The following is a 143,842-nucleotide window of genomic DNA, read 5'->3' on the forward strand; positions in this document are numbered from 1 at the left end:
CCTCCACATTTTCTTTCCTATATATTTCCCCCCTGCTGTTTAGCTTAAATTTAACACACAATATAAAACGGAAATAGGTCCAGAGGTTATCAGATCAGGAAAACTGTACAGTAAATGCATGCTTCTCATTTCCATGAGCTTACTGCCTGCTGGGTAAGAAGACAATGTAAGTGGGTATCAGAGCAGGAGCTGTTCTGACTCACTCAGTTTAAGGTCAGGTTACAGAGCGAGCACTTGATAATCGGTGAAACTGAATTCCTGAGAACTGAGTAAGAGCAATTAAGATTCTATTCACACGATATCCTCATAAAACTAAAACACAACGGGGCCACCTTGAATCCACGTCAGGATTGAACAGGTCCTTCATCGCGTGGGGATACAGAGGCCTGCAGAGCTCAGAGACGCACAGCAGGTAAGCAGGGAAAAGTGAGTTCCCGAGAGGGTTAAAGGCATTTCTACCCCACAGTTAAGTAATACCCAGAGTCCAGCCTCTCGTGACTGCAAATGCCAGAAAAGAGGATTTACGGCGAGGTCGGGCAGGGCTGGTGTTACGTCAGAAAGCAGTGGCCCAGCCCGGGGCAGCGGAGCGCACGCAGCGATGCTGGGCCCTTCACAGACCTGCGCGTCAGTGACCGAGGAGCCAGGCCATAATAAGAGCCAGGTGCAGAGCTGGGATCCCCGAGGAAGGAGGAGGAGGCGGGGAGGAAGTGATGTGGATTCCCTGAGACAACGAATGAGGGAAGTTGCCTTCATCCCCCCAGGAGAGCGGCGGACGGTGGCCCTTCCCAACCCCGGGCACGGGCTGCAGAACTGCGGGCTGGGGGCTCAGGGTCAGCGCGTGTGAGGAGGGACACTCACATCCTCTCCGTTCTCAACCTGAAGTGACCTCTCACTTCACGAGCCCCATTTTCCTGCTCCCATGAGGCCCGTGTGCAGCGTTGCCCTGTTTGTGCCCTGAAAGCAAATGGGGAGGGGGCAGGGGGACAAACACCTGGTCCTTTAGGAAGATTTAAGCCCATCAGCTGTGTGGGGGTTAATTCTCCAGAGGGGCCACTCTGCCCTGGCGAAGATTTCAGGCTCAGGGACAGCACTGGAATTGTGCTGTTTCTTTGGAGGTAAGACACCTAGAAGGGAGGCAGCCTGGACGGTTAACGTGTGAACCCGTCCCCGGGGCGCACGGACTGGCCCGCTGGCATCTGTGAAGGATGCGGGTTTATTCTGCTCCACCCTCTGGGGACTGAAAACTGCTCTCCCAGAACACGATACGAAGTGACAGGGAACTCATTTCAGAGTCACGATTCCTTCCTCTCGAATTCACTGCAGGTTTCTAACTGTGGGAAAGTGCCTCACCCTGACACCACGAGAGCGGCAAAAGACTTTCCAAACAGCCTTTTAAAATATCAGGTTCAAGTTCGACGAAAAGGGCAAAGTTATATTCTGTTTGTGAAAAAAGGAAACCTACCCAGAAAAACCATCCTGAGGATGGGGGAGTTGGGACAAGTTTAATGGTTTCAGGTTAAAAGAGACTCTTCAAAATGTGCTTTTTACCCTTCGCTGGGCCCTATGAAAGAAGACATTTAGCCCAACACCAGTAGATCCTCATTAGCGAGAAGACATATTTGCTCTCAGTTAATTAACGTTTACTGAAGGCTGGCATCTTTGAGCTCCCGTGGGAAGCACTGTGGGGACACAGAGCTGTCGAGCAGAGCTCAGGGTCTATTATGGTCTTGGGAAAATTGCTTTTTTTTGTTCCTTAGAATGTGGGATGACACCTGCACCCCAATGTTCATAGCAGCACTATTTACAATAGCCAAAACATGGAAACAACCTAAATGTCCATCAACAGGTGACTGGATAAAGAAGATGTGGTATATTTATACAATGGAATACTACTCAGCCATAAAAACCAACAACATAATGCCATTTGCAGCAACATGGATGATCCTAGAGAATGTCATTCTAAGTGAAGTAAGCCAGAAAGAGAAAGAAAAATACCGTATGAGATCACTCATATGTGGAATCTAAAAAACAAAAACAAACAAAAACAAAGCATAAACACAGGACAGAAATAGACTCATGGACAGAGAATACAGACTTGTGGTTACCGGGGGGGGGGGGGTAGAGGGTGGGAAGGGATAGACTGGGATTTCAAAATTGTAGAATAGATAAACAAGATTACACTGTATAGCACACGGAAATGTACACAAAATGTTATGATAAATCACAGAGAAAAAAATGTGACAATAAGTGTGTATATGTCCATGAATGACTGAAAAATTGTGCTGAACACTGGAATTTGACACAACACTGTAAAATGATTATGAATCAATAAAAAATGTAAAAAAAAAGACAGAAATAAAATAAAGCAATATATTAAAAAAAAAAAAGAATGTGGGGTTAACCTAATAGGTTAAACTGCCTATAAGACAGGGAGGAAGAAAGGTGTGTGTCGTTACCAAGTGGAAACCAAAGAAAAGACTCGCGGGGGGTGGGAATAGCTCCGTGGTAGATTCAGGATTTGCAGATACAAACTACTGCACACAAAGTCGATAAACAACAAGGTCCTACTGTCTAGCACAGAGGGCTATATTCAATGCCTTGTACCAGCCTATAATGAAAAAGAATCTGAAAATATATGTGTGTATAACTGAACCACTATGCTGTACACCAGAAACTAGCACAACACTGTAAACTGACTAGACTTCAATTTTAAAAAAAGACAAGGGTTTACCTAGCTTCATCTGAATACTCTTTGATATGGAAAAAGGACAGGAAATGTTATACCCTACTGTTGATAAATGAGCATGAATGATCTTGTAAGGCTGAAAATACAGCATATGCAGAGAAAACAGGGCAAAACTCAGGGGAGACAGAAGAAAACTGAACATCACAGAGTGTGGTGTAGGGATCTTGTGCGTAGTCCTGAGTTTTGAGTGGAAACTACGGAACAGCAATGTTACTGATGAGGCAACTGTAAAAAACATTTCTGAACGTAATAGAAACCAAATACCCTAACTAATGTTTCACCCTCAAAATAAACAGGTATTTGAAAGATGCTTCAATATTACTGTTTCCTGGAAAGTCTGTCCTCCACTATCACTGAGGAATCATTTCCTTTTTTTCATTTTGAGTTTTTTCCATGATAGGTTATTACAAGCTATTGAATATAGTTCCCTGTGCTGCACAGTAGACACTGTTGTTCATCTATTTTATATACAGTAGTGTGTATCTGTTAATCCCAAACTTCTGATTTGTCTCTTACCCTCTTCTTTCCCCTTTCATAACCATAAGTTTGTCTTCTATGTTTGTTTGTTTTGTAAATAAGTTCATTTGTATCATTTTTAAAAGATTCCATATACAAGTGATGTCATAACATTTGTCTTTCTGACTTATTTCACTTAGTATAATATCTAGGTCCATCCATGTTGCTGCAAATGGCATTATTTTATTCTTTTTTATGGCTGAGTAGTATTCCATTGTGTAAATACACCACATCTTCAGCCAATCATCTGTCAATGGACACTTCGGTTGCTTCCAGGAATCATTTCTGAGACATGGTTTAATAACTCAAGTTTTATAACAGACTCTGCTGATTAGCTTAGACCAAAATGCTTTAAGCACTGAGATTCATGTCACCTAGGAGACAACCAGGACCAAAACTGGAGGGATTTCTTGGCTAGAAATCAGGTAATGAGTGTAATTTTCTGGAATTTTAATGACTGATTCACGTAAGTGAATGCATGCAGTTATTTGCCATATTTAAAAATTCACTCTTATCTGGGCATGGCTGCTCCTGGCTGACAGCACGACATAGGAGCCATTTTTCAATTTTCTCTTGCTTTCCGTAGGCAGCTCCTCTTATACTTCCAAGAGGTGAGCATCCAGCTCTTGACTGCTTGCCCTGTGCCCAGGGCTGGCCTCCCTAAGTCTCCTTGGATAGCCTCACTCTCCTGCTCTGGGCACTCAGACTTCAGTGGCTGTTAGGTAGAGTCACAGGATTAAACCAGTCCACGCCATGCACTTGCAATGCCTAACAAGGCCAAATGGGATTCTGAGTCCAGGGCCTTTGCACCGTAAGAGGAAAATGTTACTCTGAAGGAGGGACTCTTCCACGGTGCCATTCCATGAAAGAGTGGCTGCGAACGAGGGGTGACCCTGTTCCGCACCCTGCCCCCCGCAGCTTCCCTCGAGTTGGGCAGACCATCCCCTCAAGCCCAGCTGGTGGCCTTCAGGCCAGCGCTTGAGATGGTAGCGGTGTTCACGCTTCCTCAGTACATCAGGCGTGGCAGGCATCTCAGCGTGGCCGAGGGGCTGGGCACTTACCTCCAAGTCCTGTCTCACCCAAGGGGGAGGAAAGCAAGGCGAGCAGGTCACCAGTGTCACAGAATTGGGCTCTCCTGGTGCCATTAGCACCCTGCGCTCTCGGTTCTGGGACCTGCAGAGCAGACCTAGGGGGTATGGGACACTGGGGATACAGGAGAGCGGGCCTTCTCCTTCTTTGAGGCATTTAAAGGCGTGTAGCAACGATGCCTTTACTCCGTGTCCTGTATCTCTGGCTCCGAGAGCAGTTAGGGTGGGTTTGGGTGGCCAGTAGCTCCTCCTCCAAGACAGCGTGACTGATGCTCCCTCAGGTCCCCTCCTTCTCAAGAGTTTTCTAGGATTTCAAGTGTCTGGCTGCCTTCCCTGTGTATTTCAGAAACCACACCTGTCTTCATTGTACGAGTTCTTCTAAAGCAACGGGAAATCAGACAGCCAGACGGACACATTTGCACAGATGTCTATCAGACAAACACACTTATTACAGTTGGTTCCAGATAAGCTTCAGTTATCTAATTAAGTAAAGTTAAAATAAAGTGTTCTGGGGTGGTGGGGCGGGAGGGGAGGTTATAAAAGGGGAACTGGAGGGATCCTTGTGTGATGGAATATTCTGCTTCTGGATGGTGGCAGTGGACGCCCAGCCCTACACACGTGATAAAGTGTCACACAACTAAATTCATGCACACAGATGAGTGTGTGGAAAACTGGGCGATCCGGTTATGACTGGGGAACCGTGTCACTGTTGATGTCCCATCATGATGGTGTGCACACTGCTGTATGAGGTTACTACCCGTGAAGTGGACGTGGGAGATCTCTGTACAATTTCTCACAACCGCAGGAGAGCCTGGACTTACCTCAGGATAAAGGGCCTAATTACCACAGACTGGCACCTGCAACAAAACCATTCATTTCTCCCAGTTCTGGAGGCTGGGAGGTCCAATAATCAAGGCTCTGGAAGATTCAGTGTCTGGAGAGGGCTGTCTTCTCGCTGCGTCTTACGCGGTGGGAGGGTGGGGGAGCTCCCTAGGGTCTCTTTATAAGGGCACTAACCCCATTCACGGGGCTCCACCCTCACGACCCAATCACCCCCCAAAGCCCCCCTCCTGACGCCATCACACTGGGGATTAGGATTTTGACACCTGGTTTTTGAGAGGACACAACATTCAGTCTGTGAGCACAGGATAATCATCTGATTCCTGTGTTACAGCAGAAAATCTTTTGTTTTTAAAGAAAAACCTTCCTTGATCATCCAGCTGTTCAGCTGTTACGATTATACTGAAAACCTCTCACTGATTCAAAACGACTCGGAGTAAGACATCTGATTACTGAAGCAGCCTGGTTCTTGAGAGTCGGTGAACTTGTGTGAACCAGATCAGTTACTAATTTCAAAGGATGCACAGAAAGTAAAATATATTTAAGTCAGTCATCTCAAGTTCATTATGGGTGAAAGATAACAAAATACTTAGCATAACATAAGAATTATCTATTTATATGTATTTTTTAAACATTTGGGTTAAATTTGGGTTTTTTTCCCCCAAGATCTGGCAGGGTGTCAGAAATGTCATGTATTTCAATAATTACTGTGATGAGAAAAAAGTTAGCGAATGTACATCTTGCAGATAAAAAAACTTAAATGATCAGATTCCCCATATCAGCTGCCATCTTCCTTTTTTCCTAGAAATGGAATATATTTAAGTTTTCTGCCATTTCTGAGGTCTTAACACTTTCTAATTTCTTCTTCCTTAGATGAACACATTTCTACAAGGACGGTGTCAGGTCATGACTTTTGTAATGTTTCAAACAGAGTCAGCATTAAAATTTACCTCTCCTGCACTCAAGTGTCTACCAGAAGGCGGACGGGTTTCTCCCAGGCTCTGTTCCGTAATCGAGCATCTTATCTCACGTGTAACAGCTCGGTTCACGGCCCGACAGCAGAGGTACGTTCGCAGGGAAGACAGAAACATTGCCTGACAGCAAGGGAGCTCCGTGCAGCTGGTCCTGGAGAATGTTACCTCTTTCTTCAGACAAACCTGTTATTTTTTCCCCCACATCATGTGAAAACCTTGATGTTTAGAATCAGGAATCTTCTTAAAGCTCTGGGACAACTTTGCTCACCTCCTCACCTGGGGGAATGGGTGCCACAGGGGACGTAATAACCAGACTTGAAACCAGGGACACCGATCACGCCGGGGTCTCCGATACGTATCAGCGTCGTATGAATTACCGTGCAGCATTTGAACTGCCGACAGCAAGTCACTGAATTCTGTCAGTGTTCTACCCGCAGGTGATGTTTCACATGCTCCATGGGGTTCCTATTCCATACTGAGCTTCCAAACAGGAGTCTATTATAAGAAAACCTACTCCTGTGGTGGTGAGAAATTTGCTTTTTGAAAAATCCGTATTGCTATATCAACCTTCATTGGTATTTCTTAGCTTATTTGGTATTAGTTATTTAATATTTTAGGAAAATTCTTATTTTACCTTTGGCATCTTCCTTTTACCTGATAATTAAATGCAATCGGTGCTGGCTCTGATTGAACTGTTACTTAGAGATACTCAGTATCTGTGTGTGCCGCTCAGCACACACCCACTCCTATCATTATGTCAGTCCTAATGATCCTTCCAAAACACACTCGTCTACTGAGGCACTTAATCTGCTGGTTCTTTCATTTTTCTGGCCTTTGAACCATCTTTTATTTAATGAGCTGCAGCCTCAGGGCATCTCGGGGGCCAGGGGAGCCCCAGATTCTCCTGACTTCTGCCTCCGACATGCCCGCTGGCAGAAATCAAACTCAAATGAGCGTGTCTGCCACACAGCATGTGCTCAATGTCGGGGTGCCAGGAGCACCCAGGTTTGGTAATCCTCTCTGTGATATGAATACAATTATCATTTTCATTTGGGCTTGACAGTAAAAGGACGATTTTATTGCAGCAGGACAAACTCATGCTTTTGGCTCCAGATGGCTCGACAAGGACCAGGGTGGAACCACTTTCAAGAACCTTGACTCAGCGCTTAAACCCCACCCACCAAGAGACGTGTATAGCACGTGGTCACAGACTCCACCCCGTCGGAGACGCTCAAGCAGACCTGAACCCCTGGCTGTCAGGAACACAGCCAAAGAGACGGGAATCAGGACACCTGACGCTCACTTTCCAGCTCTGTGATGACACACATCTGAAAAACCACGCAGATTAACATGAAGCCTTACCTAGGCTCCTCTGATTAAGGCCCATGCAGAACATACCATTCCAAAACCTATAAAGAAGAAAAAGTTAGCAACTGTTTATTCTGCATCTGAAAATACACACCCGTCAAAATCACACAGTTCGGACAAAGCTCTCCTGAGTCTCTCCTGTGATGGCACAATGGCTGATTTGTCCGCTGACGCCAGCACCACCCTCTTCCACGCTTTTTGGCTCCAGGTGGGACACGACGCACACAGCACACCAGTGCAGATCCTTTATTAAAGCAACAATCAAAATACAGGATGGGTCATGTGGATTTTCAGGGTTTTTTTTTTTCCTTTGCTGCTAGATCAGCTTAAATATTAGTCATTGGTTTACATGTTTCAATTAGTTTTTAAAAGTTACAATTCACAAATCAACAGTTTGACATTTCCGCCCAGATACATTTTCCCGTCTGGTTTTCCGGTTTTCACAAAGGATGTCTAGACCCAGAGGTTCAGCACATGGGACGCAGGAACAAGTACCTCCCGTGACCCCGACTCACTGCAGGCAGCTCCAGGGTGTCTGAGGGACACTGGAAGGTTTCCATTCCCAGTGAGATAAAAGTAATTCACGCCGGAATATTCTGAGAACTTTTTGCTTTCTGCTTTTACTTTCTCTACGAGCTTCAGTTTTGATTGTGGTCATCTAAGCATTAGCCTCCTGAAAAATGGCATCTCTAAGAAAAAAGTCTCAATTAAAGATCCTGGTCACCTCCATACGAGGTTTTCTTGTATAACAAGCACTCAGTCCTCAGGAAAGCATAATGAGCAATTCTGTTTTATTTGATTCTTTTCCCCACCACTGATTTGCTTAATCCAAACCTTATTAATCACTGTAGGAACCCTAAGAGTCATTAGGAAAGTGAACTTTGTTATCTACTGAAGGATTTTTAAATGAATTGGTGAACGTAAAAATGACTTAATTTCTTGAAGGTAACAGGTGCTCAAACTATGTGTGTGAGTATACAATGCGACTCGGTAGACACTGAAAGAGAACCCATGAATTAGTTTAAAAAGAACAGAAACAGGGATCATGATCTTAAGGGACTGCAAAAACGTTTGCGAGGAGAGGTCCAGGACGGTCGCTGCACTGTGGAGCATCTGAACGTTACGGTAACTGCTCTACTTTCTCCCCCAGGGAAACGCTGGAGGAAATCCCTGGTCTCAGCGCCGCAGGGGCTGCCACTCAGGGGCCTCACCCTGGTGCAGCCCTGTCGCCCCGCCTGCGAGCACACGGAGTCGGGGCTGCTTTTCTGACACGGCAGCGCCAGTGTCTGGGATGGCCGTGCCCGGCTGAGCTGGTCTGTGCTGTCTGCTCAGGACACGCAAATATTCCCTGGGCCCCACGTTTCCTTCACCAGCTAGAGCTGAACAGATCCCGGGTCACCAAAAAATAACAATCCAAGCACGCGACGCAGAACGTCGTCAGCCCAGGGAACGCGTTACGGAGCCGCAGGTCACGTCAGCCCTTCCACCAGGTGCTTTCTTACCTCACGTGTGCCCTTGAAAGGGCAGCTTCAACAACACGGCCTTCTGCAATTAAAAACTGAAACGCACAATAAAGAGACAAAGAAGGGAGGATTCTGTGCTCCACATTGGAATTTGACACAACATTGTAAAATGACTATAACTCAATAAAAAAAATGTTAAAAAAAAAAAAGGGAGGATTCTGGACTCCAGTGTGTGGGATGTCAGGCCCTCTGACCTAGGCTTTGAAACAAGAAATTCTCATCAGCCTCTGAGACCAATGCTTCCGGGTGTAACGGGTCACACGGCACAGCAGGCTCGGTGGGCGAGAACACGCAGGGGTTTTCAGAGCGACTTCTGCACGTTACGTATATCACATTTGGTTCCTAGAGATTTCGTCAAGTATTAGTATTTTTTTTTCTGTCAAGTATGATGTACAAAAAGATGAGAATAGTAGATGTGCCCTAAAGATATGAAAATATAATATATAAAACAAAACCATTATAAATTACATAGATTTGCAGTATAAAATTGCTTTTTTCCCCATTTAGAATAAATACCATCCAAGTTTACAGATCATCTCAGTGAATTAAATACACACACATATCTGAATCATTTTCAGAATTTCAAGAAAAAAAAATCGCTAGAGATATGACCGATGACTCAGAAGCCAGAAACTGTTGGCTTTTGAGAATGACGACAGAAAAACCCAAAGGACATGGCTTGGGATTTAGAGTTGAGCTCTTAAAAACTGCCCGAATGAGTCTGATGTGTGTGTGTGTCTGTGTGCGTGTACAGACACAGACACACACATGCAGCCGTACGTCCATGAATCTCCATGAAGCGGAAGGGGTTAACTCATCTTTGAAAAATCAGCTGGAAGTCACGAGGTCGTGGATTCCAAGTTCCAGCAGGAGAGCCTTTGTCACTCCAAAGAGACACCGCAGGAGGGGAGGAGAGCGGAGACTCTCCGGACGGAGGAACCTGCGTTGGGAGCCAGCCTCCTCTTTGGTCGGCTGTCACCCTGTCAAGAGCTTTCCGACGCCTCAAAGACAGGGAGCATGTTGAAAATCTACACAATCTCCCCAGTCTAAAGAAGCTAAAACCAACCTGAAAACATTCTTTGGTCACACATTCCTGCTCCTGCTTCATAAAAAAATCTGCCTGTTTTAAACTTTCTACCCCTAGTCAGTGTCTAGATGGGAGAGACACCTTTTCCTGTAACTACGTGGATTTTGGTGGCGCAGACTGGACACCGTGGGAGGAAGTCATACAGTGTCACAAAATCAGCACCTGCCAACATCAGGACAAGCGGAAATGATTATGCTCTGAGAGCTGGAGATAAAGCTTTCCTGCCACTCAAATACAGCAGACCCTCGACCAGAGAGCCGAAGCGGGACTCCAGGAATCTCCTGGTTGTTCAGCACTAACTTTTTATGTGACCGCCCAAGACACTCCTAACTAGATGGCAGCAGGTCATTCCAGGCCAGGACGTATCTGATCCAAGTCTGCGCCTTGTTGGCTCACCTCCCACCTCCCACACTGGTTTTCTATAGACAGAGAAGGCCCTCCAGCCAAGCCCTCTGCCCTCAGCTACAGGGCCAGATACATTCATTGGCTGTAAAGTTTGCGCAGCAAAAGCACCCACCCCATGGGCAACCCGTCACCTGCCCACTTCCGCTCCCAGTATTGCTTGTCTCAGGAAAGGGGTCAATGGGGGGGGGGTTACACACCTTCCATAAAACAAGATCTCTGAACCCGATGTACCACCTCCGCGTCGTGCAGATGAGAGGGATCAGACCAAGGGGGGCGTCTAAGGTCACTTGTCCGGACAGCCAGAGTGAGGACGGGACATCAGGGCTGTGCTTCCGCGGTCAGTGAGGCCCACGGCCCACGGTGTGGCCGCGACCCTCATGACGGCTCCCCCGCCCACCAACGGAAGTAAATCCCCTTCGCTCTTAGCACGGCTGCGTCTGAACGGGAGGCAACTTTGGGGGGAGAAGAGCCACAACTTGCTGAGAGAGCTCAGAGTCCTCTGAGACCAACTCTCTTTATTCGCATTAATACTAATTTTCAGCAGAAGAACTGTCAGGAGAACCACGGAAGTGGAAATCTTTACCATGACTGCAGAGAAGAGCGGGGCGACCTCACTGGTTTGGTTCTGGGGGACAGTGAGACCATCTAAGTGGCACTCAGAGCCCGGCTGGTCTGTCCCTCTGAGAGATACGGAGCTGAGACCTGCTCGCCCAAACCCCGCGGTGGTCGCCCCCTAGCCAGGTGAGGCGCTGGCCTTCGGATGACCGGCTCCGTCCCCCTCCTGCAACGTCTCTCTGCCTCATGTGCAACTGCTTTCTGGTGGGACTAAAACTTACTTCGAGAAATTTGGCATGCGATTCGATGCTATCACGCTAAACTTTCTCTCCTTCGAGGACGGACTAATGCTCTCCGCGTCACAAGTGGGGGCCTGGCTCTGTAACCCCACAGACCTCACCCTTAAGGCCCCAAATCAAGTGTCTGAGCCACCTGACGGCACGCGGTCCCTGCCAGCCCTCGCGGAGACCCCGCTCTAACCTGACTCATCAGATGGCTCTGTCTTTGGAAGCAACACGTTTCCAGAGGAAGCAGCAGCCTCGTGTGGGGATGACGGGACTAAAACGTAAAGACAATGCTTCCCACGGACAGGTGGGGTGTGCCCTGCCTCACAGTCTCTCTCCAAGCTCAGCTGAGCTCACCAAAAGGCTCCCAGAATCGGACGGGTAAACACATTTCTATCTGGCTATTAAAGTGCTATTCTCGGGCAAGGTGTTTTTTTGTTTTTTTTCTGAGTTTCACAACAGCAGCTTCATGGGAAACAAAAAGGGTGACATATGACACCAGCCTGGGGACCCAACAGAAATCACAAGGCTGGTAACCGCTTTGGAACATCGCAGGTGACTTGCAGGTGGCAGCCCTGACACCAAAGCCCCCGAGGTAAATGTTCTGGGGGGACGGAAGGACAAAGTGGCAAAGAGGATGGAACGGAAGGGACAGTTAGCATTCGCAGAACAATGACTCTGTTTTAAAGGGACGTGACGGGAGCGAAAACCGAGAAGAAAGTGCAACAGACCCATGGACGATGTGCAGCTGCTCTCAAAGCAGACCTGGAACCGCTCAAAGGAAAAGCCACAAGGGATGCATCGGACAGGGCTCTTGAACTCGGGTCATCTTACAGCCGGGGACTCTTTGCCACACGGGCATCACCGATTAAGGTATTTGGCAGAGAACAGCCTCTGGACTTGGGATCACGCGGACAGACGTCCTCGACTCTGCACCCTGAGGTCCCTCACATTCTGTTTTCCTGGGGAAGTGCCAGCCACCACCAACGGTACACAGGTGTCTCTCCCGGTGACACGGCACCTCCTCCATCTGCGGGGTGAGTGTCTCCTGTAAGGCTTAGCGGCGAGTGCGGACTAGGTCAGTACTGCGAGGAGCAGCCCCTGATTCTCCAGATGTGCACAGCTCCTGGAGTGGCTGTTAGACATGGCTTTCATAGACAACACAGGCATCTCTGTCCCGCACCCCGGCTGGCTCCACGGCCTCCAGGATAGGGGGCGGCAGGATCCGGTCTGAGACCTCCACTGGCGTGGGCTCCTCAGAGGTCAGCGCCGCGGACGTGACGTCAGTGGAGGGCTCGGCGGACTCCGGGGACCGCTCAGCCGACGGCTCTGTGTCCTCCTCCTCTTCCGCCGGGAATGGTGCGCCCTCGTGGGCATCCGCGTGCTCCCTCCTGGACGGAGGGTGGATGGACACCTTGATGGCGATCTGCTGGGGGTGCTCAGGCAGCGACGAGGCGTCTGAGTCACCGGTGGGTGAGTCGCTCCTCTTCGGGGAGTCTGGGATGGTGTAGACCTCGTCCCCATCGGTGGCCTCCTGGCCCTCGGGCGCATGCCGCACGAAGTTCTGACCCTGCTCCTCCAGCCCCACCACCTCCAGGATGTCCTCCATGATGGTCCTGCAGTTCATGATCAGTGGGGGCAGCGGCACGCTGCGAGCCAGCTCCTCGATGTAGCGGGCGAACTCCATGGTCTTGAACTGGGTGACCTTGGCGAGCTCCAGCGTCTTGGCCGAGGTGATGATGGGGATGCGCTTGGCGATCTCGAAGGCCTTCTGCAGCTTCTCGGCGCCCTCCGTGCGGAAGAACTCGTTGATGGCCTTCTCCGTCTTCTTCAGGTGGCTGCTCATCATGCAGAGGCGGGTGACATTGAGGACCAGGACCACGGCGAAGGCCACGAGGCACACCACCATGTAGTACACGCCCATGTCCCCCGATGTGAACACGACCCGCAGCGTCACCGAGTTGTTCGCGGAGCCGTGGGCGTTGGAGGCCACACACGTGTATTTACCTCGGTCTGAGAAAGACACCTGGGTGATGTTCAGGAGGCCGCCGTGCATCTGCCACTTTCCTGCCGGAAGGAAGGGGAGAGATTCAGCCAGGACCTCTGCTCCCCTGCGGCGACCGCACCCCAGGTCAGTGGGGGCACCTGCCGCCACTGCTGCTGCTGCCACTGCTGCAGCCACCCCACCACCACCACCACCGCTGCCACCGCCACTGCTGATGCCAGTGCCACCACCACCACCACCATTATCACTGCCACCGCCACCACCAGAACCACCACTACCAACACCAGAGCCACCACCACTAACACCAGTGGCACCACTGCCAACACCACCATCATCACCACCACATCCACTACTGCTACAATGAGCACAGGGAACCCTGACCACACACATGACAGGGGACTGGATTAGCTCCTCTGATACTGGCATCAGCCCATTTTACAGGATGGGGAAACTGAGGCACAGTTGCACTGAACCACCTCCCAAGGCCCCCTGTTTGGAAGCCATTGAGCTCTAAGTGAACTCAAGCTCAGGATGCTGAACTCCTTAACACCAAACCGGACCGTGGAATCCCACTTCCCAGTGAAAAAAATCGACAGCCTGGAAAGTCTGGAAAATACCGTGCTCTTACGACAGAATTCCTCAACGTAGCATCTGATTTTCTAACCTGCCAGTGGGCCTGGATCTACTGGATATACGTTCACGGGAGAGTTTACTGCTTCTCAGAATATAAAGTATTTTAGGAGCAACATAAACTCTGGAGGAGACCCATTAAATGATGACTGCTGACCTGGGTTTTCACGGTTGAGACTGAAGCTATCCTTGCATGACCTCAGCCGATGGAAACAAAACTTCAGTCATTAGTTCTGAGAACCTACAGTGAACTATGTCACTTAGAGCTGCAAGCTAACACTGCGGAGATTCAGAGGCTGCATGTGAATGAGCATTAGTCTGGTCCATCTTTGCAGGTAAATCACAGACCCTCCGGCTGAAATCAGGCCTCCCGTGATGGAGAATGCACGTGGATAAGCCTTATGATTGTTAAGAATTCTTTCCTCCTCTGGCTGGGAAAAGATCAAGTGTTGCCCTGGGACTGAGGTTTTGAATCTGGTAACACTCTCTGCCTGGGATTAATTCTCAGTCTGCCTGTGTACTCGCAGGACAGAGGACCCCAGGAAATGTGGTACCACGTTTGCCTTCCAGGTCTTGGGTCTGAGTCTGTCTGAAATCCCACCACCTCCCTGGACTGTCCTGTAGAGAAAGGAGGGTCCTGGCCAGGCCTGCTGGGAACTCTGAGGAGCAGACAGACGCTTCTCTGTAAAAGCACTCCAGTTCCCAAGGGAGCCAGAAAGGCTCTCTTGGCGGGGGGAGGGGGGACATTTAACTGGTCGTCTCCTTTTAAGTGTCTATTATCGCATTGCATTTTCACTTGTCTCTGCCCTGTCTGGCAGGGACTTAAGTCTAATTAAAAGCCTGATATTTTCCAAAAGCAACAAGCAACTTTTCTTTTTCTTTAAACGTGTGAGGACAAGCATGACCAGGGTCCCCAGGGGCCGCAGGACGAGGTGGCCGCCTCCGTTATTCCGGCATCCTCTCCTGCAGGGAGCGTGCCCCAGGGAGCTGCCCAGGGCAGCGGGGTGCCTCTGGGGCCCACGCCCCTGCCCTGCTGGCCCGGGGAGTCTGGCGGGATGCGCCCTGGAGACGCTGTTACCTTACTTATGTGCTCTCTGAAAGACCATTTGTGAAGAGTGGCTCCTGGTGCCCCTGAGTGACTCGCCTCTAACAATCCAGCCAGTGTGTTCCCCCTCAGGGTGGAAAACACTGGTTTGGAAAATCTGGTGACTTTCGGTCTCCTGTGAGTGTGTGTGAACAGACTAACCTCGCTCCTGGCCTGGGAAACCTTCTCTCATTCCAGTGGGCAGAGGCAAGGCTCCCACCTCGGTCACTCCCTGAACACGACACCTCCTACCTCAGTGGCAGATTTATCCAAGTATATAATAACCTGAGCAAGGGAAGTTATCCATTTTCTTTCTCAAAATACTCATGTTTCATAAAACTAGACTATGGTATAGGCATAGGGAAGAAACAACTCTGGGCGACAGAGAGTGTATTATAGACAAGGATGGTGCCGGGCTGCAGAGAATTACAGACTGTACCTGCAGCTGTTTCTCATACTGCCTTCCTTACTTTGTTGGAAAATATGGCAACAGGATGGGGGAGGGTGAGGAGGTGAGGTTATCTGTAAGGGGATCAATGCGTCCACCTCCTACCCTCCCACCCCTACTCCTTTTTGGAGGAATCATCTGTACATACAAGGACAGAGCAGTGGGCACTGGCTACAGAAGAGGAAAGGTGGAGAAGGCCACTCAGCTCGGAAGGCAGGCATCTGATGGTGACGTAAACCGCCTTCTCCCCACACCTGAGTGTGGCCGTCAGCGACGACTGCATTCTAACTGGTACAGGAAAGTCAACTGCGGAGGTGCACGCTGGGACGAGACACCAACGCCTTCCTCTACTGAGTATTCCAGGCGTCTCTGAGCTTGAATTTTAGAATTATTTCCAGGCATGCTTTTAATTGTCTACTGACGTGGATTTATCCACCTTGGACCCAAGACATTCAAGGCAGATACCCACACAGACACCCCAGAAGTTCCCGGCCGCACGGTCACAAGGGGCCGTGGTCCGGAACCAAACACAACCTACTCGGGTGGCACCTGTGGTTTGTTTTGGGGAAGCCGGTGAGACGTTCAGCACGTAAGTCATGAGTTCAACAACAAGGTCCTCCTGTATGGCAGGGGGAACTGTACTCAACATCTTGTAGTAACTTACGGTGAAAACAAATATATGTATGTTCATGTACAACTAAAGCACTGTGCTGTAGGCCAGAAATTGACACAACACTATAAACTGACTATGCTTCAATAAAAAATACATATAGAACAAACATTATTAGTTCGGCATGTGCTCTGCTTCTGAGCCCAGGACAGTGGGTCCCTGCCAGACGAGGCGGATCCAAAGATGAGGAAGACAGGACCCTGGCTGCAGACACCATCAGGCCCCAGGGGGGTGCCCGCCCAGCCCACCCAGGGGCTGTCACGGGGCAGGGGGGTACAGCCAGGACGCTGCTCGGAGGGGACTGCGGTCCTGAGCGGGACTGGGAGTGCAGGCAGGGGGCGGGGGTTAGGGAAAGCATTTCCAAGGCTGGGTCGGTGGGCTACGGCGTGTTTGAGGAAAACAGAGGAGCTGATACATGCTGCTGCTGATAGAACCTGCAAACCCGAGGGGCCAGGGACGGCCAGCTCACCCTATCCCCTTCTCCGACCCCAGGTTAAACAGCAGGGAAAACCTCAAAGTCCAGACCAGACATGAGGAGGATGTCATTGCAAATCAGGCGGGAAAGAATTCTGGGATAACTGACTGCTCACTGAAGAGAAAATTAAGTGAAATTCCTATTTTATGTGATAGGTAAAAATGAATTCCAAGTACTCTGAAGATCTTAATATAAAATTAAAAAGTTTAAAATTAATAGAAGGTATAAACACATTTTATAACCTTGGGATGGGAAGGCCTTCAGCGTCTCAAGAATCCCACAATCTGTAGAGGAGAACAGAGCTGGATGGAATTTCTCCCAAAAGTTCTACACTATAAAATACACTCTACTAGAGTAAAGAGCAGATGACAAGAGCTGGAGAAAAATCTAGAATATCTGAGACAAATGCTTAATCCCTATAAAGCATAAAGGACTCCTATAAATCAAGAAAAATAACCCAAAAGAAAAAAAAAAACAGAAAGGACATGGACGGATCAGTCACAGAACAAAGGAATGCGGGTACTGTCTAAGTGCACAAAACCACTGCTGGGCAAGTCATCACTGGATTTAAAGAGATTAAAGCAATCTTAAAAGCAATTTTCCCACCTTTCAGAACACCATTGTGGGGGTGGGCACCGATTCTAATTATGCTGCTGAGAGAACGGGGGAGGGGCACTGCAGGTGGGGGCTGCGGGGATAAAACCACTGGGAAGTTGATTTTGCGCCTCCACCCAAACTCAGGATGAATGTAGCCTGGGAGCTGCTTTTAGCATTCTTGAAATTCAAATCAGGCACGTCTAGGTTGACTGGGGAAATATTCGTGAATGTAAGAAAATCAAGGTAGTGAAAAAATGTCCTGGTCAGAGCAGCCTGCGGGGCTCTGCTCTGGGACCTCAGCCGTCACCTCATCTGGGCGGGATGGGGAAGGGCCTCTTCACTGCCAGATGCCCACACCCCAAATGCAGCGCGAGTCAGTAAAGGAACACTGCAAGTGTGGCTGGCTGCCAGGCCGGCGCCGAATACGACTCAATTTGGGAAATAAACCGAAGTACCACCTGCATGGAGAAACACACAGCGGGTTCAAGCAGGTGACCTGAGGGCCTCCAGGATGACTCTCTAAGCTGGCTGAGGCCGCTGCTTTGGGCGAGACCAGCGATTCTCTCTGGGGCACCGCTGACATCTGGACCGGGTAATTCTTCCCAGGGGGCCGTCCTGTGCATTACGAGATGTTTGGAGCATCCCTGGCTTCTACTCTCAGATGCCAGCAGTATCATCTCTGCCCCCTTCCCCCACTGCCCCGGCTATGCAAACAAAAGTGCCTCCAGACTTCGCCAGTGTCCTCTGGGCGGAAAGAACCACCGCGTTCAGCAAATGGACGGTTCGTCCCACGCATGATATACTCCGTAAGGTCTGGACTCCCTGTGTCCTCAGACGGGGGGCGCACGCTGGAGGTTGGCCGGCCCCCTGGGCGCAGGGGGGTGTGCGGGGAACAGGAAGCGGCTGGTGGGGTACCCTGCACTCGCATCAGAGGCGACACAGCGCTATTTTGAGATTTCAGTAAATATTAAGGGATATACATTTTTAGGGGGGTATTTACTGAATGTTTTTTAAAAGGCTGAGAAATTGAGACAGCAAATAAGGAACAGCCCAGAAAATTATTTCCTTTCTTTACAAAACACACCTAATTATGAAACAGAGATTGAAGCACTTGGAATCTTGACTGTGACAGCACAGGACACGGGTAACATGATGGGCAGAAGTGACAACAGCCACGTGTACTGACGGCGTGGGGTGTTCCGGGTACCATCCTGGGCAATCAGTACACAAAACAAGACTCTCTGCTGTCCCTGGAGGTAAAAAAGGACTGTCTCTGTTTCATAGGGAGGAGAATCGGCTCAGAAGTGTTACGGAACTTGCTCAGGGGAAACACCACCACGCTTTCCCGCTGAATTCCCAGTAATACATTTACAATTACACAAATTCTAACGCCTCGTGATGAAGTTGATTTTGTAAAATCTCAAATATTTACTGCACTCAAAGAGGAATTCAGTGTAACACTCTCGGAGGTCAATGCACCACTTCACGCTTCATTTTAGAGGCAAAGGATGATCTGCACCGACTGCTGTGGGAACTGACCCCTCCCGGATATGTTCTGGGGGGTGATACACCCTGGTGTCAAAACGCAGCCAGCACAGGTTGCTGGGTGATCCCTCGCAGGAGGTAAACGCACTTCACAGGCCACTGAGAACACCCGCAGAAATAGACGGTAAAAACACCAGAGAGACAAAAACTTAAGCAAAATCTGAAATGATGAACTCCGCAGAGGTTGAGGAGCTGTGAAATCCTCGTGAACTTGGCACAATTCAGCTCAGCTTACTCTGTGTGCATCTCTTTCCAAAGATCATTCTTAATTACTTTTGGTGACAGGAAGCTGCAGGAGAATGGAAGACAAATACACAGAAAAGCCTAAACTCCAACTTTAATGAGAATTTCCAACTTAATTGATGACCCGTCAGACGTGTTTACCAAGCCCTGTGCCTTTTCTGGAGCTGACTTCCTTGAAATGCCTGTTATTTACCATCTGATAAAGGTGCCAATGAGCACTGGAATGGTTTACAGTCAGAGTGAGAAGCTACAGCAAAAATACACTGCCTACTTTTCCATTATATTTTATTACAAGATATCAAATATATATATGAATGTATATGTATAACTGAATCACTCTGCTGTACACCTGAGGCTAACACTGTAAGTCAACTACACATCAATAAAAAAAAATCTGAAAAAAGAAAACACACTGCATCATTAGTACCTGAAATAATGGGGACTTTTTATTAGACTTTCTGGCAACTGTATAATCCTACTCGCTTCCAGCAAAAGGAGGACTGAAAACAGCACATCCTGTGGCCACTGGTGGCTGCTCATGTCACCCGACTTTTGGGTTATTTCTGTAATATGGGTGGACACCCTCAAACATGTCCTTTGGAGAACTCCAAAAATAAAAAAAGTCTTGCTCCAGAACAGCTCACACACAAGCACCTCCGAAGCTGTGGAATCGAAGTGGCAACACTAGGGAAGCAAAGCAGAGCAGCGGCGGGAGCCAGGAGCCAGCCCGTGCCTTCCGGGACCGCGGTGTCCGCACCAGTAGCACCACCTCGCCCTCTCAGCATCCATGAGCTGCTCCTGGAACCGCCAAGCACACGGGCTGGGCGCCAGAGCAGCTGGCCGGACAGCTCTGAACACACCTGGGTGTGCACGCCTCACACGCATGCCACCTGGGGTCCTGGTGCTGCCTCCTCCACTCGGGCGTGGGTCTCAGGGACTGAGCCATCCTTCGCCTACCGAGACTGGAAGGAGGAGCAGGTGCCGCCCAGGCACGGAGGGAGCTGAAGCCCAGCCCGGCCGCACTCGGTCGGGTACTGGCTCCTCCCCTCACCTGCTTCACACCTGTACCTCGGGGTCGGCAGCACCCGCGGTCTCGCTAACTGCCAGCACAGGAAATCACGTGTGTCACTTGGTCCAGGGACTTAATAACCAGGGGTGCTTGTTAGTGGAAATTACCCGCATTGTGCTTGTTTTCAGCAGCAGGCCACTGCGTCCAGGTGACGTTCTAGGTCCTTGCGCCCTTCCCACGCTGTACCCGTCACCCCTGTGCTGAGCTGTTAACGAGCCGCTGCTCCACCTAAACCCCGGCCAGTCGGCCTGGAAACTGAAAGCTACGTCCTGGTTACAACGTGGCATCTTCCCCTCAGAAACGAGGAGTCAGAGACGACGGGTCCTCGAGCGGCACCACGATGCTACGTTTTATGATGAGGATCAATGTCCCGCTGTTTCCTCTGTCCCGCCTGGTTGACAGCAGTGCTTTGTGTATTACCCTGCATTACCTGCGTCCTGAAATGGCTGTGACTATGCGCTATAATTACACAGGCTGAGCTGGAACGCCAAGTGCTAGTATCACGGGTTCTCTGAAAAAATCTACAGAGTGTCGTCCTCATGAGATTTTAAAAACAGCCAAATGCTTTTTCAGCAAGGCCACTGGCTCCAAACAGGACCAGAGGGTTTTGACGGCACGGTTCTCTGGGCCACAGCTTTGTCACCCCCCACCCCCATGCAGCCACAAGATAGGAGAACAGTGAGCCTCATGTGACCTCGTTCACCCATCCGACGTGCAGACAAGCAGCTGAGGCACAGGGTCCTCTGGCCAAGACTGACTCAACATCAGCCATCGGGACCTCTCACCATCTTCTCGGAGCCATCAGGTGCGATTCCAGGACAGCACTCAAAATGTCACGGCTTAAGTTCAGGCCCTGACTCTCCACTGTTCCCTGGTCCTCGTCCTCTCCAGGACCCAGGGTTCAGAACCCCAGCTCTGCCCCGAGGTCCACGTGAAAGGCAGGCTTGGTCTGGAGTCCCTGGTCCCCTCTATGCAGTCACCTCGGGAACCCTCACAGAGGCCCAGCCCCGCAGAAAGACTCCACGGAGCCCAGGGACCTGTGTGTGTGCAGGTTGCCATGGTTACCACCTCCAGCCCTTCTGACCTGTGGTCTGGGAGGAAGGGGCTGTGGGGACTGGGACGTGGGCAGGGGTGTCAACGGCACGGTCTCTGAGGTCCCTTCTGATGTAAAAGTTGTGGTCCTGTAATTTCACTTGGGGAGGAAGCTCCCCCCTGGTAGCTGAAACATGCCAAACCACACAAGACTGTTCACTATTGTAACACTTTTACTAGGTGGGAGAAGCCCTGGGGCTCCACACATCCCTGAACGGCTGACAAAAGCAGCGTGAGGACCCGCATGGGAGATGCAGGGACACGGCAGAGGTGTGAGCCTCCCAGACAACCCATCCATCCACGGAGAGTCTAAGGAGGCAGACATGGGAGCCTCTGTTCTCTTCCGGAGTGGTTAAGATAAAACGAGGAAAAGAGGTCAGAAATGTAGGTCTTCTGGGAGCTGAGACTGCGGGGTTAGAGAGCTTAGGCTCAGCCAGATGGGCGGTCCTTCCACCCGGCCCCCTCAGCCCCTCACATCCTCGACGCGCGCTAAGCACGTCACGCTGGGCTCTCCCACCTGAAACAGGAAGGGTGCCGACTCCGATGAGCCCAGCAGTGCCCTCTCCAGCCTCAGCCTTTCCTCAAGTGCGCTCCTGTTTAGGAAAGCCAGAAACTCACTCCTGAGAAGCCAAGCGCTCCCAAGGGCACCTGTCATTTCTCACTCCTACGGCCTCCCGCCTTCTTGGCCTCGGCAGTGACAGTCTAGCAGCTTCAGCCAGGAGCACAGACCATCTCCAGCTGGTGCTAAGAACCTGCCCGGAGACTTCTTTTAAAATGCATGGCCTTTAAATTCACAGTCAACGAATTCAACTGACGTTTAATGATCAACAACTTATGTTCCATGAAGCCAAGCAGAACTCCCCTATAACTGGAACATACACTTGAGGGAAAGCCACGTTAATGTTCACCCCTACATTTTGTGCGCACTGTTACAAAATTCAAGAGGCCTCGTAAAATGTTTGCCTTCTGTCTTCTGAGTCAGAGTGAAAAAACGAATTTATCACTGCTTTGAGTGCTTACGGATACATATTTCTCCTGCCTTAGAAACACAAGACAAAACGAGATTTTTAAATGACTTGAATAAGAACAGCCAAGAGACGGGGTGCCGGCCCCGAAGTCCCCGCTGCTGTTTCGTGACCCTGGACGTGACCGGGAAGCCTACCTCCTTCTCGCTCCTCCTCCTCCAGCAGCTTCCCGATGGAATTGTACCACCTGAACTGTGGCTCGGGGACGCCGGACACGCTGCAGTTAATCAAGGCACTGTTCCCCTCCCTGACAATGACGTGGTCGGTTCTGGCGGTGACCACAGGCGCAGAGCCGGCGACCATGTCCGTGCCGTTTAAAGTGCTGTTGGCCAGGCTCTTAGCAGTTGCCAGAGTGGACACCAGGATTAGGAAGGGCACAGAAGGCAGAAAGCACACAGGCAGGAGGCTCCTCGACCCGCCCATCTTCCTCGCTGGCTCCGTGAGGTGACAGGGATGGCGGCCGGGGGTCTCCTACCGGACAACACGCTGCTCACGGCAGGCCGAGGGACCAGCCCATCCTGGAGCCATAGAGAGGGCTCTTGGTTAAGATCCTGTTAAAAAAAAATTTGACACATAAATATGAGCATTCATGCTTTTAATTATTATTTATCAAACGTTGGAACCCAGCTAAAATGCAAATGTACGTAATTTTTAAACAGCTCACAAATTCAGGGGACGTTCCAGAGGACGTTCCAGACGTTCAGCTGTGTTTTTCACAGAAATCATGACAATATACTTTTGTTATTTTTGCTCCTGAAACAGACAATGCTCAGTAGGAACAGGTGGAATTTACATCACATGCCTTCAAGGGGCCTGAAGGCCGACCCAGGCTGCTTCTTTTTTTTAAGAAACACATTTTTATTGAACTATAGTCAGTTTATAACGTTGTGTCAGTTTCTGCCGCACAGCACAAGACTGCAGTCACACAGGAACGTACACATAATCGTTTTCATGTTCTTTTTCACCATAAGTTACTGTAAGATACTGAATACAGCTCCCTGTGCTGTACAGTATACACTTGTTGTTTATTTTATACGTAGGACCCAGGCTTCTTTACTCAGCACCCCAACGCCCCTCTCCACCCGCCAGCTGTCCCCATCGTGGATGACCTGATGGTTCACCGGGGCCCCTCAACCTCTCTGCTGGTGGACGTGACCTCTGGCTACTTCGGTGCACATGTGGGCCCGGCCACAGGGGAAGGGCTCCACCAGAGTCAGCCCGGCAGCCCCCGTCCCCACGAGGGCTTCCAGGACCCTCGACTCCCCGCCAGGCACCCGCCCCGACTCCTGGAGCTTCACGGCATCCAGCTGCCCCTGCTCCCGGTGACCCTCCCCCCACCCCGGTCACTCACTGGATTCCTTGGTTTCCATCTTCGCCTGCCTCCCAGGACGCAGGGGGTGACGTGATGGGGGCTGCACTTCTTCTAGCCTCCCCCTACACCTTGAGCCTTCATCTCGTCCACTAACCACACAGCCACACCCGGGACCTTTCTTCTCTGCAAGTTCTGAATTCTGAAGTTCCAGGTCTTTCCGAAGTTCTCAACAACCATCTTTAACTGCACCCCCACCCTCTTCCAAGCCTCTTACTCCCCTCGCTGGGCCTCCCAGCCTTCCTGTTTTTTCCAGCCTTTCCCTCCTACCCTGGCTGGCACGCTCCGCTTCTGTCTCGTCTGGACCGGAGTGCACAGACCCCACACCCTGCACCCTCACTCCATGTCCTGCCTCCACACAACCATGATCAAGCCAATCCCCTGTCGTCCTGGCCCCTACACCCCAGGGGCTGGGGCACAGCCAGAGAGGATCCTCCAACCATGTCGTTACAGCAAAAATAAAGGGACGACCACCGGCCCCAGCCCAGCCCTCGGGGACAGCTGGCCACCTGAGCCTCAGGTCTGGTGTCCTCTCCCCATGATGCTGACAGTCCCTTTGACTGTAGAATCAGCACCTTAGCCCAGCGGTGGTCCTACCCCATGCCCCCACTGCGGGGCGTGCAGGTGTGGGTGTGAACTCCCTGCCCATCTTCCTGCCCCGTGGGAGGCACTCTGCATCTTCTCACCTCCACGTGCTCTGCACTTTGCCTGCTCCTCCCTGAAGCAGCTCTCCTGTCCCGGGTCACTCCCAGCTGCCAAGGGCTCAGTCTCTCTCTTACTAAATCTGTAGCAAATGCCACCATCAGCTGTGGTTCCCGCCACTTCCCCCTTCCGTGGCTTCTACCCTCCCCCCTGCCACTGTTCTTTATCAGTTGCCGTCTTCTCCCCAGTCCTGCAGGTCAGCAACCCTGAGGGGGTCATCTTTCCACCCTCAACCTTTCCAAAGTTCCGTCCCCCCGCCTTCACCGCCACCTACGACCTAGTAACTCAAGTCCACATCCTCAGTCCCGACTCTTCCCTGCACTGCAGACAAGTAGCACCAACTGCCCTCTGGACATCTTCACCAGGGTGCTGGGCGGGGAACTCACATCAAACGTCTCCAGACCGAACTCACCTAACCCGCTAACCAAGCCATGTGTCCGGGATCCTCGACTGTGGTGGGCACGGCCCTCAATTCCACGGCTGCCCTCACCCCTCAGTAATTACATGGTGTCAATTCCACTTCTTAAATGCTGCTCGGGCTGTTCCCTCCTTTCTGGGCCCCCTCTCTGAGCCTGGGTTTGGACCTGTCTCCTCACCAGAAATGGTGAAGGAGCCTCTGGTGGGATCTGCCCGCCTCCAGCCTCTCCCCAGGTCCCAGCACCGTCCCTGTAACCACCCGACAACACGCATCACATGTGGACATCTCTTTACTGAGCACTTCTGAGTCCCTGCACTGAGACTTTGTAGCCTCTGAGTTCCTCAACCTTCTCACTCCCTCAGAAGTGAGTCCTGAAGATAAGCAAGGTCCTGCTGTGCAGCGCAGGGAACTACATTCAGTGTCCTGCAATAACCTAGAATGGGAAAGGATGTGAAAACAAATGTACATATGTAAATGCACGACTGGGACATTAAGCCTACATCAGACATAACTGATGTGTTGTAACTGACTGTACTTCAGAGAAAAAGTCCTGAACACCTACTCTGGGCAGACAATATTCTAGGTCCCAGAGAGAGATGGCAAGACAGATCTTTTGTGTTATACGGAGATTATATTCTCACGGGAACAGCCGACAATAAGTACGAACCACGTAAATGAGAACTTCTGCTCACGATGCATGCTTTGGAAAGCGCACTCCGATGCACTCGAACACTGAGTTAGGTAATCAGGGAGAACTTCCCTGAGGAGGTGGCCCTGGAGCCGGGGCCTCTTTGGGAATCAGCCACACCTAGACCTGGGAGAAAAGCATTCCGGGAAGAAGGAACAACAAAAGCAAACAGGGTGTTGCAAGATGGCTCAGAGACATAGACAAGATCACAGAGGGCTTTTGAGGACAGAGTATGGAATCTGGATTTTATCTGATATTCACTGGAAAATTTTAAGCATGGGAGTGACAAGATCTGATTTCTCTTTTAAAATCAACTTTACTGTGGTATAATTTACAAATTAAGAAAACCATCCATTTCAAGGATGTATGTAAGTACATGAATGACTGGGGGACACTGTGCTGTACACCAGAAACTGGCACATTGTAATTGACTATATGTCAGTTTCAAAAAAGAGAAAGAAAAATATCCATTTCAGGTATGCATCTCAATAGGTTTTGACAAATTTATACACCCATGTAACCACAACAGTAAACAAGATAGAGAATGTTTCCATCACGACCACAAGTTCCCTGTGTTCCTCCCATTTTAGCTTTCACACGGATACATCTGGCTATTTCTGTGTGTGGCTGAGGGAGGGACCAAGGCTCATCTTCCCCCCATGTGGATATCCAGTCATTTCAGCGCCGTCTGTAGGAAGGACCACACTTCCTCCAATGGCTTATCTTGCCCTCTTGTCAAAAACAGTGAGTCTACTTGTAAACCTCACTCTGTCCCACGTATGCAGCCAACACCATCCTGCCCGTGCCGTCTGCCTCATCTGTCTGTGTGTCTGAAGTCACCCATACACTTTAGATGCCCAGTGAACTGCTGAACGGATGGCCCTCTCTCCGAAAGCAGCAATTATTAGGCCAGCTCTGTGGACAATGACACAGAAGAGGTACTCGAGGTGATGAATCTGCTTCAGACTACAGACTTCCTCGGCAGGAAAGGTAAGAGTTTCCTTGGAGCCACAGATTTCCCTGCTCCTGGTGGACTGTGGTGCCTTTCTGCCCAGGACAGTCTCCCGGGACTGGCCAGCAGGAGCCGCGGGGCTGGAGACAGCTCAGCCCTGCACGACTATGCCGACGCTTCCTTTACTTGGCTCATCTCATGGTTTCCTTTTGCAGGGAGTTGGATACAGAATGCCTAAGAGCATGGCCTCAGGTTTCAGAGAGACAGGGCCAGCATTCTGGGTCTGACCACCCTTACGGCCTGGCCTGGGTGTTTGTGGCCCAGCACTTGCCAGGTAAGGATGATCACAAGGATTCACGATCAAGGGTGCACAAAGCACGTACGTGTTACTCAGCTTGAAAAATAAGTTACTGACGCAGCACATAGCACATCGTTTACTGAAATTACACTTCTGGGTTCAATCCCCAGTACCTCCGTCAAAAAGATAAGCAAATAAACCTAACTACCTCATTTTAAAAAAAAAAGAAAGAAAGAAAGAGAAGAGTAACTCCCGGGGGAGGGGCCAGAAGACTGTGGAGACATCACGTCCCTTTGGACACCGGGGAAACGTCCCACCAATGGGCTTGGCGCAGCCCGGCCGACTTTGCAGACGGCATCCTGAAAAGTTCAGTCAGTAACAGTGGAACGCTGGGAGAGACACTTCAGCCACAAAGAATTAACCACGAGGACTATAATCCAGCAGCTTAACATGCAGTCCTTCAAAATACAACAAAGGCCACAGATCCCCAAACCCGGGCTCAACAGAACAGCCACAATGGGAGGATTGTTAAGGTCCACGCGTTTGCTCAGGGCCTTTGGGAAAACCTTCATAGAATCCTTGATTTTTTATAAATGGAACAAAAGAGAAAACACTTAGCAAACACCACAGGTCCTTTCTTTAACTCGACCCCTTCCTGCCTTCCCACCAACTGCATTTTATCTAAAAGCATTTAAACACCATGCCTGGTGGAGTCTTATCTGCTGGCTCCTCACCTGTAACAGAACATGACCACTGGCCGTGCATTTCTGGAGCTGGGAGGAAAAGGGCCTCTTGTTTCAGGGTGTTTTGAACCAGATGAATGTTCGTGCTTGTTCTTTCTTGGCAGTGGACATGCTGGTATTTCCCCATCAGCTGTGCTGGATAATTTCATACCCACAACAACTGATTTTGTCACAACATCTACTGAGAGTCACCACTACTTTTTCATTTGTGCATAAATGATGCCTTGGGCCCTGAAGCTGCCTTTTAGATCAAGACACGTCCCTGACAGGTCCCAACTCCTGAGACCTGGCAGGAACCCCCAGCATCCCGTGCAGTGAGAGGCGCTGGGGCAGCCACTCTGTCACAGATGCCACTGTGCAAGGCGGGGAGCCGGCCGGGGCCACCTCAGCTCCGGACAGCTTTCTGCGCCTTCTCTCACGCTCCCTCTTAAGCATTATAATCAATGAAAACCTACCGCCCATGCTCGCCATTTTTAAAAACAGGGTTTCAAAGTCATTTTCTTCTGCAATTTTAAAGAAAAATTCCAACAAAATTCCCACCGGTCCATTCTTTCTCCCGTAATTTGAGATTTCAGGTAGTTACGGGGATGTCTGAATATGACCCACCGGAATCCAAAGCCAAACATCAGGAACTGTGTGGAGTAAGGGCAGCAAGTCCCCGCGGTGACTTCCACCGCCCAGGGGCACATCATTCATGTTCTAAGTCAGCTCGGTTTTGTCTCCGCGCCCAAAGCCCCGTGACAGAGGGAGGCTCGCGCGGTCCTTCTGTTTTCCCCTGAACATGTCCGAGGATCTGTTTGTGGAGGATTCTCATCACACAGAGGTAGTTCCTAACTCAGATGGCAGACACGACGGCTCCACAAAGGATGAAGTGCACCCTGCTCAGGTCACCCTGGACACACCCGGAGAGACCAACCCCAGTCAGTGCCGGTACCTGAGGAGCCCAGGGTGCCAGGCACGTGCCGGGGGTGTGGGCACACCGGTCAGACATGGGCCTCACCTGCCATCCCAGAATCTGCAAGGTGGCAGACAAAGTAAGTCCACAATTACAAGGCGGGGGGCAGCTCCCCCATCAGAGGGCCCGGCGGCCGCCGCGGCACCACACAGGAGCCCCAAGCGGTCCGAGGTTGTAAGCTCTGCTATTTCATTGATGAAGCTAAGGCACTGCCTTTTCAAAAACAGGTCTGTTTTAAAGCAGTTTCTCAAACCTAAAAGTGAACATCTTCCCCCGAGATGCCACCTCTGGGACACTTCATTTCTGATGGGGTATAATACTGAGAAACCATTCTTGCACATCCACCCTATTTTTTCCACCTGGTATGTTTTTCTGATTAAAAGTAAGAATCCTATCGACTAAAGCTCCCACAAATAGTATGTTTAAAAAAGGAGGACGAGAAAAAGCACCGCATCACAGGCTTTCCTCTCCAGGCACCACGGCCGTGATCCCGCAGGATGAAGACACACTCGCTCACAGGACAAGAGCAGCGTGAGATCTGGAGAAACCTGTGCATCTTTCCTCAAAGGTGTTCTGTTGGTTTTTTATACCAGATCAGAAAGGAGGCCAAAGAAGGTACGTGACGGCCCAGGGCCACAGAACCTCAGAACCAGGCTCACGCCCACATCAGGCCCAACGTTACGGGAACGCCTCTTGGTGCCACGGAGGCTCCAGCACCCAAGTCTTGTGAGGAGGGCTATTCCAATCACAGGCGCATCTTTCAGAAGACTTTATTGATGTTTTTGTGTGTATTTAACTTCTTCCAATTCTCATTCTAAGTGGACAGGCTAAAACAGTCTGGGGCCCAATTACTGTAAATCCGTCACTGATCGGAGACGTATTTCCTCGGAAATCTGACAGTCCAGGGAATAAACCAAACCTAGGAACTGAATACAAACAGGACGATACACTGGTGGACGGGGCCTTCGTGCTACCAAACCAGCTCCCGATCAGGTGACAATGCAGACTAGAGGGTGAGGACGCCGGGGGGGGCCTTCCCTCTCATCTCTGATGCGTGACCAGTAGACTCTGCACTGGACCCAGAGCAGGCCCAGCGGCACCTCGAGCTGCTCCGTCCTTCTCTGCCCGTCTCTACCACAAGGTTTTTTCTTTCTCAGCATCTACCCTGCTTTAAAAAAAAAAGTGTCCTTTCAAAAACATTCTCCCTACTCTTTGGAGTATGTATACAGGGAGAGTCAGATTGTCATTCTGGGCCAATTAATTTCTGTTTCTGGCTCATCCACTTCAGCCAACCTTCAATTCTTGTGGTTTTAGTTTCATCACAAGCCCACTGCTCGAGATGTTCTGCATGTGCTTCATACACAAAACTAACTTTAGCATATAAACCAAGACTTCCTTAGAACCTGGTCTCAGAACACAGCTTCCCTTGCAGGGAGAGGAGGGGGCCTCCCTACACTGCTTGGGAGCAGAGGCTGTGGGGTCTGGCCCATCCATCAGGGGACTCGGGCTGGGCAGGGGAGGAGGGTTCAGGGGACTCCGTCCTACGCCTGAAATACAGGGTTTAGGGGACTGCAGAAATGAAATTTAATTTCTATTTCAAAAATCAAAACCATCGTCCCTTGCTCCTTGTCTCCCTGGTGTCTGATTAAGGCCATTCAGAGCCACAGTAGAGGAACTGGCCCACCCGGGGTTTCTTCTTTCATCAGAATAAAAATCTGATTTATGGTCCACGAGACACACCCACAGACGTCATCCCATCTGAGCTTCGCCAGGACCCCACGGCGCGGGGAAGGCCTGGTGTTCTGTTCACACTGACAGTGAAAGAGGCAGAGACCAACCCCTGTGGATGCCCCTCTAGAACCTCGTCTCCTGACCTCACCCGAGGGCTCCTGTCACCTGCCCACGGTGTCCACTCCCAGGACAACCTCACTAAATGCCATTAACATCCAAACTGTCAGAATGATCATTTTAAAACATTGTGATTACTTATTTTTACCATTATTATTATTTAAAATTTTGTACATGGAGCAGTACTTTTCGAAGTCTGGCTGGACCTGAATAACCGTTCGGCTAACTGTACTGCATGCATCCTAAGGTCAATCTTCTCCAAAAGGTGTTTCAGTGTGCCACTAGGGAAAATTACCTCAACTACACACCAGAAGAAAGCTGGAAGCGTGGATTCAGTGGTTTCCCCCCAGAATCTCTGAAACAGGCTTTGCTTCCTCTCAGCTTTGATGGGAGAAGGCCCTGCAGGCTGACTGGCTTCTCAGCTGGGTAGTCAGCCTCACGTGGGCCATAAAAACAACCAGGATGGGTCAGCTCAATGAAGCTGAACTCAAAGCACTTCCGAGGCCACCAGTATCAGTTTGGTTCCAACTGCGGTGGCTCTTTAAAAAAATTTTTAAGACTAGGTCTTTACCCTAAAGACGTTTACAATCTCGGTGATACCTGCAAACAAACAATATGCAATTAAGCACTAAACTGGGTAAATACTGCAGAAATTCACAGGGCCAGCTGGGAAGGTCACAGAATGTTCCCTGGGGCTGGCCAAGTCCTGAAGGGTGAATAAAGGAGACGGGACAGTTTTCCCAGCGGGAGGAAAGGCTCAGTTTAGCAAGCAGGGGTGGAAATCAACACAGCCCGCCAATTTAAAATAAAAATCTACGTGTTTTTTACAGCGTGTTTCAGCAAGACTCATGTAGAGGATCTGCTGTGCCTGCCCAGCTGGAGAATGCTGCTTGTCAGGGCCCTCCTCCAGAAGTTCTATTTAGATGGCCTCGGCGGCTTCTTAGGGCACATGACCAAGAGGACTTTGAGACAGACAATCCATCACCCCGGGGAAAGGAGGGGAGATGCCAAAACCTGGAGGAAGGGACGGGATGCCCGACGAAGGCAGGAGGGAGTGCAAAGTCCACTATGGGTCCTGGGGTCAGACGGACAGGGAGAAATGCCTGGTCCCCAGGGAAGCAGGGAACTGGTAGTACTCTGATGCTTTCTGGAAATTAATTTCAAGTTTCTCAAGTGTTTTAAAATGGAGAAAACCAGGCTACCTTTGGGAAGTCTAACAAGAGGTAGACTCACTCAGAGGCCAAGTCATCTGAGGCTATCCAAACCCTGAAGGTCCGAGACTTTCCCTCCAGCAAAGCCATAATGGGCAAAGCAGGCCAGCCCTGGCTTTAGTAGAAAAGCAGAAATTTACAAGATAAAGTTAACAACAGCATCGGGGACCCAAGAAAGTTCAAGGCTTCCTGGCAGTTTAAGCCACCCCACTGCCACCCTGGGGTGTGAAGACCCAGAAGAAATCCTGGGTGAGGCTTGGAGCCAAACACTTATGCAGCCTTCATCCAAACACCTTCTCCTGCCGAGGTGAGGTGGGCTCTGCGTCCTTAAGAAGGCATGGTCACTGTACACCCACCTGCCTCTTCACCAGGCAGCCCAGCTTCTCGGAAGAGAGGAGCTCACTGGCCAACCTGGGATGGTCCCCGCTGCCACAAACAGGGCTCTCGCTCGATTTGGGAGGGTACAGAAGGGCACAGATGTGGGAACAGAGGCGTGCCATCTGGTCCCCTAACAGTGAACCCCAGCCTGCCATCTCCAGCCCTGTCAACAAGTGATTCCTTCAATCCACTCATCTTTTAAAGGAGGAAACCCTTCCCTTACACTCTTCCTTGAACTATCAGCCAACTCAAATCCTCAATGGAAGGAAAGGTTTGGGCTGATATTTAAATATCCTCTTTAAGCTTTCTCTTTCCCACTGATCAGAGAGACAACTTCAGTACAGCCTCTAAAAGAGCTACCTACCTTCTAAATCCAGAGTTAGGAAGTCCAACCCACACTGATTTCCTTCCAGTCCCACTGGCCCCAAACTTCTGTCCAGAAGCTGGACAAGCGGCAGGGAATTAATCCCTTCTTTCCTTCCTCCACCCTTTCCTACCAAGTCTGTGCACTTCTGACTTCTTCCCTCACACACAGCCCTGCGTACGGGCTGTCCCGCTCCTCCTGGCCTCAGGTCCCCCTGGTTAAGCACATGGTGGTGAAGTTGGTCTCTCTGGTCCTGCAATGACCTGCGTTCTGTAGAAAGGCCCCTGAGAGCTGCCTGCAATCTCTCGAGAAGGCACCACCCTACTCCTGATGTCACACACCTGATGGACGGTCCAACTGTGTGGAGTTCGGATGCCTCCTTTCCCGCATGGCTGCCACGTCCAGGTTTGTTCCGGTTCAAGCGCTCATCCCCCTAATATCACGCTGATGGGCCCAGTCCTGGCTGACCTGCCCCCAACCCACACACTGTGCTGTTGCTGAAGTGGGCTGACGCTGAGAGACGTGATTTACACGTAGTCCATGTGCTCATGGACTTGGTAAAACTGAAGCTGGCAGCAACGCATGCATGACCCTTCATGCCCTGACTCCCACCCCGTCTCTGACCTCATCCCTGGAGCTCCCTCACCCCTCTGCCTCCCATACCTTCCCCCAGCCCCTGGAGCTGCCTCGGCACCTCTGTGCTCCGGCCGCACTGCCGTCCATAACCTCACACATCCGCCAAACCCCTACTTCGCCTTCAAGTCTTGGTTCAAAGCCAGACAGGGCTCTCCAGGTAGCCGAGACACTCCTTTTCTCGCTGATCTTCACCCAGAACTTCACACATCTGACCCTCCACTAGATTGTAAGCTCTCAGGTTATCAATGTTTGTTGAATGAATCAATGAGTTAGCGAATGAACAGATGTGCGAGGCTTATCTGAACATCCAGATTTGGAGACACTGGCGTGTGGGTGACTGATGCAGGCATGAGGAAAAATAAATCACCCAGACGGAACACAGCAGGTCACATGATGAGAAGACAAGGTGGGAATCCAGGGAAGGAAGGACGAACCAGAGACCAAGGGGCACGTATCCCAGAGACTGAGGGCGGGGAGGCTCAAGACACACAGGGCCGTGTACACTGAGCTTGTCCTTTAGGGAGGAAAACAGTAATTACTACATCACTATCTATGGAAGTCTGGGTAAAAATCTTTCAAAGTTATGCAAATGGAAGCGACCCAATATGGTTTTACAGTTCTACTGTCACCAAGACAAGTTGTAATCAAGTCTTAACTGCTGTTCCCAGTATGGGATTTTGCCAGGCCAGGGCTTCCTTTACCATGTCGTCTGAAAAACCCGTTTTCTCTTCCTGATTTTTCGTGCACATAGTTCAGTTTAGTGTGGAGCCACTCTCAAAACACTAAGGTAGAAGATTTCTTCAGATGAGGTTTTCCAGACACACAGAGAGGTCAATTCAACTAGACAGTGTGTTTCTACATGACAGATATTAAGCCCTTGTACCTAAAAGAAGCTTTCCAAAAAAAACAGATTTGGAAAGAATGATTGAATATCTTATATTTAAACCAGCAAGCCAGAGCACCCAGCCTCACAGCTGTCACCCACCCCCCAGCAAACATGGAGCCCAGGGCAGACACTGCTGATGGGTTGTGGCAGTTTCTCCGCGGAGCCTGTGTAAGCCCACAGCCCGGCCAGCGGCTCCTACCCGCCGGGCAGAGCTGGCTGGCCCAGGTGACAGGGCATCCTTCTCAAGGAAACTATGTTAAACCGAGCCTTCCCACGGTCCCTGCCCACGTCTGCACGGCGTGTACCCAGCATAGCAGCCGCCTGCTAAGAGGACAACGAGCAGACACAAAGTAGCCCAATGTGACTTCGCTGCTCTGCTTTGTGTCCTTCTCCCATCACAGACCGTGACTAAGTCTTCTCAAGCTCTTAATTTCACACGTGCACACTTCGCTTCAGATCAACGGCGAGGACTGGACTGCGTGACATGCTGGTCCCGCCCACCTCTGACCATCCCTGGTTAGCCAGCCTTGTCAAATGGCCCTGGGAAACACGGGGTTCAGCTGTAGATTGCTTTTTCATCAGGAAGATAAAACCGGCAACCATTTGCTCATCACGTGCTCCTGTTTGAAAACCCTTAGCTGCTTCCCCATTGTTTATCTGTAATAAGATGAAATCCAAACTCCTCTGCACGACCAGGAATGGACGGCTTCATCCCCTTCTCCTGCCCAGCCCCTGACCCCGCCACACCAAACCTTCCCTCCCGTGTGGTCGGATGGGCTTCCCCTCCTCCTCTCTAAGGCACCAAGTCACAAACATAGCGACAAAACACAATTATCCTTCCATCCCGCGGATTACAAGTTCACGTGGGTCGTGATGGGCTGACCGAGGAGGTCGCAGGGCTGTGCTCGATCGGAGCGTGTTTCCTGGTCTTTTCCAGCTTCCAGAGGCTGCCCCCCGTCCTTGGTCCAGGGCCCCTTCCACCCTCAGGGCCAGCAATGGCCAAGGAGTCTTCCCCACACGCGTCTGACCTCTGCTTTCCTCTTTCACTTGGAAGGGCTCTTGCGGTGACACTGGGCCCAGTGGGTAATCCAGAATAATCTCTCCATCTTGGATCCCCAACTTAATCACACTCACAATGTCCAGAAGTGGACATCTTGGGGGTGGTGGGTATTATTCTGACCACCGTCACGGCGTCCCTCCTGCCTAGAGAGTCCACTTCCTGCTGGAAGGCCCGCCCCCCGCTCCTCAGGCATTCCGCGAGATCCCATGGAAATGTCAGTATCTTCAGGAGGCCCGTCCTATTCCAACCCAAGGGGCTCACTCCTGTGTCTCCTGGGTCCCCGGTACCTCCAACCCACCGGGAGCACGTACTTTGTACTACACTTGTGCTCAGGCAAGTCTCTGCGACCAGGCTGTGAGTCACCATGTCTCACTCATTTCTGCAGCCTCGGGGGCCTAACTGTAACAGATTGTGGGGAAGAAAACTGACCTTGATATTTTAGTAAGTGAAGACCTCATGAGGTCGAGGGAGAGGCAGAAACAATGAACTCACAGGACCTCTAGGTTGAGTGTAACTCAGAAACCAGCTCTGACAGCTCTTAACTGGTTATCATCACATAATCAACCAAACCCCTGTGTCCTTCAACCGTTCCAGGGAGGTATTAACAGCAAACTTAAAATCAACCATTTGCATCTAAGGCTGTTTCTGACTTTAATGTGATTTGCACAGGTCACTAAGTGTTGTTAGAGTTGACGTGTTCTCCTGTGCTTGGCTGGAAAGGGCAAGTCATACCCCAAATGGCTGGTTAGACGCTGAATTAGGGAAGTGGCGTTACCTGAACTGTTTCTGGATCGCAAAACGCGGATACTTGCCTAACACACCTGACTGCACTGTGCTGAGGGTTAAGAGCAACTGTGGCACAGTATTTATTTCGTATGTCAGTATCTGGAAGTCCTTGTGTTAAAAAAAAATAGAACAGAAAGTTCAAATTAAGTGAATTTCAAGTGGCCTCAAGTGTTTAAACTGCAAGTCAATCAAGGAGTTGAGTAAACTGAGGTCACGTGGATGAGGGAAGCTGTTTTTAAGGCAATAGTTTGCCTGGAGGATCTAATGTGACTAACAACACTACGCAGTACAGAAGCCTAAGGGCGTGCAATCACAGGTAAAACCGCATGCCTGGCCGGGGAGCTGCAAGAACCTGACGATTCCCGACCAAAGAAATTATCACCTGTTTCCCAAAGTGAATGCAAAGCCTACTCTATTTGTTTCTTCATTAGCAATAATTAAACCCCTTATCAACTTAAATCCTGCTGGTTTGGTTACTTTTAGGTGAGGAGAATGTGGAGTTTCCAAAGTCAAGAGTGGTACTGAAATGGGCCTTCAATGCTGGAAAAACAGGTAGGGTTTTTAGATCAAGAAAGGGGCCTGACATTACCTTGACATTCACAAAGGGGAAACTCAGGCCTCGCTGCTTCCTTCAGGTCAGGGAAAGTCAAGGGTGAGGGGAGATGGGCCTAACACCCACTGGAGAATGCAGCTGGAGGAAACTGGCCCTGCTGTGCAGGGTAAGCTGTACATCCATGCTGAACTTGACGCATTTTCATAGAAAACAGAAGCCCAATTTCTCAGTATTTATGTTGGGTTTTTCAAAATTATAAATTTTTCTACAAAGATATTTAGAAGGACATTTAGGAGCAATGAACACCACTGCCCAGACTCTCTGGCTAAGACAGAGGACCGCAGGTCTAACATGCAGAAAGAGGAGTCATGTCGTTGCCTTTGTCAGGATGTTTCAGGCTGTCCCTGTTAGTATGTCTGGGTCACCTACAGGCGCGCACAGAGCCCACGTGGGGAGCTATCTGCAGTATCTGGAATGAGAGCTGGAGGCATCTGGGGCGAGAACACACATTCAAAGCTATTTGCCACCCAACGAAAAGTTAATACACCTCAAAAGTGTATTAAGGTCTATGAACAACGCAAACAAGACATTTTGTAATAAGCTTAATAAATAAAACAACTGAACCCACTACTCAGTGGTACTCAGGAAAACAAGTTTGAGAATTACAGCTTTAGTTACAGGTAGAACTAGTTTCCACTAGAATAAGGATTGTTTGCCTTGCTCCTAAAACCGGGTAACCCTGAGGGTAGTAATGGAACTAAATGTTTTAGGAAGAACCAACAGTAGAAACAGCAGTGGGACCAATAAATTGCATTTTCCATAAAAGTAAGACGCCTAGTAGAACTACATTGTTCTAATTTACTCCCTCCTAAAAATATACTTTCTTTCATGTTGCATTTCATCCTGAACAATTTTTACTATGTTCAGCATAGTAGCAACTGAAAAAAAAGTGTTTCATTTAGAAATAAAAGTGAGAACTTTACAAAAAACATTGAGCGTATGCAATGCAACGTTTGCAAGTTCTTAATATAAAGCTAAAATAACGCAAAATAAAGATTGCTGCAGTGCTACAGTAACCCACCTTTTCTGTAACAAGTATGACAATTCAACCACAGTAGAGTATTTTCCACGGTGTGAGCGGATACTGGACCTTGCAAACACCCTTTTCTGTTAGCTTGCTTTATGAATCTTGAGACTTGTAAGCTCAAGTTTTTTTTGGAAGGGAAGGCCGGTTAATGGTCGAGCTTAAAATAAATCAGCTCTGCAACTACTTTGTTTTTTAAGCCGATGAAGCACGTTTTTCCATTTCACGCCATCAGGCAATTCGATGTTAACTTGCTGTGGAGTCAAATGCGACAAACTCCAGTGGAGGCGGAGGCTCGCGGCGCCCACGGCTCCCCGCACCCCTGCGGCACCAGGACGCGGCGCCGCCCGGCTCCCGACGCGACACACGCACTCCAGGCCTGCGGGGCCGGGGCCAGTGCGGCCCCCTCCCGTCCAGGGAACACGGAGGCCCGCTGACCCGGGCGACCCGGAGTCGGCGAAGGCCCCGCCGCGGCTCGGCGGCCCCTCTCCCCGGAGGCCGGGAGGCGCCTCGGCAGCGCGCAGTGGACAGCACGCTCCCCGCCGCGGGAGGACTACGGCACGAGCCTGGGGCGCGCTGTCCCTCCGCCGCCGCTCCCAGATGCCGCCCGCGAGGACTCCGAAGCATCCTGCGACCCCGGAGCCCGACGCGCAGTCCCGGCCGCGGGCTCCTGCAGCGCGAGTGCTCTAAAGTTGCGCGGCCCCGGCGGCGACTCGGCCACCACGCGGTGCGGGGCTCCCCGCCGCCCGCGCCCCGGCCCGCAGGCGCCCCGCTAACCCGACTAACCTGACGCCGCCTCGCCAGCCCGGCGGCCGCCGCGCGCCCCTCGCCATGGCCAGCCCGGGAGCCCCGCCGCGCCGCCGCCCGGTACCCTCCCCGGCGGCCGCCTCCGTCCCCGCGCCGGCGGCGCTGCGGACTGCGGGCGCGCCGAGCCTGCGGGAGCCGAGCCTCCCTCAGCCGAGCCGGGCGGCCGGGCGGAGCATGCCCAGTGCGCGCGGCGCGGCGCCGCCGGGTCTTCGCGGCAGCGCGGCGGGGCGGGGCGGGCGGCGGGGCCGGGGGCGGTGGACCCGCCCGCGGAGGAGGGGCCGGGCCGGGGGCGGCCCCTCGGTCCGCTCGATCCCGCAGCGGGACCCCGCGCGCTGCTGTCACCGGCCGGCGCTCGCTCGGCGCGGGCGTGCGGGTCCCGCCGCTCCCGCCCCAGCCCGCGACCCCGGACCTACCCCGAGCCGGGCCCCGTGCGGCCGCCGAGCCCGCGCCGTCAGCGCCCCGCCGCGCGCGGAGCCGCAGGAGCAGGCGTCCCCGGCGGCTTCGGAGAGGCGGGCTCGGGGCTCTTGCCGCCCCCTTTCTGACTGTGGTTTCGAAGTTTTTTCTAGCGAACACTGTGGCGCTTTTCCCACCAGGGCGACGGGCTTTCCAAGGCGCCTGCGGAAGTTGAGCGGCCCGGCCCCGCAGTGTCGGCCGCCCTTGTCGGGATCTGCCGGACCGCGCGCGGCTGGGGCGGGACCCGCTCCACCTCGGGCTCCGCCCCCGGCCCGACCACGCCCCGGGAAAGGCCACGCCCTCCGCACGCGCCCCCTTGGGCTGCGGCTAAAACCCGGAACGGCGGATCCCCCGGCGCGGCCGGAAGGGCGGGAGCGCAGCAGAGGGGGCGGGTGACGCCGCTCCCGCTCTCTCCCCGCCTTTCCCCGCCCCCGGCGAGCCACGCGGGGTGCGCCGCGACCCCCGGCGCGGGCCCAGCCGCAGAAGTGGGTCAGGACCCGACTGAGCATGCTCGGCGGCAGGTGGGCGCCCAGGTGGACGCAGCCGGGCCTGGGGTCGGAGCAGATGCGCGGTCTGGGCGCAGGTGCGCGCGGCCCTGCGGGTCCTGGCGGGGGAGGGGGGCGTCTGGCTCACAAGTGAGTCACAGCCTAACTTCCCCCCAACACTGAAATTAGAAATCATATTTCAACATTAGTTTCATTTGCTCCAAGAACTTTCAGCCCGTTTATCTCTCAGGAAACCTGCGTCTTTTATTCCTTTCACGTATTTAACAAGCATTCTTTACAACTGCACTGGGACACGAAATTGTCACCCGTTTTATCAAAGACGAAGGCTTGGCCCTCGCTCTCAGGTAATCCCGCAGCGTCAGGGTCCTCTTTCTGTTCAGGCAGTTCTTCCTCTGAGACTCCGCTTCAGATTTCTCGGTACCGGCAGAAAGCGCTCGTGCTGCCCTCGACGCACACAGAGCGGGCGTAGGAACTTGCTTTTAGTCTTGTTGCCCAAGAGAAGACAGAAATGGAGAGCTTTCAGGGAATGGATTTTACAGGCTTGAGATGGATAAACTCGGGAACACAGGGAGACCTCCGTGTCAGCGGGAGAGGGTCTGTTTTCTGTCCTGGGAGGAGGGCGCTGCCCTGCGAGGCTTGGTGCGACGGTGGGGGGCCCGTCCGTGGGGCGGCTTCACTCCAGCCTCTCGGCTTGTCCAGCCCCAGCTCAGCGCCAGCGTGCCCGGAGACACCACCTGTGGTGGAAAGTCACTCCGGGAAGAATTTCCTGGAAGTTCACTCCAGTGCTTCCCCTAGAACCCTGCCTTGCGCTGGGGTCACCCGCATCCCTCTCCTTCCCTGTGAGCTTCTGTGGGTGCTGGTGCCTCCTGAGCCCAGCTCTTGACGTTGCTCGGGCCCCTTTGTCATCCACAGCACACAATCTGGCCTGGGGAAGGATGGTGACAACTTGAATCCAGTGTGTCCCCAGTAGAACTCGGGAGCTGTAGTTGCTCCTCTGCCTGCTGTCCCAGTGTGGTGAGTGGTACCCCATCTTCCCAGCTCTGCACAGCACACTTATGGGTGCTACCCCAGACTCCTTCATCTGCCTTCCCTCATCATCCAGCCAGGCACCGGGCAGGTCCATCTGACCTCAGACATCTCTGGATACCGGCCCTCCACCTATCATCGTCCCATCGACCTTCTGGAAGGATCCTCTCTTTCTGTTCCCTCCAACCCATCCTCTATGCCTCCCCACACTTTTCTTTTCAAGCAAATTATATATTCAATATGTCTTCTAAAAATCCTTACTTGGATTCCTCGTTCCTTCGGGAAAGTCCAAGTTGTAAGCACGAACTGGCCCGTCTCCCCCTCCAGATTAGCCTCCAGCCAGTGTCCCTTAATGTCCTGATTGTAGCCAACCCGAATGACTTGCACGGTCACACTCCATGTTCTGTAGTTCTGTGTCCCTCCTTGTGCCTTGCTCGCTCCTTGGCAAACTCACAACTTCAACAGCCGGTTGAGGCCGGGTCTCCTCTGACCTCCCCCAGGCGGCTCCCTCTTGGGCACTTCGCCTGTGCCATGTGCTCTGTCTGTGTTTGACCCTGACCTTGGTTTATTTTCCTTCCTCTCCTCCCCTGCACTGAGGCAGCGTGTCCGCCCAGGCACCTGTCCAGCCTGTCTGTTTTCGCTCTCGGTTCTCAGTAAGATTTTACTTAATAAATGAATGATAGACTTACACACCTGTGCAATATTGAAAGCTCATTAATTAAAAAAAATCTTCATGAGAATTGTAAGTCTAGTGCACAGAAAAAGTATCACAACCAAACCCCAACAGATACAATTTTTGGGATGGTTATGCTCCTTTGTGTCCTGTACCTGAGCCTTCAGATTTGACCTTCAACCCAGTGAATTTCCTTCAGCTGCAGAGGTCAGGGAGCATTGGTGAGCCAGTCTGGGGTCCTTGTTTGTCAGTCCCTGGCTGCACACAGCTCAGCATTGTATCGCTAATTAATCCACAAACTGTTGTTCTCTATCCTGGTTTCCTTCCCCGGTGTAGTCATCATAACCTTCTAATTAAATGGTTACTCCTTAGAACAGATTTTGTTTTTTCCTGTGAAAGTCTGGCACCCAGGGAGGGCAGACAAACAGGTTAGCAATGAAGGTAATTCTCCCAGCTCTACCAGCCGTGTTGTCTGCTGAGAGCCTTTGTTGCTGAGTGTGACGGCCAGCCACCTGCTTCAGACTACCTCAGGATGTTTGACCCACCCAGACCTCCTGAATGGTGCGGTCCAGGGGCTGCAGCCCCACCATCGCACCAAGCCTCGCAGGGCAGCACCCTCTTCCCTGGACAGAAAACAGCCCTCCAGGTGATTCTGCACACTATGAGAAACATGGTTGTAAGTCATACGGATAAAACAAGAAAAAAAAAACAATTATTCCAGACCTGCAAGTCACCCCTGCATTGGTTTTCTCTGGCAGGGAGATCTATGTGCGGGCAGTGTTGGCCGGTCCCAGGGCTGTTACCCACATTTGTGTGTGTGAACAGGCCTGGGTGTGTATTTGAGTGTCTGTGGGATCCAGACAAGCAGGAGGTAAGGGGGCTTCTGTGCTGAGCCACAGAGGACTTTCCTTGGTGGCCCGGTGGGCCTGGTGCGATTCTCCAGCACAAATGCCCTCAACACAGCATTGCAGGACCCAGCCATCTCCTGGAAGACGACAGGGACACTGGGCTGTGTCCTCATTCCAGGGGCCAAGGAAGGAGAGGGTGGGAGAGGACTTGAAGGAAGCAAGTGTTTCTCACCACAACCTGTGACTTGCTGGCCAAGGAGGCGAGGCTTCTTGGAAAGCCTGAGTCAGTGTTCAGAAAACATTCCCTTCCTCGTTCTGGTGTAGACTGAGCGTTAATATGGGTCTTCTGAGGGGTGTGCACGTGTGTGGTCTGACCAGTTAGCTGCAACTCACACGGGCAATCACCCAGCGTGGGGGTCACGCCCTCCCTGGACCAACCTCCGAGGTCACCACACAGCCCTGGTCGCCCCCCATCTGAGCCAGCTGCCTGCTCTGGGTTTCATTCGGGACAGTGGCTCGGATTTAGGGACATGGAGTACTGGCAGGAGAAGGGATGGATCCCAGGCGTAGGGCCGTCCTGAAAGGTGGGTGGGCATTGACGTGGGAAGGTTCGGGGAGGGACCGTGGAGGGGCTGCCTGGGAGGTGGGGTGAATGCTGGGGGGACCCTTTGTAAACACCTGACTTCACAGGTGCGTCTCCCTGGGGTCCTGGGGAAGTTCTGTCTTGTACGCAGCGTGGCCTTCTGTTCTTTGCGTTTATACTTTCCTCGGGAAGGAGCGAGGGCTGGACCTCTACTTTCCCGCCACGGGCTGGAGGAGGTCAAAGTTGGGTGACCTGGGAAATGAAATAACAAACACCCAGAGGTGCCAGGATGTTCTCCGGACGAGGCGGTGCCCGACACTGGCCAGGAGATGGTCTCCAGCACGGTGGCCTCAGGACAGGGCCTTGCCTGACACCTGGCCGGGAGCCCCCGCACCCACTTCAGCTGCTGCCCAGAAGCGGGGGGCTCTGCCCAGGGGAGCGCCTGCATCCTCGCTGACCGGGCAGGAGCGGGCTGGCACCCCTGCCTGGTGCGCAGGCCCGAGGTGGGCTCAGGAAGTGGAAGCGTGATTTCCCCGCTGCTGGTTCCGTGGCTCCCTCTTTTTCAGTGGTTATTGACTAGAACTAACTGAAAAGGGAAGAAACTTTCGCATTTTATGTTTTTATCCCATGGATGAGGGTGATAGAAACGTGGACGTGGGGACAGGGGATCCTGGAGCTCGAGGCTGCGGGAAGTGCTGAGGTGCGCCGAGCTGGGCAGGCAGAGGCCAAGCTGGAGGCCAGGGGGCCCCAGCCCTTTGCGGGGGCGATGGGGACTTAGGGATTAGAATGGGCAGGAGACGCTGGCCCCGCAGAAGGTGGAAAGAGCTGGTCTCATTTGGAGATTTGAGGGGCTGGTGACCAGGGGGGCCCTGCTCTACGTGGGGTCCGACTTCCTCTTGGGCCTCCCCTTCTGCCGAGCGGGGCTGGGGTCCTGGGAGGCCCTGCCCGGGGAGGGGGGCTCCGTATCCTGGAGCATGGAGACTCTGGTCACCTATACGTGAATCGTCAACACAGGAAATGCTGCCTCAGGGGCTGGAACTTCTTTTTTTTGTAACTGAAGTATTTATTTACAATGTGTTAATTTTTGGTGTACAGTGTAGTGATTCAGTTATATGTGTATTCCTTTTCATATTCTTTTTCATTATAGGCTATTACAAGATACTGAATATAGTTCCCTGTGCTCTGCAGTAGGTCCTTAGATTAACATACAGAAATGTGCTGCATTTCTTTACAGTAACAGGGAAAAATCAGAAAAGTTAAAAAACAATTCCTTTTAAAATCACATAAAAAAATAAAATTCTTGGGAACAAACTTGACCAAGGAGGTAAGAGACTTATACGTGGAGAACTACAAATGAAGGAAATGAAAGATGACTTTGAAAGACACTTTTCACAGTTTTCCTTCACTGACCAGCCACGCGGGGGCTGACGCGGCCAAGGGAGCCGGCTCTTTGCCTGGACCACACCTGCGTTTCAGATGCACACAAACTCAGCTGCTTCTCCTTAGCAGTTTTCCAGTCGGATTTATAATCAATGCCAGTACATTTTGTGGAATTCTGTGCTGAAACTGGGGTCCGATCTACATGTCGCGGCGTCGTGGAAGCGGGCACAGCAAAACACAGAGCCTGCTGATCCCTTGGTGAGTGGGAAGCAGCACCTGGACTTTGGCCTCTGTCTGTGTGACGCTGATTCTGCTTTTCTTTCTGGATGAAGTGTTTCGGGTCTGTAACCAGCACATTGCTCCCCGATTTGGGTCAGCTGGCAAAAGGTAGCCTTGTGAATAAATCCTGGATGTGTGTGTGTGGCCGAATTCGTGAACGTGTTTGCTGATGCAGGTTGCTAAGTGGCTGTTCTTCCAGCACCGAGGGCCTCTCTCCTGTTATAGGTCAGCATGTCTGCTGTTCATTTCGACGAGCCTTCCCATTTGCCTTGATAGGAATTCTCAAAGTGTCTCAAAAATCGTCCATCCCTAGGATCTGAGGAGTGTCGTGGTTGTATTTATGAACGAAATGGGCCAGTTGGCTTACACTGAACACAAATTATGATTTGCTGCCCACCAGGGTGGGGTGGAGGGTCAGGTGGCTGAGAAGCACAGCGAAGGATTGCTGAGGAGCGTGGTGACATTGGTGGCGGCGACGGCAGCAAACGGAGAGGGCTCTGCAGCCCTGTCTTGACGTGACTGATGTCAGTGATTTGTAATTCCCAGCGTGTGCCGTGGCTGTAGTACTAATTACTGAAAATGGACCAGCAAAGCAGCCGGGCTTCAGGAATCTCTGGCTGGTACATGAATATTACATTTAATTTCACTAAGAGTCCACTACTGCTTATTCCCTGTAAGAGACACAGGAGTAATGCTCCTCGGAGCAGAACTGCTCATCACCCCTTGGCCACTTACCAACCTGGAATTCCCTTGGTGTTTGCCCCCTCCCCCAGGGCACCAGGCGAGAGGAGAACCGGGAACAGTCCTGAAGATGCTGGCAGTAGCAGAGTGCACCAGGCTGGTCGTAGGGAAGCCACTCCAGGACGGCTTGGAGTTGTCAGGTTCTCGTGTGTGCCTCCCAGGACACAGGGGCTGTGGTTCTGAAGGTCCTAATCTGGTTTTCTGTCTCTTCTTTTCTTTTTCTTTTTCACGTTTAATTTTTTTTATGGTAGGATAGTCAGTTTACAATGTTGTATCAATTTCTGGTGTATAGCATAGTGTTTCAGTCATACATACACATACATATATTTGTTTTCATATTTTTTCATTATAGGTTACTTCAAGATATAGAACAGTTTCCTGTGCTAAACTTGTTGTTTACCTAATATATAGTAGTTAGCATCTGCAAATCTCGAACTGCCAATTTATCCCTCCCCACCCTCTTTGCCCCCATGTAACCACAAGTCTGTTTTCTATGTCTGTGAGTCTGTGTTTTGTAAATAAGTTCATTTGTGTCTTTTTGTTTAAAAAAGATTCCACATGTAAGCGATATCATATGGCATTCTTCTTTCTCTTTCTGGCTTACTTCACTTAGAAGGACAATCTCCAGGTCCACCCATGTTGCTCCAAATGGCATTATTTTACTCTTTTTTATGGCTGAGTAGTATTCCATTCCACATCTTCTTTATCTAGTCCTCTGTCAATGGACATTTGGGTGGTTTCCATGTCTTGGCTATTGTAAATGTGCTGCTATGAACATTGGGGTGCAGGTGTCTTTTCAAATTAGAGTTCCCTCTGGATCTATGCCCAGGAGTGGGATTGCTGGGTCATATGGTAAGTCTATTTTTAGTTTATTGTGGAATCTCCATACCATTTTCTCTTATTTTCACTTGTAGTGACTCTCACACTATTTATTTTTCTTGAGTTTTGCTGGCTTTCCTCTCATAATGTTATGGGAAGACTCAAGAGAAGATAGCAGGGGAAACGCAGGACCAAGTCTTTGCTGAGAACTTTCAGGAACAGCGAGGTCCCTGGTGGCCATCCGTCCAGGATGGCCCCCAAGATTGCACACTGAGAGGGTTGATTAACTTCTTACAGGATTCTGGCTCAGGTTTCCTTATTTTTTGTTTGTTTTTAAATCAAGGTATATTTTACACTGCTGTGTTAGTTTCTGGAGTACAGCTTCTTGCTTCAGTCACACATACATAACTGAATGCACATATACTCCTTTTCATTCTCTTTTCCGTTATGAATAGTAGTTGTTATCTAACTTGAAATATCGAAAGTGTGATGTGACAGGCAGGTCAGGAGCACTGAAGTCACATAACTCGAGCACCGCCAGCCTTTAGACCCATTTGTGAGCTCTATGCACAAGTGCATTTAATTGTAAAGAACCATGTTAAGAGGGCAGTATTGCTACCTCAGCTTCCCCAAAAATCCCCCGTCCCAGGTCCTCCAGGGCCTCACTTCCTCTCAGCGGGCAGGGCCTAGGGGCCAGGAGGCAGTCGGCCAGAAGCACAGGGTGATGGGGAACTTCTGGGGTCTCCTGGTTCCCCTGGGCCTGGGCTGACCTCACCTGTCCCTGTCCTCAGGGCTGGGGGCGATGGAAGAAGGTGGTGTCGTTTGCCTCATGTGCCCCCAGGTTCCCAACCCCTCATGGTGGCATCCAGTTGAGCCTGGCATGGGGGCCAAGGGACTCTCCTGGTCCTCCCCTTGTCTCCGCATCCCTGAGCACAGACTGGTAACTGGCGGTTCCTGGAGCCGGGCTCTGTTACCCTGCCCGGGCCTCTGGAGGCTTCAGGTGTCCTGTTGTCACCCTGGGTTTCCTTGAGCCCCTCAAAGCCCACGAGGCCCACAGCCGCCTGCGGGTCATCGCGTGCCCGCAGCTCGTCATCAGTGGTGTTCTGGGACCGAAGGCGCAGTGTTTCTGTTCCATTTGTGGGAGCGCACTCTGCACCTCAACCTTTCCTGTAACGATAACCTCCTTGATCTAAATGCCCTTAGGGTCCGGTTTGTAACCTGCTCAGAAATAGGGCTGATCACAGCCGTGCACGGTTTACCCCCAAACCACCTGATGGTTTAAATGCCGGGGGTGTTGCTCAAGTTCAGGCCCAAGTTTCCGGGGCAGCGATGGCTTATCTGACAGCGAGCTGTGTTGCTGATGGTGCCACCGAGGGGTTCAGGTACAGGTTGGTCCCTCGGGCCCTCTTGCTGAACAAGGCTGACTATGGAGAGTGTAGATTCCATGGGCCCCGTGAGTTTGATGTCATCCCATTTAATGACACCTAAGATTTCCTACGGAGAACCCTTCCCAGCGGTCCGGCATCCTTGGTGGCCGAGCAGCTGACTCCACGTGCTGAGTTAGCCAGCATCAGTCTCCGAGTCCCGCTGGTCCTGCCAGCATCCCCGGGCCGGCCCGCCATGGAGGCGTCTCTCCCTCAACCCATGAGCTCCTACCATTGCAGTTGCCTTTGTTTTATCCTGTCCCATCCTGGTCCTTCCCTGACGTGTGGTGACACCGTGTACGAGTGCGCGCACTGGTGTGTGTGCCCTGGTGTACGTGCACTATGGTGTGTGCACTGGACTGTCTGCACATTTCCCATCACCTGCAGGGCCATCTCAGCCTGACTCCGTGTGACTTCTGCTGGGTTTGTGCCTACTGTGCCTGGAGGGGTGACTGACACGGGCATCCCGCAGACCGGATGAGCCCTTCTGTGTGCTGTGGAGAGAGTCCTGACCTCCCCAAATTCACATGTTGAAGGCTGACCCCCAAGGTGACTGATGGTCTTAGGAGGGGTGGGAAGTAGTCATCAGGTCACCAGGGTCGCGCCCTCCTGCTGGACCAGTGCCCTGATGGGAAGAGGCGGGAGAGGAGCTCTGTGTCCCCCACTGAGGACACAGCCTGGGGCAGCTGCCTGTAGCCAAGGAGCCAGGTCATGGACTCCCCAGCCTCCAGATCGTGAGCAGTAAAGTCCATATTTTGTTACAGCAGCCCAGGCAGAATAGGACAGCATGTTTCCAGAGACATTTGTCCAGATCAGTCTCTGTCTGACTCCCCCCTTGTCACCCTCCCAGGCACCTTCCTCATCACCAGGAAATCTTCCTCCACTGTTCCCACCAGCAGACCCGTCCAACTCCGTACCCCCGACCTTCAGTAACTCATCCATTCTCTCTCCTGATTTTTAATAACTGAAATTTGAAATGTGCACTCCACTTGATGTTTTATTCATGCTGCGCATTTATCAGGCTCCTGGCATTTGCAGACTGAAAGATTTCTGGTTCTGTTTTTAAAAAGAACTCTAATACTTAGGCACGTGAAATTTTTCTGAAACACTTTTTTTTTTCTTTTCCTGAAATACAGAGTTAACCACCTGTGCTGACGGGCAGCTGTGTGCAGCTGGGCTGCAGAGTAAGTGGTGATGAGTGACTGGGTTAGTGATGTCCAGTTGGCCGTTCCTTACCTGGAGGGGGAGCTGGCGGCCGTCCTGTGCTTTGATAATGTTGTGTTTTTTGCTGGGGATGTCTGTGCAGTTATATAGTTAGGATTTTTAGAAGGCTCCTGGGGACCTAAGACTCTGTAAGTCTCGTCTCTTTAGCAAGCTTTGTGCTCCTTGAAGGCAGGAACCCTTTCCTTCTCACTGCCAACTTCCGGCTGCCGCAGAGCCATGCCTGTTAACCATCAGCTAGTGAAGCCAGAGGTTGTCGTACGGCAAGTAAGTGGAAGAGAGGAACTGTGTTCTCTTCCTATACCAGGCTCAGCAGATATTTTGAGCGTAAACCCACTACTTACCATAATTATTATATGGGGTTTGCCATTTTAATTTTTAGTATTATATGAAATATATTTTAAATATTGTAAAAATGACAGTATTTAATCTTCATGAAAAGTTAAAAGTAAATGTCAATATTTTTTCTCCAGTGGATGAAGACTTGAACAGTTTTAATTAAATGAGACAGGAGTCTGCAATATGAATTAGTGACGGGCTTCACATAGGAAGACAGAATACATTAAAAATTTTAATGGGAAAGTCAGTCTTTAAATATACGACGTCCCCCACTATGACTTAGAATGGTCTCCACGGCATGTGGTGTGCAGAAACGTCGGGATGATTAATTCACTCACTGCAGACGTGGGGTATCTTTTGTATTCTTGCAGTTGATTGAATGAACAGACTTAGACAACATTATCCATGCAACTCCAGGCCATAGTACGATTAAATAATAACGTGTTCGTAATTCCTGCTCAATGTGAGATATGCTGGGATTTCTCGGCAGATATGGCTCAGCATCAAAACGCTGCTGCGCCGCCCCGCCAGCTCACCGTGAGGCAAGCCTGCCATCTGCCGGCCGACGCTCGTTACTGCTGCCTGCCTTTCGGGAACCTGGGCCTTTTCCATCGCAGCGAAGGACTGTGATGCAATCTGCAGGGGTTCACCGCAGGTACTTCTGAGATACCCAGGCCGTCATGAATGACTGAAGCTTGGCATTCTAACAGGTGTCCTTCCCACAAGCCTTTCCTGTTTATTCTTCTGTCCTGACGACCATCGGTGGGAAATCTGGGGCTGCAGATTTCTGGGTCTGTGATATAGCGACTAAGCTGGATTCAGGCTGCTTTCTCCAGAGCAGCTGTGTGCCACGGGCCCCTCTGTAAGTGCCGCCCATCCTCCTGCAGAACCGCGCTCCTCTGCTGCTTCTTTCTTGACCACGTGTCTCTCTCTCTCTCTCACACACACACACACGCACACGGGGAAGCCGCCATGTCCCCTTGGAGGACCCCAGCCTGGGGACACAGCTCTCGGGATGCACTGACTGCAGGCCTGTTCTGCACGCCTGGGGGCCGAGCCCTGCTGTCAGGGCTTTCCCAGGTGGTTTATGCTGACGACGGGTTTATGTGACCACCTGCTCTCCCTCTGTTGTGACGCTGCAGTGACTGGGTCGGTTGTGCAGACACTGTAAGAGTGACCACAGTGAAAACCCTGGACAGCCGGGCCAGGTGAGCCTCCCTTGCAGACAGCAGGTCTGCACGCTGCCCCCATCACTGCTGAAGGAACTGAGCCCCGTGGAACCGCGGGTGGGGGTGGGGGCGGGGAGCCTCTCAGGCTACGGCTGGATCCCCCAGACTTGGCCCTTCGCGATTCTGCTCTGACTGTGAACACAACTCCTGGGTCCCCCGAGCGCAAGGGCGGGCTGGGAGGCCTCCCGCTGCAGAAACTGGAAACCGCTCCGGCTGCTCTCGGCTACGAACGTTTATGGTCACGGATTCTGTGGTTGGAGTGACGGGACACGGAGGCGGAGCTTCCAGGAAGGAACCATGTCCAGCCCCGCAGGGCACGGCTCTGCCAGGACCAGGAACCGCCGGGCCGTGAGGCGGCCCCAGGAGTGCCACCTGTGCCCGTCTCCGCCCGCTCTGCGCCGAGCCCGGGTGTCCGGGTGACGGAACCCAAGCTAGCCTGGTGGCCGCAGGGCCGTCTGCAAACCAGGCACTTCACAGCCAGAGCCCAAAGACACAGCTGGGAGCCCGGCGGCTGCCAGGGAGCCGAGCCAGCGTCAGACACGTCATGTTACGCAGGACAAGCATCCAGTGTTTCTGGATCCGGCCAGACCGCCTCCCCGAGGCCTTGGGGAAACTCACGAGGAAACCGCAACAAGCATGTGCTGCCTAATACTTCATGGCAGGGTACTGTCGCAGGACAAACGTGACCAGGGCAGGGTAGTCTCGCGGGACACATGTGACCAGGACAGGGTAATCTCGTGGGATGCACGTGACCAGGCCGGGGTAGTCTCGCGGGGTGAACGTGACCAGGTGAAGGGACTCTCGCGGGATGAACGTGACCAGGGGAAGGGAACCTCGCGGGTGAACGTGAAAAGCGGGAGGCTCGCAGGATGAACGTGACCAGGTGAAGGAAATCTCGCGGGATGCACCTGAACGGGGCAGGGTAATCTCGCGGGATGAATGTGAACAGGGGAAGGGAGGCTCGTGGGATGCTCATGAATGGGGCAGGATAATCATGCAGGATGAACGTGACCGGAGGAAAGGAATCTCGCGGGATGCACGTGACCAGGCGAAGGAAATCTCGCGGGATGAACGTGAACACTCTCATCCCCTGTGCACGCTCGCTCTGCCCACTTTTCTCTGAGGAATCAGATTCCCACGGACTGTGGTTAGGCTGTTTACAGGCTTATAAGGGGGCTGTAAACCAGCCCTGTGTTGGCGACGTAAAACCAAACCCGGCCCTCGTTTGCGTGGTGCGGCCCCAGGGCCGCTGCTGTTGGAAGCTGACTGAGGTACCCGAGGCGGTCTCACCCCTCTTTGCGCGGGGTCGCCGCGCTGCTGCTTTCTCCTCCGCGGGGCGGGGTTGCCAGCCTGGTCTCGTCGCGGCGCCTCTCCGGTCCTGCCTCTTGCCGAGGAGGGGGCCGGGGGCCCGCGGCCCTGGTTTGGGCTTCGAGGTGAGACTTCCGCTGGAGGATCCGAGCCGCCGGAAGACGCGGCGTTTCTCGGTTGCGGGAGGAGGATAACCTGGACGAGATGCCGCGTGCCGCGTGCGCCAGGGCTGGCGGGAGCGACAAGGACGTGCGTTCCCGGGTCCCCTGGAGGACCGGACCGCGGCCGTTCCTGTTCCTGGGTCCCAGGACGGCAGGTATTTACCACAGGGCACTGTGGGGCCGCCTCTTGTTCCGGTCGTGCGACGTCACGTAGAGACACACCTGCGAGGGCGGTGACACGTGCGGGGGAGCACTGGTCACGGGGAGGGGGAGGGGAGAGCTGGTGGCTTCGTTCCTTACACTCCAGGGATTGTTTGGAAAACTTTAAAAGAGCATATATTATTTTAATAATCAGATGGGAAAAATAAAGAGCTTAGAAGGTGAGAAAGAAAACCATTAAAAAGTATATCCTATGGCCCTCAAAGGAGTGTAGCAGATTTAAATTATACAACTGGTAAAAATGTGCTTTTCAAAGTCGTGTAATGTTATAAAAATACCATGTAGCAAATTCTTCCCAGTCCTCAATCGCTCCTCCCTGCTTAGATTGAAGAGGCAGACCTCTCGCTGTGCCTAGTCTCGGAGTTTTATTTTAAACGGATTTCTGTGGCATAACACAAGGTCTGTGATACTCTAACTGAAAGTTGTGCATAATGGTCAAATTTAACAATTTTTGCAACAAACTTTTATGACATTTTCTTAAAAATAGAAAAAGTTCACATTTTATATGCCATTTTTGGACTTAATGGCTTGCTTAGGAATCATTTACTATGAAATGTCAGTTTCAAAGAAAATCTATGAGAAATTACAATGCAGTTACAGAAATCTAGGATAAAATTTTTTTTGTGGGTTGAAAATTTATTAAGAAGAATAAGTGGATTTTAAATACATTCTGGGGATCTGATGGGTTTAAAGGCACTTTACACATCCAGTTAAATTACCACAGATACAGCTTGTTTGATGAAACCTAGTCTGTTTAATAGCAAGGATCATTTCTTCCTGCTAAAACATAGAAAGAATTTATCTGAAAACCGTGAGTCCTGTGAAGTTTCATTTCTTCATAAAGATTCTTTTATGAGCTGGGCTAATCTCTGGAAGGCCTAAAATAGAAGAGATAAGTGAATAAAATCAGGGTGCTATTTAGGAAAAGCCTGTTGAAACTTTAAACATTTACACAAAGAGGGTCAGTCATAGTCTGAGATTAGGCACTGAAAGGTCAGGGTTAGCGTCTGCTCTGTTTGGGTGGGAGGTCACCACTGTCCGCTGATTTCCATAGACAGAAGCACATCAGAGTCCCAGGATTCTTTTTTTTTAACTCTTACATTCCTTGAGATCATCACTTTTTCCCACAACACGAATTATTTTTTCATTTACTCTTTAAGTTGCATATGTGTTCTGTATAGTTTCAGTTGTCCAACTCTGTTCTTCTATAATTTGTGAAAAGCGTGTGTAATGACGTGAGAAAGCAGGTAAATCCACACACCCAGAGCCGACCCGTCTCTGAGGATGATAAAGTGCACGCTCTTCTTCTGGTGACTGGACTCTTCAGACACACAGTCCTCAGGAACTTGTTTCTCTGCTGCTTCTTACCTGGTTAAAGCTGGACTTTGTGACTAATTGAATCATTATAACAGTATTATTCTGTTTGACCCTTGCTAATACTTTTTCCTTCAGAGAAAGAGACTGATAGCTTCATGAATTTGTACTTTGGCTCATGTTAATTCTGTGAAGGCGGGAAAGAGCTTTTCTTCATAACGTACTGATAACCTACCAACACTGTTCAGTACGTCTGAGAACTGTTCATGGAGACAACGAAATTCAGCTCCAGTGTGGTCCCGTGATTTGTCCAGAGAAGTCAAGCCACTTTTAGTGGTAGTTCATGATTTTTTAACTAATACCCATTTTTCAGAAACCCAGGAAGACATCAAACAATGCTGCAACTCACAAAATTAACACAAAAAATAAATCGGTACCTAGTGTTACTCCGAGGATGCCTAGCGTTACTGCACGGAGAATGTTGTACTCACCACATCCATCTGTTCTGGAGAGGCCAAGGAGAAGGATGCTCTGAAGTAGGGGCTGGGAGCTGAGTCATCAACATAAAAACCACATCCAGGAACCAGTAATACCTAAGAGAGTTCATGGGAAACAGGTGATGTGCCGTTAAAGAAAAACTAAGAGAAAATATAGGTAAATTGCATCTCAGAGACGGAGGACTCTTTAAGCTTAAAAGCAATAAAATCAGAAGAGGAAAAGTCAACTTGTAGAAAAATTCTGTGTGTCATACGAGAAACAAAACTAAAAGCATATAAACTGGAAGTGTTTACAATAAATACGGCAGTTCCGCCTCTCATCTCCATGTGCTATAAAGAATGCACAGAAGCAGGAGGAAACACTAACCTCTTAGCTTAAATGGACAAAGGAGAGCTTACGCAAGAATTTGAAATGGTAACAAACATGAATAAATGTTTAATGTAACCAGAAAAGTAACATATCTTGGAACAGTGAGATACCATTTTTAACTTACCAAATTTATAGCTGACCTTTAAGCTGGAACTTGGGAAATAAGTAGGTGTTGGCCAAACAAAAAGTAGGGGAAGACTATTTTAGGGAGAAGATAGAGAGTGTAGAAGCTCTGAGGTGTGAAGGAAGTTGGTTCATGCAAAGAGGTGAAAAAGCTTAATACAGAAAGTGAAGGAATAAAAATGGTAAGTAATTGTGTTGGAATGGTGGGACAGCTGCTCTTGGTGACCTCTGTGGCTGACAGCTACTTGTTGCAAAGCACGTTTCCCCTGCTTCCTGGGCATGAAAATAGACTGTTCTTGGCCTCTTTCTACTTGTGTGTGTCCATGTGACTGAATCCTCACCCAGAGAGGCAAAGACATGGATGCTGCTTCTAGGCCTGGCCTCTGAAAACCCCCCACATGTGACCCACCATGCTCCCTCCATGCTACAGTCCGTGTGTTGAAGGCTGCAGTGCAACAAGGTGGAAGGCACCAGGGTCTCTGACTTGTGGTGGAGCAGAGATGTCTGTGAACCATGTCTTTGAAGACCTCATGGGAGTAAGAAATAGACTTGGGTTGTGTTAAGTCAGATTGTCGTCTAGCACAACATGATACTCAGAGCACTGAGTGCCTCCTTGTTGTAACAGCATAAATCTGGGCCCTGTTTGCTAAGGTTAGATGACTTGGGAATGAAACAATTTGGGGTAATCCTGGGAAAAGATTCTAAGGCGGAAGATGAGTTATTTATGTCCTGATGGACAATGGAATGAAAACCATCATTGCTCCCAATATTGCGGAAGAGTTTGGGGATGTGATGGAAGCAAGTGTCTGTAAGAGAAGGACGGAGTGGTAGTAATCTCTTTGCTAGACAACCAGAATCTGGGTTAAGGCAGTGGCGATAAAGTTGGAGATTATTTAGAAAAGGTGAAGTTACCTGCAACGGGTATATGGAGTAAATGAAGGGGATGGAAAAAACTACAGTAAAATATGAGGCCTGTATCCTTAGCTCCTAGCTCGGGGATACACAGACAGCCACTTACCACATGTTCTGGATGATAATGACATAGATAAAAAGCAAAGAAAATATGATAAAATTTATTATACTAAAATGTATTTCTTCAAGTGCTGCGTCCAGCGCAGCTTGGGACCGTGTCTGAGGATGGGCGAAGCAAGACTTAAGAAACAAAGAGACAAAGTAAAGAGCAAAGTTGGGACCAGGAGACTCACTATCTCATGGATCTAGAGTGCTGAAAGCCTGGTCAACATCATGTTTATTAGGAGTATACAGCTCAGAAAAAATTGCCATCAAAGGTGGGGGGTGCTTTAGACATTCCATGCCACAAGCACTAAGTTCTGCTTGCTGGTTAACCGATTAATTTCAGGCCCATCCCTTCCAGGAACAATCACCTCCCTCGGGGCATGCGAAATTTCTGAGTCTATCCTTTTATTGCCTCTGGGACATGTCGAGATCGCAGATACTCCCCTGGGCTTACCTGCATGCTTTCATGCCAGAACCAAGTTCTGCTAATGGATGATCTGGCTTTCCAGGACCTTCCACTGTTTCAGCCTAAGGAAATATCTGCCCTTCTTTGTGCCCTTATGGTCAATCTCAGGACTGCTCCTCACAAATTTTCTTTAGCATAATACATGCTATAGGTCATCTACTACGTAAAACATTAAAACAAAGCAAGCCTGTGCATTTTAAGCAAGTAAGTGTGAATGTAATGTTTTAAGCTCATGAAAATTTAACAATTAGAACAATTCGTAAACCATGAGTCCTGTGCTCAAGTAAGATGGTTAGAGAGGATGAGTGACTTCCCTGGGGGAGTGGATTAGCACTCGGGTCCAGCCGGCCAGTTTCCAGCTCTGACCGCTAGACTACCTCGTCTCTTATGTCCTGGCATGGGATGCTGCCAACAAGAACGCCATCTGTTCTTTCGTACTTACAGCTTCAAGACAAAAGTGATGCTAGACACAGATCTTAGTGTTTACAAAACAGTCGCAAACATGGTAGAGGAATTAATGGGGAAAGGATTATTTGGTAAATTGGGAAGTTACATAGAAAAAATTTGGACTTCTCAGTTTAATTAATGCCTTGAATGAAATCTAAGTAGACATGATTTAAGTATAGAAAAAAGAAAAAACCTAGGAGAAATCCTTGCAGGCTAATTTTAAGTGAAACAAGCAGGATATAAACTTTTCTGTGATTTTAATTATGTAATATAGTTGCATAGCTGTATCAGAAAACCAAACAACAGGAATGAAAAATGGGCAAAAGACCTGGATAGACATTTTCCCAAAGAAGACATACAGATGACCAACAGGCACATGAAAATTGGCTCAACATCACTGATTATCAGAGAAATTCAAGTCAGAACCACAGTGAGGTACCACCTCACACCTGTCAGAATGGCTGTCATCAAAAAGACCACAAATAACACATGCTATTGAGGTTGTGGACAAAAGGGAACCCTCCTGCACTGTTGGTGGGAATGTAAATGGGTGCAGCCACTATGGAGAACAGTGTGGAGTTTCCTCAGAAAACTATGAACAGAACTACCATATGATCCAGCAATCACACTCCTGGGTTACATGCACCCCAGGGTTCACAGGAGCATTATTTGCAATTTCCAAGATACAGAAGCAACCTAAGTGCTCATCAACAGATGAATGGATGAAGGAAGATGTGGTATGCACGCACGCACAGACAGACAGACACGCAGAGGAATATTGCTTAGCCATAAAAAAGAATGAAATCCTGCCATTTGTGACAACATGGATGGACTTGGAGGGTATTGTGCTTAATGAAATAAGTCAGAGAAAGACAAATAATGTACATTATCACTTATATGCAAAATCCAAAAAATAAAATGAATAAATATAACAAAAACAAACATAGAGAAACTAGTTACTAATGGGAAGAAGGTGGGAGGGGTGAGATAGGGTAGGGGATTAAGAGGTACAAATTATTACGTATAAAATAAGGTACAAGGATATATTATATGGCATAGGGAATATAGCCAATATTTTATAATAACTTTAAGTGGAGTATAATCTTTAAACATAATGAATATGTACACTTGAAACTAATGTAATATTGTAAGTCAACTATTCCTTAATAAAAAAAATTTCATAGCCAGAATACTTGATATATACAAGCTCTAGAAAATACACCACAAATGATCATTAAGCCTGACTGGTGAAATGTGGGCTATTTAAAAAATTTTCATTATGCTTTTATGAAGTATAATGCTATCATGAGTATCCTTCACTTTCATAATCAGGAAAAAAACCCTTCTATGTTAAACACTAAGGGCTCATACTTACCATGCATTTACTGTGTGCTAGGGATTAGTCTAAATGCTTTAAATATACTGGTTCCTTCATCACCATAGCAACCCCAAGAGGGAGGGATTCTTACTTGCATTTTACAGGACACCGCTCAGGGCAGGTGCGCAGCACCACAGGTGGGGAAAGGCTGGAGCTGGGATTCAGGCCCAAGGAGCGTGGCTCCAGAGAGTGTTCTCAGGCACGAAACTAATCAGTAGCTGAGATGAATGTGTTGCGGTTGGTTTAGACCAGAAGACAAATTACATAACCCCCAAATCTATTATGATCTTAATAATGAGATAACATATCTAATTATGCATTGGGGCAGTGGGCAACAATTAAACATCTGTCATTTTTATTAAGAAATTACTTTAAAGAAAAGATACAGCTTTTCCTCCTGTTTTACCTCTTTCTTAAGGGCTTTCTCTTCAGTCAGTTTTCTTACATCATCAATACCCTTAATTTTAATCCATAAAAACAATCCCGCAGTCGGAACATGCCATTCTGCCAAACCTGCAAGCGCGAGAAGAGAGTGAGCATTTCCCGAGGCTACCTCTGATGACACCAGGTGAACTGCTCAGTGGCACACCTGTGGTAACTGGAAACCGAGATTGCCAGAGAACTTGCTCCAGTGATAGCATTTTTTGAGTCCTGAAAGTTGGCTCTGTGAGTTTTATCTCAAAAGTGAGGGGGGGGGGAGGTGACAGGGAAGAGGGGGAGACTGGGGTCTAGTCACGGTTTTAGCCCCGGGGTAGTTGGTGCAGGGAATCTAGAGCACGGGGACCTTCCTCCCTTGAGAGCTGTTCCTCAGCCATGTGACCCAGCTCTTCAGTTTTAGAAGGGGATTCCTCAGCTCTGCTAGTGTCTCAATAAATCCTATTATTTATGCTATAGTTCAGAAGTCCCGCGAATTGAAGTTTATCAGAATGTAATTAATTATGAAGCAAGTACTTAAAATTCAGGACTTCCAGGTGCATTTGTAGTCTTCATGTTTCTCTGAATATAAAGTAGAGAAACCAAGAGGGAACAATAATTATTTTGATTTTAATTATTACTGTTTACTTGCTGTTGATTAAAACCTTTTTTTTTCCAATTTCACATACGAAATGGTGGAATAGTACTCTTACCAAAAAGATACTAATTGTGTTTTTACCAAGACTTCGTAGGGAATAAGGTAGGATGGAAATAAGGAATTGATACTTTTTGTTTACTATTATTCATAGAAAGGCATTTTTAGTGGTATAAGTAAAGCCTTGTGTAATTTATTTTACTTTCTTCCTTAATGGAAAATTAAATCTAAGCCATTCTGAAATCAAATTAGCAATGGATTATATAAGATAAATGAGGTTAATGATTAAAAGGCCAATTGTGTGTGATGAGAAAATCTGCCTTGGACTGTACTGTTTATATTCTTTACAGAGTCTAGTTGGAAAAGGAGTGTGTGGTTTATTTCATAATTCCTCTTCTCTTTGGAGCAAGATTTGAAAACCGTCTGAGTACAGATGTTACTCAGTGTTAAGTGGGTTGTTGCTGGTTGATTATGGGACGAACTGGTCTCTTTTTAAACCACAGGTTCCTTGCGGCAGTCAGGTGAAGCAGAATTGCACAGGAGCGTGCTGGGTTTGTGCTGATACTTCTGAGATTACTTGTAGGGTCACGTTTTCTTGCCCAGCTACTCCTGGACTCTGTTTTCCTCCCCTGAGGATTATTACCAGCGCTGTGTGGTGCGTCTCACTCCCTTACGTGGGGCTACTGTTCATCACAGGACGGGATGTGTTCCACTCACCATGTAACCACTTGTCTGCAGCCGCCAATAAAGCATCCTTCTGCTTCCTGTAGAAATCAGTAACCCTAGAAGAGGAAAACGATGAGAAGGGTGTGTCTAGAGTGTGGACAGCAGAGAAACGAAAGGGCCCTGGAGTCTCGTCTGTAAGGATCTGCTTTCTGGCTTGATGGAAATGTCGAATTCTTGATGAGGGAATAGAGCATATATATGTGACCTGTCTGGTGGGAAACTTTTTTTAACCATTGTGGTTTTTCTGTTCTTGTGGAGTAATTAAAAAATGAACACTAGTAAAGCAAAGTTCATTTTTGTGTAAGGTATCAATCCCAAATACAGCACCTTTCTACGTGAGTCAGGAAGCCCTCCTGTCCCCACTGGTGGAGAAGCTGTGACACCAGGACCTAAAAGAGGAGACACAGTCACAAGGTCAGGTTCATCCTCTCAGATGTGTTTTCTGGCCAAACGTAAAAGCAGATCACTCTTGATCATGTGCAGACCACCTTAAGATACAGCAAGCTGAACCAGGCTTTGCAGAGTCAGTGATTTATAATAATGTTGATCAGTGACAAGGACAATAATAACGGTAAATGTAACAAATATTCTAACAAATATTCGTCTGGTACTTGTGTGCTAGAAACTATTGTAACATGAATGTATTTTGGCTGGTTTAACTCTTCACATGAGGCGGGTTGTCATTTCTGCTCTCCCGACGAAGGGACTGAGGCCCGGGGTCACAGTCACTATCCCAAGGCCACAGCTGGTCGCAGAGCCTGGACTCCAGTCAGACTGTCCAGCCCAGACCCACACCAGTAGTTGCCATGCTGAACTGCCTCTCTCAACAAAAGCAACACGTCATAGATACATAAAATTATGTAACATATTCAGCCATTTTCTACCTAAAGTGGAAGTTCTAAATGTTATAAACGGATAGTGAAATTTTGTTGATAACACATACAAAAAATATGGAAAAAGCCCCCAACTTGATAAAACGTGGGGACATCTGCATTTTATGGAAGGTATAATGTCAAACCAGCGTCCCGTTCTATGTAAACTATTCGTTTTGAGTTCTTAGGTAGGAGCAATTCTATCCTTAAGATCTGATCCTCAAGATTGCATTAGGGATGGGGGCCAATAATTTTTCAAAAGCTTGTGAAGAAATTTATACATTCTCCAAAAATAATTTTACTTTATTTTAATTAAATACATTCCAGCCGATGTCTGCAGGGGAGGGTAGCACATGTGCAGTGAAGGCAGACAACGGGTCACTGCAGGTGTGGATCCCTTGCTCTCAGACTCAGGACAATGAAGCTACAGCTGTATTACTTCACCAGACCTGTTCTGTTTTGTCCTACACGGTTTTTATGGGGCTCCCGGCTAGATGCTACAAGATGAGTAAGATCTCAGACTCTCCAGAAGTGTGGTCTACACTGTGAAACAGCACCGGCTTAATTCAGATCTCTTTTACCTTTCACAGCCAACATCTGTGCTGACTGGTCTCCTAATTCTGACTGTCTGGAACCAGAGACTCAATCAGTGGTTTCTCTCCCTGCCACCTTCACTCAGTTGTATTTGCCAACATCTATTTTCCATTATGTTCTGATTATAAAAATTTCTGTTTCGTAAATTGTCTTTACCTGGGAGAAGGTGCTGGGGTGCATTGTTGAAACTTGTGTGTGTAGAACAAGTCTCTCGATCAGGAACTTTGGGCCAGTTATAAACCCTATTCTCAGCCTGCACACAGAGAGAAAAAGGCACAGGGCCAGTGCTGTCTCAGCAGTGGGTAATGCACGAGGAGGGGTCTTGTGACCCGGGGACAGACGGACCTAGACAGTTAAACCCTTCTAATAAAATGGCTTCTTATTTGGAATACACATTTACATTTCAGTGTACACTTAAAATACAATGCGTGACTGACCATGTATTTCTAAATGTGCTCTTTCATATATGCAGCCAAAACCCTGACCAGTCCCTCCACAACTCTAGATTAATGGCCAAGTACCCATGACTGTCAGAGACGGATAGGGAGAAGAGACTTGCATTAATATTAATAATCAGACGGGCCTGTGTTAAGGCGAGTGGCATACAAGCATCTTAAGTGAAAAGACCTGTTTGTACTGCAAGATACTGAGGGGTGGCCTCCATCTCGTTTAGACCCAGCCTGAGGGTGGGGCCAGGGCCTTACCCAGAGGAGAGGACCTTGGAAAAGGAGTCAGCTCTGATGACACGCCCATCAACATCTATGGAAAGAAATGTCGGCTCCCAGGGCTTGAAATGGAAGAAAAATAACGGTCGGTTTGAGAACTATCAGTGACTGTGCCAGTACCTCCTGCAGAGTGGGGGGGAAGTGGATTTGGGGAACAGCAGCACAAACATCCTTAACGTGGCCTTACTTTCAGCCCTTTGAAGTGGTGTGAGAAACAGGTGCCTGTTCTGTTAGTATCTGCCCGTCTTCATGGCTCTCCTGCAAACCCACACACACGCGGTCTCCACTTGTTAAGATGCCATTACTGTGCATTTAGGGAAACCTCTAACAGGACCTCTTTGTCCCAAGGCTTGAAATCCCAGGACTAACAGATGTAGAGGAAGGGTTCAAGAAAAGCTCGTTTGGAAAAGACCGAAACAAAGAGGGCCATCTGCTGTCAGGGCTGTTTAGAAAGAGAAGGCTCATCCTTAGAACCACTAGAAATGCAAAGAAGATGAGAACAGAGATGAGAAGTGTGGTCAGTGTGGAGTTCTGAATCCTCTCCTTTTACTTCAAGAGGTAATGCAAACCAGAAAGGGGGTCAGGCTCGTGTAGAGGGAGGCAGGCAGGCAGATGTGATATTCAGGCAGACCATACAGCGAAGCCAAGAGTTCTGTTTCTTTTTAGTAGATTTAAAGTAGGGGCTGAATCTGTGTGTATGTTCCCTGCAGCCCTGAGAGCAAATAAAAATAGTGTTGGATTTTGAGGAATCAGGTGTTGGGAGTCTGTACCGCTACTGGTGTTCACTGGGAAGCAGTGCTCAAGGAAAGTGGTGGACATACAGTGAAAAAGGACCTACAGCTCCATTGTTCTGCAGGTCATTTCTGGCCCTGAAGATGGGGATGCCAGGTACACGGATGGCATGGTGCTGGTGACGCCCCGCCTCCACCCACAACGACATCGTGACCGAGCTCAGCCCTCTTCCTCCAGCCTGAACAGCTCCCAAGTCCTCTGCCATCAGTCAGCCACTCCCAAGAGCCGGAGGTTGACACCCAGGATAACATTCACGTCACATTCCTGGCACAATGTGTAAGGAGCTACGACCTGGATTTGGAGCTCAAGAAGGCCCTCAGTCCTGACTCACGCATTCCTCCACGTGCCTGGCACAGAGAGCCGGCCACTGTTCTAAAGGTAAGGAACTTCTGGGAAAAGCAGTAATATGAGAAATGAAAAGACTCAGGCTGAAGTCAGATCAGTGCGGTGACTTACAGCCGCTCACCCTGTGCCTGTGGCCTGAGTTCACGCCGTCGCTCACCTTGTTGAACTGCAGAAAGTAGTAGGGATCGTCTTCTACTATGAGGAAGTCGTATTTTCTCGCGAGCTAAAAAAGGGTAAAGCAGCGTATTTATTTCCCAAGAGCTATCTAAGATGAAAATCACCTGGGACCGTAATTCTCTGTACTCATTCATTCTTTCAAGAAGCTGTTGAGTGCCTGCTGTCCTGGGATGAGGAGGAAGACAGGCTGTAAAGGTCTGTCCTCACGGAATTTATGTTCTGGGGGGAAAGACAAAAGCCAGTGGACAGTGAACAAAGGGATAGTCGGTGGTCGGCTGGGCCGACCGTTGGACAGGGTGGCTACTTCAGGTCGAATCACGGGGAGCCCTACCTGCCAAGGTAACACGAGACCTGAGGACGGCAGGAGGGAGCTGGTACCTGTGCAGATGTCAGGGAGGAAGATTTTAGACTGAAGAATGGAGAGGTGAGGGCCCTTGGGTGAAGACATACTTGGTGTGTTTAAGGGATGACGTTTACAGAAGGAGTAGGTGTTTAAGGGGTGGAAGGAAGACTGTGTGGCTGCAATAAGGATCTAGGAGACGTAGCCTGATGGAGGACCGGCTCACATTGCTGTGCGCCACAGGTACAGGTCTTGGATCTTACCTGAATTGTGGGGGAGGCCACTGTGGCTGTAGACGGGGGACCTTGAGACTGGCTGTAGGTCTCCACTCCAGTGGGAGGGACGTGGTGGGTAGGTGTGGAGTCGGCCCGCGAGGGAAGGGGGTGAGGAGGTGGGGTGGTCGTGGTGGTGGGTTTGGATGTGTCTGGCAGTGGCATCCATGGGGTGGGTTGCAGGCAGGGGTGAGGGAGAGAGAGGAAGGTGGGGATAAGAGGTGGTTCTCGGGGTGCTGTCTGTGGAGACAGAGCGTGAGGAGCAGTGGGGGGAGGTTTAGGGTGTGACTGGACAGAATCAAAAGTTCTTTCTTGGCCACGTAAGTCAGCAGAGCCTGTTGGACGTTTGCGTTGGTGCTGGATGGATGGAGAGATTGGGTAGAGAAGTCTGGAGTCAGGGGACAGGCGTTTCCATTGTAGAATGAAATTTGCAGCCTTGGGACTGGATGGGGCTGTGCAGTGGGAGGTGGGTGTGAATAAGCTGAGAGCTTGGGACGGAGCCCAGGAGTGTGGGAAAAATAAAAGTAAGAGAATGTTGGGAATTAAGAAATGTAAGGGGAACTGTATGAAGTCTTTGTTACGTTTCCACTGCTCATGATTAAATTCTCTGTAGTTTAACATGGGTTTGGTACTGGTTTTAAAAAGCTGTTCGTGGTGAATGCCTAGATAGCCCAGTCAGGTACATAGAAGAGACATTGCAAAGGGCATCTTTTCTTTTTCAAAGATTTCTGGGTGTCTCAAGTTGTGATACTTAGAAAAATGTTTATAGTGAAAATCTTAGGCATCACAGTCAGGGACCTAAAGGAGCCTTCATGAAAGGAGCATGCCTCCTATTTTTTTTAAGAATTCCTTTGTAGCCTGAAATGACAAGTAGGAGAAAAGGGAGGAGGCGAGTTGAAAACACAGACACAGAATAACGAAAATCAAACTGGGGTCAGTGATTAAACAGCCTCCTATAATTTAACATCACACCATTAACACCACCCTATTTCTTTTAATGAAAATATCAATTAAAAGGAAAGAAAAATCTTCTCGTCAGTAAGAGTGTTAATAATCTGTAAATTTATTGGGACCCTTGGCATAGGGTCTCTCACTAAAAATTACCTTCCCGTAGAGCAGGAGGGGAACTTGCCTAGTGCTCTTCTAAAAAGGCCGAAAGAAGATAGCCACGCCGCACTTGCTTTTAAAATACCTCATAGATTTCCTTTTTGCGGTTGCTTGTTAGTGAGTGTCCAGTAGGGTTGTTGCCATTTGGGACGGTATACAGAAATTTGGGTGTGTTTTTCTCAGGGTTCTTTGAATCTTCTGGTTTCCATTTGGAAAGTATTTCACGGAGGGAGTTTGGAATAATTCCGTATTCATCACTGGCAACGTTAATAATGTTGCAGCCCAGTGGTTGCAGCTGTTGAATAAACAGAAAAAAGAAAGCCCAAGATTCAGACAGGATTACAAACCCGAAGTGCCGCGGGTTGTTACAGTGTTCTCACTGATCCCCTCAGACACAGGTCTGCACTCAGCTCTACACCCAGAGGGTGGAGGTTGTATATTCTGATTCCATGGTTGCCCTGGGGAAGAGTCTATTATGGTTCAAAAACACCCCCTGTCAATTCCCAGGGGGAAGTTACCTGTCCTCGCGCACACCTGTTGGGCTGGACCACGGGGCTGGCCCTGGCCATTAAGTTGTGTGCAGAAGTGGTTGCGTGTTCCTTCCAAGCAGAACTTTTAAACCCAGCTTGTGGCTGTGTTTCCCTTTTCCCTCTGCTCTAAGACAGCAGTGGTTCTGATGAGGCTGCTTCTACCACTCTGGGGCTTGGGGTGAAAGTGACGTGGGACAGAGCTGCAGTGGCCTGGCCGTGGACATGTGAGAGCGAGGGAGGGCGTGGTCTTGGCAGCCGTCATCTGTTACACATCATGACCCAGCCTCCTCCAACTGAATTGTTTCTATAATGTATCAGTAGAACTGTTTTCATAAAATACGTGTTTAGTAATGAATGTTTATAGACAAAGTAACTTAATCTTATAAAACATCTGTGATGCTCATATTCAGAATAGTTATAAGCAGAGGTGATTTTCAAAATATTGAACAAGTGACCTTGCATGGGCACGTCAGACACAGAGCAGGCTGCAGTGGGGTCCTGGAGCCCCCCTGCTAGGCCAGCATTCATTTGCTCTGTACCATGGAGGTTCAGGGTGGTCTTAGAAAAGGGGCCAGGAGCCAGGGTGGTGCTGGGGCCCTGGTGGGGGCGTCAGGGCAGCTGCTCACCAAGGAATGTGGACGTGCTGAAGTCTTTGACTCGTTTTGCAGAGTTGCTCATTTTGAAATCGCAAATAGTGGCCTTGCTTACGGACATAGTTTTACAAAAGTCTTGTGTCTTTAGGTTGTTTTATGTCATGGAAGAACGCAGAGGAAAAAACCCAGACTTAATAAATAACAGTAATTGAGTGAGAGTCTTGGAAAGAGTTTTTAAACACGCCCCTAGCGGTCAAATGTAGAATTACTCAGTAAGTGAGAATGATCCAGGGCCTCCTCATGGCACATCTGAAAGGTCTCAGACTTAAAAAGCACATCTGCGTGAATAAAAGAGGTCAATTTGGGCCATGAAATAAAGCCACAGGGACTATCAGCATGTCCCTCACAGACTGGCACGCAGTCTCTGTCTGGGCTGAGAAGACGTGTGCACGTGTGTTGGATACATAGACAAATGTGCCATATTGACAGACATGTGTATTCTTAAGTCTTAGGGGTTGAGAAAAACAAGGAACAGTATCCAATCGTTAAGAAAAGGTAATCCTTTTACTTTAGTTTTTAAAGTTGTGGTATGTATGTATGTATATATATAAATTAAACAAAAAACTAGCCACTTTCAAGTGCTGGAGTCAGTGGCATTAATTACATTCACATTGCGTGTATCCATTGTCACTATCAATTTCCAAAATCTTTTCATCTGCCCAAACAGAAACTCTATCGATTAAACAATAATCCCTCACCCCTTGTCCCCCAGACCCTGGTAACCTCTAATCCACTTTTTGTATCTCTCAGTTTGCCTATTTTAGATTTTTCACATAAGTGGAATCTTGTGATAGTTGCCTTTTTGTGTCTGGCTTTTTTCAGTTGGCATCATATTTGCAAGGTTCATCCATGTAGCCTGTTACCAGAACTCTGTTCCTTTTCCTGGCTGAATAGTATTGCACCATATGTATACACCACATTTTATTCATCTGTTGATGGGCACTTGGGCTGCTCCCACCTTTTGCCTGCTGTTAATAATGCTTCTATGAACATTTATGTTTCTGCTTGAGCCCCAGTTTTCAGTTCTTTTGGGGTCCATACTAGGAGTGAAATTGGTGAGTCACAGGGTAATTCTATGTTTAATTTTTTGAGGAACTGACAGTTTTCCACAGTGGCTTCACCTTTTACATTTCCACCCGCAATAGACTAGGGTTCCAATTTCTGCACGTACTCACCATCACTTGCTGTGTTCTATTAAAAAAAATAATGGCCATCCCAGTTAGTGTGAAGTCGTATCGCACTGTGTTCTTTTCATTTCTCTAATGACTAATGATGTTAAGTACCTCTTCATGTGTGTATTGGCCATTTGTATGTCTCCTTCGGAGAAGTGTCTATTCAAGTCCTTTGTTTTGGATTAGGTTCTTTGTCTTTCGTTGTTGACTATTAGGAGGTCTTTATACACTCTGAATGTTAAACCCTCGTCATGGACATGGTTTGCAGATACCGTCTCCCATTTCGTAGGCTGCCTTTTCACTTTCTTCATAATGTCCTTTGATGCTCAAAAGTTTTAATTTTTGATGAAGTCCCAGTTTATCTATATTTTTATCATTGTTGCTTGTGTTTTCATTGTCCTGTCTAAGAATTAGTGCCAAATCCAAGGTCAAGGAGATTTGATGTTATGTTTTCTTCTAAGAGTTTATAGTTTTAGCTCTTAAATTTAGGTCTTTGATCCATTTTGAGGTAAATTTTTATATGGCATGAGGTAAGGGTCCAGTTTCTTTCTTGTGCACGTAGAAATCCAGTTGTCTCAGTACAATTTGTGGAATTGGAAAAGCAGTTTTTATAATATAAATTTTACCTCTACTTGGTCGTGTTGAGGAAATATGCCTTTCATCAATTGCTTTATATATTCATTTTTACAAAGATACTAATAAACTTGAGAGAAAAGAGACTCCATGAAGTTAGAATCAGTAGAGCATAAAGATTATCTCATTAAATTCCCTGTACTCTAAGCTAGAATTACGTTTGTAGCATTTGTGTTACCTGGCTATTGAGAGTAACTTGGAGCACCTTCAGTGACAGGCAGTGTTTTGCCTCCTTAGAGAGTTGGGTAAGGCTGATCGTTAGAAAGTTCTTACATAGAGTTGAAATTGTTTCCTTGTACTCTTCGCCCTTTGGTTCCAGTTCCATCAACCCAAGGACACGCACAGACAAATCTAGCTCCTCTGTCACATGGCTGACTTTGATCTACTTGAGGACAATTCTCATGTCCCTGTGGAGTGTTCTCTTTTTGGGGCAAACAGTGCAGTCCCCACAACCATTCATTATACAGTATGATTTCCAATTCCCCATTCACTCTGATTACTTTTCTCTGACTGTGAGCCAGTTTGTGTACACATATATCTGAAAGTGTTGTACTCGAACAGTGGTGTGTTCTGACCCGTGCACCACAGAGCAGGTACCGGCTTCCTCACTCTGGATGTTAGAGTCCCATTAGTTAACCCTAGAGTGCAAAGTCCTTATTATACCTTGTTAGTTTACAGTTATATCACATTGACCCATGGTTATACTTAGGCATATGGTAATAAAAGATGGTACTGAAAAAATGTTTTTGTAAACTGAGTCACATTTAAGTGAAATAGTAAGAAAACTGGACATGATTTTGCATAACCCCATTTTAGCACCTGTACACTTAGACTTTGTGAAAAGAATTACATAAATCAGAGTACAGTATAATGTATTTTGCATATATTAAAGATTCCCTGTTGACAGTTGAAAGGTGCTGTTTTATTTTCAGTGGACAGATAATTCTAAAGGTGCAATGGTTTCTTTTTACTTCTTATAATAAGAAAGAGAGTTGCCTTTTGTAGAAATGTGTACTCACAGCATGAATTGTTCCTGAATAAATCGGTTCATTTACGAGGATATTATCTCCGGGATTAATGATCATTTCAAACACCTAAGAAAAGAAGCATAGGTTAGTGTGGGGAGTATGGTTTCCAGTCTCAGAACCCCCCTTTTTTTAGTTTGAGCTCTCTTGGATTCTGCAGTAGGAGTTGGCAAGCTTCCTGTAAATGCCAGATGGTTCATAGTTTGTGGACAGTTACTCGTCTTTGGGTCAGTAGTGAGAAAGGTGCCGTGGACAGCACATTAGCCCTTGGATGTGGCTGAGATCCAGTAAGACTGTTTACAGAACCAGACAAGGGCTCATTGGGCTCTCAAGTCACAGTTTGCCAACCTCTGCTTTACAGTAAGATGGGAAAAAAAACCCATAATGATTTGACTCCTAAAATTCATTTATTCCCTCTTTGAAAATTGATTAAATATTTGCTATAAGCCAGGCTTGTGTAAGATAAGGAGATAAAGTGATGAGAAGAATGACCCAGGCTTTTCCCTCCTGGAGGTACTAGTTCATGGAAAGCTAGACACTAATCAAATAATTACTCAAATCAATATGCATTTAAAAACAATGATGAGCATATTGTCTCCAGATGCACAGTGTTCTGAGAGCTCGTGGTAGGAGGACTTGGGCTTTCAGGTAACTTAGGGCATTCAGGGAAGGCTTCCTGGAGGAAGTGATGCGCTGATGTAGGGGGTGACAGTAGGTACAGATTTTGAGAAACTGAAAGAATTCTGTTTTGACATGGAGTGTCAGGAGGAGAGTGGGCAGAGACCACCCCATGGGGGCCATTAAGAAGTTTAAGTAGAAGGTGGAATGGGGGTCACGTGACCAGATACCCATTTAGAGATGAGCATTCTGGCTACAGAATGGACGTATAAAGAGGACAGAGAATACAGGTGGAATTTGGGAAGGTTTTAGACCCATCAGGGATGTTTTCCTGGAAGTCCTAGGGGAAGTTAAGGATAGTCTGACCAGGTGGGACTGGAGAGCCCTGATGGGTGTCTAGGAAGTCAGAGCCAATGGAACGTAAGTGTGGACTGAAGTGAGTGAGGGAGGGAGAAGAGGTGTCAGGAGGGGCTCTGGGGTTTCTGGCTGAGGAGGCAGGTGACAACCCAGCGTTGTCTGTTTCTGAGGGTGAAGGTAGTGAGTGTGTTTCGGTTTGAGGTGCCTTTGAAACAGCCTGGGATGGGTGGGGTCAGTGGATAGATGGACATGTGGACGTGAAGGGCACTTGGGAGTTACTGGCGTGTGCGTGATTGCCTGCATGTGACTCCTGGGGAAGGATGTACATGAGGAGAGAGGAGGTTTGAGGGCCCAGCTTGAGGAGAGCCCATAAATATTGGGGTGCAGCTGAGGGGCAGGGCAAGGGCTAGAGGGGAGCTGCAGGTGTGGTGAGTGTTCTGGAAAGGTTGGGAGGTCAGCCACAGTGAAGGAGACTCCAAGGCCGTGAAAGAGGAAGCCCACGAATCTCAGGAGACCTATGGATGAGAGGATACCTGCTGATACCAACAGCCAGACGGGATTTCTCCAGCCTGAATCAGAGGGGCAGGAGGCTGAGAAGCTATTTAGAGACAGTCCCTGGGATGCTGTTCTCTGTCCGTCCCAGATGCACCTCGTCCTTCCATGTTGGGCTTTTCTACGTCCTGGTTGTAGCTCTCACTTGTTTACTTTGCCTTTCCCCCGGGTAGTTTCGCACTGTGGATTTCCACCAAAACAGAGACTTCTTCCCTAAGTCCCCTCAGACTTACCAGTCTGGTCACTTATAATAAAAAGTTTCTGTGAGTGCCACCAAATACATGTTTAAACATTAAAAAAAAAAGACTTCTAAGTCTCACATGAGTCACAGAATAATCCTTCCCTACCTTGTGCCGTTTCACCACCCCCAGGTCAAGCCTCTCTGTCCTACATTGTAACAACTCGATCTCTTGACAAACAGCACGGCTGCTGTGGACTGAGACAGAAGATGTGACTTCTGTTTCCTAATTCGGCCCAGGGTGTCCCATTTACTTTTCCTCATGGACTTTTGGCATTTTATGACAAACAGGATCCTCCTCTGAAAAGTTTCTAATTGATTCAGGGTTTACAGGACCTCCTAGGACCGAACAAATTACTTGGGTGGCAGGTGTATTGTCAGTGGATCAGATGAAGACCTAAGCACGTACATTTCCCATGTAAGGGCACATGGAAAAGTCACATGTCCTAAATGAGGAAGTAGGGCTGTTTATTATCTGGCAGCCCTGTTTAATAGATGTGGACATAAACACGGCCACCTAAAATAATATCCATCCTGGAGAATGAAGTGGAAGAGATAGTAAACCAGATTCCCAGGACGTCTCTGCAATAAGCATGACTGTAAGCAAGTGAGCTGTGGATGTGTTTGGCCATCATCTCTATGACTGGTACTGCCACAGATAAAGAAGAAACTTTCTTGAGCATCTTTCTGGAAAAAGGCAAAAAAACCTCATAGTGTACCTCCCTAAGAAAATGATTTCACTGAAAAGAACTTTTTTCATACTAGTTGGGAGAATCACAAATGTTTCTCTTCAAGAAAAAACTCAAAAACAGCAGCTAATCCTTCCATTTTTCCAAAAGAAGTACAAAGAGGGGAAAAAGTGGTGAAGTTCGATAACTTGAATACATTACTCTGTAATAATAATTTAATTAAACTTCATTAAAGCTAACCAGATGATAGCTTTCATATTTGCAGTAAAAAAGAAGAGAAAGAAAGCTACTCTGGTTTGAGATAAACAAGAGTCTGTCTTTAATCTAGATGTGAAAGCTGAATATACAGCCTCTTTATCCAGGACAAATTATTGATGAAAAGGAAGAAAAAAAGCATGAAACTGAGAACCTTATATGCAGTCTTTTTATTGTGGGAACCCCCCAGTGGTGGGTACTTCTGTGGAGTTGCTGGAACCCAGGAGAGAGGCAGATAGAGTGAGAGACAGAGAGACAGACAGAACTAACCCAGATGAGAAGTCACACACAACCACAGACACACACGGAGATCTGAAGAAGCACAGCCAGGAGGCAGACAAGCTCAGGAGGCAGCGGGCACAGACCATGACACAGCAGACATGCGAAGGAATGACATTTCATCTCAGGGCTACCAGGATATCCCTCTGAAGAACTGAAAAATCATACTGAAATTTTAGAGCCAGAAGCATAAATCAAACGCAGCCTGAATCTCAGAGCCAGAGGGAATTAAGCAGTGCTCACTAAGCTGCAGGTCAGAGTTGAGCATTCCCTTGATAGAAATGTTGTCCTAATGACTCAGTGCTCTGGGTCATGGACAACAGGATCTCTGGTTAAGAGAAATCAGGTTGGTGAATGTCTTTAAGTTCTTTTTCTAATTCTAGGTGAAGGCAAGAAAGACTTAGTAACCAGTGAACCATGATCCTCTTTGTTGGGGAGAGAGGGCTGTATTCATGACCATATTTGATTCTATGCTTTCTTTACTGCCTTACCTTACAGAGGCCTTCTTGGCTGCCACTCGTGACACATATGTCCATTTGTCCTTCGCTGGATGGGTAGTGGATGGTGGGAGGGTTATGCAGGTTTACCTGTAACTGTTTTAGCCAGGATAGCAGCTCTGGGATTCTAAAGCATAAAATGTATTTTAAAATTTACAGTAGTGAAAATCATTATCAAAGTAGACAGGTACTAAATGGTGGCTTTATACCAGGCACTTTGTACATTCAATTTAAAAATCCTCCAACACTTTTTGCCAACATTGAGACAAGGCAACAGCCTTGGAGATTAAGAAATCCACATCAACTTAATCAGCCAATGGAGAAATGACATGACGTCGGAATCCACAGCTCTCTTACTGCAAAGCCTGCACTTTTTCTTTTACATTAGAGCACCTACTGCATAACTGAATTTTTGTTTTCTTAGAGTTCCTTGGGCTGCCTAGAAGTTCAGATTTGGTAAGTTCTTTGTATCCTGGAAAGACAGACTTACGTGTACCTTATGTATAATACAACTCGTACGTACACAACATGCCTTCTTCCTCAGTCACAGAGAAAACAAGCCTTTAATAAAGTATAATTTATAGACACTCCAGAAGTTACCCTTTGCCACTGGAAGACAACCAGCTAAGTTGAGTCTTAGGGTATGTGTTCCAGTTGCCCTTATGAAATTAAATACATCTGAATAGAGGACAACATGTTTACATAGCTGCCTGTTTAGAAAGAACATAATTATTGAAAAATTGCCCCGGGACCTACAATTGTTGCTTCCTGGCTCATCCTTTCTCCCCAAACCTGCTTCTTTACCTAGCTGTCTACTCTCTCTCTCTTTTTTGTTCAGTCTCAGCTCAAATGGCACCTCCTTCCAAAAGCCGCCTTTCTCTCTCCTGGTCATGTGAGGTTGGGGAGCAGTCACGCAGGGGTGTTAAAAGCATTCTGTACGATTGCTGCTCTTAATTATTCTTTGAAAACTCTTGCCCAAACCTTCCTAACTGTTGAGTACCCAGCTTCAAACAAAACAAAACAAAACAAAACGAAACACCAGCCACTTTATGAGTGGCAGTAGAACACTGCGGTGAAAACGAGCCAACAACTAGACTGCAGGTCACTACCCAGCGCTCTGAGAATACTGAAGCGCTCTCTTCATCATCTGCTCGTTCAATTGGATGGTCTCTCCGTCTTCTATGGTGATGACAGCAGTCTTGAAAGGGAACGTGTTCGGATTCGGTGCTCCGGTAGCCAAGGGGATGAGAGATTTCGGTGCCTTTTCCATGATGCCAGCTACAACAAAGAGAGAAAAGAAGAAACACTTCGGGTGAAGACCTTCATGAGCAGAGCTAGTTAAGCCTGTTGCATTATCATCAATAAAACTTTGAAGTTGAACGATTTCCAGTGATTGATAGGATGCTAGAGAGAAACAGGATAACTTTTTTTGGATCTGTCTCACTGGTGGGGAACTAAGGAATAGAGGTGTCCAACTAAGAAGGCAGAGTGTTCAGGAAGGCAAGCAGAGGGCCACAGCAACAGAAAACCCCGCACCCTGCGGCCTCCCGGCGCCCCTTTCTCTCCCGTACACGGACACCCCTCCGCACGCTCCCGCCCGCTGCGCGAAACCCAGACTCCCCTGCGGGGAAGAGCCTCCTGGACTGTAACAAAGACGTGTCCACAGCAGCCTGTCCTCTCTGTCTTGCTGCTTCTGCTGCCGTCTAGCCTGTTGCAGCCTGGTTCTCGGAGAGCGAGCGCCGGTCCTGTGCCAAGTGCGCGCAGAGCCTGGAGCGGCACCGCGGGGACCCCGGGGAGAGTGCGGCCTGGACTCACCCACGACTCGGATGACACAAGCTTTTCTGGCCGCGCTCGTGGCCGTGAGGAACCGTGCGTAGTTCATGCCTCGGATTCTAGGCACCAAGTCCCTCCTCCAGTGGTGGAAGGCTAGAAAGACCAAAGAGCCGCGTCAGTCTTGCCTCCTAACCCTCGCCCTGGAAACCCGGCCTCGGTTGTCCCCCGCGACTGGGTCCCGCGCGCGGAGCCGGGAGAGCTCGGGCCTGGTCAGGAACTGGCCGGGCGGGGGCAGGACTGGTAAGGTCCACTCACGGGGGCAGAATGCGTGCCCCTTTCTGCCCAGCACTGCCGTCTGCGGCCCCCGGCCGGGTCCCGCCGTCCGCGCCTCCAGCCGGGGCGGATCCCGCACGCCTTCCATCCAGGTTCCCACCCCGGACCGCGCCCCCAACTCCGGTGGGTCCCCGCCCTCCGCGCACTGAGTCAGGTCCCAACCCCGCGCGCTTCCATCCAGGTCCCTGCACCTGGCCGCACCTCCGGTCCTGTCCCCGCCCCCGGTCGCCTCTCCAGCCCAGTCCCTGCTCCTGGCCGCCCATCCAGCCAGGTCACCGCCCTCCGCGCGCCTCCATCCTGGTCCACCACCCCCATCCCTGCCGTGCCTCCAGCCCCGATCCCGCCCCTGACCGCGCCTCCAACCGGGTCATCGACCCTGGCCACACGTTTGCAGCTTGGCCATCTTTCTTGGCGCAGGTATGTGCTTGGAGGCTAGCCCCAGGCACTGCAGCCCTGAACCAGGGCCTGAGTCAATTCAAAACCCAATCCGACTCCCGACCTTGCAGCTGGAGTCGCCTCAAATAAGCGTGGTGGTGGCCAGGGCACGGCCGGGATCTGGTCGAGGGGCTGGTGGAGGGTCCGGAGTCCGCGGTGCTCCGGGCCTCCGGGGCCATCTGCACGGCCTGGCTCCTTGGTCAACCCGACCCAAAACTGTCCTTCGATAAGTATAACTTAGACGTTGTCCTGGGAAGTCACCAAGACGACTCAGGTGATTCCCAGCGCCGCTCTTCAAGGTCTGAGCGTTTTAGAGAGCGGAGAGGGGAGTTTTGATTAAGATTTTGGAAGAATCACTCCGAGGGTCTCCTCAAATGTTAGTGTCTCCCCTCCCCTTGGGTCTTTTGACCATTGATTACAGGATTAGGTTGGAAGTATAGATCCAAAAAGATTCATCGCTTGGGGGCCGGCAGCTTGCCCCTTTTTCTTAGGGAATAATCCTCTCGACCTTTCATCCTTGCCCTCCGCTCCCCCCCCCCCCCCCGGTTTTCTCTGTGACTTCTCCTTCCTGCATATTCAAAATGGAATACACAGGATTTCATGCATAGAAACTTAGTCTTTAATGAAAGAAGATTGAAACAATCTCTCTTTTTAAAAATTCTTAAATAGATGTAAAAGAGTGATTTATTTTTACCACATTCCAAACTGAATTCATTCATTCAGTAAATATTTATTGAATCCTTCCTGGATGAGTGAGTGCCAATGTGTTCTTCTAAACATAAATAGTTTGGAGACACTTCTGCCCTTATCTCAGTCCTGGATGAGATAACCCATGGGAAGCTTTATGCAGCAGCTAAGCAACACGAGGGAGTGTCATTAGCAAAGCTGCTAGAAACCCAGGAGGCAGTGGAGTTCTGAATTAAGAGGTTGCAAGTGGTTTAAATCCCACTTGATGGCTTCCCAGCTGGGTGTCTTTGGACAAATTACTTAGTCTTTCTATGCATCAGTTTACTCACAGGGCTGTAGGCAGCACTAAATCAGAGCATGTCCAGGAAGCAAGTTGGACAAGCACTCAGTGAACGTTAGCTGTTATTATGAGTGGTAACAATGTTTTTAGCCAACCTTAAGGACTCAACTTCCAAGTGGTTTTGGCTCGAGAACCTGTTTGGCAACTTTTAAGGCAATTTAGATCCTTAGTTTATTCTTGTATACAATTAAGGGTCTTTGTGAGATCGCTTATTTTACAAAGTGTTGCCTCTGAATGTTTCTAGAAATTAGCTCAAGCAGCTCAGTATAACATGTAGCTATTATTTCTAACGAAGTTATAAATCAGGGTTAATTAGGAAACAAAACTGGAGATACTGGTGTTACTAGAGACTTCAGGATTTCTTTCTCCTCTAGTGTGATTCCCTCAAGTACTTAACACCAACTTAAACTTCTTCCCTTTAGTAGTTGGAAGTTTGGTGAAAGGTATTTGGTTTTCAGGGCCAAGGATATCACTAAAGTTTAGCATTTGCAAACATGCACGCACAAGTCTATGCTTACGATACTTATTACATGCAGACTTTTTTTTTAGTGTAGAACTAACCCCCCCACCCGCAACCTGGCCCCCTAATCTGTGGTAACAAAACTAAACGAACCCAAACTAAAGAGATTTAAGGCCAGCAAGTCGTAAGATGCAGGGTCTCAACCATAAACTGTTGAATTTTCTATTTGGCCTGCTGGTGTGGGATGGGTGGGGTGGTTGAGGGTGCTGATTGTGAGTGAGGTGATGGTGGAGGGCAGGTGGAGAGGCAGGGTGTTACGGAAATGACAGGCCAGCCAAGAAACAAGCACCACTCGGAGGGTTGGAGTACTCAGATGTATTACGTCGGCGGGCTCAGAGGGGCTTCTGCTCCGAAGCTCTGAGCACCTCCAAGACGTGTGCATGGGGTTTTATAGGGTTAATTACAAACCTGGCGCTATTAGCCAATAAAGCTAGAACAGTAAAACCAAGGAATCAGTACACTGGAACTTATCTATTAGGAACTGATCACGTTACTGACACTTGTTGAGCTTGGATTTACGAGTTAGCTTGTTAGCCCAGTAAACTGACACTAAACTTCAGATTTACGAGTTAGCCCAGCAGAACTTAGATCAGTAAACCATCACTTATTACACTTAGATTTATGAGTTATCTTGTTAGCCCAGCCTGGCTTTTCCTTCACAGGGCAGGGAGCCATCCTGGCAGCTTGGGGATGCAGGGACCCCCAAGGGTTGTGCTTAGAAAATTCAAGGCAGAAAGTGGCCCCTGTGGTGGGAAAGGGGAGGCAAGCGTTAAGTGGGGGACGGCTTACCTGACAGTCGGAAGCTGAAAGCTGAAGAGGTAATTGATTGCCAGAGAAATCAAACAGACCAGACTTTAAAATCGTTGGGAGCAGAAGGCATTCTCTTGAGGGAGGAGCTGAAGGAGCAAGGTTCACAGCTTGGGCTGCCTTTTAAAGACCTGGCTTGGGACTCCTTGGGACAAAATTAAAGGGCCAGAGCTTCTGGATCCAGGCACTTTCTAAACACTTATTGAATGCTTGCTCTGTGCTGGGAGCGGAAGCATGTTTAAAGAGATGTCTGAGACCAGTCAGAAGGCTGGAGGCTGGACAGATAGCATCAGGGTGTTGGCAGGGGTGGTTCTGTCTGAGAGCTGGAGCATCTGCTCCAGGCCTCTCTGCTGGATGGTGCTGATTTGCTGGTAATTTTTAACATTCCTTGGCCGTAGTTGTGTCACCCAGTCTCTGCTTCCATGTTCACACAGCGTCTCACTGTATGCATGTCTCTGTGTTCAAATTTCCCTTTTTTATAAGGATACCAGTCATAGTAGACCAGGGCCCACCTTAATCGCCTCGTGTCGACCTGGTTAGCTCTGTAAGGACTCTGTCTTCAAATCAGGTCACATTCTTAGGTGCTAGGGCTGAAGACTCCAACACATCCTTTTTGAGGGGACACAGTTTAACTCATAACACGTACCTGTTGGCAGAAGACCTCTCGCTGGCTCTTGGTAAGAGGCCTCAGTTGCTTTCTGGATATCTCTCTACAGAGTTGCTGAGTGTCCTGCTGGCGTGGACACATGGGTAGCAGGGGACTTGATGACTGCTGTGACCTTCTTCCCTTCCCTTTTTCCTCCCTTCCTTCCTTCCCTCCCTCCCTCCTTCTCTCCCTCCCGCTCTCCTTCCTTCCTTCCTTCCCCCATTCCTGTTTGTATTTTGGAAATAACTTATATTTGTTACTGGCAGGAAGTGTGAGTTAGGTAGGTGCATACTTGATAATATCCAAAGGGGAAAACTATAGCAGTTATTTTATGTATTTATTTTTTTTTATTAATTTTTTATTGGCAGTTGGTTTACAATGTATTAATTTCTGGTGTACAGTATAATGATTCAATAATACACATACATGTATATATTTCTTTTCATATTATTTTTCTTTATAGGCTATTATAAGGTATTAAAGGTATTCCCTGTGCTATACAGTGGGACCTTGCTGTTTATCTATTTTATATATAGTAGTTAGTGTCTGCTAATCCCAAATCCCAATTTATCCCTCTACTCCTCTTTCCCCTAGTAACCGTAAGTTTGTTTTCTATGTCTGTGAGTACATTTCTGTTTTGTAAATAAGTTCATTTGTCTCATTTTTTTTTAGATTCCACATATAAGTGATATCATATGATAATTTTCTTTTGTCTTTCTGGCTTACTTCACTTAGTATGAAAATCTCCAGGTCCATCCATGTTGCTGCAAATGGCATTATTTCATTCTTTTTTATGGCTGAATAGTATTCCACTATATAAATATACCACACCTTCTTTATCTGGTCATCTGTCGATGGACGTTTAGGTTGCTTTCACATCTTGGCTATTGTAAACAGTGCTGCTATGAATATTGGGATACATGTATCTTCTCAAATTAGAGTTCCCTCTGGATATATGCCCAGGAGTGGGATTGCTGGATCATGTGGTAGCTCTATTTTTAGTTTTTAAAGGAATCTCCATACTGTTTTCCATAATGGCTGCACCAAACTACATTCCCATCAACAGTGTAAGAGGGTTCCCTTTTCTCCACACCCTATCCAGCATTTATCATTTGTGGACTTTTTAATGACTGGTGTGAGGTGATATCTCATTGTAGTTTTGATTTGCATTTCTCTGATAATTAGTGATAATGAGCATATTTTTTTCATATGCCTATTGGCCATTTGTGCATCTTCATTTGAGAAGTGTCTGTTTAGGTCTCCTGCCTATTTTTGGATTGGTTTGTTTGTTCTTTTTCTTATTAAGTTGTATGAGCTATTTGTATATTCTGGAAATTAAGCCCTTGTCAGTCGCATCATTTGCAAATATTTTCTCCCATTCTGTAGGTTGTCTTTTTATTTTACTTATGGTTTCCTTTGCTGTGCAAAAGCTCATAAGTTTAATTAGGTCCCGTTTATTTATTTTTGCTTTTATTTCTGTTGCCTTGCTAGACTGCTCTAGGAGAACATTGTCAGGTTTTATGTCGGGGAATGTTTTTATACATGCCATATCTTCTTATTCATTCATTCATCAGTAGCTACTTAGGTTGCTTCCAGTTTGCCTACACCAATTTACATTACCACCAGCATTGTAGGAGGATTCTCTTTTCTCCATATCATCTTCAGCATTTACTATTTGTAGATTTTCTCTGCCCATTTTAAAAACTGAATTTTTTTCCCTTGGTATTGAGTTGTATGAGTTCTTTCTGTATTTTTGATTTTGACCCCTTATCAAATATATCATTTGCAAATATCTTGTCCCATTCAGTAGGCTGCCTTCTAATTTTGTTGATAGTTTCGTTTACTGTGCAAATCTTTTTAGTCAGATGTAGTCCCATTTATTTTTCCTTTTGTTTCCCTTGCCTGAGGAGACACATCCAAAAAAATATTACTAGGAGTGATTGGTCAAAGTATGTACTTCCTATATTTTCTTCTAGGAATTTAATGGTTTATAGTATTACACTTAAGTCTTTGATCTGTTTTGAATTTATTTTTGTGTTTGGTGTGAGAAGTAGTCCAGTTTGATTGTTTTGCATATAGTGGTCCAATTTTCCCGACGCCATTTATTGAAGAAACTTTTCCCAATTGTATATATTCTTTCCTCCTTTGCTATAGATTAACTGCCCAAATAAGTATGGGTTTATTTCTGGGCTCTTTATCCTGTTTCATTGATCTATGTGTCTGTTTTCATGCCAGTACCGTACTGTTTTGGTTACTGTAGCTTTGTAGTGTAGCCTGAAGTCAGGGAGCATGATGCCTCCAGCTCTGTTCTTTCTCAAGATTGTTTTGGCTACTTGGGGTCTTTTGTGTTTAGTCCTGGTTACTTTTAATGGAAAGTAGTATTAAGAGACTAGAATTTGGGGTTAGTAGTACTCATGGCCATTGTATCATCTTTGCTTTCAGCTTGTTCTGAATTCAGTTTTTTTTTCCCCAGCAAATAATATTCTTCATGGTTTATGATTAAATATATATACTCTTTGAAGGAAATTTGAACAATACAGGTAAGTATCAAGACTGGATAAAGAAGATGTGGTATATTTATACAATGGAATACTACTCAGCCATAAAAACCGACAACATAATGCCATTTGCAGCAACATGGATCCTCCTAGAGAATGTCATTCTAAGTGAAGTAAGCCAGAAAGAGAAAGAAAAATACCGTATGAGATCGCTCATATGTGGAATCTAAAAAACAAAAACAAACAAACAAACAAAAACAAAGCATAAATACAGGACAGAAATAGACTCATGGACAGAGAATACAGACTTGTGGTTACCGGGGGGGGGGTAGAGGGTGGGAAGGGATAGACTGGGATTTCAAAATTGTAGAATAGATAAACAAGATTATACTGTATAGCACAGGGAAATATACACAAAATGTTATGATAAATCACAGAGAAAAAAATGTAACAATGAGTGTGTATATGTCCATGAATGACTGAAAAATTGTGCTGAACACTGGAATTTGACACAACACTGTAAAATGTTTATGAATCAATAAAAAATGTAAAAAAAAAGAATTTTAAAAATTATCCATAATATTTGATTATTAAAGTATGTATTTTTCAAAAAAATTAAGAGTTAATACTGATATTTCCATGTCTAATTTATCACAATCTGGCTTTTACTTACATTTTTTGATTTTATACTTGTAGATCTTTTCTTTTTACATGGGAAATTCTGGTTCCTAAAATATGAGTAAAATTACTCATTTGATTTATCCTATTACATATAAATTAGTTCTGAGAATGAAGTTCAAGATATCTTTTCAGGTCTGAAGCTTTATTTGCCCTCAGGTTATTCTGCTAAGGTTGTGCAATCAAAATATTAAGAGTTATGTCACCAGCTTGACATGAGTTAGGTATATTCATTTCTGTTTTCAAAGTTTAGGGATTTTCCTGAAGTTATTATTCTGTTTGTTTAGTATATAAAATACATGTATAACTTCAAATCAAGACTATAAACACAGAATATTCAGAGAATCCTTCCATCTGCCTGTCTTCTCCTCCCCACTTCCTCTTTCTCTCTATAGGTAACCATTTATATTGGTTTATAATACAGTATTTAATTTTGCAAATAGAGCGACTTCACATTTGCATTCGCATTTTTGCCCTTATTAAAGCAAACCCACTATCCTATGCACACTCTTTAGCATCTTGCTTTTTCACTGTCATATGTGTAGTTCTTCTTCACCCTATTTTGTAGCTGCACTGCTTTAGCTGTGTGGATGTCCTGTAGTTTATTCAGTCCTCCTACTAGACAGTTGGGTTATTTCCAGTCTTTTGCTGATGGGAGTAATCCCATGATTAGCCTAGTGCTGAAATCAAATCATTTCATATTTTTGCCATTTTATCTTTGGGGTGGATTCCTGGAAATGGGATTCTTGGTCAAAGGATAAATGCCTAAGTAATTCTACTAGACATTGCTAGCTTCCCCTCCACAGAGGTTGTACCAGTTTGCATTTCTGCCCACGAAGTATGGACGTGCCTGTTCCCTGAAGGCTTGCCGGGGAAGTAGCTTGTCAAACTTTTGGAAATTTACTAATACAATGTGTGAGAGATGCTATCTCTCCATAGTTCTTATTTGCTTTTCTCTTTCAAATACCTCTTTAATACCAGTGTGTAGTGTTTCTGGTGTGATATTGAAAGAGAAAAGCATGATGTTACTCTATGAAATCGAGTAAAGTGGGCTGTGAATGAACCCATGTGATAATCAGAATTGTGGAGTCAACTAGGTGCTCTCATTGATGTTAGCAGAGTGCACCTGAAATCTTTCTAGCCAAATTCTTACTGACAAAACTACAGTTCTGAAAGTTAATGTTTTGAATTTTTTCTTATTATATGCAGTGTGAGAAGTTACAATTCCCATTTCCCCCCATGTAAACACAGAATACTTTCAAAATCACCTCATGTAATATTTCAAATTTGGCATTTTTATTGCTCATTCTTAAATGGGTTCTTAATTTTTTACAGTGCCACATTGTTATGCCTTTATTTTTGGCATTATGGCAAGTAGTTCAAAAAGAATTTTTATAGTATATTTATATACCTATATTTGCATTTAAATATTTGAGTCAAAGCTTTGAAAGGAATCATTGCTCCTTACTGAAAAGAAAAAACCCTACCATTTACTTGCCTTTCTGTGAATCAGTACTTACTCTAAGATACGTTATTCAAATATCTCCTAAGGAATTTTACATTAAGAAAATCATGTCATATTTGCTTATGTTTTTAACAGTAATATTTTATATGCCAGTTGAAGCACATTTACTAGAGATCTAAGAACTTAATTTGGGTGCAATTTGGAGTTTTCAAAGGAGATGCATAAAAATAGCCATTGATCTCTATTAAAGACAGAAACTCACTGAAGGCTGTAGAGAAACCATGATCATCAAAATAGAGAATACTGTACCTGGCAAAGGTGTCCTCCAGAAATGACAGGGTGTCAGATAAAGACTTTCTTGAACAAACAAAAGCTGAGGGAGTTCTTCACCTGCTAGACCGGCCTTATAAGAAATGGGGAAGGGCCTTCTTTAGGTGGAAATAAAAGGATGCCAATTGACATTGTAAAAATACATGACTGTAAAACTCTCTGGTAAAGATAAAAATACTGACAGAGTCAGATTCTCTAATACTGTAATGTGGTTCATAATTCGCTTACAATTCTAGCTTAAAAGTTAAAAACAAATGTGTTTTAAAAGCCATAGTAACAATAATTTGTTATTGGATACACAATATAAAAAAGATGTAAAATGTACCATCAATGACAACATGTGAGGAGGAAGTATAAGCATAAAGTTCTGCATGCTTTTGAAGTTACCAGCTTAAACTAGGATGTTATAATTGTAAGGTGTTTTGTGTCAGCTTCAGAGTAACGGCAAAGGTAAAGCCTATGTTAGATGCACATAAGATTATTATCGAGGAGTCAAAGCAAACTACCATGAAAAGTCATCAGATCACAAAGACAGCAAGAAGGGGAGCCAGAAACAGAGGCCCTACGAGCAGTCAGAAAGCAATGAAAATAGTGGGCAGAACACACGTTCTTCTCAAGTGCACATGGACATTTACTTAGAATAGACCATGGTTTTGGCCAAAAAAGAAGTTTCAAATTCAAGAGGATAGACATTATATCAGGTATCTTTTCTGACCACAATGGTATTAAACTAGAAACCAACAACCGAAGGAGTGCTGGAAAATTTACAGACACGTGAAAGTTAAGCAAAACACTACTGAACAACCAGTGAGTCAAAGAAGAAATCAAAAGGCCATATGTGACAAGCCCAGAGCTACACCATACTCAGCGGTGAAAGGTTAAAACTTTTCCTCTAAGTTCGGGAACAAGACAACTGACCCCACTCTCAATACTCCTATTTAATGTGATACTGGAATTCCTAGCCAGAGCAATGAGGCAAGAACAAGAAAGAGAAGGGATCCAAATTAAAAAAAAAAGAAAAAAAGAAAAAAGAAATAAAATTGTCTGTTTGCAGGTGACGAGATCTCATAGGTAGAAAACCCTAAAGACTCCACCAAAAACTCTTAGGCCTAAGAATGAATTCAGTACATCTGCAGGATACAAAGTAAACATACAGAAATCAGTTGCCTTCCTATATGTTAGCAATGAAATAGCCAACAAAGAAATGAAGGAAACAGTCCCATTCATGCTAGCATTGAAAACAAAATATTTAAGAATACATTTCACTAGAGGTGAAGTCTCTACACTGAAAACTGTAAGACTGTGATGAAAGGAGTTGAAGAAGACACAGAAAAGTGGAAAGACGTCCTGTGTTCATAGATCAGAAGAATTAATATTGTTAAAATGCCCAGAGTCCCCAAAGCCATCTATAGATTCAATGCAACCCCTATCAAAATTCCAATAGTATTTCTCACGGAAATATAAAAAAAAATCCTAAAATGTGTATGCAACCACAAAAGACCCTGAATAGCCATAGCAATCTTGAGAAAGAAGAACAAAACTGGAGGCATCACATGACCTGATTTCAAACTACACTACAAAGCTACAGTAGTCAAAACAGTACAGTATTGGCATCAAAACACAGACCAGTGGAACAGAATCAAGAGCTCAGAAATAAACCCCTCATTTACAGTCAACTAATTTTTGACAAGGTAGCCAAAAATACTCAATTGGGAAAGACTAGTCTCTTCCATAAATGGTGCTGGGAAATCTGGATAATCACAGGCAGAAGAACGAAACTGGATGCCTTGAACAATATGGCTGTTGATAAATATTACTTTCAAGGGAAGTTTTAAAATTTGTACTTCCACCTTGGTATATGGGGATTTCTGTCTGGCATCTAGAATCTCCCTGAGCCATCATGTTTTCAGACAGTGAGCAGTTTGAAGGGCATATAACAGAGGGGCAGGAGAGGGAGTGGTTAAACACCCCATCTCGGGAGCAGACTGCCTGGGACAGGGCTCCTGTTCTCCACTGCTGTTCTCTTGTCTCTGATTGCGTGGTGTCACCTTCAGCAAAATCAACTGCACTTGGGCTCACACACATTTGGGCTCACACATTTTGTGTGCTAACTTCACATCTGCTTTTGCTTACGTTTCCTTTGTCTTGATCATTTGTGCTTTAAAAGTTTTATATAGATATTAAGTTAAAGATGTATTAGTTTCTAAAAGAAAGAAAATGTAAGCTTATTCAGCTAACCAGTAAAATTGCTCCCAATTTTTGCTTATTTTATATGATGTCACAGTGAACATATTCTGTGACTATTTCCCCTCCATCTTAATTAATTCTTAAGGATACTTTTCTGCATGTGGGATTACAAGGTCAAAGGGCATGATGCTTAATGTTTTTAGGAAGAAGGGTGGCTCCTAGTAGCTTTTTCAGACCTGTTTTCCAAAATGTTTATATCAATTTGCACCGCCTTCAGCAGTTATGAGCTTACCAGCTTTACCTCACCTTTGGAAGTAATTGGTTTCCATTTGGAAAATAATGGTCTTTTTCCTAAACAACCAAATCATGATACCTCAGGTTGTTTGATTACTAGCAGAATGGAATATTTTCCTTGTATATTTATTTATAAGTTCAGTTTTCATCTTGCCTTTGGGGAAAGAATAAATGAAAAGTAAGGAGAAGTCTAGTATGAAAATGTAGAGAGAGACGAGATCAGATGGAAATTCTCAGACTGCCGAATTGTGCTTTGAGTAATGTCAGCGAACTCTAGGGGTGAGAGATTAATTTGTAAATGTGAGGAAAGCTGTGAGATCTGTGATAGGAGACATGTTACCCCCACAGTGGTAGAATCCCCCGCTTTTACAGAATCCAAAGACTGGAGTGCTTCAGGAAGGGAGGCTGAGCACAGAGGGGCCAGCACCGGGAAAACCATGGGGAGGGATGAGCCCTTTTGAACATCGGGGTCCTCCCTTGCAGTGCTTCAGATCAGGTCTTCAGCATCCTCTTGGGGCTATGGAAGCAGCCTCTGACACAGTCCTTGCTTCATCCCTCACATGCCACTCATGTCTTCTAAGCTGCTCATCTAAGAATGATATTTCTAAGACACAAATGTGCGCATTGTTGACTGTGTCTGCCTCCTTGGGGCTTTAGAATCTTCTGAACTCCACCTGATAAGGACATTTGTGAGCCAACACCAGCCCTCTGAAACTGCTGTGGACACAGGACTGCAGACTGATGGTTGGCGATAACCATCTTCTCCCTAGAATTTACAGCTCACTTGAGATCTTGGGGTCAAGACCGTCTAGTTATTTATTGGAATGACAGTTTATTGCCTTGACAACGATTTTTAACAACTATTTTATACTGTAAATCTTTGGTAAGAATAGTCCCACCTGTTTTACTACCCAAACGTGGTTCAGAAATTGAAGAGTGTAAAAAGGCAGCACTTGTTAATAATTTTAGTGCCCGTTTTTAATGATCTAAGTATTTATTAGCAATACACTGTGCTCAGTACAATGTTAGCAATTTTGGGAGTTTTGGGCAAACTAGATATAACGTTGCCTTTGCTTTGTTGGAAAGACCAAGGATACATATGATGAAATTAAATAGAATATCAGAGTTTAATAATAGCATAAAATAATATACTAATGATAAAAAATCAGAAATAATCGTAATGACAGCTAACGCTGAACCTTTCCTATATGACACAAACTGTGCTAAACAGTTTACATAAGTCATTGTAACCATCGCATTGAATTTTTACAACTGCCGTCTGAGGCACATAATTAAAGGTCGATGTCAGCCACAGAGTCAGATGGGCTCAACCCCCACTTTGATTAAGTCTGTAGGCAGGAGAATCACTTCCACAAATGTCAGATAAGACTTCATTGGGAGACAATTTGAAAGTGGGTTTGAGGGCTGGATGGGCCTCGGACAGACAAGTGTAAGCAGGGAGCTGTTAGATGAGGGTGCCAGGAACAGACTCCCAGAGACGAGGATGGCCAGTAACATGCATGGGGGAGTGTGGCAGGCTGGAGAGAATTTGCAGAGGATGATCAAAGAAAGTGCATGGAGGTAAGAGGACTGGGAGCAAACTATGTACATGCGTGACTGTGACTCGCAGGCTGCAGTCCTGTTGTCTCCTCGTGAGTTTGGAGAACAAAGAAGTAGGCTCCTGGGCTTTTCCACTTCTACCCCTGGCCTTTCACCAGTGTGCCATGTGCTGGAATTGCTCTTGGCTGCAGGTTCCAGCTGGGAATGGCCAGGGGTGGTCTCTGTGGCATCAGGGGAGGTCTGGACAACCTGAGGCAGCCCTCAGACATCACGAGTACTGTTATCTGAAACCTCTCCAGACTGTGGAGTCAGGATTTGTGGTTTTGAGCAGTCTTCTCAAGCCATGGCAGTTCATCATGAGTTCAGCTCCTTTGTGTTCCTGATCCCAGATAAATGCTCTGCACTAGACTGCATGGGCTTAGTACAGGAGGACCGTGGAGATTCTGTGGGTCCAGTTCCAGGTGCCGCACGAAAGTGAGTGTCAAAATAAAGACTGAATCATATGAACTTGCTGGTTCCCCAGTGCGTATAAAACTTACATTTAAGGAATTATATTCAATATCTTTGTAATAACCTTTAATGAAAAAGATGATGAAGATGAATATACGTATGAATATACGCATGGCTGGGACATTATGCTGTGCACCAGAAATGGATATGTTGTACTAACTATATTTCAAGTAAAAAAAAAAAATAAGACTTACGTTTACCCTACACTGTAGTCTGTTAAGTGTGCAATAGTGTTCCGTCTAAAACAACAACGTACATACATTAATTACACTTCATTGCTAAAAAATGCTCAACAGTGAGTCATCATAGTCACATCAAAGATCACTCATCACAGATACCATAATACACATACTAATAATGAAAACGTTGGATACATTGCAAGAATTACTAAAATGTGACACAGAGACAGGAAGTGGGCAAATGCTGTTGGAAAAGTGATGCTGGTAGACTTTCTCGACATAGGGTTGCTAAGGATCTTCGAATTATCAAAGACCTCCGCAGTATCTGCCAAGTGCAATAAAGCCAAGCACAATACGGCGAAGTGCCTGTAATTTCTCTGAAAAAAGAAAACTTCATGGATTTCTGGCATTAGTCTTGACAACGATTCTCTTTGAACTCTGGGTTTTCTAAAATGGCCCTGTGGTCTCACTCTGTTACTGACCAGGCCCTGTATTCCTCTACAGCTCAGGGGAGTGCAGACCCTGGAGCTGAATTGTCTGAGCACAAGTCCCAGGTCTCCTCATTAAAGTCTCCTTATTTTCATTAAAAAAAAATGTTTCTCCGTCTTCTCATTAAAATCTCCTTTGAGTTCCTAGATGAGATTTTTGAGTCTCCGGACAAATACATCTTTCAGTTTGTATAAGATGTGCCAAGTCTTTTATCAGAGATGCGTTACCGTTTTATAGACCAGAGTTCGGAAAGCCAGACTCTTTTCCTTCAGTATCGTGCGTGTGTATGTAGACCATTGCTCCCTTCCCGCCCTGGTTCCTCTTTCCTACGGCCACGTCATCAAGTGACAGAGCTGAAAAGACCAGCAGTTGTGCTCTGGGTCCTCCTGTCCTAGGCTGAGCTTCAGAGTGCTTAGAGACGCTCGCTGATTTCCATTGGCAGGTGCGGGGAGGCGGGGATGGGTGAGTGACGCTTGGGCAGGGTGTCCCGTGTGACTGTGTCGCTGTCTCCCAGAGGTGCAGCACGGGGGCCTGGGCTGTCTGGGTCTGCGTCTTACACCCTCCCTCTGGGGAGGCAGCATGTGTTCTCATTTTCTCCTGATTCTCTTTGGGGCAGCCTCGTGCTTCTGTGTGGAATGTAACCAACCAACGAGATGTCCTCTCCTTGGATCTCAGAGGTCTGTGAGCGTGCAACGGCTCCTCATAGGGAGTCCGGGGCTCTTCCCTGTCACACAGCGCTCCTCCTTCATTCACAGTACCCTATTCCTTTATTTGCCTACTTGGTAATAATTTTTCTTCTCTCTTCAGAATATTCTTTTCTAGCTCCCTCCCGTGTTTGTGTTTCTAATTTTTAAAGAATGCTCAGTCTTGGCCAGCTCAGCCGTAACAGCTTAGCCAGCTTAACCAGCTTAGCCATAACAAAGTGCCGTACACTGGGTGGCTTGAACAGTGGGAACTTGTGTTTTCACAGTTCTGGAGGCTGCAAGTCCAAGACCAAGGTGCCAGCATGTTGATTTCTGGAGAGGGCTGTCTTCCTGGCTTGCAGACGTCTGCCTTCTCCTGTCTCAGGGAGAGGAGGGAGCAAGTCTCTGGGGTCGTTCCTCACCAGGGCACTACCCGTCACGAGGGCCCCACCCTCCTGACTCATCCCACTCTGGTCACCTCCCAAAGGACCCTCTCTGGACACCATACTATTGGAGGTCGGGGCTGTGGCACATGAGTTTTAGGGGACACTATCTCCAAACCAGAGGTGGAGGAAGCGTCCCTTGCTGGCTGCAAGGGGTTGTGCACTTGCTCCTGTCCGCTCTGTGTTCACTGTGTCCTCCTCCGTCCTTGACGGTGGGCTCCTGGAGGGCAGGGAGTGTGGCTCGGGTCTGTGGCTCCTGGCACAGCCACCAGGGCATCCGTCAGCATGATTTAGTCAATGAATTCAGCGTCTCAGTCTTAACACCCCTCGGTGTTGTCGCTGTGGTTTCGTCAGTGCTGGGGCTCCTGGCTGGACATCCGCTCCCCTTGGCTTTCTCATCCTGGTCCCATGGGGCTGGCTGCCTTCCTGTTCTTTCCGTGACAAGCCCCACAACGCAGTTGTTTCCCTAGCTGCTCTGGTAGGTGGGCAGTTATTAGCATTTTTCTTCTTCTGTGTTTTCTCTTTTTTTGCCTGTTAGTGTGTGCATGTGTGTTACCCGAAGGGATGGAGGAGGCAGGACAAAGCTCCCTCTTGTCGTGTGGACTCACCAGGGTTCCTTTGGGTCACTTTTCCCCCAAATATAGGGAGAACAAGTTTCTCCTGTTTCAGAAATAACTGGATCTATGATTGTTAATCTGAGGTGTTTTAAGACTTTTTTTCATAAGCGTAATTATACAGAAATCATTTTCCTGGTGGGTGGGATCTCAGTGGTAGAGTGTGTGCTTAGCATGTGTGAGGTCCTGGGTTCAATCCCCAGTATCTCCTCTAAAAATAAAATAAATAAACCTAATTACCATCCCCCAATATACAAACAAGCAAACAAACCACAAATTAAAAAATTAAAAAAAAATCATTTCCCTGGGAAACCCTGCAAACCCCAAAACTATCAGAACAACACTCACCAAAATTCAAATTTGAACCCCAAACATAATACACATACCACCCCCACCACACAGCCTTCTCAGTAAATGAAGTTGGCGTTAATTTTATACTCGATATATTTGGAATTGTCATAGTTGGTAAATTTTTGAGGTTAAAAAGAGAATTCCTGGCCTCTGAATTAAGACTAGAGGAAATAAAATAGAAAGCAAAGACACAAATTCTGTTAGAAATGGAAGGGCTCTGTGAATGCAGACGTCAAAAAATGACCAAGCGTGAGCTGCTTTCTTTCCCTGAGCAGACTCATGAAGAAACTCTGATTCCTCAAGCCTGGGGAGGTCATTAGGGTTGTTTGTTTGTTTGTTTATTTAAGTGGAGGTACTAGGGGTTGAACCCAGGACCCTGTGCATGCTAGGCACGTACTGTACCCTTTGCCCCAGAGATCTGTTTCTTTTATGGAAAATTAGGTGAGGCTGGAGGCCCTCAGAGCCGTTCAGCGTATTTTTGAGGGAATAGTTGAAATATGTCTCTCATCCAGGTGAGTCACAGACAGCTTGGCCAGTGGAGGCTAACAGAAAGGTGGGTGCTGAAGCAGAGTTAACGCCCTGCATTGCAGCACTGGGACGGGGGGGCACAGAGGATGGTCCAGGGATACAGCCCTGCCCTCTCTGCACCTTGGCAGCATGATTTGTTTGGTTATAGCTTTTTTTTTTTTTCAAAAGAATGGTTTTGCTTTTTTTAAAGCAGTGTAACTGCCACAATGGTCTCCACCAGGCATCAAATAATAGCTTTTTTTTTCAATTTTTTTTAGCTTTTTTTTTTTAACAATTTCACATTAAAAAGTTTTTTCTATTTATTTTTTATTCTTTTTTGGGAGGAGGTAATTAGTTTCTTATTTATTTATTTTAATGAAAGTACTGGGGATTGAACCCAGGACCTCGTGCATGCTAGACATGCACTCTATCATGGAGCTGTGCCAGCCTCCCCCCAGATAATAGCATTTTTTACCACTTCAGTTCCATTGATTTTTCTTAGGTTCCACTTGGCTTTTCATTGAGAGAAGAACCCCTTTCCTTTTACAGTTTTATTTTACTGGATTATGTCATATTTAATAAAATGTTAGTTATAACAAGGGCTAGTGACACTGACAATTTTGTGAACAAATGGAACTGGTAAGCAGTGGTGGGTGAGAGGAAAAGTATAGGGGACACAGCTGAGAAACGTCCCCTGTCATGGGCAGTCAGCGTGCTTTAACAAGAAAGTACAGCTCAGGTATTTAAGTAAGCGGGTGGAGCAGAAGACAGTTGAGAGATTACGTTTTGTATATGAAAAGAAAATAAGTATTTAATCGTTTTTCTTCAATGTATCTACTATTTGAATGTGGATTAGTTTATACAGACATCATTGTACTGCAGTTTTCTTCAAAGGCTGGTTTTATTTTGTGTCAGATTTTCGTCTGCCCTTAACGGAGTCAGGTCTTCCTGCACTTAACACCCTGCTGTATTTAGCATTTCTATAATGATGTCTCAGCTGACCTCCCAATCTTTTTTTTTCCCCCTTCGATTAGTCTGGGGCATGATTCCGAATCTTCCATCAGAACCAGCTCTAGCCACGTTCTTTTTTATGATCCCGTTTTGTGACACACACTTGATTTTTTTTCATACTTCAGCAAGTTTAAAACACGATAAAGAGTTATGCAGGTCTGTTGAGGTATTGAGAGGAAGCGGTTGCTTCTTTGCCGAGATTGGTGACATGGACTCTACCCTAAAGTCTACAAGCAGCATTCTGATGGCAACTCCTGTTCATCAACGGGTTTCATCTTTGCCCTGGCTTTGTTTGTGCTCAGCTGTCTTAAAAGTTAGACATTTACAAACAGCTTTCAAGGGCAGAGCCCTAAGGAATGATGGTATTTACAATTCAGCTGGCAAACTCATGGCTGTCGGCTGGATGACACCCAAACACTGCTTTAAATTTTGTGCAGGACTAGTAGCAGGCCATCTTAGATGCAAACTAGGCAGTACTTGGGTTCTTGCAGGAGTCAACGTGAGAAGCCCAGAGGCTGTGATTTCAGAGTGGGCAGCTGGATCTGCGCCACGTGGAAACGCCCAGGTGCGAAGGGAAGGAGAGTGCCAGGTGCTGCTCCATGGTGCCAGGTTTCGGGAGAGAATTTCCAAAGAAAAGACAGTAGCTTATGCTTTGCTGCTGACTTCAGCAGGTACTTGTGTGCCTTTGAGAATTAAAAGATAAGTGATAACACACAGAAAACTTGTTTTTAACCAAGTCACCTCTTAGGACCATTTTTGTAAGAGAGATTTGTGGGATAATACCTGTTGTGAAGACAAAGTGGATACAGGTTCGAGCGGTAAAGGGGTCCTAGACAGTGGAGAGTCACTGCATGTTTCAGTGCAGTCCTCTGAAGAGTGTGTGCGTGTGTGTGTGTGCGTGTGTGAGACTTGCAGAGAAATCTATGCAGCATTGTGAAAGAAGCCCTTGGACGGGAGTTGGAAGGGCCTGGAAGCTGAGACCCCCATTAGGAAACCCAAGTACAGTAGACAGAGTGGGTAAGTGTGTGGACTGCAGTACTGGCAAAGGAAAGAGAGAATAAAAAAATGGATTGAGTTATTTCCCAGGTGGAACAGACGAAGTAGTTACTCATTCATTGACCGAACGTTCAGTCATTCATTTAACATTTATTAAATGCACTCTATTTTCAAAGCATTGTTCTTTGAGGACTGGGAAGAGCAGGGTTGCTTTTGAGGGGCTTGCAGTCCAGTGGGGAAGTCAGACGTTGTGCTGCGCTGGTTAGGGCTCTCCAGAGAAGCAGAGCCAGGAGGGTGTACGCACATGCACTGTGTGTGTGCATGCGCGTGTTTACATCTGCTTCTCGTGTTGTGTACGTACAGCTGTCTGTCTACCTCCCATCCACCTATCTGCTTGGACAGGGAGATTTATTTTGCGGAATTGGCTCACATGATTGTGGCGGCTGGCAGGTGTGAAGCCTGCAGATAGGCCAGCATCTCGGAGACCCAGGGAAGACCTTGAACTGATTGGATGAGGCCCGCCTACACTATGAGGGGGGTGGGTAATGTGCTTTACCCCAAGTCTGCCGATCTAAATGTTAATCTAGAAACACCTTGGCAGCAATATCTGGACTGGTGTTTGAGCGTAAAGTGGGTACCGTGGCCTAGACGAGTTTGCATATAAATTTAACCATCACACATGAAAAGAGCTGAGAGAAACCTCTGTGTGAGTGTCTCTGTGTGTGTGTGTTTGGGTGTGTGTGTGAGACTGTATTTGAGCTGAGCTTTGAAGAACGAGTTGAGGATGAATATTTGAAGTGGAAGACACTGTACGAGAAGAGGATGGAAGTGAGAAGAGGCAGGGTGTGCGTGGAAGACTACGGCTTCCTTCTGGTTGGCCTGAAGGGAGTGAGGGAGGGAGGGATGGGAATTGAGTTCAAGTGAGGAACTACCATATCCCATGGAGACGGATGAGTGTCTGACTTCATTCTGCAGGAAGCAGAAATCCAGCTAAGCTTTTTGCTCAGCAGGTTGTATTCTTGGAACCACTTTTGAGTTTACTCTGACAGCAAACCCCAGGCATCGTGGAGTCTTGTTGGTACCAAGAGCAAGTTCATGTGCCACACGTATCGTGAGGCCAAAAACTACCAACACGGCGGAGTTTGGAGCAGAGGAAGGTTTATTGCAGGCCTGAGCAAGGAGGATGGGGTGGCTCACGCCCAAGAAAACCTCAAACTCCCCGAAGGGTTTCAGCAAAGCATATTAAAGACCAGGTGAGGGAGGGGGTCGCAGGGTGCGTGATCTGCTGTGCAGAGTTCTCTGGCTTATGTCAAGGTAACAGGGTGGTCAACACTGTCAGCCCCTGGGCTCCGGAAGGTCTGGGGGCCGCGTGCTCTCCATCATCCAGTAGTTAATTTCCTCTCTTTGGTGGTGCTTTTTAGCATCTGAAAAACTCAGGAAATATGCATGAGAGACTATGATCTGGGTCCTTCAAGGAGGAGCTACAGCAGAGGACATGGGGGAGGGGTCTAACCCTGGAAGTTTCCGGAGTGTCCTCGGTTACAGTGTGGCTTCAGTAGGTCAGCTGTCCTTCCTTCTTGCTGTGTGACCACGCAGAATACGATTCACTTGGAAGATGCTTGTGAGCAAGACCAAAGCTATCATTTCAGGCTTTAAGGTCATCCAAGATCGTTGTTGTTGGAACATTGCTTGCAGTTGCTTTATCAAAAGATACTCCCTGTTACAAAGAGAGGGCAGGAATGGAAAAAGAACCTACAGGTGATGTGTAGCTCTTCCCACGTGATTAAGTTTGGAAATTGATTCTGTTGTACTGCCAGAGTCCTTCCTTCAGACCCTGGCAGACTTTCTGATAAAAATTTATGTAGCTCTAGTTACAAACCTGACTGAAGAAGGCAGATACAGCTTTCTCCACAATTTACTCTTTTGCGCTAATGATGCTGAAAACATTTTTTATGGTTGCTGACTAACCGATCTGAGTTAAGGCCTTTGGTTAATCTTTACCCTCTCAGTTCAGATGTTCCTTGTATTGCTGAAGAAGGAGTTTCCTTCTTTTTGTGGTTTTGGTTAATTTCTTATGTTTTAAGGACATGGAGTTGTACTTTTTCTATTACGTCGAATCATGGATTAACGTAAAGCAACACAGACATCTGACCATGCTTCTTTAGAACCAAATACGCACAGGCTTTGGGGGAAGATGTGTGTGTGTGTGTTCTTAGAGTCTTTACAGTAGCGACTTTCCCCTCCCACCCACTCCCAGTTCTCTCTTTACAGGACCAGGCTAGAGAGATGTTCCGTCTAACTAAGTTGCTGTTTTTCTGTTTTAGGATGTGAGTAGGTTATACTAAACTGGTTTCTAAGAATCTAAATATTAGCCATCCCCAGCAGCCTGCCCGAGAACAGAGTGTTAAGGGCGTGAACTTTGGAGCCAGGCTGCCCGGGTTAGAATCTGGCTCTGTGAGCAGTTGTGTGACCTTCGGTGAGCTGCTTACCCGTTTTGGCCCAGCCTCCACATCTGCACAGGAGGGTAGTGATATAACCTCACTGTTGTGGGGGCTGGATGACACGCAGAGGGCTTAAAACAGTGCCTGACACATGGACACACACCGTGTTAGCTTTCTTTATTTCAGATGAGAGCGGGGCGGACGTGTCAGAGCTGTTTGGAAGAATCCTGTGCCGTTGACAAATATTGGATGAATGTTTGGGCTGAATGTGTGGAATCTCACTTCTCTGGACCAGTCGCTGCTCCTAAACACAGTTGTCAGCGGATAAAGCTGTAATTTCCCCTTTCTTAGGTCCTCTCTCTTTTTAGACATCTAGTTATTGTCCAGTCTGGGAGGATTCATTAGTGAAGCAACGGGTAGTTAGTTTGTAAATGATGGAAGGGGACGGGGTTTCGCCGAGCTGTCAGCTTTTCCCTGCACAGTGACCGGGAGATGAGGAGTGTGGGAGTAGTGAGGGTTTCTGCCCGGCTAGAGTGGAGACTTTTCATCTAGCTACATAACTATCCTGACCAACACAGTGATCTTTCAGACTGGATGCAATGATATTACCTTGCTGATAAATAAATTCGCTTTTGCAAACGTCTGCTGACTTTTACAGCCAGGCTGATAGCTTATCAGGGATATGGTGCAGCGTGCCTTATACAAGGTCTGTAAGTCGATTAATATGATCAGAACGCTACTGTAGGACAACTTGCCTGACTGTTGTGCTGAAATTCTAGAAAATCATATGCACCAGGATACCCAGAAGGGCCAGTAGTTTCGCGTCATGAGGAAAATTCCAGTGTTAAAGTAACTTATAAATTTAAACCTCAGTCAGCATGACTCCTTCTGTGTCTTACAGAGCTACAGAAGCCAAGAGAAGGACACAAACCTGCAGCTCCTGTCCCCTAGAGCCAGAACGACGCAGAACAAAGGTGAAATTTCTGTTTCATTGGTTTCTTTTTATACAGCCTTTTGGTAGCTCATGAATCCCATTTTATTTTTATTGGCATCTAGCTGCTCTGTTCATGTTCCCCATAGCTAGTGATTTTTTTTTTTAACATCTTGGCTTCTCTGTCTCAGTTTCTGATCCTTGAAGCCGTTAAATAACTGCTGGGTCCTCTTTGTACTTTTATGCCCTACAGATCATTTGTTAGTTCAGTTTCCTCTTCTGATCAAAGCTCCTTCACCTGGACGACTCCAGATTGGTCACATCCAACCCTGGTGATTCCTGAGTGATGTTAACGTGCGGTTTTCATCAGACAGTACTCTGTGTGGTTAAAAGCCTCACAGCGGGAAACCTGTTTGGATGGGAAGACGCTGTCCCAGGCAGTGCTGAGCAGTGACTAAATTTGATCGAAGAATCAGGATGGGAGTCCCAGGAGTTCACAACAGCAATAAAACCTCGTGACAAAGCCCCTTGTTTTCCCTCCCTTGGGATAACGTGGTGGGTAGAGAGAGCTGTCCTGACCGCCATCTCCTTCCTGCATCCCGCACCTGTGCCTCCTCATTTCCCTGCAGATACCTGAGTGCCTGTTTGACGTGCAGCACACAGTGCTATGAGGGGGCTCTGCTGGTTTTGAATTTATGCGATGCTTCCCTTTCACAGCTGAGAGAGTACCTTCGGCTCATCCTCACAGCCGTTTAAAAAGGCAAGATCTTCAATAACAAAGGAAGACCCGTGAGAACCCGCTGCTTGTTCAAGACACACGTGTGAAGCACCTACTCTGAGTCTAATCTAGCGGCAGGTCCCGCAGAGCTGGGATGCGAGAAATCGGTTCCCGACTTGGGCAGCCTGTGTCTCAGAGGAGGGGCTGGAGGAGAGAGAAGGGATGAACTGACATTTATTGAGCCGTGTGCAAGACCTTTCACAGATACTCTGTTTTCAGTATTCCTCGTGTTCTTTTTATTAAGATTTAAAAAAAAGTTGGGGGGGTAAGTAGGTTTATTTATTTATTTATGTATTTGTTTGATGGAGGTACTGGGGACTGAACCAGGACATGCCAAGCAGAGGCTCTGCCATTGAGCTCTGCCCTCCCCCTCCTCATGTTACCTCTTTGTTTGGGGAAAACTGGGTCTCAGAGCAGTTAGGTGGCACCCCCGTGGCCAGTGTGAGTAGACGCAGTGATTTCCACTCAGGTCTGTCCTCCTTGCAGTCTGTGCTCTGTCTGTGCCCTCCCGGGCCTCTCACAGGTGGAAGGAGAAAAGGACCACGGAAGGGAGGGACTGTGGGAGGTGACAGTCATGTGCTTTCGTGGGCGAGGAGATAATAATGGAAAGAGTTCTCCAAAAAAATGGAGGTGAAACTGATGACCTGCCACACTGGAGATAAAGTGTTCTCCTTGGAGCGGTAAAACTGACGGAAAAAACTGAGAACACGTTCGTGTTGAATTAAAGCAGGACCTTTCAGACTCTGCATGATGTCTGGCCCCCCGCAGTCTGCCCCTCGAATGCGCTCTGCTGAACACCGATGGGTGCGAGGACAGGGAGTTACACAGAGATTCCGAGGGGCAGTCACTTCAGTATTTGGATTTTTATGGCCAGGCCTCTTTCCTGTGGCCGTGACTTGTGGGAGAATGCCAGTCGTGAAGTAGACGCTGCGTCTTAAAGTGAAGAGCGTCTGATGGTTCCTGTAGCGTCCTGTCCTAGGGCAGTGTGGCAACCTAGAACAGGCTGCGGGGTAAAAAGAAAAGAGAAAGCAGGCTGTGAGGCACACGTGGATGCATGCATGTCTGCCTACCCCCAGTTTTCACTTCTCTTTTACCTTCTGCTTCCATTACTGATCTGAGAAGACCATTGTGTGTGTGTGTGTGTGTGTGTGGAATTCTCCACTGTCTGAGAAGAAGCTGTTTCTCCTGAGGGTGTTTTAAGTTGGGTGCTTTAGAAGATGTGCCAGATGTACTGGGTCCAGGAGGCTGGAGCTGGCGTGCCCTGCATCCGGCTCCAACGTGGAGTTTGCCTCCTTGTGCACTGGAGTGGCTGATTCCAGACGCCACCTGCTGACCACCGTTTACTTTGGGCAAACCTGACCTGACACCGGGCTGGCCTGTTTTGATAAGTGGAGCTTTATGGGGACACGGCCACACTCATTTGCTGGCGTCCTGTCGGTCCATGGCGGCTCTCCTGCTACAGTAGCAGTTATTAGATGTGACCGTCTGGTCTGGAAGGTAAAAAATGTTTAGTGCCTGAACCTTTGAGAAAAAGTTGGCTGCCTTGTTGGGAGCACCGAGCGTTCGTCGACGTTTACCCCAACTCAGCCCTGAAATCCGCTGTTCTGCGCTGGGGCTTTACAAAACCAGCGTTGCATTAGTGACACTTTGCTTTAATCATTTAAAAAAAGATAAACCAAAGTCCTTTGAATGTAGAAGACTAGGAATGGAAAGGTCATACTTTCTGGATTTTCTCTTGCCCCAAATTTGCATCCATAGGTTTCTAAACGTACCTTCTCTTTCAGAGAAACTCAGTTGGTCTCAGTTTTTAAATCTGAGATTTTCGAAGAGGATGCAGTGCACAAAAAAATGTGGTACCTGACAACAAAAGATGGGAACAAAATTTAGTCCATGCTGTTTAAAGGAATGCTCCGTGGACGACTCCTGATTCTTTCCTCTTTGCTTCAGTGTATGTATAGCCTTAAGATGTGCATCATTCACTGTAATTCATCCTATTAATTTCAGTTTGCCAATTTCCTGAATTTAACACTCTCAATGCCATTATTTGCAAACTGACAAATAAAAATCTTGTTGTAAAAGTGGTTGAGAATTTGAATAAGCTCAAGCACTCACTTCTTGGTGCTAGAGTAACAGATACTTCCTGTGTAACATGGAGGAACATGACCACCACCAGTTCATCTGGATTTCTTGGTAGTAGAAGCCTGCAGACAATCAACAGATTTGTTGTATAGGAACAGAGGGAACTTTGGCAAAATCATTCCTTAATTCCTCCTATCTTTAAGTTTTATTCAAGCCACTTCATGATACAGTTGCTAAAAACACATTTCACAAAGCTGGATGCGTTTTTTGTCCAGTGACACCAGTGTTAATGTGATAAGAGCAGCACAGAGAGGTTCTAAAGTCTGTTTTAAGATGAAAACTCATATCCCAGTGGGAAATAAACCACAAACAGTCTGGAGAATTTACTGGGAACAGCCCCCCAGTCTTAATTACAGCATCACAATGTGTGGGTATAATAATTACATTACCTTGATGTCTATTTTCACAAGGAATCCATGAAATAAATTCAGAGGCAAGCAGATGGTTATCCCTAATGGTGTCATTTCTCCCTGGGAACGACAGAGTTGCTGCCTGTAGTTTTATAAAAAACAGATTAATAACACCATCCCAAGCCACAACGAAACATTTAAATATTTTCTGCATTTCTTGCTTCAAATGCTTTTCCTTATGGTTTTTTTGCCAAAGGGTTAGAGAACAGGAAACCCGTCAAGACACTATATTGTCTTGTTTAATTCCAGTGTCTCTGGCCGTCTCTAGATGGCACTCGAGTCACAGGGTTTTTAGGCAACTCTTGTTGAAAGTCACATTCAGGAAGGTCTCCTGCTTCCACTGCAGAGTTTTTTGTTTGTTTGTTTGTCACTGTTCTCAAACAACGGTGATGCGTGTGTTAAAGTCAGGAAATGGACGTAGCTGACACATGGTAGGATGCATACAGAAATGATGCCTGTCTTGGGGCTGCACGTTGAAACAGGAGGGAAAGGGTTGGGACGGTCCTGTAGAGGGAAATAAGACTCCTGGGCAAATATGATCCCATTCCGTGTTTCCTGGTGTCATATTTTTTTGTGCATTGCATCTTCTTTGAAGATCTCAGATTTAAAAACTGAGGCCAGCTGAGCTTCTGTGAAAAAGAATATATATCTGGAAGACTGGATGCAAATTTGGGGCAAGAGAAAATCCAGAAAGTGTGACTCTTCCATTCCTAGTCTTCTATAGGCAAAGGACTTTGACTCTGTTTTAAAATATGATTAAAACAAAGTGTCACTAATGCAAGATTGGTTTTGGAAACCTCTAGTGAGAGATCTTATTTTAGGACTGAGTCCAGGTGAATCTGGATGAAGTCTGTACCCCTTAGTAGCAAAAGTCATCAGTGTTTTAGGAGGGGAGTCTTTAACTTGCTCATTTAAAATGACTGTCTGGTTGAGAATCCTGAGGAAAACTGATCATGCAACATGAATTCAACATGCAACACTTATTTCTAACTGTTTACTCTGCACCAAACACTGCTAAGTGCCCGGAATTTAGCTGGGCACCGGCCCTCCTATCCCGAAGGCCCCGTGAATGCACACTCTTCTAGGACAGATAAAGCCGGAGTGAAGTGAGGACCTCTGTGTTTTTGTCTCAAGATTCCAATATGGGATGGAAAAGAATTGAGAACACAGTCAGATTTTCCAGCAAGGTCTTTGTCCAGGGCTGGGATTTCATAAAGTAATAATGAAAATATCAGCAAAACCACCTTCACTTGCCGTGCATCTAAAAGGGCCATGTGTGTTAAATACTTAATACGCATTGCATGAACCCAGCAAGGCGGGTTTTAGTATCTTTATGTATAGTAAGGACACTCACAGAAGTAAAAGGGCTTTCCCAGGGGCGCATGGTGGGAGCCCCTGTGTCTCCAAGGCTTAGGCTCCCCGACTGGTGCATCTCTTCTATCTGAGATGGACGCATCCACACGGAGGTGCTGAGGACGACCTCCGTGGCCTTTCCCGGTGGCTATGCGTTTGGAAGTCCCTGGGGAGCTTGGTGCTGAGCCTGCGGGGCTCACTGTCTGATGACGAGCTGTCAGGGACAGGAAGGAGACGCTTTGGCATCAAGGATATTTTTCCCACCCCTTAAAATCAGATGCTATGATGACTCCTGCTCCTCTGGTCCTCACGGGACTTGAAATGTTCAATGCTTTTTGCATTTAGTGTCTGACAGTGAGTGTGCAGGTATGGGGACAGTGGCTGGGGAGGCAGGGTGGTCTCTGTGATTTCCATGACCCTAAAGACAGGATGGTCTGCTGGGAAGCAGCCCCTTGGAAGGCGCCCCCCTGATCCTCGCCTGGGCTCTGTGGGAGCCGGCTGGTGGGAACGTGTGTTCTTCTGGGTGTGTCAGGTTCCCAGGGATGCGGTAACCAAGTGCCACCAACTGGGTGGCTTAAAGCGACAGAAATTCATTGTCTCTTAGTTCTGGAGGCTGGCAATTTGAGATCATGGCGTTGGTAGGACCACGCCCCACCTGAAGCTTCAGGAGAGCCCTTCCTTGCCTCTTTCCGGCTCTGGAGAAAGCTCCCAGCGTGGGCCAGGGGTCTTCGGAGTCCCTGGTCTTACAGCTGCACCACTGCAGTCCCTGCCTCTGTCTGCACACGCTGCTCTCCCCTGTGTCTCTGTCTTCACACGAGGACACCGGTCACATTGATGAGGGGCCCACCCCACTCCAGGATGACCTCAACTAATTACATTTGTGATCACCTAGTTTCCACATAGGTCTCATTTGACATACTGGGGGCTTGGAACTTCAGCATGTCCCCGTTTTTTGGGGAGACACAGTTCGACCCATAACTGCGTGTTAAGCAAAGAGCAGACTCTAGTACTAACTCTGTTACTAAGGAGCTATGTAGCCAGCATTTACATCTCCCTGGGCGTTGGCTTCCTCATTTATGAAATGTATGAATTGGAAAAGCTGACCTCTAAGGTCTTATGCTGTTGGCCTGACAGTGGGACCGTAGCCTCTGGACATGTACCTCTGGCCGCTGGACAGACAGACATCTTCAGGCCAGACCTGAAGACGAATCCCCGTCCTGCCCTGACCCCGGTCTCCTTCTTCAGTCACTTGTAGGCTTTGAGAATCTGCAGGATCTGAGGTTTTACTTATTCCACTTCTGAGCTGAGGTGTCTGCCCCGATGCGACAAGGAAGGTATAAGGGAGGAAGAGGAAGTGCGTAAACAAGCCAGAGCAAGGTGGTTCCCACAGGACTTCAGGGAAGACAAAGAAAGTGACTGCAACTCCAGCAGGTCAGCGGTGACCGCATCTCTGCCGCTGGCTAAGGGGCCAGGCAGAACACGTGTCCCCGTGCTGAATGCAGACTTGCCATGTGAGCAGGCTTTTCTGGGGGATTATTTCATTACATTGAAACCGATGTGCTTATGATCAGTCATCCAAAAGCATGTTCAGAGCTAGCTGATTTCACAGATGAAGTTGCCAGGGGCCTCGATTGCATACAGACCATTTCCTTCAGAAATGCCGTCATTCAGGGCATCCTGGCTGCCCACTGTCACCGTCCCTCCACTTCTGTGGTCTCTTCAGTCCTCCCACCTGTGGGAGTGGGGTGAGGGGCTCTCTCCCCTCTCTAGACGACTGCAGTGTTGTGCATGTGAGCTCAAGAGTAACAACATGTGAGGTTCATGAACCATCAGCACTGTCACTCGGGAGGGGGACCCAGTCCATGACCAGGTTTCTGGTGCCCAGAAATAGCTCCCCTGTTTCGCTGGGTCTCGCTCCCTGGGGTGACCTCAGCTTGGTTCCCTGCCGGCTGACTGTTAGTGAAACAGCCAGACATAGACAGACAAGTTGCCTTCCTGTGGGCCCACCGTCTCCACTTAGAAGGCTTCCTCCGGAAGGGACATTGCAGACACAGGTGTGAGCAGGAGGAGCGGCATGCAGGACACAGGGCTGCCGACTTGCTCACCTGCGTCAGAGGATTTTTTTTTAATTGAAGTACAGTTTGTTTATAATGTTGTGTTAGTTTCTGGTGTACAGCATAGTGACTCAGTTATGTATGTATATATTCTTTTTCAAATTCTTTATAGGTTACTACAAGCTATTGAATATAGTTCTCTGTGCTGTACAGTAGAAATGTTTATTTTATATATAGTAGTATCTGCAAACTTGAACTCCCAATTTATCCCTTCCCAACTCCTTCCCCTGGGTAATCATGTTTGTTTTCTATGTTGTGAGTCTGTGTCTGTTCTGTAAATAAGTTCATGTGTGTCTTTTTTCTTTTTTTAGATTCCACTTGTAAGTGATATATGGCATTTTTCTTTCTCTTTTTGGCTTGTGTCACTTAGAATGACAATCTCCAGGTCCATCCATGTTCCTGTAAATGGCATTACTTTATTCTTTTTATGGCTGAGTAGTATTCCATTGTGTAAGTATACCACATCTTCTTTATCCAATCATCTGTCAATAGACATTTAGGTTGCTTCCCATCCAAAAATTTTGAGTAGTGTGTGTGAATGAAGAATATTGCCTGCCATATTAGTAAACAAAGGATGTTGTGGCCATCGAGCCATCACATTGTAGTCCCCCGCCACCCCTTCCCTCCATGGTCCCACCATCAAGCCATCAGCCTCTGAAGACACCGCCGGTGCTGCCCCCTCAGGGGACTCAGGATGGGAAAGCACAGGACACTGGTCCTAGAGAGCTGAGATGCATATCAAAGGAATGATTTCATTGAGCCCAGGCTCTTGCATCTTCCCATACATAGAAAAGCGCTAAATTCCTTAACTTGAGATGTCTGGTTTTCTTTAATTAACAGTAATCTTTGGAAGTTCCGACTACCTGGTCTTTATTGCAAAAACTCCTATATATCCTGGCTCCTCCCTTACCTCTTTGGAGCAGTTCCTCAGAGCGATCTGAGAGGCTGCCTCCCAGGCGTAAGTCCTCAGAAAGTCTGCTGAACAAAACATAACTCAGCTTTTAGGCTGTGTGTTTTTCCATTGACAAATGCAACATTCTTAAGTTTCTTTAAACGTGTGGTAGGCTTCTCTCTTGCTCTAAAACAGCTTATGCCTGAATTCTGTGATTGAGAACCACTATTTCATTTGTCCACTATTTTGTGGGCCAGGAATTCTGGAGGGGCCAGGCTGGGTGATTCATTTCTGATCAACCTGGCAGCTGCTGGGGCTCAAAGTCGGCTTCCCCATTCATGTCTGGTGCCTTGGTCCCCCGGCCTTGTGCGTGTGGTCCCAGGGCTCCAGAACCCCAGTGCAGAAGCTGCTGTCCGGACTGAGCCAGGAGCTAGAGGCCTGTCATCCCCAGTGCCCCTGATGGTGAGAGCAGCCCCGTTCAGTTTGGGTTCAAGGGGAGGGGAGGTAGAGCCCACTTCCCCATGGGAGGGGGTGAGCGGCTTGGCAGCGTCCTCTGATCCTCCACGCAGTGATTCTTAGCTGCTTCAGCTTCTGAGAATCCAGCGAAGGTTATGGACCACACGTCCTCACCGCAGTTTACATGCACTTACCCTGAGGACTCGAGTGTCTGAACTAAAGCTGCTGGATGAATGGAATGATAGGAATAGTGATAATGATTGCCTCCAGGTCAGATCCGTAGGTCCCCTCATGAATCCCCATCTCCTTGGCCCTTTTCTTTCCTCTGTAAGCACTGTTTTTTTTTTTTATTGCTGTATAGTCGATTTACGACATTGTGTAAGTTTCTGGTGTACAGCATAGTGATTCATTTATACATATAGACATTCTTTTCATTATAGGTTATTATAAGCTGCTAAATATAGTTCCCTGTGCTCCATAGTAGGACCTTGTTGTTTACCTAGTCCGTGTATAGTGGTGTGGATGTGCTCATCCCAAGCTCCTAGCTCATCCCTCCCCTGCTTTGGGAACCGTAAGTTTTTCTGTATCTGTGAGTCTCTTTCTGTTTTGTATCATATTTTAGATTCCACATATAAGTGATATCACATGGTGTTGTCTTTCTCTGTCTGGCTGACTACTCTTAGTGTGACCATCTCTTGGTCTGTCCTCCTCCATAAGCACTCTGGATTCCCCCTCCCCACCCTTAACCTTCTCCTCCGTCCCCTGGAGGCCCGCCTCTAGAAGGGTCTTGGTTGTAGATCAGCAGTTATAATTTCACAAGGTTCATTTCTCTCAAGGTAGTAATAAACCTATGAAGTATGACTGGGTCAATATTTCTCCAAATGAGTTCTTTTGTCCATAATTTATATCCAGCAGCAGACGTTCTGCAACTGGAAAGGCAGGAAGGAAATAACCCTCTGGGACATACTTTAATAGCCAGGTGTCATTGCCACCAACGAGCTTTTCGGCGGGGCGCAAGGACAACCTTGGCAGCCGACTTCCTGCTCCTGTGCAAACTGTCCGCCTGGATTTTGTGTTTTATCCACTGCAGTCAATACGAAGGCTGCTTCTCGGTTTCGTCCTGTAAACATCCCACTGCTGCATCCCCAGGGAAACTGAAATGAAGCAATCCCCACTTGGGAATGGCTTTTGGAGACAATAAAAAGCGTCTTCAGCTCTGTCTCTTCATGGGGATGCTTTGCCTCCTGCTCCCGTGCCTTGTCCTGTAACCTCAGGACACAGCTGTTGTTTCCCGGAGCTCATTCCTGCCAAGCAGCAATCAAAAAGCCCTCTATTTGCCAAACATGCTTCCCGGCCTGCCTTGGAGGGCGTTGCAAACAGTGACTCCGGCCCGTCCAGGGAAGGAACCGCTGTTGAGTGTGCAGGAAGGGCACGCCCCCTCCTCCCCGTCTTGTTCCCTGATTTACAGCAGGTGCACCTGTGTGTCTTCTTCACAACAAGTTTTAAGTACAGAAAATACGCAGTCTTCGCTTTGCCACTTTGAAACGTGGCCTCTTGTCTCAATGAGTTAAAACATGCCTCCGAGATGGGAGGAGCCTCAAACCACATTCTTGGAATCGCTGGGTTACCCTGCTTCTTGGTTACTTTTCATCTTACGTATCATAATGAATGATGCATCCTTGGGACAGGCGTTTGCCTCTCTCCGGGGCTCCCTGGGAATGCTTCGTGCTCCAGGTTGTGAGCACCTGGAGTGTGAGAATGGAAGGGAGGCAGCGATGGGATTTCAGAGCATCGAGAAGCAGGGTCTTCTCCTTTCAGTGCTGTGACCCTCTCTCAAGAGTAAATGAAACAGACTCACAAACATAGTAGGTTCTTGTCTGTCGCAAGAAGAATTCAGAGATGGGACACAGAGGTCAAGAAAGTAAGGCAAGGATTTATTAAAGGAGGGACAGCACCCTCTCAAGGGGGGGGCAGGCAGGCTCAGGGGAGCGGCTGCCCTGAGTTTCTTTGGCACGTTGGTTGCACAGGGTGTAGAATGAATGGATGGGATATTCACAGGGGAGGGAGGGGCTTGGGGTCGTATTCCCTGATTATCATCCCAGCTCCACCTTCCCGTGGGGAGGAGGGATTTTTGTTCTTATTTAGTCTGGATTGGAAGTGTCCTGGTGTCGGTACATGATGGGGGTTTCTAATCTGCAAGGCTGGTTTTATTGTAATGAGGGCATAATGAGCAAAAGGTTACAGCTGGACACTGGAGATTCCTGCCTTTTCCCACCTTTCTTTGTTGGTCTCCAGGCCACTTGTCACCTCCAAAGGTGTGACCACTTATCAGCCCAGAGGTTCCTGCTTTTCTCTGTCTGCCCAAGCACCTCTGTTTTTCACAAGATGTGTGGTTTCCTGCCATTTGGTCCCTGCCCCTCCTTCACTACTCACATCTTGCTCTCTGCCGGCTCTAACAAAAGGGGAATGGGTTGGAGAGGGATAAATTAGGAGTTTAGGATTAAGAGATACACACTACTACATATAAAAACGATAAACAACGAGGATTGACTGTACAGCACAGGGAACCACATTCAGGATCTTGTAATAACTTTTAATGGAAAAGAGTCTGAAAAAAATTGTGTATATCACTGAACCACCTTGCCGTACACCTGAAACTAACACAACATTGTAAATCAACTATAGTTCAACTTAAAAAACAGCGAATAAAAGGATAAGAGAAAGTACGCATAGCATTGTTTCCTGTCTCATCTCACTCTTCGCCCTGTGGAGGGTCTCCTGCATAGTAGGATGAACGCCTGCTGTGAGTATTTACAAATATCATGTCATTAGTACACATGCGCCTCTTCCAGACTGTGCGCGTGTACTTCCTCTCATTTTAACTGTGTGCGTGTGGTGGCGGTGGTGGCTAGAGGTAGTCAAGTAAGAAGCTCTGCTGGTCTAGACGTCTTTTTGCTTTTGGGGGAAGGGATAGAGGTGGAGGTGGGTGGGTGGAGGGGAACCAAGGAAACGACTTATTTGCAATAAGCTGAAAGCCAGGTTGTTGCACAGTCAGGGGAAATGTTTTCTCCTCATTTTAAAAATAATCAGAACAAGCTGCTGGCATCTCAGGTGAAATACTGGTTCACCTACTTATTATATATTGTTATATTCTTGCAAATATATATATATATGTGTGTGTGTGTGTGTGTGTGTGTGTGTGTGTATTCAGTTATATCCAGTTCATACCCCATAGACCAGGGAACACATAAAGGTAAAATAGGACAAAATATTTCCAACTCAGGTTTCACACGTTGACAGATTCTCTAAAGTCTGATGACATTATAGTAAGGATTGTCAGGCCCCTTTTTTTCTAACCCTTTACAACGTGTAATGGCAGGAATGCCAAGACCCGTGTCCTGTTCCAGGCTCTCCCATCACCCCGGGACCTCACTCTGTATCTGGGACCCACCTTCCTCTGTAGACTAAGAGTAATTGCCCCCCTACCCACTTGCAGGGTGGGGGCGATGGGGGAAGAGATGAGGGGCGGCACGCAGTATTGTGTGAACTGCTGGGTTCTGAGAGGAAAGGCGTTGACACCGGCCAGGAGAACGTGTTCTCACTGTGGACCTTCAGAGGGATATTTAAACGCTCAGAGCACGACAGACAATCTTGTCTCCGTGTCTGCGTGTGACTGATGGCCAGTGCTATGTGAAGCCCCGAAAAACACATTTCCAAGCTAATAAGCACAAATGCAAGTACAAAATTGGGAAGAACTGACAGATTTCCTTAGATCGTGCATCGAACAATACTTCCTTGGCATATAGGAAAAGCATGGAGTACAGAAATTATGGGAAAATGGAATTTATATTTTGCACAGTTTCAGACTGCAGACAACTTAGTTCTTACCTCTCATCTCCTACAGACGCTTGAAGTCCACATGTTCCTAACCCTGCCTCTTGAAGCTCTTTCTGTATTTTTGCCGACAAAAGCAGACGTGAGGCTTCTGAGACAGGATTTTTTTTTTTGAATCAGCCTTTATCGAAATAAAGATTTTATTTATTTAGGAATAAATTCTTTCTTGTTTCCTAATTGTAGGTGGGGAATCTACTGGTGATTCAGGAAATCAGTTTAGTGGGTTCTGGTATTTTTTTAATTTATTTTTTTAAATTTTAAGTGTAGTTGATTTACAGTGTTAATTTCAGGTGTATAGCGAAGTGATTCAGTTATTCATATACATATGTCTTTTCTGTTGTAGGTTATTACAAGATATTGAATGTAGTTCCCTGTGCTGTACAGTAGGTCCTTCTCATTTATCTATTTTATATATAGTAGTGTGTGTCTGTCTGTTAATCCCAAACTCCTAATTTATACCCCCCTGCCCTTTCCCCTTTGGTAACCATAGTTTGTTTTCTATGTCCGTAAGTCTGTTTTTGGTTTGTAAATAGAATTTGTATCTTTTTTTTTTAGGTTCCACATATAAGTGATATCATATGATATTTCTCTTTTTCTGTCTGACTTACTTCAGTTAGTGTGATCATCTCTAGGTCCATCCATGTTGCTGCAAATGGCAAAATTTCACTCTTTTTATGGCTGAGTATTATTCCATTGTATAAATATACTATAACTTCTTTATCCAGTCATCTGTTGATGGACATTTAGGTTGTTTCCATGTCTTGGCTGTTGTAAATAGTGCTGCTGTGAACATTGGGGTGCAAATGTCTTTTCAGATTCTATTTTTCTCCAGATACATGCCTAGGAGTGGGATTGCTGGGTCATATAGTAACTCTATTTTTAGTTTTTTAAGGAACCTCCACACTGTCCTCCATAGTGGCTGCACCAAACTACATTCCTACCAGCAGTGTAGGAGGGTTCCCTTTTCTCCACACCCTCTCCAGCATTTGTTATTTGTAGACTTTTTAATGATGGCCATTCTGACTGGTGTGAGGTGATACCTCATCATAGTTTTGATTTGTGTGTGTGACTATTTTAAGTAAAATATATGTAATTTGTTTCCTTTGCTAATCCTCTTACACCACTAATAACAAATGAGCTGTTTTCCTGAAACAGTTTTTACAAGTTCCATTGATAAAATAAGGGAACACGAGAGAAGGAGTTCCTGCAAAACAGCATCGACCAGCGTGTTCAAAACAATGCTGGGAATCTGGCCCCACAGTGCTTTCTTGTTTCCCTTAGCAATTATAATTATAGTTTCACTATTATTTGAGATTAAAAGTATCCTCAAAGTAAACATTTACGCTAAAACATTACATTAAAAACTTAGAAAAAGGGCTACATGCTTTTCCTTGATGGAAGATTGCCGACAGAAGACAAGGCGAATTGTAGGACGTTTTAGTAAGGAGGTCGCCAGAAAAAAAAATTAGCATCTTGTTGAGAATGGTAAATTTTGCTGCTGCCACATTTCATGAGTAGCAGCTGCTCTGAACCTTAGTTCCCAAGCATCACTGTCTTAAGACAACACAGAGCTTGTGTTTTGGTATTTTTCCCCACCCAAGACGAGAGGACAAGGCGTTCACAGGTGCTGCTTCTGAGGAAGAATGCCCTGCGTTATGAACATCTTCAGTTATGTATCTTGCTTTGTGTAACTTCCTCTTTCCTCCCTCCGAGTTCTAGTTATTTAAAACTCATTTATCACTAAATTATAGAAAAATCGTTGCTCCTAGAGCAGAAATGAAGTGAGTCAATAAACAATTATGAGGCTCTCAAATCATCAACAAGATGCCACGGTGACACACGACCCGTTCTGGTCTCCAGACGCCCGGCGCCCGTTTATGGAGCCTCTAGATGGGTTATATTTTCTCTTCTCTGGAACTGATGGTCCCTGTCATTTCAACTTAGAGTTTTTCTCTGGAAGAATAAAAATATGTGAGTGTTCTGAGGATGCCCTGGAGAGACACATGAGCATCGTTGCCCAAGAAGCAGGCTGAAGCTCTGGGCAAACAGAGCCTCACGTCACGGCCCCTCCAGCCACAGGGACCCAGCCCCTCACCATCCTCTGGGTGCAGCTGTATCAGGGCGGCACGGCTTGAAGAGAGGCTTCTCTGTTCAGGGCCACTTGCTTGCAAGCAGTGTGACTTGGGCAAATCATTGGATTTCCTCAAGGCTCAGTTTCTAAACTGATGAAGAATTAGAATGTGCACAATGGTTTTCTTTTAAAGATTTAAAAAAATTTGGAGATTGTGTAGCACATGTTGTGTGTGGCAGACACCTTCGGGTTTCCTGAGTCTGTCCTTGCCAAAAGGACCCTGAGGCCGAGTGCGGGTGTGGCCGGACCAGGGCTTAGTCGTGGTTGTCCCAGTGCCATCGTGGCAACCGCATTGTCCTTCGCCACGTTGGCTGGTTTGGGGGCATGAAATTCAGTTCTGGCCAATGATGTGTAAGGGACGGACTTCCGGGGCTCCCAGGAGGGACTGTCCACCCCAAAAGGACTGAGGGGACGGGAAGCGTTCTCTCTGGTGCAGGAGGTCGTTATGTGTGGCAGAGCTGAGATGATAAATCGAGGCCGAGGGTGCGAGCTCAATGGGGGAGCCGGGTCCTCCCTTCATCAGGGGCTGACCATGGCTGCCTCGTCCAGCTGCTGTGACCATACAGGGAGCACCCTGCGGTTAAGCCGCTCCGGGTCAGATTTTCCATTACTTGTGACCCAAAGTATCCACCTCAAGGAGTAGATTGTTACTGATACGTATTCTTGAGTAAATTTGAAAGGGGTGAAGTGATATTTCATGAACTGTTCTCCTTGAATATTAATGAGAAAATAATCCCCAACTTAATTCCAGCTGTAATTCTTTAATACTCTTTTTTTTTGAAATTGAGAAATTAAAAAAATTAAAATATTTTCTTTCAGGGAAGGTCTAATAATAAAATTCAGCTAACGTTAGTCAGTTATATTTTATTTTAAAACAAAGCAGGAAGTCATGTGATCATACATTGGTAATTATTTTAAGGTCCAAAGTTCAGATCTTCCTGCCTATAATTAGAGGGCACATTAAAACAATCTCAAGAGATAGAGCTGGGGTTTTAGAATCTCTAAAAAAATTATAAAATGGCAAAATTTCTAGGTAATCCTAGGCTAGGTTCATGTATACAGTAAGTGGTGGGGTTAATAATTCTGGATGTAGGAGGAAAGATTCATCCTGGAGCATCCATAAAACTGATCTTTAATTCTCACAATTCACACGGAAGAAGGCGTTTCATGTTCCCTCTCTTAATTACACAGGTAGGATTCTCCACAGAGGAGAAGCCAGATTTCTGCTGTATTTCCATTTCTCTACAGGAGATCTGTCTTGTTCCTTTGTTCCACTTGTATCTGACAGACCACAAAGCTGAGAGAAATAGAAAATTTCTGTGCCTACCAGTCCTGGAAATCTGAGCTCTTTTTGGATTTTATTAGACCTTGTGGTATCAGCCAGGGATGTGAATCTTTTGTCTCTCTCCTGAAAGCTGCGGACAGAGACCTTTTGTCCTGTTCTCTGAAAGAACTGGTGAGAAATGGAACATAGCTTGGAAATTATATGTATGCATATATGTATGTAGGTAATTTATATAATTATATGAATTAATAATCAGCATATAATTTCTATATAATTATATATGTTATGTAATCAGATATATAATTATATATGAATTAGGTAATCAGATGTGTGTGTGTGTGTGTATTTTTTTTTCTTTTAAGTACCAGCAACTCTAGCGGTAGGTTGTTTGGATTTGTTTAAGAGAGGTACACTTTTGTATATCAAAGTAAGAGGTATGAATCTCTTCTATGAAGTAAAGCCTGTACGTTCATCACTCATCATTCAAAAAATAGTTATGTCCCCACTGCCACGTTCCAGGCTGCTCTACATTCAGACTGGTGGAAGCCTCGGGGGCCCTGGGTCCTCGTGGACAGTAAGATACTCCCACCCCCTGCTCTCCTGGCTACACGTCTGCTCTTCCTAACTGTTCTGTTCTATGCGTGTACATATGTGTGGTTAGGAGAAGCCATATGCAGGCACGAGTGCATCTCCTGCTCACCTGACCGCAGGTGTGCTGGACCGCGGACTGGGAGATGCTGGGATGCAGATTAGACCAGAACTGTCTGGGCGGGGCTGTTGGGAGTGGGCAGACTATGTCACTTCTGCTTTGTCATGGCCAGAACTGTCAGCCTGCATGAATTCTCAGTTTGTTTAAGGCCTCTGATGAACAGTCTAATTTTTGGGCATTAAAGCTGTGAGCAAAGATGTATGTAATTAGAAATGGGTTTCCAAGATTACAGAATAGGTTGTTGTGAGCCATTTCTCTGTCCAGGGACCACCATGGGGAGTGGGGCTGGAGTGGCCTTGCGGTGGAATTGATTTCCTCTGTGATTTGCTCATTTTATGTTAATATATTTTTAAAACATTGTTTGAAGGGGGGCCCATAGACTTCCCCTGATGCCCAACAGGTCTATGAGACAAGAAAGCTTAAGAACCTCTGAAAGGAAACAGGGGCATTTTGTTAACAGCGTGCAAAATACAGTAACTAAGATAACCCAGAACAAGGAGAGCAGTCAAGTCAGGGTTTAGCACTGACCCACCGTCTTTCCCCAGCGCCTGGGGCTGAGGGTGGAGCTGCTGACGTCTGCATGAGAGGGAGCCTTCACTACCCCTTCCTCCATGGGGATGGGTGGCGGGCACCACAGGACCCTGAGTGCAGGCTCAGGCTCCCAGCCCCCGAGACTGAAGCCTTCCCACCCAACCTTTTGTAAGTGGAAGTGGGCTCAAGCGGAGAAGCAGGTAATGTAGGACACGTCTTGCTCACAGATGCACAGAATAAATGGAGATGGCCACAGATGCCCAGAGACAGATCAGAGCTGCAGCGGCTGGCTGATGCTCAGATGCCCAGGGGGGTTCCAGGAAGGAGCTTGGCGGGGCCTCTCTCTGCTCCGAGCGGCACTGCCTCTGTAACACAGCTGAATGCTGTTTTCACGTTTCACTTTTTTTTTTAATTTGAAAATCTTTGGATTTCTTTTGTTTATCGAAAATGGGTTCTAGTTTGGTCTTTTGTAAAAGCCAAGTGGTCTGAAGTGAACTTTGGAAAAGTGAGAGATCCCTTTTCAATCCTCTTAGGGCTGTTGGATTTAATCATGGCTGAAAATGACCATATTTCTCTAAAAGGAAGCCAGTCCTAGTGCTAGCTTTTTTAAAGCAGTCACTTTTTTTTTCCTGACCACATTTCACTTCTATTGCTTAGTAAAAGGACACCCCAAACATTGGAAATACTGAGAAGTGCTTTCATTAAGTGCTTTTATTTGAAAAGTAAGACATTTCCGCACATCAGTCCTGTGATGCGTTTTTCATGTTAAGTTTACAAACTGGAAAACGGGCCCAGAGATGACTGTGTCTTGGGTGACCTTGCACAGCCAAAACCAACTCTAACAACCCGTTTCCAGCTCTCTCCCTCCCCTTCTGGTCCCTCCTCCAGAATTAATGCAGGGTCAGGCTTACAGTCACGAATTCAGAGCCACCTTAATCATCATGCAAGAAACTTGTAAATTTGAACAGACCATTTGTAAGTAAAGGCAGTCTTTTTTTCCAAATGAGGAAATTGCAAATAATGAAAATCTGCTCAAAAGTTATTTAAAAATCAAAACAAGATGTTAGTTATACCTAATGAAAACAGTCATGAAGTGTTATCACCTGCAATTCAAGTACCATTAACACTGTTGAGCCCTCACTCTTGGCAGGCTAGGAATGGGGAAAGCTGGCCTTTCTTTTGATTTCAGGATGAGAAGGGAGGAGGAGGCAGGCTTACTATGGCTGAAATGACCTTGCGTGTTCTGTTGCCCTTTGTCTCAGTTCTGTCTCTCCTTAGAGTTTAAAGGCAGAGTAAAAAGTCCCTGATGTGGGAATCTGAATTGACTTCCATTTTTGCAGCCTCTCAGCCTGAAAACCTTAGACTCTTCCTTGAATTTTCTGTCTCCCTTGCACCCTACAGTATGTCAGCAAGTCCTGTCCTCTTTACCCTCAAAATATATCCACACGCCCTCGTTTCTCGCCACCTCCTCTGCGAACACCTCTCCTGCTGCCATGTCTCCCTGGAGGACTCTACTTGCCTCCCTGTTTCCTCCCTTGTTCCACTAAGACTATTTTAAGCACCTTGGACAGCAGTCTGGTAAACTATAAGTTAGGCTGTGTTCTTCCATTCAAAACACTCCAGTGGCTAATTTGAAAAGACACATGCACCCCAATGTTCACAACAGCACTATTTGCACTAGTCAAGGCATGGAAGCAACCTAAATGTCCATCCACAGATGACTGGATAAAGAAGTTGTAGTATGTACACACACACACAGAGACACACACACACACACACACACACACACACACACACACACACACACACTGGAATACTACTCAGCCATAAAAAAGAATGAAATCCTGTCATTTGGGACAACATGCATGGACCCTGAGGGTATTATGCTAAGTGAAAGAGGTCACACAGAGAAAGACAAGTATGCATGATAGCACCTAAATGTAGAATCTAAAACATACAAACCCTAGTGACTATAACAAAACAGAAGCAGACTCAACAGATACAGGGAAAAAACTAGTGGTTATTAGTGGGGAGAGAGAAGAGGGGAGAGGCAGTGTACGGGTGGGGGATTGAGAGGTACAAACTATTATATATAAACTAAGCTACAAGGACACATTGTAGCCTAGGAAATAGAGCCAATACTTTATAATAACTGTAAGTGGGCTATAACCTTAAAATATTGTTAATCGCTATGTTGTACGCCTGTAGCTTATATAATACTTTATGTCAACTGTACTTTAATAAAAAAAAAAACAACCTCTCTGGTGGCTTCTCGTCTCACTCAGAGACTCCCATCTCTCTAACCAAGCCCCCCGGTGGTGCAGTCAGCTCCGACAGTCATCTTGAGATTGGTCACATGTGGTCTGATCAGCGTCATCTTGATTGTTTTAAGCATAGTGTATCCTCAAGTCCAGGGCTGAAACTGTCCTGAAGCTGTTCTCAGAATTGCAACAGCCTATGTCATGGCTCCAATCTGGCCACTGTTGAGTTAACTTCTTCCACTTTGTGGGGGTTTCAGTGTCTGCAAAAAAGCTCAAGGGATGTGGCTCAGAATATTGTCTATAGTCCTTGAGGAGGAACTCGAGGTCCTTGACTTTGTTTAATGGCTAATAGTCATGTTTGACTGTTTTTCTTTGCTTCTGCATTTTTTTACTTCTCTAATTAAACTTAGTCTTTGGCTAAAGTTTTTCTACAAAAGTTTTTCACAAAAGGCTGGTGTAGGAAATGGAGGCGGGGCTTGTCTGGGAAGGTCCCATAGGGTCCTGCTCCATTATACTTCATTTTTGAGTCAAATCCATCTCATGTAACTTTTACCCATTTGTGGATAACATTATTTTCCTAATCTGTGAGTTCCCTTTAGAACAAACAGCATTTTCAGGGTCACTCTGTTTTCTAGGACTCTATTTAATTGTTAAAATCTGAGTGTACTTGACTAAGTATATAGTTTTCTTAAAAATAAAAGCATTTTTCCATTTGGGAAGTTGTATTTATTTTGGAAAAAATACATATTGATTAGGCTTATAACATAAGCTCTTGACCATGTTCCTAAGTTTTTTGATACATACCAACTTTTAAAAAACACTTCCATAACTGCTCTCTTGATATGGTGAAGGCTTTGACTAGCTTTTAATAGTCCAATGTGTATTTTATGAAAGATAAAAATATTGTGTATGATACTCAAATTTATGCTTTATTGCTAAAACTTAGAAAAGTTACCAATAAGCTACATGAAACACCACATTTTGTTGGAAGAAACTTTTTGTGAGTCTGAACGTGCAGTTAGAGAGCCTGCAGAAGACTGGCCTCCCTGTGTAGGACCAGCTATTCATTTGTGTGCATCTTAAAGAGAAACGGCAGTCAGACAATGTAGGCAGCATCCTGCCGGTTCTTGGCGTTAAGCATCCCTGATGATTAATGGTTTGCAGTGGTAATTGGCTCTTGGTTACGGATGACTCGGACATTCAAGGAATGAGGCTGTAATGGATGGGAAATTCACAGCCGTTCGCCCAGCGCTATCTCACGAGGGATTAGGTGACCTGACGTGCTATGATAAACCTGGTTACATAAAATTCCAGATGCTGTTTCTAGCCTTCCTGGCATGGCAGTAATTTCTTTTTTAACTAAAATAATAAAAAAAAATCTTAGCTCTAGGAAGTGTGCAAAAGAAAGAACATTATGAGATAAATGCTACCAGAAACATTTGAAACCAACCTGTTAGTCAACTGAAGACAAAAGAGGTTTCTTACTTTCTAAAGAAGCAACATTTTCTAATGTTCTCCTGCTAGGAATGGGCCCAGTGTTACCTTCTGTCGGACTCCAGCCTTACAGAGGTCTGTGCTTCCATGAAAACCTTTGAGAGTGGACTCCTGGGTCCTCCAAAGAAGCCTCCAGCCGAGAAACACTGTCCGTGACCGAGCTGCAGACAGACTGACACCTGCTAGAGGAAGCATGCCTTTTTCCTCATTAACTTTTGCCAGCTTTGCCCTTGGATTTGCTGCCTCCACGTTTTAAGGTCCTCGCACATTTGGATTTGTCATGAGTCTCAAAATTTGCCAGCATCTGATTACATCCTGCCCACCCAGCTGCTTTTGCTTCAAGGATGAATTTCCCACAAGTCCCTGCCCCCCTGGCTTCCCAGAGTTCAGACCTGCATCATCTGGAATGTGGTGGGAGCTGAAGAGCATCTCTGAGTATGGTCCGGTGAGAGGAAGCTCTGGGAGTTTAAACGTATAGATTGCTTGTGGAAGGAGAGGGTGTAGCTCAGTGTAGCATGAGGTGTGCGGGTGAACCCACTGCAGTGGTGCCTGAATGTTAAGCTGCCGCAGCTTACAGGGGGCTCGAATGCCACTAAGTGAGCGTGGCAGTATTTCTCAGTTGAGATTTTCAGGTAGGAAAGCAAGACACGACCATATCTTTATCTGTTTTAGGAAGACAGCTCTTGTGTTGGTGCAGAGGGCTGAAGGGGCAGGGAGGAGACCAGGAGAGGCACTGGATGTTTGCATTCCTTCGCCACCAAGATCCTGGGAACTTACATTAGGGAGAGGCGATGAACTTAAGAGCCATTTCTGTGGTGGAACAGGCAGGGCTCAGCACGTAAGGAAAGTGAGAGAGAACATGTAAAGAGCTGGAGAGAGCCTGGGTCTGCTAGTCTGTGGTACTGGGGACCACGGTTCTGTCTGGTGAGGTGTGCAGCGCCGGCTTTGTAGGGGGCGGTTGAGGTTTTGATGCCTTGAGTCTGAAGGACTACTGAGCTGTTTTTTTTTGCTGCCAATTATTATCCACCTAGCCGGTAGCATTTAGGGGTGTGACCAGAGATGAAAGACACAGAGGAGATGGTCATCTCCTTACCAGGAAGTGTTTTCTCCAACACGAGCAAACGCTTACCCCCCGGAAGGCAGGTCAGTGTTTAGTTCACACGTGTGTCCCCACCCCAGCACAGTGATGGGCGTGAGCATCGCATGGACATGTGTTGAGTGGAATGTTGTGTCATTTTACCATTCCTTCTCTTATTTTATTTATTTATTTATTTATTATTTATTTGTTTTTTAAATTGAAGTATAGTCAGTTTACAATGTGTCAATTTTTGGTGTACAGCATCATGTTTCACTTACACATACACATACATCTATTCCTTTTCACATTGCTTTTTCATTATAGGTTACTATAAGTTACTGAGTGCAGTTCCCTGGGCTCTACAGTATAAACTTGTTTATCTGCATTATATTTAGTAGTTAGTATCTGCAGATCTCCAGCTCTACCATCCCCCCTCTTATTTCTTCTTCCTAGTTCTCTACCAGTTACTTCAAAGACAAATATTAACCTCAGATATTTGATCAGTATTTTCCCTCCTTAATTTGGAAGATAAATTTGCATATTAGGGAAAGAAGACGTTCGATATTTCCAGCACGGTGGTTATGCATTTTAGATCTCTAATTTTCAGTCTTTCTAAAGCTAGCTTTTGTTTTTCTACATACTATGATTAACCACTTTTGCAAAGGCTCAGAGCTTATCACAAGTCCATCAACTGAAATTAATTGGATTGTTTTGTTGAATGCCATAGCAACACACTGAAATAAAGATACTCAGTTACATAATATCAGGAGAAAGATTGATTTTCAACAAAACATATAGCATATGGTTATGATAGTAACCTTAGGAGAGGGGAGGGTGGTAGAGCACGTGCTTAGCATGCACGAGGTCCTGGGTTCAATTCCCAGTACCTCCGTTAAAAGAAAAAAACTAATAAATAAATAGGCCTAATGACTTCCCCCCAACCCCCCACAAAAAAAGATAGTAACCTTAGGTTATAAATAGAACCAGTTCTGCCAGTAAGTAGAGTAGTTAGATGTTTTTGGAATTATAATTGTCTTTTTCTTTAAACATGGTGGTTGTGGTATGATTCCTGCACAGTATACTGCACATATTTCAGATGTACACTTGGATGAATTTTGATAGACGTAGACACCCGTGAAACCACCACCACAATCAAGACAGCTAACATTCCCATCCCTCCCCAAGAGGTGCAGATTTCAAATTCCCAGCTTATCCCTTCCCACTCCCTGTACCTGCTGGTAACCATAAGTTTGTTCTCTGCGTCTGTGAGTCTGTTTTTGTTTTGTAGAAAAGTTCATTTGTGTCTTTTTTTTTTTAAAGATTCCTGGAGATTGTCATTCTAAGTGAAGTAAGTCAGAAAGAGAAAGAAAAATACAATATGATACCGCTTCTGTGATTGTCTTTTGACAACTGAAATGATTTGGCAGAAGAGTGTGGCTTCCTCATGGCATTCGGTCTAGCCTTTGTGCAGCCCAGGTTGACCATCTGAAGGCTTGTGGAGGTGATGAGAAGGGGTCAGTGAAGGTCTGGGACTTCTCTTTCTCCCTGATTCCTTTATGTTATCTGTATAGTATCTCTCTGTGTTCTTAGGAATTTCTAATGATTTTTCTTTCCTGAGAAGGAATTTTTATCTCTAAAATTTATCTCTTTTAAGGGATTTAACTGAAAAAATACCTTTGGAAGCTGTATCTGATACAACATGGTACTGAACAGTTAGGATAGTAATTGCCAGGAGTCATCACCAACCACCTGTAAACTCCTTGAAGAAGAGAGCTGAGTGTTTGTATGTGTGTGTTTATGTCCAGAGTTTACGTCCAACAGAGACTGTTTCTGTAATACACATGCTCCAAATGAGGATGAGGAAATGGTGGTCATTGAATGGTGATCATACCCTGCGTATTTTCAGGGACAAAAACTGCATTAAGCTGATGTCAGGGAATCTCATTATTCCTTTTTTTTTTTTACAAGTATACTTGATTTACAGTGCGGTGTTACTTTCTGCTGCACAGCTATTGACTAAGTCCTACATACATATATGTATTCTTTTTCATATTCCCTTTCATTATGGGTCATCACAGGACACTGAATACAGTTCCCTGAGCTCTACAGTAGGACCTTGTGGTTTACCTACTTCCTACACAGTAGTTCGTATCTGCAGATCCCAAACTCCTTAATACAGCTCTTGCGCCAGTGGTTCGGAAGGATGCCACTGGGAACGCCCGTTCGCTCCCTGGCGTTTCAGTCCGAGGACACCGTGGTGAACCCTAACCGTCAGACAAGGTGCAGGGAGCACCCAATGACGGTTCCCTGTTGCCTCTAGTGGGTGAGCCAGACGCTCAGGAGACTCTCAGTGACTTTCCTGTTGCATTTTGTTTCCTATTTCGAGCCAAATGCCGCATGTGTAGTGGGGGACTCTGGCACTGACAGTTCGGGCAGGACTGTCCCATCCCCAGGGCCCTGACCTCCAAGAACATGTCCCCGTGAGCAGGAGGCACATGTAGTGAGGCCCAGGGGCTCTGCACGCCACACGTTGCAGAGGCTGGAGCTGCGTCCCCGTGGGTCGGCCTCTGTCCTGAGCTTCTGGTCCCGTGGTTGCTTTGGAGAAAAGCCCAGAGCCTCCCAGGCTGAGTCCAGCGCCCTGTCCTGGGTGGGCAGACACGCACCCTCCCTCTGGCCGGCGGTGGGTCTGGGATCTCGGAAGGAGGCTGGCTGGTCTTGGTGCAGACGCTGCGTTCACTTGGTAGGGTCCAGAGCGCTGCCTCCCTGGTGCCCCAGGAACCGATCTCAGACTTGGACAGTTCCCTGAGGACCTATGCGGGTGGCTTTTCTTTCTTTTCTCCCTCCAAGCAGGGTTATTCTGAGCTATTTACAGAGTTCGAATTAATACACCTGCCCAGCACTTCTCACCTCGCCTCTCTGCAGTCTCAGTGTCCCTGGGGGCAGCGCTTCCCAGGGGTCAGGGTAGACTCAGTCAGAGCTCACTTCCCCTCCGAGCTCACCTCCCCTCAGGTGGGCGGCGGTCCCGAGCTCTCCCCGCGCTAGCTGCTTGCCTGAGGTCCCTGCTGGCATCTGCATAGATGCTCTGTTTCTTCTTCCCCTTCCCTGGTTCCCGAGTTGGCAAATTCTGGCCCCGACCCACAGGCTGGCCTTGTGCTGGGAATGGACGCTATGTTTTTATGGAAAAAAGTTAGAAGGACAATATTTTGTGAAAACAGGAAAAGTACATGAAATTCAAATGTTGGTGTCTGAAATAACGTTCTATGAGCGTGGTCGTGAGCCACGCCCCTCTTGGGCAGGCCGCCCTGGCAAACGCAAGGGCAGTGCTTGGGAGCTGGGACACAGACCACGTGACCCGCAGAACCAGACATGCTTGCTGTTTGGTCCATTTAGGAGGATGTGTGTGGCCTCTGGCTGGAGGCAGAGGCCAACTCTCGGGGTTCATGTCCCTCTCGCCCAGCCTTTAGTAAGTGTGGTCACTGTGCGTGAGAGTGCAGAGGTCACACTGCTGCCCTTCTCTTACTGCTCTCCACACCCCGTTCTCTTCCACCTTCTGTCTGACCCTCTCTCTGTCTTCAGTGCCTGGCGGATTTCTCTCTCATCCATCACAGCTCAGTTTTGCCTAAAATGATGTCTCTCAGAGTCTCAGAGCAGGAGAGGGTCCTCAAAGAGCTCCAGACAAATAGGGCAGGTCAGCTCCGACTCCAGTGTTTCCATCTTCAGGCAAAGCTCTCCTGGGTCATCAGCAAAATCCAAGGAAGCTGACCAGCTATCTGGTTTCAGTAAGTCTGCTCCCTGGGTGGATCCCGTAGCCCCAGATTAAGTCGGTTTGGCGTGTAGATTTGGGCCAACACCTCGCAGAACATGTCGCTGTTCCCAATGGCAGGGCCTGAAGCAAGGGCCTGGAGAGCCGCCCCGCCGGGCGTGACACAGCGTGGGCAGAACATGGCGGCGCCCTTTTTTTTTTTTTTCAGTGTAGATGATCTTTATTGGCAGGTGTTGAGTGCAAAATAGTAACAAATCCAGAGGGAGGGGAAATGAAGCGGGGCATGGCTTTCATCCCCCACGTGAAAACCCTATAAACAGGCCAGTGGGGGTGGGAGCACTTGATTGTTTCCTCTTTGGACCCAGAGCCCTCCGGAGAACAAGCTCCCAGGCAGAAGGGCTCCTCACCACATGGGGGAAGGGAGCAGCACCCCAGAAGGGGCATGGGCTGTGTCCCACCTCAGGCTGCTGGATTCCTGTCGAGTCCACACACCACGACAGCTCGAGGTATGGGTGTTAGAGGACTGGGCTAAACCTATCCCTTTCCCTCACCAGTATTCTCAGGGCTGCCCCCGATGAGGAATTGTGGTCCCAGCTGTTAAGAGAATTGCATTTCCCATTTTATTGTATATTTTTTTCAGTGATATTTAAACAAAAAGTATCGTCTCATCAATGATATTTCAGCTGATTTACTATAATTTTTTTCCAAGGTTTATTAAAATATTTGAGAAACAATGTATCTGCTAACTAGAGCTCAAGGTGAAATCTGTATAATAAGGCTTCTGAGAACTGTGGGGGACGGCGCTGGGTAGGGGTGACGGGAATTATTCTTTGTCTTAAAGTAAGACAGAGGTCATCCTAAATTTTAAAGTTGTGCCAGTGGCTTTTTAAAGGTACGGAGATGACTGTTCATTAAAATCCTGATGTGTCTTTGTAACAGCAAAGCAATAGGTAGAAGTCCTGAGAATTAGTCGACATGGTTGAAATGAAAACACCTTCACAAAGACCCAAGAAAAGCACAGGTGACCTCCCTGAAAGGTCATATAAGTAATGGACATCCATGGTGACTAAATGTGACCCTCTGTTCTGTAAACCTTAATTAAAGATCACAATTCTCAGATCATTGTATAGATGAACAAGAAGGTTTCTGAAAAAAAAAAAACAAAAATAAAAACAAAAAAACCAATGACGTAATTGAGGCCCTGAGAGGTAACAGTTCACTTAAGGCCCCACCAGAGGTGAGCAGAGGTCACTGTCCACCTGAGACCAGGACCCAGGTTCCCTGACCCCCATGGTACCACCCACGCCCCATGTTTCTTTTAACTTTCCTCCTAGTAGTGAATAATAAAAGTAACTAAACACATAAACAATTTCACATCTTTAACCTGGTGAAGCAAAATTATCCCAAACAGCAGTCATGATACGGTGCTGAGAGTTGAAGGGTATTCAGGAGAGACCGATAGGCTGGCTGCTCGAGACGGGGTCCGTGCTTCCAGGACGCCCGCAAGTAGGCAGGGGGCCCTCCTGCTTCCTTTGTTAAGTGGCTCGTAGGTAGAGGCTGCCAGCTGCAGCGAACTGCAAAAGCAGTAATTACTTTATCTCCTAGAATATTCCACACTTCCCATTGTCCTGCCTCATCACTAATTTAAGATAACTTGATGGCATTTAAGTGGGAGAAAAGAATTTGTATGTAAATGAGGGAAAGGACAAAAATTGGCTATTAAAGTCCATTGGATGCAAGAAAGCTTCAAGTTTGATTAAGAAGCCATGACGCTACCAAAGTGTTTGAGAAAATCTGGAGAATTTTTTTCTATTAAATTGTTTTATTTTGGGATGGATAATGTGATTTTTATTCTGGAGTAAAATGAATTCTGTAGCGGCTTTGTAATAAAAAAAAAAGCAACAGGTAAAAAAAAAACCTGAAAACTTTGCTTGCTGGAGCTATAGGATTGCAGACACTTCTATCAGGGAGCGGAGACGTTTCTGCCAATTTGTTCTTTTTGAAAAAAGTACCTGACTTTTTGACATGACTTATATGTATATGACATGTGTTTGTAAACACACATGTAATAATAAAATATTATTATTACAAAAGAGGAAAACCAGGATCTCCTTCACATAAGTAAGATAATTAGATAATTTAGAGCTTTAAAATCATGTAAACAGATTACATGGTTAAAATAATGCATGTTAATGGTTATTTTTTGAAGGTAGTCACTGCTGATCTTTAAGAGGGTAGAAGGTACCTTGTAGGTGTAAACACACTGCAGAATCAGATATTTACTAAAGGACGCAGCAGGGAGCATCAGGTCAAGGGTGAAGAAATAAGAACTGCTTCTCGCCATCAAGCCAGGCAGGCTCTTGGAAGCTCACTGACACCCTAATCTCTCTTCTTAGCTGGTTCAAGGGAACAGGTGTGCGGGAAGATGCTGAGGTGTAGCTTAAATCAGTCAGCCACAGACACTTGGGACTGTTCTTACACGTTTTGTTTTAGTTTTTTAAACACCTAAGAATATCAAAGACATTTATCAATATTTGGCAAAGAAGAGAGAGGAAGAGCATGAGTGCATGTGAGGGAACGACCACTGCGTAGATTCCCAGCCTCACGGGGCAAGTTGGCAGAAATAAAATAATGTAATAAAGGAAAAAGAAGCAGAATGTACCCCTCTTAACTACTTTTCGTAGTGCTGCTACTGCCAGTCAGCTTTGATCTTGGTTTAAGGACAGAATGTCCAGGTGTCCATTTCTTGGGGAAAAGAAAAGACTCCTGAATTTGTTCATGGAGCTTTTCCATTGCGATCTCAGAGGAATAGAAGACGCATGTGCTCCTTGAAATCATTTTGCTTTATTCAATACATGGTGCCGACTATGTATAAATCACAGACTTTTCAACCTCTTATATCTGTGTATATTTTCATTTTCCATTGATTTTTTTCACTTGTTAGGTCACAGATCTTGTGATTACAATGCCACCCTGTTCTCTAGAAGGTGACTGTAATTCTCAAGAGTGGTTATTAGCTAAATAAGATTTTTTAACAAAATTAAAGACCGTGACACATTATTTTGAGTTGTGGAGGCTGTCACCGATATGTTTGCAATATCAGAAAGGGTGGTAGAACAGAGCAGGATTCTTGATGTGTGTGTGTGTGTGTTATGAACACTGTAGGACGCAGAACAATAGCCCACAAAAGATACCCGTGTCCTAATCCCTGGGACCTGTGAAAAATGTTACCTTACATGGCCAAGGGGACTTTGCAGATGCAGTTAAGATTATCCGGGTAAGCCCAGTGTAATTGCAAGTTTCCTTATAAGTGACAGCGGGAGGCTGCATGGTCGGAGGAGGAGACACAGTGATGGAATGGGTATTGGAGTGATGTAATGGCTGACATGAGCCAAGACATGTCATCTCTGGAACAGGAGAAGGAAGGGAACAGAGTCTCCCCTGCAGCCTTCAAAAGGGCAGAGCCCTGCTGACAGCTTGATTTTCACTTCATGATGCTCATTTGGACTTCTGACCTCCAGATCTGTGAAATAATAACCCTGTGTGGTTTTAAGCCTCTACGTTCGTAGTGATTTGTAATAGTAGCAGTAAAGTAGCACCTCCGGGCAGGCTGGGGAAGCCTCTCCGTCAGTCTGAGATACAGTAACACACGAGCCTCTATATTCATGTATCAATCGCCTGGACAAACCACTTAAAATAGAGACGCGTTAAGGTTCAGTATCATCCTTCCAGTGTTTATCAGTGTGGAAACTGACTGCTTGTGGGCTGTGAACTATTCACGTGTCACACGTTGTACTGTCCTCCAGAGGATGGAGAATTGAAATCTGAACCATCCAGATTGGTGAAACGTTAACATTTAAGCTTCCATCTTCTTCTGACTTTGGCCATCACACCACGGCAGGTGTGGAGCACTGGGAAGCGGAGTCATTGTCTGGGCATCAGTTTGCACGTTAATGATTTCACCACTAACTGGATAACCACGGGGTGAGGAATGATCCAGTAGTGGGCCAACAGGAGAAGTGGATGCACCCTGGAAGTGGGTTTAATAACTCCCGTGATGTTGAATGGGGCATGAGCAGAAATAACATTTTGAGACACCTGTGATGATAACCATAGTGTGATATGACAATACTGTGCTATTTGTGGCAAATGACAGATGCCACTAATCTTTCCTTTGTGCGTTTATAGTTGAACGCAACGCTAAATTTCACCCGAGGCTTTTTAAGTAATAAGGAGGTGTTTCTTCCCTACTGAAGTTCACGGACTCTCTTCCCAGGTCAAGAACCACCACAGCAGAGCCATTTGTCTTCCTCCTGCTCACTCCCGATTTTGAGGGGAAGGACTGTCTTGCTTACAGACATAAATCACAGTAAAATACACAAAACACCTGGTGCACAGGATGGGTCTGTCTTATGAGCCTGCCTGCCCTGAGGGCGGAGCTTTGAGTGGATGTCATTAAAGACTCAGTGTTCTCGTCCCCTCTTTTTGCTTCCTTTTCCTTCCTTAATCCAAGTACTTCTTCTCTTGGGGAGGCAGGTCATTCTTTATGTGTTCTTTGATAATGAGAAAGTTATATTCTATGTTGTAAGAAAGAAATTAAATGGCAGGCAGGGAATGGAAGTTAGGTCAGATCATCGTGCGTTGATACGTTAACATGTCATATGGAAATTAAGGGGAAAATGATCTTGAGGTGTCTGTGTTATCCTTTCCTCAAGGGAAGTTACAGAATCTATTTTAGCACGAATATCCTGATGCCCAGACCAATCCAACATCTGTTACTTAAAGAAATCTTGTCCTATCCGCGAGCGGGTTGCTTGGTCCAGAGAGATCTCCTCTAGGTTTAATTGCTGGATCCACCCAGGAGTGCACACTGGGCGCTCCAAACACCCAGACAGGCGCCCACTGACTTGGAGGGTGTAGCGCCCAGTGACTGAAAGGCACGGAAGCACAGTGGACTCATTTCCCACAATCCTTTGTAGATTTAGCATTGCTTATTTTTCATTAAAAAACCTCCTCTTCCCTGTATAAAAATAGTGCTCTTATTTAACTGGCTGTCATGAAGACGAATGGAGCCAGTCGGCAGGGCAGTAAAGCAGACCTCTGCTTGCGTGTAGTCAGTCAGAAGTCCTGCTACGTTGGCGTTTTGCAGGGTTTGCATTAAAGCGAGAGAAATGATAACTTGCTGAAGAGCCAGCCGGGCACAACAGACGTCTAGGTTCAAGAGAAAGTTCACTCTGGAAGCAAGGTCTGAGCTTTTCCAGGGTGACACGTACAGTTGTCCCTGGATTGTGCTGTGCCCGCAGCCCTGTGGGGCCACGGTGAACCTCAGGAGGTCTCAGGAGGGATCCCAGGTGTATCCCAGCGAGTGGGAGCAGGCGATAAATCAACAGCTCGGTGCTGCTGGTGATAAGAGATGCTGTTGGTCATGGCAGAGACTTCGGATTAATTTTTAGGGTAAAAAAATGCATCAGAAACAGCTGACTGAAACTTTTGAAAAGCTAAGGTGAAGAATGTCTTATTTGACTGAAAGCTGAAAGGCAGAAGTAACATGCACCAGAGAGGGAATGCTCCAAACGGCTGAGTTCTCGCTTGTGACCTTAGATTTGGTAGGTTTAGCTGCTTCTCTCCTCCCTCAGCTTAGTTGTGCGTGTGTGCTGGTGTGCGTGTGTGTTGGAGTGCGAGTAAAGACAATGTGGGTCCGTGAACGTGAATTTCAAGTTAACCAGAGCTACTAGGTATATGAAAGACGTTGATGGACGTGGAGGGTTTTACAGCTGTCTGCTGGAGGCCTCGGGGGGGACCACGCTGCTCGGCGCAGAGCTCTGCGTACCTCAGGCCGCGTCCCCGTGGGAACAGTCAGTACTCAGCCCAGATGGGCCTCGGTGTTCACACACGCTGTGGGTTCCGTATCACAGTAACTCCAGTGGGCATGGGAACGCGAGAATCACAGTTATGTACACACACCCGGCTCCTGCACACTCACGCCCCGACTCCTGCACACTCACGCCCAGGCTCCTGCACACTCACACCCAGGCTCCTGCACACGCATGCTCAGGCTGCCCTGTGGGTCTCAGACACGATGCCAGGTCCATGGGTGAGGGATCAGGGATTGGGAGGCGACATATCTGTGACCAGGCTCCCGGAAAAAGAAGAGAGGCTGGGGATTTCTTAGTTAAAAAAAAGGCGAGGAAAGCCGTGGCTTGCATTTTGACATGGCTCTTTGACTAGGCAGTGTCAGCACGAGTGCCTTGAACCGGTGACATCAAAATGTCCAGCTTTGTCCCTTTTGCTGCCCTTGAGATTTTCCTGTCCTTTCTTTGGTCTTTTGGATGAGGAATTGAATCTTTAATGCTATCTTTTATTATTATTATTATTATCATCATCATTTTTTATCGATGTATAGTCAGTTTACAATGTTGTGTGTATTTCTGGCATACAGCATAGTGATTCATTTATACACATATGTATGTATTCCTTTTCATATTCTTTTTCATTATAAGCAATTATAAGGTATTGATATAATTCCCTGTGCTGTACAGTAGGACCTTGTTGTTTACCTATTTTATGTATAGTAGTTAGTATCTGCAAATCCTGAACTCCCAATTTATCCCTCCTCCCAACTTTTCCCCAGTGGTAACCTATATGATGACCAGTCTAAAGCAAATTAGATACAGTAAGGGGTTAACATGCTTGAAAACCCGGGTAACCACAGATCAAAAGCAGAGTCACAAAAACCCACAAGCAAAGAAAGCAACCTTAATACAAAAGAAAACTATCAAACCACAAAAGGAAGAACAAAAAGAAAAAGAAAGGGACAAGGAAGAAATACAAAATCAACTGGAAAACAAGATTTAAAAGGGGAACACACACATCTATCAATAATTCCCCTAAATGTCAATGGACTAAGTGCTCCAATCAAAAGACACAGAGTGGCAAACAAAATAAAATGAAACCAGAGCCTGCAATATGCTGCCTGCTCCAGAGCCACTGGAGGGCGAAGGCTATCTTTTTCCATCTTGTTTAGGCACTTAACACTCAGCAGGCAGATAGTCAGTGTCTGTGCACCGTGGGCACTGTCCCAGGGGTCACAGATACCCTAATGACAGTAACCTCTCCTGTGCTCAGGGAGTCTGAGTTGAAGGTGGGGCCGTAAGTAGACAGTTTCATCCACCCTTTGCCCCAGGAGACTGGAGGCCTCATTTTTAAAGGAGAAGGGAGCTAACGTTTACTGAATTCTGCTTCGGGGTTTTGCCTTCATAATATGACACGTTATCCTTGAGAGACTCTAACCGATTCTAGACAGATGAAGGGCTGACTCTTCCTTCACTGCCTTGTAAATGGATGTTGGTCAAAGTACTTAACCTCCCTGAACACCTGTCTCCCCCAGCTAATCAATCAGGGACACTAGTACTACCTACTGCACGGCCTGAAGATGAGATGAAATAAAGTCATTTAAAATATCGGACGTACCGCCAGAGGTCAGTAAATGTGTCCTCTTGCATATTCTTCCCGTTTTATGTCAGAATTAAGGCCCTTGCCCATCTTCCCCACGCGGCCTCTCGGGAGTAGGGCTCCCCTAACGTATGGGTCGTTGCATCACTGCAAAGAATCAGAGCTGGTGATGGGCGGTCAGGTCCTGCCCTCCCCTGTCCGGGCTCCGGGACACAGGGCTCCTGCCCTGTCGGGCGTGAAATGATTTACCCGTTAGGTCTGGGCTATGTTAACAGGCATGTCCAGCGGCGGGTCGTGGGTAGGACGCACTCGGTGGGAGCAGCGAGCTCCCTTCTATCTACTTCCTAAAATAAAAGTTAATTTTTTCCCCTCTTCCCCTTTATACAGCAGAGAATGTTGATTTCACCAATGAAATAGCTAATAGATCACAAAAGTAGGTATTTCAAAGCTTCCAGGCTTAGGAGGAAAAGAAGATCCTAGAAGGTTCAGAAGAGGCGTCCAGCTGCCTGGAACCACCCCCTTGCGCCCCAAGGAGGGAGGATTCCATGTCAGCCGTGCTCAGGGTTAGAGTTTGTTGCATATCTGTGTGTTCAGAAAGATTTATTTCTAAAAGGCACATTTAAATACTTTTTCAGAAGAATGCATATCTGTGATTAAAAACGCACACTGTAGACCTAGTTTCCTCAACACTATTGCTGCTCCTACAATACATACTTCTGTCCACTGCTTTCAGATCTTTGCCGTGACCTTTGACACTTTAAATCATAAGCATTTGCTTTTTTTTAAAAAAGGTTTTTTGTTATATTTCTTTTTTTTTAATTGACGTATAGATAATTTACGATGTTTATTAGTTTCTGGTGTACAGCACAGTCATTCAATTATATGTATATATTCTTTCTCCGATTCTTTTCCATTATAAGCTATTATAAGATATTGAATATAGTTCCCTGTGCTGCACAGTAGGACCTGGTTTTTTTAATCTACTTTATATGCAGTAGTGTGTATCTGTTAATTGCAAATTTCTAATGAGTTTGTTTTCTGTGTCTGTGAGTTTATTTCTGGTGTGTAAATAAGTTCATTTGTATCATTTTTAAAAAGATTCCACATATAAGTGATATTATATGATATTTGTCTTTCTCTGTCTGATTTACTTCACTTAGTATGATCATCTCTAGATCTGTCCATGTTGCTGCAGGTGACATTATTCCATTCTTTTTTATGGCTGAGTAGTATTCCATTGTGTGTGTGTGTGTGTGTGTGTGTGTGTGTGTATGTATGTATATATCTATATATCTATATGTCATATTTTCTTTATCCAGTCATCTGCAGCATTTGCTTTTATTTGTTGTTTCAACGTCTGTAATGGCATCTTTAATGCCCTCCTTGTAAATGGGGGTGTTTCCTTTGTTATTCTGACTCTTGCCTTTCTTTCCCTCTTCTGCCTGTTTCATCAGTGCTTTTGCCATTTAAGTGTTAACGTGGACCTCGGGTGTAAAAGAGGAGGAGATGTCAGGCAAGGCAGTCACAGACAAAGGTTTAAAGAGGGTGTGGCTTTTAAATACAATGTGAGTGACTGTCTGACTCACAGCTCTCATACTTCCCCGTTTGTGCATAGAATTACCTGCAGTGTCTCTTCCATCTGCAGTTTCTAGCATTCAGGCCCTAGAAATCCTGGTTCTGTGTCTTTGGGCTGGGCACGGAAATCTGCATGTTTACCAGGCATCACAGACAGTTCTGGAGCATGTGGTCCGCAGAGCGCACCGCACAGAACAGCAGATCCTCTTCCTCTGGGTGGTGAGCAGTAGCACTCCGTTCCGCCCAAGCAGCAGGAGATGCCGTTCCGACCATGCGCCACGTGCATCCTGAATCCAGTGGATCCCGAATCCAGTGGGAGGCCCCGCTGACCTAGAGCCCACACCCACTCACACAGCTTCGGAGTTGTTGGAAATCACTGGAGCCCAGCAGATGGGTCTAGGAAACGTGTGTGACGGTGAAGGATGTCTCTGCTCGTGCACAGGCATGTGCCTTGGGTTAGCAGAAAGCACCACGTTGTCGTCTACCCTGAAGGAGATCTTTCAGTGAGAACCGGCTGCTTTGTGAAGTGGTTCACCTGCTCTTCGTGGAGGTAACTGGCGCTGCTCCTGGAAGACCACTGACCTAGTAGGTTTACTGAACTGGAAAAAAGAAAGGGGGGCTGTTTCCCCTCACGTGGAAGAGGGGAGGCGTGAGCTCGCAGGGCTCTGGTTCCAGGTGTCTGCTTCACCAGGAAGGGAGCTGCTGGGATTTCCCTTTATTTATTTGTTTAAATTGCAGTATAGTCTGTTTACGATGGCCCTGGAGAGCGTCATTCTAAGTGAAGTCAGCCAGAAAGAGAAAGAAAAATACCACATGAGATCACTCAGATGTGGAGTCTGAAAGGAAAAAGAAGACACGAGTGAATATACCTACAAAACAGAAGCGGACTCGCGTCGTGAACAGTCCTTTACTTTTGATGTCAGGGCAGAAACCTTTGATGGCCATCCTTCTCCACTTTTGGGTGGGTCAGGGGGCATGTGGTGGAGGGGACCTTACTCTCTTGGTGTCTAACTTCAGGGACAAATCACAGGAGGCGACAGACACATTCCTGTGAGTGCTCTGAATTCGGGTGTCTTCCCTGAAGTTCAAAGACGTTGTGGAGGGCGCTGGAAGACCAGGAAAGAACCCCCAGCGTCCACAGCACAGGTGTGGGTGGGGAACAGGGCAGCGGTGGGTAGGCTCCAAGGGTAAGGGGCCGGCCTTCCAATCGCTGGGCAGAGCACGGGGGTGTTCCTTGTGGACCAGATGTGAGTCCCTGAGGAGAGAGAGCTGTCCTGCAGCCACTTTAAATCCTGTTGGAGAGGACACTGCTGCAGGGGGTGAACTCCTGGATTTACAGGGACAGAAGGCCCACACCTGCCTGCCTGCAGGAAGAGAACTTACTGCTGCTGCCTCGTAACGGAGCCAGCTGGCCTCAGGCTGGACTGTCGTCCTCACCTGCTGTCCAAGGAAAGGAGTTTCCCTGCCCGTGGGAGACAGCAGTCCCGTCCAAAGCTGGCAGAAAGCAGCCCCGTCCACAGCTGGCAGAAAGCAGCCCCGGAGCGCCCTTGTTCTGCCTTTGACGTTTCTTGCTTCTGCTCCAAACCTGCCCAAATTAGAGCTAGAAAATGAGTGGGAGGAGAGGCAGTGAGGCTGGGAAATAGAACAGAAGTTGAATGTAGCCCCATTAGAGCCTCGTAAGCCTGTCTAACCCAGGAGAGGCACGATGCTTTAACTTTAAAATCAGGCTTTTATGAAATTGCACCAGGCTGGGTATATTTGTGACTGTTCTCAGGCTTGAAAGTGAACAGAGGTCATCTAATTCTCGGACAGGAATCGAAGAGGCTGTGGACTTCAGGCAGGGACAGGTGAAGAGCTGGGCTCACAGAGTAAGGGTAAAGGTCAGTGTTGCAAAGAATAAGTTACTTTCCGATTGAGCCCTGTGAGTCTTGAATGTTCAGCTTAGCGGTGACCTGCCTTGGTTAAAAAAAAATCAAGCAGGACATAGTGGGTATAACCAACTTCTTTGGACTCTATTTACTTTAAAGACAAGGAGAAGAAAGGACTTAGTATTTGGAAGATTTTGCTGAAGTTACTGAAGTTTCGCTGAAGTTACTAATGCAGTTGTGTGTAGTTGAGAAGTATCTGATGAGACAAATTTGAGTTTGGTTGCAAAAGAAAAACCTCTTTTGTGCACTGGGGCTGCTGTCACGCCTTTAGTCACCTCTCTGCAATTTCCAGAAAGTGCTTTTAGCCTCCCCTGAGGCTTGGCCAGGGCAGTAGCTAAGCCCAAAGCACGAGACTTTCACTGCTTTGGGGATTTCAGAGTCTCCTGTTTTGCTGTCTTCTGCTTCCCCCAGCCTGCAAAATTCATGCAGTTGAGTTGAAATGTCTGTTTTCTACTCAAGAATGTAGAAAATGAAATCACAGAGTAATGTCATCAATCTAAATTATTTAAATTCCAACCTCCTTTCGCCTGAATTTATAAACTTCTATGTGCTGGTAAACCCTTCAATATAGAGTTGGAGAGACTGTGGCTTATTTGGAACAGGATAAAAAAATCTTAGACGTAAAAACAGCAACAGAAATGAACTGAAATATGGCTTGAAAATAATCCTAAATCTGTACCTTACTACCCTTGGAAACCACAATCTTCCAAGTAATCTTTAGGGGAAGATTGAATCTTAATTGTGTTGCTCTGAACATTTTTATTAAGCATTATGTTTTGGAGTACAAAGATATGTTGAGAATGAAGCATTTTATTGAACTAAAGTTGTAGAGTTCGTAGGAGGATTGGTTTCTGTTCTTCCACAAAGTGTGATCTCTCCAGGAATGGATGGGAAGTGACCCCCTGAAGGAAGCCCTGTCTTCCCAGTAGTTCACTGGGTGTCCCATGCAGGGGGTGGGTGGGCGCTTTCAGGTTCAAGACACTGGTTAAGCTCCCTGTGGTATCTACAGCTTGCGGTCTACTCTTAGCCTGAATCAAGGAGTTTACTAGGCTCTCGTCCAGGAATGGAAACCAAATCGCCCTATTCCAGCCCTTTGAAAAGCGCCCCATTTGAAAGAAGCATTATTAGAAAAGACCGTCCCAGGGAGGTAATTGGCACGGACCCCTTAGCGGGCTGGAAACTGTGTCTGTGAGTTGGACCCTGTGCCTGAAAACCAGTGTGTTTGGCAACCACGACCAGTTCGCCCTTTCCAGGTGCCCTCCCCGCGCGGCAGTGTCACGGGCTGTTCCCAGGGTTTACCGAGGCCCCTGCAAGCAAGAGGCTTACGGAATTTGCTCTTCATTGTCTCTGACACTGCACGTTATATTATTTAATGTGCTCTCTGTAAATCCCCATGTGAGACGGTCTTTTAGAATTTAGTTCCGGGGTTGGGGGTAACTTGTCTCCTTGAGGGACTCCTGGCCAGACTTCTTTCTGATCCTAGGAACTCACTGTGATTTACCTGCTTACATTTTATTTTCAGGATTCTGAAATATTATTGCAATTCATTCACCATTTACACTTAGATTTTGTATGGTGCTTCAGATTATTTTTGAGAAGGGGTAGGAGTTAACAAATTGAACACATAAATAATTCTCTGTGACTTGCCTTTTTTTTTTTTGTAGTCTTAGAAAACAGCCTTTTAGGAATGTTCTAATTGCCCAGTTATTTTAAAAGCATACCGTCCAAAAATATCCTTATTTTAACATGGCAATAACATTACCTGTTCCGTGATGCTGTTGTGGTGATCGCATGAGATAACTTATGTAAAGCACTTAGAACAGAACCTGACATCCCACCTGAAACCAGCCGTGGAATATGTCTTCATTTACTCCTCACAGGGCTCACAACAGTACACCTTGCCCAAAGAGTGTGTTTATTTTCTTTCTTTATTGTGATTTTGCTCTAATTACCTATCTTATCAAAAGTCAACCCTTTGTTATACAGTAAATATACATCTTCACATAAAAATAAAAGTGCTTGGTTGATTTATTGATTTTTAAAAACATATCCCCCAACTTGTCCATTTTTTTAGACTGTTTTTCTTTATTTCAAAGAAGCAACAAACAATATCTAGTCTTTGCTTTTCTGCTGTGGTATTTTCTTTGTTTCATAATCAATTGCACTTTTGTTAGCTTTTTGACACCAATTCTTACTTTGGTCTTTAAGTTCTTTTATTGCTCTTATACTCCAGCTTTCTCTTAAAAGAACTTCAAAGGGCACAGAAGGTAGCGACCTCAATTTGTATAGTAGAACACGCACAACCATCAACAGATCATTGCTGAAATAGTTTCTAAGACAACGGTTTCCTGGTAAGATAATTTAAGTAACAATATGATCGTGAAATATTAGAATGAAGACTTCCATAGTTGAACTTGTCTTTTATAAAAAAACAGTAATTCTTAGGTTTCAAGTCTGTTGATGAAATACATACTTCCTGGAAAAATTTACCTGTTAGATAAATTTCATTATTAAGGAAAATTTAAAACCACGTGGGCTTAATGTCTGTCTTGGAGAAGTGCCTAGATTAGTTTATCAGTGAGTTTCTAGGCTCGTCCTTCATAAGTTAACATTGTTTCTGTCTACTGCTCCTTCAGGCTTTCTCTGAGTTCCTAGAAGCTCACTGACCCCAGGTGTCAGCCAGTTGAAACAAGTAATACTATGATGACCACCAGGATCGTGTAGTATCCAGGCTGTCACCAAGTACCGGGACTGGTCTTAGCAATGATGAAAAATTGAGAAACAGTGAACAGTTTTCCTGCCTGCCTGCCTTTCAGTCTTTCTTCCCTCCTTTCTTACGAAATGAGAGCCTCTGGGTTAGTTAGTTATTTTTTTTTTAATAACTTACAAATAGACCAAATAAATGGGGTCTTCCAGTTTCCATTTCCAGCTAGGTTACTGATTACTTTTTTAAAAAAGTTCTCCTGGAATAGTGTGTGTTTGTTTGTGTAATAAAGCATTTATTTCTGGCAACTATTCATTAAGCCCCTTTGATTTCCTCTTGTCCTTCTATCATGGCCAAGTTCACGTTACAATTCTAGATTCCTAAAGTAATAATCCAGAAGGAACTTGTAGGTTTTAAACCCAGAGTGTAGCAAGTTGGTGTAGAGCATCCTGCAATTCGGATAAGGATCAGAAAGAAGCATTTACAGCCCCGGGGACTTGGGTACAACGTTCAAGTTGGTGGCAGGAGTGGTTAGGAATCACATCCTCAGCTCTGCTTCAGGCGAATCTTGGGAAAGGGAGACACAGATTCAGAGTACGGATGCATTTATTAAACCAGTATCGTGTGAGCCCCAATAAACGGGAGACATTTTTTTCCTACTGGGAATAAACAAGTGAACTAATTCTGTCCCCGTAGATGGGACAAAGGGGTTCTAGACTTGGTATTGTCGTTGAAGCCATGTTTCAATATGTATTTGATTTTTCTAACATATAAGATATCCAATTACTAAGGAATTCCTTAGCTAAGGGCTTGGAGAAGCACTAATTTTTAAAGAAAATAAAAAATACATATTTCACCAGTTTCAATTAGAATGGTAGAAAAGTAAAGTCTGAGGAATTATTTATTTGTTTAGTTTCTATGATAAATAATTAATTTTTTTGCACAGATGGCATGTATCTTCAGGTGTAAAATACATACGTTAAAAAGAAGTTTCATTATAGTTATTTTATTCACTTTACAGAGAGAAAACTTTTTTTCAGTAGAGCACAGGGAACTGTATTCAATATCTTGTAGGAACCTATAATGAAAAAGACTATGAAAAGGAATATATGTATGTACATGTATGACTGCAACATTGTGCTGTACACCAGAATTTGACACATTGTAACCGACTATACTTCAATTAAAAAATAAACTGTGTTATAGATACTCAAAAAACGGCATTAGCTTTTCCAGCATTTTTTTAAAGTTTATGAGAACAGAGGAGGAGGGTCTTACAGCATTGCCAATATTTGTAAAAACAAAACAAGACGTAATAACTAATTTGAACATGTGTAAGTGAGGTACTCAGACACGAGAGGGCGCTGTTTCCCCAGAGAGAAAGCACTGCATGGTCTAGAGCGGTGTTCTCCTTACGTGGGATCCCGTGAACCCCACTGCTCCCTGAGCCTTCTTTGCTATGATTTGCCCCCCAAATGGCAAAGCTTAACAAAGCAAATTAAACCTTCCATCCCTTAGGCTGCTTATTGCCACGTTTATGAAAGATTAACACAGGAAGCAAACGAAATATCCTTCATTTGTAACTCAGAGACTTAACTTAGGAAGGGAAGTATTTGCTGTGAGGACCTGTGGAAGTACTGTGGAGCTGTGGCCACTGGATGAGCAGCTGAAATCACGTGATGAAAGAGAAAAACGGACGAAGGTGGTCATGTCACCAAACGGGTTCAGCTGCTCACCGTTCTAAAATCAGCACTCGAGAGAGGCAACGTTGCTAGAAAGGAAAGGGCTTTACTTATAATGCCAGCAGTCTGGGGAGATGGTGGGCTCCGTGTCTCCCCAAAACCATCTCAGAAAATTCTGCTCAGCCTTGAAAGTTTTAAAGGGAAAAGGGAAGTAATCTCAGTCATTGAGATGGGGGGCAGATTCTACCCCCCAGCATCTACTGGCTTGTCCTGCAGGCTTGTCAAGTACTTGTGAGTTTTCCTTGGGATGTTACTTTGTTCACAGAGCTCCTTTGTGAGACTACAGAAGGGGACGCTAGGGACGAGATCTGGTCAGCTGTTAATTACTTACTGTTCACTTCTACTTCTTGGATCTACTGAGAAAACCGAGTTGGCAGGGTATTGTGTGATCGAATGATTGGCAAAGTGCGGGGCACCTGATTTAAAAGTTGGTCACAGTGTTGCTAAAGTGGTCACGCAAAAGGGGTTTCCTGCCAAGAGCTGCTGATGGTAGAAGCTGAGAAGAGGTCCCAGGGAGTTTCTAGTTTAGGTCAGTGGCCGACAGAGGCCTTTTCTGGGGTGGGCAGGGCCCTGCAAGCGGCGTGCAGTCCGGGGCCACCCTGGTGTCCAGAGTGTGTCTGCGGCCGTGCCATCCCAGCTCACTCTTGTTCCAAATGCTCATCTCAGCCCGCCTGGGGCTGTTCTCCCTTACGGGAAACATACTCGTGACTTTAAAAATGGAATTAATTTTTATACTGGAATTCAGCTTACTCAAATTTAAAGTCAGCTTTGCTTGAAAACCTTAAAGAATTCGGTGTCATTATTCAGCAAAGCCGTCTGAAAAGTTCATGGTCCTGTGTGTATGTTCTAGGGTGTAAAAGGGGTGTCAGCAACTTCACAGATGTCAGAGCTTATAAAGGCCCTTTGTATATTCTGTTCTGTTTCCTTTTCTCCAATTTTTGGTACTTAAGAATTCTCACTAGTTTAAAGAAATGTTGGTGCCGTCTTGGCTACTAAGGCATGGTCCATGAATCCAGGGAGGTTTTCAGTATTTTATAGCCAGGAAGATAGATTTTGTGTCTTGACATTTAAGTTAAACTTTTCTTTTCAGGACTTACTACCTTGCAAAGTACACAGAGAACCGGAGCCAGCTTGTGACCTTTTGTTGACATGTAGTTTTGAGAAATGGAGAAAAAGCATTGCAGACATCAGGAGTTCTGTTACCAGAAAGATCAGGAGTCACTTGCAGGTTCCACCCTTCTCGGAAAGACAGCTAGCCACACTGTTTCTGGGACAGATGTTCTCTTTGGAGATGCTGGGAGTAATTCCTGCCATGTTATCCCAAAGCCTCCATGTGAAGTCAGAAGCAGTTAGATTGCGGAGGGTGGAGGTGGGAAAGGAGGTGAGGGGACGTCCGGCAGGTTACTGCCAGGACATCACGAAGGTGGTTCTTAGTCAGAGTCGCCTTACTTCGCACGAGCAGACCCTGTTCATGCTACCTGGCTGGTTCCCTGGTGGATCAGAGCTAGGACTGGGGAGGAAGGTGGGCTGGTGGGTGCAATGACACATTGCGGTGATGCCCACTGGTTTGTATCTACTGCTGGTCCTGTGGGCGCCACCTTCAGAATATATCCAGAACCCAGCAGTGTCCCACCACGGCGGCTGCTGTCACCGGGAATAAGCCCCCGCCCCTGGTCGCTCTGGTTATTGCAAAGCTCTTATCTGTCTCCCTGCTCCTGTCCTGGTCCCACACAATGGTGAGGAAAATCCCATTAATGCAAAGTCAGACGATGTCATTTCTCGGCGCAAAACCCTGCGCTGGCTCCCAGTAGCCTCAGAATAAAGGCCAGTCCCACGGTGACCTGCGCAGCCCCCTGGTGGCCCTTGACCTCACCCCCCTTGCCCTCCCTGACCCTGGGCACCTGCCCCGGCCATGCTGGCTCTCTGCCGGGCATGCGCACTTGCGAGCCTTCTCCTGCCCTCATCTCTTGCGGGACCCATAGCCCCGGTTCCAGTGTTCCCTTCCCAGCGAGGCCTGTCCTAGCCACTGAAGTGAAGGAGCAGCCCCTCCTCCCTGGCCCTGCTTCTCTCCACCCGACACCCACGTGCTTCCCCGTTCGCTGGCGGACCTCTGTTCCCTGCGCTGGGACGTGTGCGCCTCGGAGTGGTGTCCTCAGCACTGCCAACGTCGCACAGGGGGGCTTGAGAACTATATGCGTGAATAAATGAGTATTAAAACCATCAAAAGAATTTCACTTTATATAGATGCTTATTAAGGAATCATAATTTAAAAAATAAAAACAAATTTTTTTGTGGGGAGAGGTAATTAGGTTTATTTATTTTTATTCTATTTATTTTTTAATGGAGGTGTGGGGAATTGAACCCAGGATCTCCTGCATGCTAAGCACGTGCTCTACCACTGAGCTCTACCTTCCCCACAAGGAACCTTAGTCTTTAAAGCCCTTGCCAAGTCTTGGAAGACAGAATGTCCCAGGAAAGCAAGTTTTGCAGACTCAGCACATCCTATTAATAGACTACAGGCATTTTTTTTACAGCAGGTATGGAAGAAGCAGAGGACTTCCAGGCAACGATGGGGTACCTTCTGCTTTGTGGGGAAAGCTAACCACTTAATAATGGAAACATATTTGCCTTATGTAACAGGACACTATTACAATTTTTCTCCAGTTTTATTAAGATATAATTGACACACAGTTCTGTGCAAATTTAAAGTAGACAGCAAAATAACTTGACTTGCATATATAATAAATGATTACCACAATAAGGGTAGTTAACATCCATCATCTCATCAATAGCAAAAATGGGGAAACTTGCTTTTATCCTTGTGATGAGAACTCAGAATCTACTCTCAACAGTTTTCAACTACATGGCGGTGTTAGCTGTAGTCATCATGCTGTGTGCAACACCCCTGTCCTCACTAGTAACAGAAAGTGTGTGCCTTCTGATCGCCTTCTGGTCACCTTCATCCAGTCGGTTCTCCACTCCCCACCCCCTGCCTCTGGTAACCACATATCGGATCTTTTTTTTTCCCCTATGACTTTGGGCTTTTTAAATTCCGCATATGAGGGCATCATAAAATATTTGTCTTTATCTGACTTCTCTCACTTAGCAAAATCCACTCAAGGTCCATCCATGTTGTCACATGTGACAGGATTTTCTTCTTTCATATGGCTGAATAATGTTTTATATCTATCCATCCATCTGTATATATCACTACATCTTTATCCATTCAGCCATCAGTGGTTGTTTCTGTGTCTTGGCTGCTCTGAATAATGTGATGAACATAGGGGTGCAGGTAGCTCCTTGGCATGGTTTTTTGTTTCCTTCAGATATATCCCCAGAAGTGGGGTTGCTGAATCATATATGGTAGTTCTATTTTTAACGTACTGAGTTACTTCCACACTGCTTTCCGTAGTGGCTGCGTTTTGCACTCCTGTGAGCTGTGCACAAGGGCTTCCTTTTCTCCTCATCCTCACCAGCATTTGTTACCACTCGTCTTTGTGACGACAGCCATCCTAACAAGTGTGACGTGATACCTCACTGGGTTTTGATTTACGTTTCCGTAATGACCGGTGATGTTGACTATCTTTTCATGCACCGATTGTCAACTCATATATCTTCTTTGAAAAAATGGCCATTCAGGTCCTTTGCCCATTTAAAACTATTATTATGATGATTATGCTATTGTGTTGCTTTAGTTCTTTGTATATTTTGGATTTAACCCCTTATGCTCCAAATTCTGTGGCCAAATTGGGCCACCGCCTTTGCTTTGCCTGCTGGACTCTGTGCTCCAGTATCGCTGGGCTGCCCAGCTTTCCGGGTGCCCTGGCCAGGCGTTCCCCTCAGGAGTAGCTGGGAGCTACCGGCATATGCAGGGCTGTGACACAGCTCCCCTGACCAGGCGAAGCAGGAAACCAGCTCCTGCTCAGCAAGGCTTCTCATTTGTGGTCTTGACTCAAGCGGACCTGCAGCCCAAGTTCCCGGCCACACGAAGCCACCGGCTTTGCTCTGTGGATGGTCCCCTCGGCCTGCCGCACTCTCTGGTGCAGGCTCTCTGGTCAGGTGGGGCGGGAGCTGTATTCAGCTGGGGCTGTGAGTCAGCGACCCGGCCTGGCGTGGTGGAGTGGTCGGACCCACTCCAGGGCCAGCCAGGCTGTTTGCTTGAGGACCCGAATCTGACTCGCCTGTGCCACTGTTAATGGAATACTCTGCGTCGTACACAGACCCCCATCCTGAAAGGTCCTTCAGGCTTGTCCCTCCTAACCTTTGATACTGCTGAAGCTCACTAAGGGAGTCCTCCTCGGAGCATGACGCAACTGCAGGTCCTGACAAGATCCTGAGAACTGCCTGTTGAGCTTTCCCCTGGGGTGAGAGCAGAAGGTACACCAGGCTCGCTCCTCTGTCATTAAATGCATTGACATTCAAAGGCAGCTGGTGCAGAAGCACTGAGACCTGGTGCTTGGAGTTGTCTGATCCATGTAACTGTTGAGCCTTGACTAAATTAACATGAAGCAGTGCCGGCTCACCGAATCCCAGGAAATCGCCGCTCGTGGAGGAGCAATTAACCCGCTGACCCTGCAGCGCAGGAGACGCCAAGGCTTATTGAGAAGCTTCTCCATCCTACCAGAGGGGACGCTGAAAGAGAGCGGCCTGCACGCTGACGGCTTCCTCTTTGAGAAGCGAGTTGAAACTTGCAGGCAAAGCCAGCCAGTGCTCCTAAGTCAGGCTGCGTGCGTCAGAAAGACGAGGAAAACCCCTCACTGCCCAGCTCAGAGAGGAAGACAGCTCTCACCCCCCGCCAGGAGGTGTGCCGAATGTCATGGCCTTACTCTGAGCTGTCAAGTACACTCTGGATGTTTGCTTCACACCCCAGCCTGTGTGGACGGGCTCCTTAGTTAGTAGATGCCAACTGACCTTCTCGAGGGCTGGTGCAAAGTGCTGCTCGTCTTTGCGTCCTGAGTGGCTGACGCTCTGCCTGGTTATGGTGCATGTACAATACGCGTCTGATGAGGAACACTGCTGGTAACTGAGCTCCTGATCAGGGCATTAGAGCGTAGTGACTGACTCGTGTCCGCAGCTCGGGGCTGAGAATGCAGAGAGGCGGGGCAGTGGGAGGAGTGAGGACCAGCCCCGTGAGAATGCTTGTGGCTACACTGCTGTTAAGTCAGTTATGCTTGTCCACGTGGCCTCTCAACACGTTCCAAACCCCCTGGTCATCTTTGAAAATGCACATCTCTGTCTGTCCTGCCCTAGGATCCTGATGCAGGCTCTTCCTTCCTCCCAGAACCTCTGCTGCTCTGCACACGGCCCTGTCATCTCATCCTTTGATGTTGCTTTTGTTGGAACGGTCTCTGCCCATGTCACCTGGGTTCCCCGCTCCCACCAACCCATTTCATGGCATTTACAACATCCCGTTGGTTCATTGATTTCCTTCTTTTCATGGTCTGCATTTTCTATGGAAGCATAAGCCCCATGAGATCAAGGACTTCCCTACTCATTCTTCCCCAGCACCCGGTTCAGGGTTTCACATAAAACAAGCTCTCAACAGATATTTCAGGTTATTTTCCCCACTTCCATTAGAAGAAGAGCTATCTGTGGCAACTGTAGACTTAGTGTATTTCTTAAACAATAAGACTTGAAAGTTGAAATTCCTCCCTGATCTGAGGGATACTGAACAGGTGTTGTGTTAGAGACGTGAAAACACGCACCTCGTTGTCCGTCTTCATTAGAGCTGTTAGGTGACCAGGTGCACAGTCGGTGAGCAGTGATATTTTGAAGGGAACCGTTTTTTTTTTGAGCAGTTGGTCTCAACAGTGGGCTTAAGAGAGTCAGAAAGTCATGTGAAACAGGTGTGCTGTCCCACACATCCAGGCCTTGTGGTTCTGTTTACAGAGCACAGGCAGTGCAGATTTAGCATCATTCGTAAGGGTCCTGGGGTTTACAGAGCAGTAAGTGAGCAGTCAACTGCGAGTCGCCAGCTGCATGAGCCTCAGACAAGAGTCAGCCGGCCTGCGCTTTGAAGCCGGGCACTGACTTCTCTCTAGCCGAGTCCTGGGTGGCACCTTCTTCCAGTAACAGAAGGCGGTTTCTTCTCCACTAACAATCTGTTCAGTGTGGCCGAATTCATTCATTGCCTTAGCTTCCGGATGACTTGCTGTTTCACTTTGCACTTTGATGATACGGAGAGTTTATTCCCTTCAGCCTCGTGAACCCATCTCTGCTGGCCTCAGGCTTTCCCTCTGCAGCCTCCCCGCCTTTCTCAGTCTTCATTGACCTGAGGAGAGTGAGGGCTGCGCTCTGGGTTCAGCTTTGGTGGAAGCGAGTGATGTGGCTGGTTGGTCTTCCGTCCAGACCACCAGAACTTTCTTCACATCAGCAACAAGGCTGTTTCACTTTTTTAACATTCGTGTGTTCACTAGAATAGCACTTGAATTTCCTTCAAGAGCTTTTCCTTGACGTTCACAGGTTGGCTAACAGTTTGGTGCAAAACCCCTGGCTTTTGGCCTGTCTTGGCTTTTGGCACGCCTTCCTCACTGAGCTTAATCATCTCCAGTTTTTGATTTAAAGTGAGAGACATGTGACTCTTCCTTTCACTCGAACACTTAGAGGCCATTGGAGGGTTATTAATTGGCCTAATTTCAGTGTTGTCATGTCTCAGGGACTAGGGAGAGAGACGGGGACTGGCCAGTGAGCGGGCAGTCAGAACACAACGGTGACTAAGCTGGCCGTCTGCTGTGGGTGCAGGTCATGGTGCCCCAAAACGATGACAATAGTAACACCCAAGATGACTGATCACAGTTCACCATAACGAATACAACGATGGTGAAAATGTCTAAATATTGTGAGAATTACCAAGTGTCACACAGAGACACAAAATGAGCAAATGCTGTTGGAAAAATGGTGCCAATAGACTTGCTCAATGCAGGGTTGCCAAAACCTTCAATTTGTATGAAACACAGTATCTGTGAAGTGCAGGCAAATAGGATCTGCCCATATCTATAAAACAGGCTAATGATGGTACATACCTACTTGACAGCTTTCTGACCAGATTGAAGTGAGAGGATGTAAAGAAATTAAAATAGGGCATGACACACAGCAAGAGCTCAATGCTTTTGTCCTGTCAGTGATGTACACTGCTACTTTTATTGACACTTGGCTTCAGCTGAGCAATCAAGATAAAGCATAGTTTCTGTGGAGAAGCAGGGAACAGAACACAGAAACAGACTCATGTGGACTTAGGAGCCCCTTCCTCATGTGCTGAGTGAATTGAATTTTTGACTAACTTTTCCTTTTTTGAAGTCTGCACAGTCATTAATATCGTTTTTCCCAGCGATCCAAGTGGATTTTTAAAATGATCCAAAACATCAGCTCATTTATTCATCACAAACATATGACCTCAGGCAGTAAATATTTGTTCTATCAGTGATTGTCTGTCCTGAGCTCACTGTGAGACAGTGAGCAGTAACAGATGGTCACGTGGAACTGGAGAGAGATTTTTTAATAAGAGGCACGTAGGTTCATGGTGTGTTAGAAAACGATTTTACACAGGCTTGAAATCTGTGCTACTCCCCAAACAGCTGTCGGTGATTTCTTGGTGGAGAAGATGAGGTCAGAATTCTAGCGGGATCAACAGGATGGATGTTTGTCTCTTGTTCCTGGAGTACGTGGTACCAAGTTGTCTGATGTGCTTGTCAGGTGTTCTGTCCTAAAGCTTTATTAACACTAATCTCCCTCAAATTTTTAACACTGGAAAACAATTAACTTATCTACATTGCATGACCAAATAATGGCTAAAGGTAGTTCAGTGGCCACACAAACGATAAAAGGGCTGTGTCAACGTGGCTTTCCTCCCGCCTGTTGGCACCGAGACTCTTGCAGGTATCAGGCAGCTACGTTCCTTAGTCAAGCCCCGCCCCCCTGCCGGTCCTAGCTTAGGGCTCCCGAACAATCACGTGATCCCATTTTCCTGCCAAGGAGCGGTTTAGAAAAAATAGACATGCTGAGGATAAAAACACTGGGGAACATTTACTTCGTGTGTATTACACACCTGACACCAGTCTTAAGTGCTTTATCTGTTTTAATTAATTGACTCCTAGGAGGTTT

General features: G+C 46.9%; 2 protein-coding genes across 5 annotated transcripts; both read right to left on the bottom strand.

The window, feature by feature from the left end:
* Positions 1 to 7,763: 7,763 nt before the first annotated feature.
* MFAP3L (microfibril associated protein 3 like) lies at positions 7,764 to 38,676 on the bottom strand. 4 transcript variants are annotated; one of them, XM_072952558.1, is made up of 3 exons: positions 38,421 to 38,676; positions 22,407 to 22,820; positions 7,764 to 13,453 (listed from the first exon to the last, which is right to left on the bottom strand). In XM_072952558.1, exons 2-3 carry the CDS (start codon positions 22,690 to 22,692, stop codon positions 12,525 to 12,527), a joined length of 1,215 nt encoding a protein of 404 aa, XP_072808659.1. In that variant the 5' UTR covers positions 22,693 to 22,820; positions 38,421 to 38,676; the 3' UTR covers positions 7,764 to 12,524. The 4 variants fall into 4 exon arrangements, with proteins under 4 accessions (XP_072808659.1, XP_072808658.1, XP_072808657.1 ...); XM_072952557.1 differs by lacking the exon at positions 38,421 to 38,676 and adding an exon at positions 37,987 to 38,161; XM_072952556.1 differs by lacking the exon at positions 38,421 to 38,676 and adding an exon at positions 23,621 to 23,746.
* Positions 38,677 to 52,052: 13,376 nt separating this feature from the next.
* AADAT (aminoadipate aminotransferase) lies at positions 52,053 to 76,297 on the bottom strand. The gene is made up of 14 exons (XM_006215809.4): positions 76,223 to 76,297; positions 73,161 to 73,271; positions 72,455 to 72,623; positions 71,340 to 71,472; positions 67,855 to 67,929; positions 63,933 to 64,142; positions 62,109 to 62,174; positions 60,794 to 60,876; positions 60,246 to 60,342; positions 58,951 to 59,012; positions 58,615 to 58,679; positions 57,235 to 57,341; positions 53,022 to 53,123; positions 52,053 to 52,094 (listed from the first exon to the last, which is right to left on the bottom strand). Exons 2-14 carry the CDS (start codon positions 73,225 to 73,227, stop codon positions 52,053 to 52,055), a joined length of 1,278 nt encoding a protein of 425 aa, XP_006215871.1. The 5' UTR covers positions 73,228 to 73,271; positions 76,223 to 76,297.
* Positions 76,298 to 143,842: the final 67,545 nt, after the last annotated feature.

This window comes from Vicugna pacos, chromosome 31 (genome assembly GCF_048564905.1).
Source record: "Vicugna pacos chromosome 31, VicPac4, whole genome shotgun sequence".
Lineage (NCBI taxonomy): Eukaryota > Metazoa > Chordata > Mammalia > Artiodactyla > Camelidae > Vicugna > Vicugna pacos.

Excerpts from the sequence above, each read along its gene's own strand:
- MFAP3L (XM_072952558.1), bottom strand. The coding sequence starts at position 22,692 with ATGGGCGGGTCGAGGAGCCTCCTGCCTGTGTGCTTTCTGCCTTCTGTG. Across the intron at positions 13,454-22,406 it reads GGAGGAGGAGCGAGAAGGAG|GAAAGTGGCAGATGCACGGC; the intron begins GTAGGCTTCCCG and ends TCCTTCCGGCAG.
- AADAT (XM_006215809.4), bottom strand. The coding sequence starts at position 73,227 with ATGAACTACGCACGGTTCCTCACGGCCACGAGCGCGGCCAGAAAAGCT. Across the intron at positions 57,342-58,614 it reads TGCAGACAAGTGGTTACATG|GTTTGGCAGAATGGCATGTT; the intron begins GTGAGTGGAACA and ends TCGCGCTTGCAG. Across the intron at positions 52,095-53,021 it reads CTCCAGAACAGATGGATGTG|GCCTTCCAGAGATTAGCCCA; the intron begins GTGAGTACAACA and ends CTTCTATTTTAG.